The sequence below is a fragment of the Oncorhynchus clarkii genome, chromosome 5 (genome assembly GCF_045791955.1).
Source record: "Oncorhynchus clarkii lewisi isolate Uvic-CL-2024 chromosome 5, UVic_Ocla_1.0, whole genome shotgun sequence".
Taxonomy (NCBI): Eukaryota; Metazoa; Chordata; class Actinopteri; order Salmoniformes; family Salmonidae; genus Oncorhynchus; species Oncorhynchus clarkii.
Genome location: NC_092151.1, coordinates 40683774 through 40825582, shown reverse-complemented (window position 1 = coordinate 40825582; position 141809 = coordinate 40683774). Strand labels below are relative to the sequence as shown.

The 141809-nt window shown below is 42.9% G+C and overlaps 9 protein-coding genes across 20 annotated transcripts in view; 5 read left to right on the top strand and 4 right to left on the bottom strand.

The window, feature by feature from the left end:
• Window positions 1-20922, bottom strand: part of LOC139408846 (strawberry notch homolog 1 (Drosophila)) — a 30021-nt gene extending 9099 nt beyond the window's left edge. Inside the window, exons 1-22 of one of the 3 annotated variants that reach the window (XM_071153227.1) lie at window positions 20580-20793; window positions 18803-18919; window positions 18208-18285; window positions 17693-17929; window positions 17336-17462; window positions 16421-16459; window positions 15996-16096; window positions 14941-15031; window positions 13835-13995; window positions 13577-13710; window positions 13377-13467; window positions 13030-13191; window positions 12695-12830; window positions 12367-12472; window positions 11873-12026; window positions 11599-11781; window positions 11283-11380; window positions 7838-7983; window positions 3655-3852; window positions 3389-3577; window positions 3013-3182; window positions 293-424 (exon numbers count right to left, since the gene is read on the bottom strand). In XM_071153227.1, coding sequence (XP_071009328.1) covers window positions 293-424; window positions 3013-3182; window positions 3389-3577; window positions 3655-3852; window positions 7838-7983; window positions 11283-11380; window positions 11599-11781; window positions 11873-12026; window positions 12367-12472; window positions 12695-12830; window positions 13030-13191; window positions 13377-13467; window positions 13577-13710; window positions 13835-13995; window positions 14941-15031; window positions 15996-16096; window positions 16421-16459; window positions 17336-17462; window positions 17693-17929; window positions 18208-18285; window positions 18803-18919 — 2850 coding nt within the window. In that variant the 5' untranslated portion in view covers window positions 20580-20793. Of the gene's footprint in view, window positions 1-292; window positions 425-3012; window positions 3183-3388; window positions 3578-3654; window positions 3856-7837; window positions 7984-11282; window positions 11381-11598; window positions 11782-11872; window positions 12027-12366; window positions 12473-12694; window positions 12831-13029; window positions 13192-13376; window positions 13468-13576; window positions 13711-13834; window positions 13996-14940; window positions 15032-15995; window positions 16097-16420; window positions 16460-17335; window positions 17463-17692; window positions 17930-18207; window positions 18286-18802; window positions 18920-20579 lie in introns of all 3 variants that reach the window. The other 2 variants (XM_071153229.1, XM_071153228.1) reach the window with 2 other exon arrangements.
• Window positions 20923-21683: 761 nt separating this feature from the next.
• Window positions 21684-31228, top strand: LOC139408845 (N-lysine methyltransferase KMT5A-A-like). 2 transcript variants are annotated; one of them, XM_071153226.1, is made up of 7 exons: window positions 21684-21945; window positions 22598-22748; window positions 23285-23573; window positions 25668-25755; window positions 28209-28268; window positions 29888-30078; window positions 30279-31228. In XM_071153226.1, exons 1-7 carry the CDS (start codon window positions 21937-21939, stop codon window positions 30487-30489), a joined length of 999 nt encoding a protein of 332 aa, XP_071009327.1. In that variant the 5' UTR covers window positions 21684-21936; the 3' UTR covers window positions 30490-31228. The 2 variants fall into 2 exon arrangements, with proteins under 2 accessions (XP_071009327.1, XP_071009326.1); XM_071153225.1 differs by having other exon boundaries at window positions 21685-21945; window positions 23282-23573; window positions 30279-31223.
• Window positions 31229-47345: 16117 nt separating this feature from the next.
• Window positions 47346-70726, bottom strand: LOC139408844 (Rab interacting lysosomal protein-like 1). Of its 6 annotated transcripts, XM_071153220.1 has the most exons (11): window positions 70116-70726; window positions 67069-67216; window positions 59376-59494; window positions 58842-58940; window positions 57190-57333; window positions 54897-55064; window positions 53916-53966; window positions 53677-53831; window positions 53400-53507; window positions 53052-53139; window positions 47346-52481 (listed from the first exon to the last, which is right to left on the bottom strand). In XM_071153220.1, exons 1-11 carry the CDS (start codon window positions 70401-70403, stop codon window positions 52476-52478), a joined length of 1374 nt encoding a protein of 457 aa, XP_071009321.1. In that variant the 5' UTR covers window positions 70404-70726; the 3' UTR covers window positions 47346-52475. The 6 variants fall into 6 exon arrangements, with proteins under 6 accessions (XP_071009321.1, XP_071009318.1, XP_071009323.1 ...); XM_071153217.1 differs by lacking the exon at window positions 53052-53139 and having other exon boundaries at window positions 70116-70715; XM_071153222.1 differs by lacking the exon at window positions 54897-55064 and having other exon boundaries at window positions 70116-70403.
• Window positions 70727-79099: 8373 nt separating this feature from the next.
• LOC139408841 (huntingtin-interacting protein 1-related protein-like) lies at window positions 79100-96947 on the bottom strand. 2 transcript variants are annotated; one of them, XM_071153214.1, is made up of 32 exons: window positions 96884-96947; window positions 90797-90860; window positions 90396-90538; window positions 90156-90212; window positions 89789-89869; window positions 89517-89593; window positions 89293-89354; window positions 89065-89205; window positions 88900-88957; window positions 88732-88807; window positions 88486-88614; window positions 88313-88368; window positions 88104-88194; window positions 87803-87986; window positions 87642-87730; window positions 87454-87570; window positions 87177-87278; window positions 86845-87039; window positions 86509-86619; window positions 86208-86402; window positions 85847-86081; window positions 85653-85760; window positions 85440-85576; window positions 85180-85290; window positions 85026-85084; window positions 84633-84726; window positions 84396-84496; window positions 84109-84214; window positions 83891-84014; window positions 80512-80573; window positions 79706-80341; window positions 79100-79522 (listed from the first exon to the last, which is right to left on the bottom strand). In XM_071153214.1, exons 1-32 carry the CDS (start codon window positions 96893-96895, stop codon window positions 79454-79456), a joined length of 3882 nt encoding a protein of 1293 aa, XP_071009315.1. In that variant the 5' UTR covers window positions 96896-96947; the 3' UTR covers window positions 79100-79453. The 2 variants fall into 2 exon arrangements, with proteins under 2 accessions (XP_071009315.1, XP_071009314.1); XM_071153213.1 differs by lacking the exon at window positions 96884-96947 and adding an exon at window positions 96156-96562.
• LOC139408843 (coiled-coil domain containing 62) lies at window positions 96685-105653 on the bottom strand. Of its 2 annotated transcripts, none has more exons than XM_071153216.1 (13): window positions 105260-105653; window positions 104911-104951; window positions 104571-104748; window positions 104060-104249; window positions 103607-103773; window positions 103360-103461; window positions 101100-101271; window positions 100894-100995; window positions 100366-100454; window positions 99895-99995; window positions 98114-98273; window positions 97702-97980; window positions 96685-97509 (listed from the first exon to the last, which is right to left on the bottom strand). In XM_071153216.1, the coding sequence occupies exons 4-13, from the start codon at window positions 104235-104237 to the stop codon at window positions 97441-97443; spliced, it is 1419 nt and encodes a 472-aa protein (XP_071009317.1). In that variant the 5' UTR covers window positions 104238-104249; window positions 104571-104748; window positions 104911-104951; window positions 105260-105653; the 3' UTR covers window positions 96685-97440. The 2 variants fall into 2 exon arrangements, with proteins under 2 accessions (XP_071009317.1, XP_071009316.1); XM_071153215.1 differs by having other exon boundaries at window positions 104578-104748; window positions 105260-105637.
• A 210-nt stretch (window positions 105654-105863) lies between these two features.
• LOC139408840 (density-regulated protein-like) lies at window positions 105864-112937 on the top strand. 2 transcript variants are annotated; one of them, XM_071153212.1, is made up of 7 exons: window positions 105864-106009; window positions 108678-108796; window positions 108930-109034; window positions 109159-109239; window positions 112123-112239; window positions 112349-112488; window positions 112625-112937. In XM_071153212.1, the coding sequence occupies exons 2-7, from the start codon at window positions 108688-108690 to the stop codon at window positions 112667-112669; spliced, it is 597 nt and encodes a 198-aa protein (XP_071009313.1). In that variant the 5' UTR covers window positions 105864-106009; window positions 108678-108687; the 3' UTR covers window positions 112670-112937. The 2 variants fall into 2 exon arrangements, with proteins under 2 accessions (XP_071009313.1, XP_071009312.1); XM_071153211.1 differs by having other exon boundaries at window positions 105888-106009; window positions 108930-109036; window positions 109152-109239.
• A 1344-nt stretch (window positions 112938-114281) lies between these two features.
• Window positions 114282-115364, top strand: LOC139410030 (hydroxycarboxylic acid receptor 2-like). The gene has a single exon (XM_071155457.1). It carries the CDS (start codon window positions 114282-114284, stop codon window positions 115362-115364), a length of 1083 nt encoding a protein of 360 aa, XP_071011558.1.
• Window positions 115365-119824: 4460 nt separating this feature from the next.
• On the top strand, window positions 119825-130129 carry LOC139409690 (density-regulated protein-like). Its single transcript, XM_071155097.1, has 5 exons — window positions 119825-119959; window positions 120096-120183; window positions 128306-128422; window positions 128530-128588; window positions 130085-130129. The coding sequence occupies exons 1-5, from the start codon at window positions 119825-119827 to the stop codon at window positions 130127-130129; spliced, it is 444 nt and encodes a 147-aa protein (XP_071011198.1).
• Window positions 130130-133131: 3002 nt separating this feature from the next.
• On the top strand, window positions 133132-134214 carry LOC139410029 (hydroxycarboxylic acid receptor 2-like). The gene has a single exon (XM_071155455.1). It carries the CDS (start codon window positions 133132-133134, stop codon window positions 134212-134214), a length of 1083 nt encoding a protein of 360 aa, XP_071011556.1.
• Window positions 134215-141809: the final 7595 nt, after the last annotated feature.

The following is a 141809-nucleotide window of genomic DNA, read 5'->3' as shown; positions in this document are numbered from 1 at the left end:
TAGTAGTACGGCGTTCCTGGAGCAAATTTGGGTTAAGTGCCTTGCCCAAGGGCACAGAGATTGTTCACCAGTAATTGAAAGGTCAATGGTTAAAAAAACCCAGAGCAAACAAGGTAAAAAAATATTTAAAAAATCTGCCAATGTGCCCTTGAGCAAGGCATTTAACCCTAATTTGCTACAGGGGCGCCATACTACTATGGCTGACCCTGTAAAAACACCACATTTCACTGCACCTACACGTTGTGACAATTAAACATTTGTTTCTCCCATTTCTCTCCCAGTCCTTCCTTACTTTCTCTCCGTCCATGAACCTCTGTTTCTCTGTGAGGTTGAGGATCTCCACAGGAACATCCAATTCAGAGCGGGACTCGTAAGAGATGCTGCCGTCGTCGTTACTGACCACCCGACCTTTACGGCCTGTCATCTGGAATATAGCAGAGACAATGTGGGAACAAAACAAAAAAGGATAAAAAGAGACGTAAAGATAGTGAAAAAGGTCAAAATGTTGCTACCTACATTCTGGTTAGCGTTGTGAAGCATAAACAAAATAAAAATGGAACACGTTGACACACACCAAAAGCTGGGACTCAGATCTTGAGGATATATTATTTGCCTGCCTGTGACCTACTGTTATTCATCACCAGCCCCAAGCGTCAACATTTCTATTTTACACAACGTTTACACCAAACATCTTACAAGGTAAGCTTCTATTTAGACTGTGTTGGAGCTAATGCTACATGGGGCGTATCAAATTAATCCTAACAGCCTATTACCAATGTCATCTGATGATGTAGGACTTAATGGCAACACAGAGTGACTATCTTTGCGCATCAAAAATATGACGTCGCCTGCTTTCACGCTGTAGGCATCTATTACACAGGGGATTGGCTACTACGGCACCTTGACAGTCTTGTAGCCAATGATAAACTTGCCAGGGATATTCCGTTGACCTGGTTGGGACAAAGCAAGGCCTAGAACCTTTTACGCGCAATGCAAACTATTGCTACCTGGCTCAGAGACGAGACGCACCCAGCACGCTACATTGTAAACAGATCATCTCTTTAGCATACTGGATTCACTTTAAGACTTTTTATAGCCAATTTACTATATGCATTTATTTTTTAGAAGTCGTCTGCTTTTTGTGCTTTGGATTTAGTTTACATAGGCCCATGTAACAAGTGATTTCAATGTTAGACAACTACTTTGGAATTATATATTTTTCATAGTAGTTCACCGTTTGCTGTTCTAACTTTAATCCTTGTAACTTGAGGGGCCACTTAACTTATGTCCATTTGTGGTTCGCACCTCTGCCTTGGTCTCCAAAGTGTTTCTGTTTGCATCGTGTGTGTGCTTCACACCTATGTGAGTCGCTTGGGGTTTGGTTTTTTAGGTTAATGTAGTCGTTTTGTAAATTTAGTCAACTGTAATTCTGTGTGTCTTACAGCAATACAGCCCTTTATTTTATTCACCACAGAGCGGAGGATGCAGAAGATTTGGATGACGACGTTTGGGAGCCACCCCTTCCCAGCGAGCGCCCCTGCCGGTCAAGGTCTTCACCCCCCCACTGCCATGTCAATCACCCTGTCTGATGGTTCTACAGCCACTTTTCATAGACCTCTTGAAAAAGGAAATAGGGGCTTGTGGCACCATTCATCCTAACAGAATCGATTTCCCAAAGACCAAGGTAAACGACATGACAAAGACAGTGGAGAGGGGGACCATACGTTGGATCAAGACTAACAAACTGCTTTTTGTGAAATGGAAGGACACTAGGGAAGTAACCATGCTCACCTCACAGCATAAGGCATTCAATAGCGACCATGTCTCAAGGAGGGTGAAAATTGCCAATGGAGCACGGGTGAGGACGAATGTCCCTATTCCTGTTTCTGTGAAGGACTACAATGCCAGCATGGGGGGTGTCAATCTATCTGATGCTCTGATAGAGGACCTGGTAGTAGCCTTCAAGACCAGAAAGTGGGTTAAAACTTTATTTTTACCACAAGAGTGTACAAAGCTGTCATGAAGGCAAAGGCGGGCTACTTGGAATAATCTAAATCTAATTTTGATTTGTTTAACACTTTTCTTGGTGAATACATGATCACGTGTGTGTTATTTAATAGTTGATGTCTTCACTATTATTCCACAATGTAGAAAATAGTACAAATAAATTAAAACACTTAAATGAGTAAGTGTCCAAACTTTTGATTGGTACTGTCCATCTGTTGCTTTTATATTGTTCATTTGTATGTGGGACTAATACATTGGATATGCCTAGGCTAAACGTTCAGGCACTTGAGGAACTTTTTTTTCTCTTCTTTCTTTACACACATGGATATCCCCTGTATGTCCCCGACACCACCACAATGTTTGAGGTTGGTGTTGTAGAAATTACACTGTTCATAGTGAACAATAACGTTTAGGCACATCCAGTGTGCAAAAACAGTGCAATTACCACATTCGGACACTTTGGAGAGGTTGAAAGGACACTTGAATGTACCCTCGATACCCCATAACACCACCACGCTTGAATGAGGTTGATACGGTAGAGATTGTGTTTTTATACTAAAATATCAGTAATAGCACTGAAATTATCTAATTTACAGACATATGCCACTTTGGAGAGGTTCAGGGAGACTTGGAAATGTCCCGTGACCACACCTGACTTACTAAAAATCTGCCCATTTCTAGTTAGGTTTATCAATCCCATTTTTTCTACCTGCCATTGTTCACATGTTGTGGAAGCCATCCAATATGTATCCAGCTCTATAATTCACATATAGCTTGTCAATGAAAGATGAAATATAAAGTTTGTGTGCTTCATCTTGTGTATTCTGAACTATAACCCTATCTATCTTCTGATCATTTACTCAATCTCCCAGATGTCTTCCTTCCAAATACACCATGTTTTTGCATGTCAGAATCATGTAATTACACAGGAATAGCAGTTTTGGGTATGTCAATTGAGGCGAAAATCTACATTTTGCCATTACATCTAAGAGGTCAACCCGTTACCTCAGCCACATTGTCCGGCCCTCCCAGCTCGTCTATGAGTTCATCCAGAGTGTTGGGGGGTAGATCCTGAGCCAGCTTCTCCAGCTGGTCCAACAGATCTCTCTTCATCTGCTGAGCATCTTCCACAGCATCCTGACTGGTCATACAGCTGTCATCTGCCTCTACCTTGGCTGATGGAGGGATTAGAGGGAGAGAAAAAAATCATTTAAAAAAAACATTTTTACCTTAAGTGTTGAATATCTTAATCTGCTCATCCTGGACTGGTTATACAACCCTAACTCATGCTTTGGAAAATACATAGATGGCAAAAGGGGATGTGCACAGAAGTTCGACACGACACTCACCTATGGCAGGTGCGTTGTTGCTACTAACTCACCTATGACAGGTGTGCTGGAGGTCTTGACTATGGGGGTGGTAAAAGCAGGCCTGATGGAGCCCAGACCAGAGGCTAACAAGGCACTGTGGATAGAGTCTGGGTCAATGCTCTTCTTCTTCTTTTTCTTCTTTTTATTCATCTTCTCCTTGCCTTTCTTCGCCTCTTTCCTCTTTCCAGACAGCCAGGGGTCTAAAAGAGGCAGAAAGTATAAGACAATTTTCGGTAGCAGTCAAACGTCTTCAATATCATCAATCTCCCTCGCTTACCATCCTCCTCATCCTCGCTGGAATCATCCTTGAAGGGGTTGAAGTCATCATCATCTTCTCCTGAGCTGACCGACTTGAAACTGTCGTCACTCTCCGCATCATCCTTATCAGACTCCTCCGATTCGCTGTCGTCAGAGCTGCTCCCTGACAGACCACCAGACTTTCTCTTCCGCTTCTCTGGTTTCTTTATCTCAGCACCTGCTGGGAGAGAGGGAACATTACAATTGGTAAACAGCCAAAACACTTAGTCTCCCACAATAAGGCCTTTTTAAAGATTCACTTCTCATCTGTGGAACAATAAGCCAGAACATTACATAACACCTAGGATGAGTCACAGGTTCACACAAAAACACTACTGGATAGGCGGGCCTCCCGAGTGGCGCAGCGGTCGAAGGCACTGCATCGCAGTGCTAGAGGCGTCACAACAGATCCGGGTTTGATCCTTGTGACAGCCGGGCGCATGCACGCCGACTTCGGTCGCCAGCTGTACAGTGTTTCCTCCGACACATTGGTGTGGCTGGCTTCCGGGTTAAGCGAGCAGTGTGTCAAGAAGCAGTGCGGTTTGGTGGGGTCAATTTTCAGAGGATGCATGGCTCTCGACCTTCGCCTCTCCCGAGTCCGTACGGGACAAGACTAACTACCAATTGGATATCACAAAATTGGGGAGAAGGGGGAAGAAAAGAAAATACAAAAGAAAAATGTCAAAAGAACACCGGATAGGCAAGTAGAGATCTGAAGTAACCAACTGAACAAAACTAAGATCAAACTCTTCGCTGTCCCATCAGACAGGGCATCTTTCCCTTTCAAGACGATTCAATAAGCATCTAGATAGATGGACTCCGATAAATTTAGTTTGAAGTGATTCGGTTTGATTAGAGGAACGAAACTGATGCAATTCGGTGCTATACACTAACATTTGTTGCATAAAAACATGATATTAAAATCTGCTGCTGATGGAGCTCATGAGCTGGGCCTCCGAGTTGTAGAGGTCGACCGATTATGATTTTTCCACGTCGATACCTATTGGAGGACCAAAAAAAAGCCCATACCAGACAATTACAACAATACTGAATGAACACAACTTAATATGATACATAAATAAAATCAATTTAGTCTCAAATAGTGAAACATGTTCAATTTGGTTTAAATAATGCAAAAACAGTGTTGGAGAAGTAAAAGTGTAAAAAAGTAAATGTAAAAAAGCTAACGTTTAAGTTCCTTGCTCAGAACATGAGAACATATGAAAGCTGGTGGTTCCTTTTAACATGAGTCTTCAATATTCCCAGTTAAGAACTTTTAGGTTGTAGTTATTATAGGACTATTTCGCTCTATACCATCTGTATTTCATATACTTTTGACTATTGGATGTTCTTACAGGCACTATCATATTACCAGCCTAATCTCTGGAGTTGATAGGCTTGAAGTTATTAACAGCGCTGTGCATTGCTTCAAGCATTGCGAAGAGCTGCTGGCAAACGCAGGAAGGTGCTGTTTGAATGAATGCTTACGAGCCTGCTGCTGCCTACCACCGCTCAGTCAGACTGCTCTATCAAATATCAAATCATAGACTTAATTACAACATAATAACACACAGAAATACGAGCCTTAGATCATTAATATGGTCAAATCCGGAAACTATCATTTCGAAAACAAAACGTTTATTCTTTCAGTGAAATACGGAACCGTTCCGTATTTTATCAAACGGGCGGCAACCCTAAGTCTAAATATTGCTGTTACATCGCACAACCTTCAATGTTGTGTCATAATTATGTAAAATTCTGGCAAATTAATTACGGTCTTTGTTAGGAAGAAATGGTCTTCACACAGTTCGCAACGAGCCAGGCGGCCCAAACTGCTGCATATACCCTGACTGTTGCACAGTACACAAGAGAAGTGACACAATTTCCCTAGTTAAAATAAATTCATGTTAGCAGGCAATAGTAACTAAATATGCAGGTTTAACTTTTTTTCTATACTTATGTATTGATTTTCAGAAAGGCATTGATGTTTATGGTTAGGTTCATTGGTGCAACGACAGAGCTTTTTTCACGAATGTGCTTGTTAAATCATCACCCGTTGGCGAAGTAGGCTGTAATTCGATGATAAATTAACAGGCACCGCATTGATTATATGCAACACAGAACAAGCTAGATAAACCACCATGTGTAGTTAACTAGTGATTATGTTAAGATTGATTGTTTTTTATAAGATCAATTTAAATGCTAGCAACTTACCTTGGTTCCTTGCTGCACTCGCGTAACAGGTGGTCAGCCTGCCACGCAGTCTCTTCATGGAGTGCAATGTAATCGGCGTCAATTACCAATTGTTAGGAAAACTTGAAATCAGCCCTTCCGATTAAATCGGTCGACCTCTAGTGTATGTAGGCATCTGAGCTGAGCCATAAGGGAAACTGGACAACTACTACCCCACACTTTTGATCTGAAAACACTTCAAATTATCTTATTTTCTCCCGCATCAACCATGCAATGTGGGTAGCAAAAGTGATTGATGTCCTCGTTATGAAATTATCAACTTTACCCTGTATATCTAAAAATGACCATATACAATGATAGTTTTGGAAGTTTTTTGCTTGAAACAATTGCAGATGAACTTAAACAATTGAAGTCTCATGTAAGCCCTGATCAGCATGTAACCCACCTACAGCCAGATGAGAGTTGACTTGGGCGGTAGCTTAGGAGAGTTATATTCTGGTAAAACGCAATTTTTCAACAGCGCATTTCATAAAAATAACCTAGCGAATTACATTGGTTGTCACTTAACTAATAAAGCCTTCTATTGCGCAAGCCATATCGCAAATATTTGAATGCTGAAGGTGACACGCAGATGTGCCAGATCAGGAATAGGCCTACCTCTCGTTGGACAGCGCACAACTGCGCACAACTGCGCACAGTTTGACAAGGCTACTGGTGTTGTTCGGCATGCAAAATGACTTGAAGATCAATGACTGTCTACCTAATTCCAGTGCCTTCAGAAAGTATTCACACCCCTTGACTATTTCCACATTTAGTTTTGTTGAACGGAATTTTAAATGGTTCACATTTGGATTTTGTCATCACTGGCCTACACAGAATAACCCATAATGTCAAAGTGGAATCACGTTTTTGGAAATGTTTACTCATAAAAAAATGTAAAGCTGAAATGTCTTGAGTCAATAAGTATTCAACCCCTTTATTATGGCAAGCCTAAATAAGTTCAGGAGTAAAAATGTGCTTCACAAGTCACACGGACTCAGTGTCTGCATTAATAGTGTTTAACAGGATTTTTGAATGACCTTCTCTGTACCCCACACAATTATCTTTAAGGCCCCTCAGCCGAGCAGTGAATTCAAACAGATTAAACTACAAAGACCAGGGAGGTTTTTCCAATGCCTCAGAGAAGAGCACCTATTGGTAGATTTTAAAAAAATAAACATATATTGGATATCCAGATTTTCAAGCAGTGATGGCTGAATCATGTTATGGGTATGCTTGTAATCGCTAGAGACTGGGGAGCTTTTCCAGGATAATGTTTAACGAAACGGAGCTAAGCACAGGCAAAATCGTAGAGGAAAACCTGGTTCAGTCTGCTTTCCACCAGACACTGGGCGATGATTTCACCTTCAGCAGGACAATAACCTAAAACAAATCTACACTGCAGTTGCTTACCAAGAAGACATTCAAAGTTCCTGAGTGGCCGAGATACAGTTGACTTAAATCTACAGCAAGACCTGAAAATGGTTGTCGAGCAAAGATCAACAACCAATTTGACAGAGCTTGAAGAATTTAAAAAATAATAAAGATGGGAAAATGCTGCACAATCCAGGTGAGTTATTGACTCAAGGGGGTGTGTATACTTACCTAAATAAGATATTTGTATATTTAATTTAATACATCTGCAAAAAAAATAAATAATCTAAAAATATGTTTTCACTTAGTCATTATGGGCTATTGTGAATAGATGGGTAAGAAGGTATTTTGAAATAAGGCTGTAACAAAATGTGGAATAACTCAAGGGGTATGAATACTTTCTGAAGGCATGGTACAAAGTTTGTGAACCTGCGATTCGTAACGTTTGAATCGATTTTGGGTCCCGCAGACCAATGCAATCATATCTTAAACATTTGAAACCAGGACCAATGAGTATCGAGTGTATCATTACAACCCTACTGCCTTCCCTCCAGTACCTTTCCTCTTCTTGCCCTTTTGCTCTGCGGCGGCCTCGCTGGGCGATGGCGTCTTCTTGACCGACAGGTCGATGCCCAGCAGACTAAACAGCTTTTGTCTGTCTGGAGCAGGGAAGTGCTTCTCTATCAAGGACTGCAGAACACCTCTGGGAGGGGAGATGGCAAACACCTTGTTAGAGATAGTACTAGCATACAGCTAGCTAGCATTACAGATGTACAATACTAGCCTCAATGTCACCAATAAGAAAAGTATCACAATAACAATCCACAATACATGTTAAATATAATATCCTAATAGATTCCAAGTTGTTTCTCAGTATGTTCTCTTCATACAGGGTATCTGCAGGTTGCATGAAGTTTAACTTGGACTGCAATTTAATACAAATGTCAGCGCGCATCACACAGACGGCAATATTCCCCATCAGAAACTAGCTGAGGAGCGGTCAACGCCGTTCTCATATTAGTCAGAGTTGAGTATTGATAACTGGTCGTGCGCTTTGCTCGCAACATTGAGGAGCCATCAGTCGATATTTGTAAAAATGTCAATTCAAAAAAACACTTTCATGTACCTCTTTGGCCTATACAACTGCGCTCCTTCCGTGGGGTGATGACATTTTATTGAATACAGACTTTTTCCTAATTTGTGTTGCTCAACTGGAGACATAGCGGCCTTGACGTACTACGTAATCTGAGATTCAATTGACACAAGCGCATTTGTGCTGAGTGAGCATCACAAATTAGGAAACGGTCTGTGGTTGTATTCGATAAAAGTTTATTTAAAAGTATGAATTTCAGCACTGCAGTTAAGCAAACAGTTACAGGTAAGCGTTTCCAGAATAGACATTTGTGCAAGTATCGACTGATGTTGACTTGATGGTGCTGCTAGGAAATCATGCAACCAGTTATCAATAGCAGCTATAATGATACCACTGGAAAGAAATGCCTTTAAGTCAAACATAACCCTGTTTTACACAGTAAAATTGGGGTAACTCTCCATCTGGAAGACTAGGCCACTGGGTGTGCAGGCTTTTGAACCAGCACTGCTCAAACACACAGTCAGCTTAAGTTCTTGGTGACAGGGGGGCAGTATTGAGTAGCTTGGATGAATAAGGTGCCCAGAATAAACTGCCTGCTACTCTGTCCCAGATGCTAATATATGAATATTATTAGTAGTATTGGATAGAAAACACTGAAGTTTCTAAAACTGTTTGAATGATGTATGTGAGTATAACAGAACTCATATGGCAGGCAAAAACCTCAGAAAAATCCAACCAGGAAGTGGGAAATCTGAGGTTTATAGTTTTTCAACTCTTTGCCATTCCAATATAGTGTAAATGGGGTCATTTTGCACTTCCTAAGGCTTCCACTAGATGTCAACAGTCTTTAGAACCTTGTGTCGGCTTCTACTGTGAGGTGGGGGCAAATGAGAGCTGATTGAACCAGGTGTCTGGCAGAGTGCCAGAGGCTCTGAGGCACAGTCACGAGAGAGTTCGCTCTCGTTCCACTGCTTTCTACAGACATAGGAATTCTCCGGGTTGGAACATTTAACATTTATGATAAAAACATCCTAAAGATTGATTCTACACTTAGAAACTTGTAAAACTAATTACGGGCTGTAATAACTTTTTGAACTTTTCGTCCGACGTTCGGTTGGGCTTGAACGCGCGTTTGGATTTGTTTACCAAACGCGCTAACAAAAGAAGCTATTTTGACATAAATGGACATTATCGAACGAATCAAACATTTATCGTGGAACTGGGATTCCTGGGAGTGCATTCTGATGAAGATCAAAGGTAAATGAATATTTATAATGCTATTTCTGACTAATGTCGACTACACAATATGGCAGATATCTTTTTGGCTGCTTTGTTGTCTGAACGCTGTACTCTGAATATTGCATGGTTTGCTTTTTCCGTGAAGTTTTTATTTTTTAAAATCTGACACAGCGGTTGCATTAAGGAGAAGTGTATCTATATTTCCATGTCTAACAATTGTATTTTCATCGACATTTATAACGAGTATTTCTGAAAAATGTGTGGCTCTGCAATATCACCGGATGTTTTTGGAACTAGTGAACGTAACGCGCCAATGTATACTGAGATTTCTTTATATAAATATGCACTTTATCGAACAAAACACATGTATTGTGTAACAATGAAGTCCTATGAGGGTCATCTGATGAAGAACATCAAAGTTTAGTGATTAATTTTATCTGCATTTGTGCTTTTTGTGACTCTGGCTGGAAAAATGGCAGAATTTTTCTGTGATCTAACAATCATTTGTGGTGCTCTCGCTGTAACGCCTATTTGAAATCGGACACGGTGGTGGGATTAACAACAAGATGACCTTTAAAATGGTATATGATACATGTATGTTTGAGGAATTTTATTTATGAGACTAGTGTTTGAATTTGGCGCTCTGCACTTTCACTAGCTGTTGTCATATCAATCCTGTTAGGATTGCAGCCCTAAGAAGTATCTCTAATTCCACGTATAACACTTGTATTTTCATCAACATTTATGATGAGTATTTCTGTGAGTTGATGTGGCTCTCCGAACAATCACCGCATGTTTTAGAACTACTGAACGTAACTCACCAATGTAAAAATTCGATTTTGACATAAATATGCACTTTATCGAACAAAACATACATGTATTGTGTAACATGAAGTCCTATGAGTGTCATCTGATGAAGAGCAAAGGTTAGTGATTAGTTCTCTCTGTTTGTGCCTTTTGTGACTCTTCTCTTTGGCTGGAAAAATGGCTGTGTTTCTCTGTCAGTTGGTGGTGACCTAACAATCGTTTGTGGTGCTTTCGCTGTAAAGCATTTTTTTTAAATCAGACACTGTGGCTGGATTAACGAGAATTTTATCTTTAAAATGGTGTAAAATACTTGTATGCTTGACAAATTTTAATTATGAGATTTGTTTTGAATTTGGCGCCCTGCACTTTCACTGGCTGTTGGTGAGGTGGGACGCTACCGTCCCACATATCCCAGAGAGGTTAACATGGTCAAAGTCTACACAGCCTGTAGCTCTCCTGGCAGTATTATGCGATAAGATTATTACATTAGCTTACAACCAAAAAGTCTAAAATAATTCACTCATTCAGTGAATCAGGTATCAAACAGCTATACTTCAAAAATGTAGCTAAGTTGGAGGGCTCTAGACAGACATTTCCAGCACAAAGTAAGACATGAAAGAAGTTAGATGAAATAGCTAACATGTTCAGGGAATGTATAATGGCACACACACACACACACATTTGGATAGCTCACTAACATCTTGAAAGCACACCTCCAGTATTATTTTATGTTTCTTTTTGTTTAACGGAAACACTGCAGTCCTCTCCGTTCGCAAAAAAAGGACTCCTAAAAGCCTTTATATCAGATGAATTCATTTAAGACGTTAAGGACCAGCGGACTCCCTGCCTGGGTGAAAACTTACTTTGCGGTGGAAACAAAGTCGTTCAGCTCTCCTCCTCCTTCCTCCAGGGCCTCCAGTGTTCTGGCCTCTCCTGTCGACTGAAGACCAATCACGACACACTACAGAGAGAGACATAGGCCTCTAGTCACACAGTCTGGGTTCACAGAAAAACATACGGGAGAACACCAGTCACCTCCTCTCAAACCAACCACAATACACTAAAACCAATATGCATGTGGCAGTATTCCTAAACTTCTTAAATCTGATGTAAAAAAAATAAATCTAGATTACTGCAATGACAATCTCGTATTTTTATCTTCTGAAACATCCCACCCACCTTTCCGTTTTTGACCTCCTCCCTGGCAAGCTGCACCACCCTGCGGACCTTGGAGGCAATGCAGAGGTACTTGAAGAACCTCTGGTGGGCCGACCAGAACTGACCCCACATGGACTTCTTCATCCGCTGCTCTGCCTCCATCAGGTTAGCAGCCGCCTGGAACTTCTCCCGCGCAGCCACCCACTGAAAGACAGGACAGGGTTAAAACAGATTTTGTTTCTGAAAAGATCCTAGGGGAAATGGTTAAGGTTAGGATTAGGTCAAGGCTCCTTACCAGGCGTACAGACTTGTTGTACATCTTGATGTAGTGGGTTGTCAAGGGAACCTCCTCAATCTTGAACGTGACACCTGTGAAACTCAGCTGCCTGGCAATGTACATCCCCCTCAGCTTCATATCCATGGCAACTATCTCCATGGCACCAACACCTCTGAGGAAAAGGGAATGCAAGGGAGGAAAAGGTTTATTTGGAATAGATATTTCTTAGAAAGTAGAAAGTATTTTGTGATACGCTAGATACCATATCAGTAGACATAGACAAGGGGAAGTATAACAAGACTTCAGCAGGAGAAGTTTTTCTACAAAACAGATTTATCTGCATATTAATTTTTTGTATCACTTTAAGGGTTGAAGACATTCTGCCTCTACAGATTCCACCTGTCAAGAGTCATAACTTCAAGATCCCTTGCTGCCTCCATTCTGTGGCCGTTTTTAAACCACAAATACGCTGCACCACTATGACGAGTTACTTGTGTGTCCGTCTCCCTCACCTGCGCTCCACAGCCTGGATAAAGTTGCTGAACTCTCTGAAAGGTGTCCCCTCTCCCCAGATTCCCAGCCGGTTCATGTAGGCCATGTTACGGGGCTCAGACGCACCTGAAAGAAACGTATCAAATAATGATAAAATACCACACACACAGATGGAGAACACTTCTGTTCATTTAGGTTATTGTATCTTGTACTATACTTCCCACCATCTTTTCCATATAGCGCACTTAGGAGCTACACGACAGATGGTTCAGGTAGAATAATGACTCTGCTCATCATTTGAAGCATGAAAACGCCAGCAGACTCCTCTCTAGGCGGTTAGTATCTTACCAGTGGCACTAGCGTACACCACCCGTGCCTTGGGCAGTTTGTTCTGCAGCTCCAGGACTGCCAGTCCAGTCTTGGTGGGTTTGGATGACCCGATGGGACAGACATTTTTGGCTTTGTGACACTCATCATATACAATCTAAAAGGGGCTTGGATTAAGGAAAGGTGTTATCGTCACTAAACAACTGACACTTCCATCTACAGGTTTACAACAACTCCTACTAAGGGCAGTTACAGATTACAAACTCAGTATAAATGTGGACAAGTTGTATTAAGGGCAATTATGTTTTCTATGATTTGTTTTTACAGTAGTCATCTGTTGGTCAATGAAAGGATACGACTCCGTCAAAGTCCTCTCCACACCAGTGGAGCAGCTGTTTGAAGCGGGTCTTGTACTTCCCTCCAGACTGGCTCTCTCCGATCAGAGAGGAGTAGGTAGCAAAGATCACCCCCTTCTTCACACTGCCATTGTGTTTGGACGAGATCTTACCATACTTAAACTGGGACAGACAAAATAGAATGGGTTTTGAGTGAAGGCGAACAACTCCTTGACATGCATGTGAACACGTCATTTTGGAAGGCAGATATGAAAAGCATATCCAGTGTGAAGGATCCTCTTCAATTTATTACCATGAACGAAAAAAGCATGGAGAAGTACATCTGCACACAGCGGGCAACCTCTTACCTTGTTTAGTGAATGGACCTGAATGTTCTTGGCTCCTATGTCTTTCAGATCCCTCTCCGCATCATACTTCAGGTCATTAGAAACACTGAACCTGTGAAGACGGAATAGCCTTTAAGAAATGGGTGTGTGTGAATATGTGTGTGTAGTTTCATCTTGTTTCATTAATGGGATGTATCAGGTAACCCTAGTTACAGTTTTACCAGAGTGACCTCTTTCTACCGAGGAGGTAGTTCTCGTAGATGATCCCAGCGATGGTCCGGCCCTTGCCTACTCCGGCCCCGTCTCCTATCAGATAGGACGCTCGGTCGCCATTAGGGAGGAATGTCTCATGTTGCTATGGAGACAAGAAACATTTCAGTATGTGAATGCTCATCTACACTAGTACATAAAGCAGTGCCAAGCTGTAGTAGGGTCTTTATCTGGCCAAGTGAGCAGTGGCGTAAGTGTAGGCTCTTTACCTGGGCAGCGTATGTGATGGCCTCCAGCTGCAGAGCAGACAGCCAGCCGCGGTCGACAGTCTCCTCTGGTATGGACATTCTGTACCAAACGTTTGGAGGCTTCACACTGGACAGGGAGCTGGTCTCCACCACTGGGTCTGGGTGACGCAGCCCGATCCTCACTGGAACCATCAATCAACAAATCAGCCAGCTGACCAATCAAATCTTTGTTTTTCATTAAGCCCTCTGCACCCTCAAAGCAAACACTCAGTGTGCACCTCTGCATGGGCTCCACCCATCTTTCATCAGTCAATATGATTTGACTATGATAAGTATTAAGCCTGGTTCACACTTCAGGATTCAAAAGTGCAAAATCAGGTTTGTTTTTAAAATCCATTTTGGAATACTGACTGTCCAAACAGCAAGTGACCACATCGGATGTGTGCTTGCTCAGACTGTAGTCATTTTTTGACCTGGCTATGCTAGTTGCCATGGCAATGGCAGGTTTGTGTGCAGATGCGTAGGCTGATTAGTGGTGCTCGTGCTCCCTCAATCCATCAGAAGTTGTTGTATAGCAAGCTAAGGTGACAACGATGGAAGTCTCCGATCTGCATTGAATCTTTGAAATCATAGTGGAAGAACACTTACAGCCTCAAAGTATAAACAATATTATTTTTGGCTAGCCACAGCAGTCACCTAAGCTAGCTAGACATTTAGTTTGCTAGCACATTCACTAATTTGCTGGTAAACAATTAAGTTAATTAGCTACCACATACATGTCAAACACTCAGATTAGCTACCAAACAACAAGATATGCCAAATAACCGACTAAAAATCACGTGAGGGGAAATTCAATTTGACCATTCAGACAAGTTCCATGGACAGGAATCAGATTTGTCTCTGATTTTAAACCACCTATTAAGGTGACTTGAAATATGGGATTCAATGCGATTTTTGGCTGTTCAGGTTACAGGAAAAATATCAGATTCAAAATCGGATATGTCCGCCCCTCCCCCCAAAAAAGTGGTTTGAGTCCCTTCAAACTGCCAGTGTGAACAAGGCTTAACAGCTTCAGTAAACGTGAAAGGAAACTAAATAGTTGTGAGTACTCAGCCAGTAAAGCTTACATTTCATAGGCATGTACTCAGCGTATGTCTCAGCATGACCCAACTCTTCATCCTCCTCTTCCTCAGCCTCCTCCTCCATTCCTGGGAGTTTCTACACAAAGACATAATCACTTGTTACTAAGCTGTCTGAAGCATTTCACAGAAACTCAGCAGGCTATTAAATTAAATTCTCAGAAGGCTCTGTTGAATCCTAAAGAAAATAGTAATTATTAGGGAATCATTGTGTTGTTGCCGTTTATCGATAAGGGGGCTTCCACACCAAATTGGTTTGGAGATTTTTAATTGACCATACTTCGGTTCTTTGTCCACCTTAGTTTGGACTGGTATGAACACTACCCTCGGTTGTGAGCAAACAAAACAGCGCACAGTGGTTCGCTCAAAAAGGGTGGTTTTGGTCCGATTCCATTAGTACCATGGTACAGTTCTCTGCAGGTGAGAATGCAGTCCGAACCAAACACAGGAAAAGAACCAGAGGAGTATTATTGCTTGTTTGATTGCAAGCATTTGATGAAACGCATGCAATACCATAACTTGATATCTCTGAAATATTCTGTGAGTAGCAGATCATTTATTAGCGCATCTGAGGGAGACGGGGGTTTATACCAGGGATGTGGCTACTGAATATAGCCTATTCGTATCGCAGTTATAGCAGCTATTGCACTGTTTCCTCCCACATGTTGTTGGAAGACCAAAGCGAAAGTAATATGAAGTTTGGGGACACGCAAGTTACACTTAATCGACAATCATAAACGGATTTAAAGCAAGCATTTTTCTCCAATAAACAAATTACTTGCATGAACACATGCTTTTGTTAAGGCATTTTAGCTTGTTAGACATTTGGCAATGTGAAACCAACTCGAAGAAAAAAAAAACTTTAAGAAAAAAAAAATACAGTCACAAATCGAACTCTGATTCGAACTATAGCTCAGAACTGTGTGTGAAAACTCCTTGAGACTGCTAGAGTGTGTCATTGAACAGGGAGAACGGATTTTACTAGGACTCCTACGCCGTTCGCCTTTTTGGTCAAGAGTCAGCGATTGGACGACACCACTCACTAGTGTAGGTGAGAAGCTCCGCACTTTCATGTCGTCGTTCACCCAGATCCGAGCGACATCTTTACTTGACACCTCCTTCTTTATCCCGTTGTTCAGTTCCGCTGTGAGAAGAGATACAGAAAGAATACAGAAATCATTAGTGGAAGTAGAGACATCTACTGACCACGTCCACTAGAAACAAAGACTTTCAGACATGTAGGCATGATTCACTTGAACAGCCCTTGCGCAAGGTCACTTCTAAAGACACCGGACTGCTTTCAGTTTCACACACTATAGAAGTCTAAACCAACTGCATACAACTGAAATCAAGTGGTTGAAAGTGCTTTGAAGATGTGAAAACTGGACTTGTTTATAACAACCCTTTTCAACGCTGTTACACGATAACACTAAAATCAGATGACGCCTGATCTTGATCTTGTCCATACCTGGTTTATGGATCATCTTTGTCGAGACCAGTATAATTTCTGCGAGGATGAAAGCATTGAACACTGATTGAGCATGGACATGGTTGGTACACATTAATGATCCTGTGAGTGAAGTTAATCTGTACAGGGAAGGGTTTTGAAATGGCTGTTATATCCTGATCAGCGCTTTCCAAACTTAAAGAGCAACAATTTGACAAAAACCGATACGGATAGGAAAGAGGTGAATGGATTGCACCCTGGGGCTCAAAATAACATGGCCTGAAAATGTCTTCGACCAATGCGGTTGAACATTCCGAGAGTGCCACTTCTCCCTCCATAGCCATTGCTAAGTAATAAAATTAACACTTATGAGTAGTGCTGTTTGCATCTGATAGGTTTTAAAACTACGAAAAATGTCAGGTGAAAGCAGATATGCAGTTAGCTGACACTAATATACAGTCTTGGACCGGCATTACCCCGAATGCTAATCAGTAGAAACAGCTGAAGTTCACTGCTCCGTTTTGCTTTGTTTAAAGCCGGTCATTTCACAGGGAAATGTCAGAGCGCCTCTCGTATTGTTACGTCACCAACATTTCAAGAATAAAGTTCTATATGGGAGCTAACATGGCGACTCTTCTAAAAACCTGGCCTAACTCTCATATATATATATATATATATATATATATATATATATATATATATATATATATATATATATATATATAGCTCTGGCCTCTACCCCAAGATTTGCACCTCTAAATATGAGCAGTTTTTCCCTCAACGGGGTCGCCTCTGATCTTAGAAAATGGTACAGAATAGGTGAGAAACAAATGGTAGTGAAGTGTTCATGTTCTCTCAGACACCAAAAGACGAATGGGGAAAAAAAAATTGGAGTCATTGGAACCCAGTCGGGGTTCCATGAGTACCATGACTCACTGGTGCCTGTGGCTGTTGCCGTGGCGACCGGCTGGGCGATGTCTGGCGGTGGCTTGAGCCTCATGAGTTCCACCAGACTACTGCTCTTCATGGTGCTGCCGGTCCTCAACAGGTCCTTCAGCTGGATCTGACACAGAAGGAAATATACATGTTATTTCAAGGAAAGTTCTAACTCAAGTTTTCCCTCTTTTTGTTGCTATTTTGCAGATGGCAGCATCGGAACTGAAAGGCATCTTAGCCCTCGTGACACCTACTAAAATCAGAGCGTGCACACACACACACTTGTTTATTTCATATTTTCAGCTGCATTTTTGAACCCAATGCCACTCCCAGGGTAAAAGTGCTTCCTCCACTGACCTGCTCTCTGTTGGAAGGAACCACTGTGGAGACTGGGGAGGGGAGAGCAGTGGAGTAGGTAAGTGTGGAAGAGGATCCCCGCAGGGCTGAGGGAGCTGAATGGACCACCTTAGTGACTGTGATGGTGTGTCTGGCCGTGCCTCCAGTTGAGGGCTTGGTCACAACAATTGTTCCCAGTGATGGCAACTGATTCAGTTGATTTAAGACAAATGTGGTAGTTGAGGGCTGAGGCTTGTGCTGATGGACCAGTGAGGAGGGACAGGGAGGAGAGGTTGAGATGTTACCACACAGAAATTATACTGCAGTACAACACGCTATATATTCCAATTCATTATGCAACTGGGTAGTTTAATACAAGGAATATGTTTTTTTACTAAATGTGTAGACGCAGCACAAATATTCTGTGTCCTTTTTAAGTGGAAACAAACAGGAGAAAACATTTTCAAACTGTTGACTGACTAGGTTTCTTGGTAAAAGCACACTGTAACCCATATTTTGTTGAAGAGAGTTCCTACCCTGATTGAGACTGCGGGTGTGGGTGGAGCCATTGCCTCCATCCCTGAGCCAACACCCAGGGCACTGATGGAGATGGACTGGAGGACAGAAACAAAACTCACATCAGCACCAGAGAACACTAAACATCTGAAGCAGCAGCACCCGGGCTGACCTTTTTTTTGTACAAGGAGCATGTGTGCGCCTAAGTTGAAAAATGAAGGCGCACAAAGAAATATATTTGAGATTACAGGCCATTTTCTTTGTAGTAATGGCGCAAGTGTGACAGTCATGAATCTGCACTCCGTGTATTCTCCATGGCACTCAGGGGCTGCAGTAGTGAGGTAATCATTGCAAAAATGATCTGGCCGATTTTTTTTTTTTTACACAGCAAACTATTTAGGCGCATACACAAGTAAAACGGTTTCACTGTAGAGCCCTGCCCAGGCTGTCCTTTAGTTATGTATTTATACAGATCAGAGGAGAGAACGCCACTACTGAGATGCTGGGAGGTCACTAAACTACTGAGATAACTTCCATTCATTAAACTCAAAAGATGCAGAAGAGCTAGAAGCCACTTTGGACAATTGGGAAGATGCCTCCCTGTGTTTTACTTACCTGTGGGGTGGGAGAGGGAAGAGCAGCATCCTGAGGGTCAAAGTCGAACAGGTCGTTAGGGCAGATTCCGCTCTCGCTCAGGGCTGCCAAGAGCAAATCCTGTCCAGGATCCATCATCTGCAAAACAATATGGTAAGTGACATCAGCAGGGGCCGAATAGGAAAACACAATCCTCTGTTAGTGATCTAACCAAAATTGTTTGTGTCTGTAGTTAACTGTATTTTTCAACACTACTTAGTATGTTATGTCATACAGACAGTGGGCTGTCTGACAGCTTTTATTTAACAGTAAGCTGTCTAACACACCCTGATACAGCACACAATTTCACACCAACAAATACAAGCATAAGAGCTCAAAGATCATTAAAAACTACACTATTAAAAAAAATACAAATAGTTACGAGTTTTGAATCAACTGCTTTCATGTAGAATAAGTAGCAACAGATATTTCTAAAACATACAATAGAACGTAATGCACAGCTCCATGTGGCAGACATGTGACCACTGAGTGACTGTTTACCTTGGTAATCTAACAGTTCATCCAATCATCAGACCAGATATCTTCACTCAGCTGTGCACTAATAAAGTATGATGTTGGTTGCTGCTGCTACTAGTAATTAAAATAAATAAAAACTTCCCACCCAGAGCAGATGATAGCAACAGAATGTTGACTGGCATGTGGCACCGGCCAGGAAGCGTCAAGGATGTTTAGAAATGTTCGACAGTGGGTCCCAACTCTTAAAACAAATCGGTCAAGGTAGACTGCAAGAATATTCAGCAGTTACACACTTAAATACAAGGTGTACATCCAGGTGTGGGATATTGATAATTTGTCTGGTTACAATGTGACCCGGACCCTGGCACGTGTTTGCACTTGACTTGCTCCCTACTCCGTAGTCTCAATTTCCTGGAGTGACGTCGTTGTTCGCAAGACTAGCTAACAGTAGCTAGCTAATGTCAAATCTAACATGTTCTATATGTGCTTGCTGTTTAGATCAGGCTAAGACATTTAGAAGATTCATGTGGCTTGTACACATACATAGCTAGGAAACCACACACCCTCTAAAGTCAATAGCACTGCAGTATATTAGCTAGCTAACGTTAGCTACTTGAAACTCACCTGACCATTAGCTAGCTAACGTTAACTTGGCTGAGCTGTCCACTGATTTGATAAATCAAGTTACTAACTAACTATGGTATCAATTTACATCGATATGCAACTGTTATGTGTGTGAAAAGCAACCTTACTATTCACGCGACAGCGGCGTAAACAAGTCCCATTCACCTTGGCATTTAAGCTAGTTAGCTTGCTGGATAACTTAACTATGTAGCTATGCCATTAGCTACTGCATTATAACGTTACTGAAACAGGCTAACCCCTACTGCCCGTTATGAATTTTACTGCACTAAGAAAACAATGTACTAAAATGCAACCCAAATAACACATTCGCTAACTAGCATCACTACCATTAGTACGGTAATTATATCTACACTAATAGTTAATGTTACAAAAGGTATTTCGCTAACGTTACTCTAGTTCGCTTTAAGTTATCTGGCTAGTTAGCGAATAGCGTACTAAGCCGTGTTGGTGTTATGCTCTGTCACGCCGTTAGCTAACAGCTAACGTTAACGTTGCCGCGTTAGTTGCAATGCGAAGAGGACAATAAAATACAATTTCACGAAAACAACATGTCACAGCCTCACTATAAACACTTCACCGTGATCCTGGGGAAATCACCAACCATTTACAAATATTTGTGCCAGGCAACAATACTCACTTGGCAGTCAACGGGTGTCCAGTTTATCGCGGCGGTTACAGGGGCTGTTACCCTCTTCGCTCCGCTGTTTTCTAACCACCTTTCGCCATCTTTACCAAACGACCAGAGTCGCGTATTGGTCACGTGACGTTTAGCCCGAGAGCTGGAATTTTCAGGCGCGAATTCCTAGCACTCCGTCGATAAAAAATGATATCCAAGTGGTCGCGGGGCGTCCGTTGGCGATCAGCAATCGATAAAGAAAAGAATGTTGACATTTCAAGCATAATTTTAAACCTTACAGATTCCAGAAACAGAGTGCTAAACCCTCGTCACGTGACCGCGTGAAGTCTTTGAAGGAAGTGACGTCCAGTCGACGTTTTCTCATTATGCAAAATATGTCATTGGGAACCCCCATTTTGGTAAGGTCAGGGTAAAACATTTGCTACGTTATTAGAGGTCTGTGTGACATGTTTCAAATCATGACGGCGTTAAGGTCTAATCCTTTGTGCTGCATGTTTATATATTGCACAAATCAATCAATCAATAGTAACCCAATCTAAATCATAGAGACCCAAAAAGCAAACAGCAGCATAGAGGCAAGGAAAATCTCCCTGGAAAGTCGAAACCTTGAGAAGGACCACTCAGATGGTGACCTCCCCGGCTGCATTACTTCATGCTTTTAATAGCATCAATAATAAACAGAAAATATATGTGATATATAATAAAATAACATTTTACACAATCATTCAATGTTATACCGTGCAGGGTCAAAAATATTGTACAAATAATACAGAGAAACGATGAGGAAGACATACATTTTTACAAAATCATGAGGTCTAGATAAAAAGGCAGTGTGAAAAGTTTGTTGACAAAATATAAAACAGCCACAAACGAAACCTGACACACCAATACCAAAGTACAGAGAGAGAGTTTAGACTGTTTTTCAATTTGTTGTTTACTCAGATTCTGTAAAATACTTATTTTCAGAAGGTAATTATTTAATGAGGATGATGATAATGATTCATGTTGATTAATTAACTCCCCAAAACAATGTTAGACAGCGCCGCCTGTTGGCTCTGCTTTAGAACTACCGTCCCTTTAAATGTTTACATGGCTCCCTCCCTTGAATGAGTTACATTAAAACATGGCGGAGGGGAGGAACTGTGGAAACTGCCTGGGCTGAATAATTTCAAAGGAAAACATACAAAAGTGACCTTTGTGGAGACGGAGGAGAGTGTACGAAGGCAGAGAAGAGGTGGGATGACTGTTGTATGACGCTGGGGACATACGGGGAGACACGGCTTCTGGATATTGTTTTACTGCAACAGAAGAGTGGACCCGAAGCCTTTTTCGCATAAATACAAAAAACAATCCAGAAATGAACGGGGTAAGTTGGCTGTAACAATTCGTCAAATGTGTACTTTGTTATTTTACAAAAAATATGTTACATTAATTTAGGACAATAGAGGGGAGTGGACTGTTATTTCTATGCTAGTTAGGTATTGGTTTTAACGTTACTTGATCAATGTCCAACATTGTTGCATGATGTTAGCTAGCATGGTTAGCTAGCTAACTATACGTTATTCTCCCTACTCCAGCTAGCTACTCCTATCGGTTGAATAAGCGAATGGTCGAAATAAAAAGTTAGTCGCTTTTAGTGGGCGAGGCATTTGTAACTCAAATATACAGCCACGTTTGCATGTTCTCGAAAACAACATGTTTGTCACAAATAATGTGAATAAGCGAACGGTCGAGCTAACAACCAGGAGGCCCGTATGTTGTGCGGGTGTGTTTAGTCATAGTTAGCCAAATTAGGTTGCTGGCTGGCGTCACTGCTAGTGTATTGACACAGGTCTCCTCTTTTTCATGAGACCAGTTCAGGTGACTGCCAGACATTACTCAAGAGTTGTTATGGTCGAATGTCCTCGACATTAACCTTTTGGAAAATTAATTTCAACGTTATGTTATTTACATTGTTGACGTCTCCACACACACAGCAACAGCAAATTATTGATGGTTTCCACCACTTCCTTTGACAGGACATGGTACTAAACAGCCACTCCATCACTCTCCTGGGCCACAGCAAGTCCAAATCACCTGTCCGTGATGAGATGACCATCAAACTCATTCAGGAGGGAAAGTACGCTGGATGCTGCTCTATACAGAATGAAACACAGAGGCAAGCGGATGGTATGTAGTGTATTCATTGAACTACTGCAGTGCATGTCCTGGTCTTTCTATTTGCCTCTTTCCTGCAAGTCTACACATTCTACCATCGGGTGGAGTGAAATTTTTACAGTTTTTAATATGATATCTGAGCGAGAGTGACTAACAAAATCAATGGGGCCATGTGGGTGGTAATTTGACCATGATTAGGCATTGCCCATACCTGGCCTAGATCAATGTGTATAGACATTATGTGGCTTAGTGAATACTGAGTAAAATGTGTGTTTACATGAAATCTTAAACATGGCTGCATGATGAGGTTGGCTTCATCATGGTCCATCACTTCACCCCTCATTCAAAAATAACATTCTCATCACATCTGAGGCGCTGTGGGTTTAGTCTGTGGCATCTCGATAGTCTAAAGTTACTTATTCTTGTTTCCTCAGTTTTTGATTGCTTTTGTACATTTCATGTCAAATGGGCTATGTGAATGAGATGAAGCCATTATGAACGCTGTTATATCCTCATCTGACTTCCTCTTTGCTTGCCCCACCCAGCAGCCAGGAGACTGAACTCTGAGGCGGCATGCGTCCTGAAGCTGGCAGACATGGAAGAGAGCCACAGCCAGTGGCCCTGCAGGACAGATGAGAACCAGCATCAGTCCTCCCAGCAGCTTCTCCACTTCTCCCCAGTCTCCTGCCTCCGTTCCCCAGCTGATGTCTCCTCCCCTCCTGCCCCCAGTAACAACATCACCCACACCCTACTCGCCAACAACACCACTGCTCACCTCGCCAACCAGAGGAGGGACATCCGACGCAAGGCCAAAGGGAAGAAGTCAGCACTAAGAATGTAAGCTCTCACTGGATGTCACACACAATCGCATTTTGTCGGGTGTTTTCATAACTAAAAAACACTTGTTACAATAGCTAGGGACTGTCAAATGCATGCACTAAACTGGAGCATGTGAATAATTATGTAAAAAGGGTGTATTATAATTGGAATTGGTGAACTGCAGAGTTTGTGCGTCTCCCATGTACACATATTCGGAGTGAACTGAACTTGAGGTAGTGGTGGCTTTGTGAGAATTGTTATTTCAATCAAAATACTACTCATTACAGAGTAAGCCATAAAGCTTCATATGATGCCAATTTTTTTCCCCCTTTTGTTTCATCACAAAACCAGAGAGCAACCTCTGTCTGAAGTCCATAAAGCATATTGCATGTAACAAACAGTTACATGGTCAAGCAAGTTAATGTTTCCTACATTTTCAGACCGCCAAACAGCTATTGACTTAGAACCAAAGAAAGTTACCGCAAGTCACAAAGAAAACCGGAGCTGCCTCCACTATTCCAGCACCATTTCAACATCAAATACCTATGCTTGGTCTAATACAGTGACAACTAAAAGATAGCAAAAACAATATAGTCTAATCAACGTAAAATTGTGATATGTGGCTGTCCATGCTTCTGATTTCTGTGTGCGTGCACGTTCGTGCAAGTAGAAAAAACATGTTGACTCTCGCCAATGCCATCCTCCTCTTTCATGTTGACCAAACAGTCTATCATTCTGTCATACATTACACAATTGAAATTTGTGTTGTCGTAGGTAACCGAGCTAAAAATGCTTGCTCGCTAGCCTAACTTCCTTTCATGAGCAACGTTAGCTAGTTAACGTTAGCCTTCTACATCTAGCTACACATTGAACTTCTATTCTCTCAGGCCAGGGGTAGGGCTGTGGCGGTCACGAGATTTCGTCAGCCGGTGATTGTCAAGCAAATAACTGTCAGTCTCGCGGTAATTGACAGTTAACATAAACACAACATTAGCATCTCCTAGCTTCCACACACAGCCTACAAGCCATTTAAAAAGTCTAATAAAGCCATGTAATATATCCTACACATCACAATAAACATTATTTATTTTAGGCTATACGAGTTCATTTAGCAGACAAGATTTGCATAAAATTCCGTGGCATTATTTTCTAATATGAATTAAACAAAGCTGAATAAAATATAAATCATTTCTCTAAACGATTTGAGTGAGTGTGCACATGCGGCTATTCTGTGAGCAGTTAACAAATAAATAGTTACTCGTATATGGTTAATTTTGAGTTATTAATATAACTTCAGTTGTTTTACAAAAGTTGGGCTGTATGTTTTGATGTTTGATACATTGTAAGGCTGCATGATGAGACTCTAATGATGATGATTTGAAAAAGTCTCTTGAAAGGCTTGAGCTCTGCTTTGTTTTTTTTGCGCGGTCTATACACACCATCAGTCTCTCATTCACAATTTGACAAGCACTTGATAATGAATTTCACGGCGGCATTATGCACCCTAAAAAAATCCATGCCTTTTGCGGCCCGGAGTGCTGCGTTGTGCCCTTCTCCGTGAGTGTGCAGCGCCTCTTACTCACATGGTGATAATTTATAATTCACAAGTGATAGGCTAATATTGTCACCCATCAGACTATTCTTGATTTAATCTTAACTAAATAGTAAAGACGGCGACGGCGGGTTTGTGCCATTAGGCGACGTTGTTGCCGGTGATGTCTGGTGAGGACCTGCCTTACAACAGGCCTACAAGCCCTCAGTCCAGCCTCTCTCAGCCTATTGCAGACAGTCTGAGCACTGGTGGAGGGATTGTGCGTTCCTGGTGTAACTCGTGCAGTTGTTGTTGCCATCCTGTACCTGTCCCGCAGGTGTGATGTTCAGATGTACTGATCCTGTGCAGGTGTTGTTACACGTGGTCTGCCACTGCTAGGATGATCATCTGTCCGTCCTGTCTCCCTGTAGCGCTGTCTTAGGTGTCTCACGGTACGGACATTGCAATTTATTGCCCTGGCCACATCTGCAGTCCTCATGCCTCCTTGCAGCACGCCTAAGGAACGTTCACACAGATGAGCAATTGTTAATTAATGCTACTTCATAATTTTTTTTTAACAGAGCAGTGAGCAGGAATTCCCAAAACCGCAAAGTAACCGACTACTATCCCATAAGGAGAAGCTCCAGGAAAAGCAAAGCGGAGTTGAAGGTGAGCGCAAAGTGCATTTATTACCTTGTAATATTTAAAGCATTGACCACTTCCATGCTGTTATATACCAAAGATTTTGTGGTGTACTGTGCAGATTATTGAGAGATAAACAGGGCTGCTTCCTGCATTATCCCACGCCCCCATGCACGCGCCATGTATATTTCTATGGGCTCAAGCACTGTTCATGACAAACTATTCACACCCTTTTTGTTGGTGGAGAGGATTTTGCAAGTTTTAAAGCTTATTTCCTGCAATTCTGTACATTTTTCCATGTCTAATGTGATATTTGAGTGACAAATTACAACAATATCTATGGGCTAAAAAATAAATAAAAACACATTAGCTGACATGGGCTAGTTGATATGGACATTTGACAAGTTCTAATATAGAGCTGTGGTGATAAACCAGAAATGACAGACACTGACATTGCATTCCTCTTACGTTGGTGATTTTGCTACACAACGTTCCTGTAGATGTGTTCTAAAACCATTATGTGGTCGACAGTAATGGCCCATGCATTGTTGATTCCTGCTATGGAAGTGTCTGCCTGTCCCTGTTTTGCAGTCGGCTGCTGACTCAATCCCTCTCCCCACTGCACACGGAGGAGGGAGCGATGCGTTCTGAGAAGCACCGTTGCATAAAATACTATTGCGACAAATACATTTTCAAAGCAACTAATGTTTTAGTTACAGAGGAGAGTCACAGCTTTCTGTGAGTGTATATAATGCGTTTCTCACCACTTAATATTGGATTCATGGCACCACTTTACAACTGGAGTAGGCTATGCAGTATGGGTTTTGAAGCGCCTACAGAGCCGAGTGGAGCGTGCCATTTTCACTTAATAGGCTTACATCTAGTGGCCTAGCACTGGACGTTTTTTTTTGTTGTAGGACGTTAGATTACATTTACTGGCTAGCTATCAACAATATCATATTCAGAGTTAGCAATCTAGCTAGGTGTTTTGAGTTCCCATTTCCTCAAGTGGTAAATAATATAGCCTAAATGCCAATATGCACAAATTCTCTTAAGAGCCCAAAATGAATCTGATCGTATTTGGATAGGTAACACATCAAAATACAATCATGCATTTTTCCTATATATATTATCATAGGCTACCATCTTTCTTACTTGGCACTGGAAATAATTGTCTAGAGCCCTGCCACCATTTTACTAAATAAATCAATGTTTTGTCGTATGTTGTTATTGAGCAAAATAGTTAATTTATCACTGACTTTTTGTCCATATCCCCCAGCTCTAGCACCTCCCAGGAAAAAAAATATTTATCTGAAGTTATCGATTTATCATTGCACATTTTTTCCCCCTTCAATTTATGGATTTTTGTCCATATGGCCCAGCTCTAGTACAGTAAATAAAAGTAGTGTAGTTCAGAGTTGAGTATATTATACTGTACTGAACTATACTCTAATTTACTGTACTGAGCTCAACTATGTTGTAATTTGTTGTCCAAACTTGTGAAACATGGACGTCTATGATTGGTTCAGATTTGGTCTGGACCAACCAAAAATGGTCTTGTTTGGTGTTGTTTTTTTTTTTTTTGCATTTCTGTGTAGTACAGATCAGGGACCTATGATGAAATTCTGTTACCGGGTGTAAATCCACTTCACTTAATGCAGTTAAATAACCAAAATATGTTTTTCAAAGTTGAGGCGTCATGTCATAGCTGACACAATTATTTCTGTAGACATCTTTTGAATCTTAATTTGGAGCAGATATTTAATGTTTTAAACTGAGGGAGATTTTACCTAAATTCTGTTACCAAACTTTGCATCTGCACAGTTCTTCTAGTAAGTGTTTGTGAAATGTTCAGTGTAAATTTGTTAAAAGTAGTCCTTGTACAGAGTTGTATGATTTTGTTCAACTTTTTAAATCAATGGTTTTAGTTTGGCCATACATTTTAAGTGAAAAATTGGTGGAATTGCCCCAATACAGTATGGGGAGCATAGAGATACTGTTAACTGGTTCTCTGGCTGACTGCTATTGCCTGAGCAGAGATTAGATGACCATTATTCTTCATTCCTTAAAGTCATCAAATAAATAAAGTCATGACTGAAATAATGTATTATTTCATATCAATAGAAAAAGAGGAAATAACTGTTTACCCAATGTGGACCTGACAGTGTTCATTATTTTTGGCTTTGGAATTTCCATTTAAAAAGCTCATCATTTTAATGTCATTTCATAATGCATTTAAAGGCTTTCAAAAATATTATCGAACGGAAATAACCGACACTGAACCAACCTCCAAGCACTAATCGCTCAGCACTAGTAACTTTGCAGTTTAACTTTTTTTATTTAGAAAGGAGAAAGGTTCATAACATTTGAGATTAGCTATACTGCCATTAGCAACTGTGAATAAGGACTTGTGTTCCTTCAAATGTGGAGCCAAATTTTACATTTCTTATTATGTCCTCTCTGCTTGGATTCTCTTACAGTGTGAACAAAAGAAACACATCGACGATCTGATCATAAATGGGATCGAGGAAGGAATGGAGGTACACTCATTGATCACAGCGCTTAGCTAATCTGACTGAGAGGCCCTGTATTTGAAAACCTTGTTGCTATGTTCATACTGACGTATCATGAAATGCATCTCACAGTTTTCAGATAAATAGTGTGTGATACTAAGTTCATTTTATTATTTCAAGACTATATTGTATTCCATGAGTGAAAGTGTACATTTGGAAAATATTCAGACCAAATGTCCAAATGGTTGTTACATTACAACAGTTATTCTAAAATTGATTAAATCATTGTTTTGCCTCAATCTACACACAATGACAAATGACAAAGCAAAACGTTTTTTTTTGTATTAAATAAATTGCAGATGTATTAAAGTATTCAGACCCTTTGCTATGAGACTCTAAATTGAGCTCAAGTGCATCTTGTTTCCATTGATCATCCTTGATGTTTCTACAACTTGATTTACCACAGTCCACCTGTGGTAAATTCAATTGATTGGACATGATTAGGAAAGGTACACACCTGTCTCTAAGGTCCCAAAGTTGACAGTGCATGTCAGAGCAAAAGCCAAACCATGAGGTCGAAGGAATTGTCCATAGAGCTCCGAGACAAGATTGTGTCGAGGCACAGATCTGGGGAAGGGTACCCCAAAATGTCTGCAATCGGGGGAGAAGGGCCTTGGTCAGGGAGGTGATCAAGAACATGATGGGCACTCTGACAGAGCTCAAGAGTTCCTCTGTTTAGATGGGAGAACCTTCCAGAAGGACAACCATCTCTGCAGCACTCCACAAATCAGGCCTTTAGTAGAGTGACCAGATGGAAGCCGCTCCTCAGTAAAAGGCCCATGAGAGCCCACTTGGAGTTTGCCAAAAGGCACCTAAAGGACTCCCAGACCATGAGAAACAAGATTCTCGGGTCTGCCGAAACCAAGATTGAGCTTTTTGGCCTGAATGCCAAACGTCACGTCTGGAGGAAAGCTGGCACCATCCCTACGGTGAAGCGTGGTGGCAGCATCATGCTGTGAGGAGGTTTTTCAGTGGCAGGAACGGGGAGACTAGTCAGTATTGAGGGAATGATCAACAGAACAAAGTACAAAGAGATCCTTGATGAAAACCTACTCCAGAGCACTCAGGACCTCAGACTGGGGAGAAGGTTCAACTTCCAGCAGGACAACGACCCTAAGCACACAGCAAAGACAATGCGTGAGTGGTCTCTGAATGTCCTTGAGTTCCCAGCCAGAGCTGAGACTTGAACCTGATCGAAACATCTCTGGAGAGACCTGAAAATAGCTGTGCAGTGACACTCCCCATCCAACCTGACAGAGCTTAAGAGGATCTGCAGAGAAGAATGGGAGAATCTCCCCAAATACAGGTGCGCCAAGCTTGTAGCGTCATACCCAAGAAGAGACTAGGCTGTAATTGCTGCCTAAGGTGCTTCAACAAAGTACTGAGCAAAGGGTATGAATACCTATGTAAATGTGGTGATTTAAGAACCTGTTTTTGCTTCGTCATTATGGGCTATTGTGTGTAGATTGAGGGGGGGAAAACATTTGAATCCATTTTAGAATACGTCTAAAGTAACAATGTGGAAAAAGTCGAGGGGTCTGAATACTTTCCTAATGCGCTGTATATTTATTCCCCAAATGGTACAGGTGCAGCATATAGAGGGGAAGGGTCGAGGAGTGTTTGCCACCCAGTGTTTCGATAAGGGCCAGTATGTGGTGGAGTACCATGGCGACCTGCTGCAGGTCACTGATGCCAAAATGAGGGAGGCCGAGTATGCTCTTAACCCTGCCACCGGCTGCTACATGTACTACTTTCAGTATCTCTGCAAAACATACTGGTATGTCAAACCACTCTCTTATGCGTGTGGCATCTCTCTGGTATAGCCGCAAAACTATTTCAGCGTTCTCACGATTGGCTGCTCACTAATGCAGTATTTGTTTTAAGTTTCATGGTGTAATAACTTTTCAACCATAAACTGTTAGATTAATCTAATATCAGCGGCGGGGGGGGGGTTTTCTCAACTGCATCTCCCTCTAGTGTGGACGCCACGAAAGAAACGGGGCGCATGGGTCGTCTGATCAACCACAGTAAGAACGGCAACTGTCAAACCAAACTCCATGACATCAACGGGATGCCTCACCTCATCCTGGTGGCATCGCGAGACGTCGATGAGGGCGAGGAGCTGCTCTACGACTACGGCGACCGCAGCAAAGCTTCCATCGCAGCCCACCCCTGGCTCAAACATTGATGGAGACATGATCCAGCTCAAAGAAAAGGGAAAATGCTAACAACACCTTGGTTTCTTAATAGATCGTTTTTTTAAATGTAAAAATTGCCTTAGCAACAGAATGTGTCATCACATTTTTTTTTCTTTTTGAAAGGGAGGGGGTAGTTTGTGTGCTTAGTGGGGAGGGAGTTTTTGAGGAGGGTGGGTTAGGTTACAGTGACTTAAACACACATTTAGATTGAGGTACACCTTCTAAATGTCTGGCGACATCAATACTTTTAATATATTTATCAGTCTATGAAACATGCTAGTTTTTTCCAGCACATTTCTTTTTGTATATTTTGTATTACCGGTAGACCAGTGCTTCCACGGCATGCAGGTTGTAGTTCAGTGTTCTGCATTTTTATACAAAGTTTTTCTTAATTGGTTGTATGGTAGTTAGTTGCTAAGCAATAATTATATTTATGGTACCAGAACCCTTTCTGGTTGATGCAGAAAACATAACTATTAGATGCAATTAGTCTTTAAAAGGTTCCAAAAACTGTAATAGGATTCCAACCATTGAAACTCACACTTTATTTGAAATGTCAACTTTATGCTATGTTATGTATAGTTGTTTTATGAACTTGAACAAATCTGTACCTCTAACACACAAAGCTGTCAATGTCCACAAACAAATGCTCCATGAGGAAGTATTTAAATATGTATGCTCGGGTGGAGGCATCATTGAATAAACAGGTTTTATGCAAATTATACCCCAGCTTGCTTTTGTCATGATGTCGGACTCTTCTTTTTTCATTTAAACACCTTGCTGATTACAAAGCTGAATTTGAGGACAATGGATTGATGATTTGTATAACTACTGTTCAGAGGGCATCAGATCCCCTCTAATATTTAATGTTGATTGCATGAGGTTGGCTTAGTGAGATACATTTCCAAACGGAACGTTCTAAATTAAACATTTCCCACGCGGACTGTTTTTAGTGATGAAAAAAGTAGTTCCATTAAGTGGCCATCCAAGAAGGCTGAAGGTCATTGGCCACAGATAAACTGACATCAAATCACACATCTACAGTAGCTTTAATTAGACTGATCATGACATACTTTCACAATTAAAAATCAAGTGAAAAATCTACTAGGCAAATTCTTTTTAATCATTGTCATATGAAGAGACATAATGAGGAATTATAGATAAAACGTATCAGTGCTCATCGGCCATTGGACATAGACATTACACAAGTTGGAATTCGCAAATTCAACAATGAGTTGTTTGGAAGGAGTCAGTGGCTAACTGCAAGCATTGCAAAGCAATCACTAGCCTACTTATTCAGTGGAGTGGATGTGTGGTCCAATGTCTGGGTTTAAGGGTCTCTTTTCCAAGTTTAAAAAGGAAAACATTCAACATTGGCCATGCTGTCAATCGAGCATGACTTCTACCACGCTCAACACAACTAGAAACTCGGAGCTGGGGAATCTGACCACTGGGGATTTGCTCTGACTGGGAAAATACTTTTGAACGGTAATCCAACTCAATTGTAAATCGGGAACTTGGACCTGAAGATCACTGACATGATTCAACCTTGTTTTTTTTTCAGTGTTCCCAGTTGTCTTGAAAACACCATAAATCCAGAGAATTCCAGACTTTGATAACAAAATTTGCCCACAAAAGGACTGCCACCTTCCTGTTCAAGTAAGCACAGCACAAGGTGACTCCAAAAATGTATTGTATGCTGCAGCATAAATGATGTAATATGCCAGGGAGATATGTTACTGTAGCTAAGAAAGTAATACTAAGTGTATGTTGTGAAGTAAGCTGTTAGTAGCCTATGTGCCTCACCCTAATAATTTGTTCCCTTTTCCCCTCATAATTTTGCCAACTGTTCTGACTTGATGGTGCACATGTAGCCTATAACCTGTTTTAGAGCAACGTAATCATTGAATATTGTAAGAGCTACATCCGTCTTAGCTCGCTCATGAATGTCTTAATCGAAATCACGGATTGCCTCCTGTCCGCTCGTCGTCCCCTTATACCATAGTTTGTACATCTCAATTGTCAGTAGAAAACACATTTGTTTAAGCAAGTCAGCCATATCAGCTATGTATTTTTAAAAGGCAGTAAATGAGGCTGAATGAACTGTTTCGCTGCCAGACAAGGCTCCGCTGATAGCCAGGTGTAGCAGTGGTAAAGGTGTTGGGACTGCTGTTGAGACAGTTTTATGTAGACCCTAACAGTTTGTGGGCACCATTATAGTGTAATTAATGTATTGTTTAGTGTTGTTTTTTTGGCATAACAACCCCCCAAAAATTAAGTTTGCCCCACCAAGATTTACATCCTAAAATCACCACTTTCAGCGTGACGCTTTATGGATGACTCCCAATGTTAGGGTGGAGAGACAAGTATCTTGTTAGTACATCCATCATTTTTGCTTGCAACAATGACTTATGAGTAATGACCATGGCCCACTTCAATATAATATGCATCTCTAACAAATATAAATTGTCAGATACGTGACTTCATTCTGTGAGCTGTTTTTTTTTACTAACACTTTGTTTCTGCCACCACATTGCTTAGTGTCAGGGAGAGTAATGAACGACTGGAGTCCAGTGGCAAAAGTCTACGACCGTCACCCTCACAAGGCGGGCAGCATCAATGGCACCGACGTGGAGTCGCATGACCAGGCTGTCTGGAGGGTCTTGGTCTCCCGCTACAAACCCAACAAAGCCTTGGTGTGGGACCTGCTCTATTCATGGCCTGCTTGAACCCTCAAAAAACGGAGGACAAGCTGAATTAAGTGTTCTTCAAATACGGGGACATCCGCCGGCTGCGCCTGGTGAGGGACGGAGTGACTAGGACTAGCTGCAGTTCAGTGGGAAGGACAGACTCTTCTGCAAACCCATCAACCTTCCTGCCACCATGAACCAGGAATTGGGTGGGAGAGAGAAGGAAGAGAGAGTGAGGGAGGAGCGCTATACAGAGAGAGGGACAGAGATAGGTCCTTGAGCTGTGAGAGAGATCGCCAGAACTGGACAAGAAGCCGACATTCTCAGCTCACAGGGGGACAAACATCTACCTGGAGGTGAAAACATTCCCTACCAAATATGCCCCCTTAGGCACAACTATGACAAAACAACCAACAAAAATCGGTCACAACTCTTGCAAGGCATCGAGGGGACTCCTACTGTAGATACACCTACTGCTCATCCCTTACAGTAGTGCTGTAGATTACATTATCACAAACCTCAACCCAGAGTCTCTCAGAATGTTCACAGTCAGCCCACTGACACCCCTATTAGATCACAGCAAAATCACAGCCTACTTGAACAGAGCAATACTCAATCATGAGGCATCAAAGCTGAACAAACTGCATACTACTGAGAAACGTTATAGACGGAAGGAAAGTAGTTCAGAAACATACCAACAACAAATCCAATCCCCTTTAGACAACTTCCTGGACAAAACATTTCACTGCAATAGCGAAGATGTAAGCTTTATATTTGACCTTTCAACTTCCCTATCAAATCCTAGAAATGTCAAGCAGACAACCTAAACAAATTAACAACAATGACATGGTTTGATAAAGAATGCCATACCCTAAGAAGGAAATTGAGAAACATATCCAACCAAAAACACAGAGACCCAGAAAACCCGAGTCGTCGCTATGGTGGAACAATACAGAAAAACAATAAGAAAAAAGAACAAACAGCACGTCAGAAATCAGCTCAATGTAATTGAAGAATCCATAGAATCTAACCACTTCTGGGAAAATTAGAACACACGAAACAAACAACACAAATAGCTACAGTTGAAGTCGGAAGTTTACATACACTCAGGTAAGAGTCATTAAAACTCGTTTTTCAACCACTCCACACATTTCTTGTTAACAAACAATAGTTTTGGCTAGTCGGTTAAGACATCTACTTTGTGCATGACAAGTAATTTTTCCAACAATTGTTTACAGACAGATTATTTCATTTATAATTCACTGTATCACAATTCCAGTGGTTTCAGAAGTTTACGAACACTAAGTTGACTGTGCCTTTAAACAGCTTGGAAAATTACAGAAAATTATGTCATGGCTTTAGAAGGTTCTGATAGGCTAATTGACATAATTTGAGTCAATTGGAGGTGTACCTGTGGATGTATTTCAAGGCCTACCTTCAAACTCAGTGCCTCTTTGCTTGACATCATGGGAAAATCAAAAGAAATCAGCCAAGACCTCAGAAAACAATTGTAGACTTCCACAAGTCTTTAAGCATCAGCTACCAGAGCAGCTTACAGATCATTGCACCTGTACATAGCCCATCTGTAAATAGCCCATCCAACTACCTTATCCCCATATTGTTATTATTTATTTTTTCTCCTTTGCACCCCAGTATCTCTACTTGCACATTCATCTTCTGCACATCTATCACTCCAGTGTTTATTTGCTAAATTGTAATTATTTCGCCACTACGGCTTATTTATTGCCTTTACCTCCCTAATCTTACTTCATTTGCACACACTGTATATAGACTTTTCTATTGTGTTATTGACTGTACGTTTGTTTATTCCATGTGTAACTCTGTGTTGTTGTTTGTGTCACACTGCTTTGCTTTATCTTGGCCAGTTCGCAGTTGTAAATGAGAACTTATTCTCAACTGGCCTACCTGGTTAAATAAAGGTGAAATAAAAAAACAGCAGCAAACGAACCTTGTGAAGATGCTGGAGGAAACAGGTGCAAAAGTATCTACAGTAAAACGAGTCCTATATCTGCATAACCTGAAAGGCCGCTTAGCAAGTTAGAAGCCACTGCTCCAAAACCGGCATAAAAAAGCAAGACTACGGTTTGAAACTGCACATGGGGACAAAGATCATACTTTTTGGAGAAATGTCCTCTGGTCTGATGAAACAAAAATAGAACTATTTGGTCATAATGACCATCGTTATGTTTGGAGGAAAAAGGGGGAGGCTTGCAAGCCGAAGAACACCATCCCAACCCTGAAGCACGGGGGTGGCAGCACTTTGCTGCAGGAGGGACTGGTTCACTTCACAAAATAGATGGCATCGTGAGGGAGGAAATTTATGTGGATATATTGAAGCAACATCTCAAGACATCAGTCAGGAAGTTAAAGCTTGGTCGCAAATGGGTCTTCCAAATGGACAATGACCCCAAGCATACTTCCAAAATGGCTTAAGGACAACAAAGTCAAGGTATTGGAGTGGCCATCAAAGCCCTGACCTCAATCCTATAGAACATTTGTGGGCAGAACTGAAAAGCGTGTGCGAGCAAGGAGGCCTACAACCTGACTCAGTTACACCAGCTCTGTCAGGAGGAATGGGCCTAAATTCACCCAACTTATTGTGGGAAGCTTGTGGAAGGCTATCCAAAATATTTGCCCCAAGTTTAACAATTTAAAGGCAATGATACCAAATACTAATTGAGCGTATGTAAACTTCTGACCCACTGGGAATGTGATGAAAGAAATAAAAGCTGAAATAAAGCATTCTCTCTACTATTATTCTGACATTTCACATTCTTAAAATAAAGTGGTGATCCTAACTGAGGGAATTTTTACTAGGGTTAAATGTCAGGAATTGTGGAAAACTGAGCTCAAATGTATTTGTCTAAGGTGTATGTAAACTTCCGACTTCAACTGTACCTATCCAAAATGAAGATGTATGGATAAACCACTTCTCAAATCTGTTCAGCTCTATAACAAAGAACAAACAGCTAAAACACATACATGATTAACTACAAATATTAGAATCAGCTATTGACGATTACCAGAACCCACTAGATTCTCCAATTACGTTCAATGAACTACAGGACAAAATACAAACCCTCCAACCCAAAAAGGCCTGTGGTGTTGATGGTATGCTAAATGAAAACATACAGACCATAAATTCCAATGAGAGAGGGATGCAGCTTGAGCCCCACCCTCTTCAACATATATATCAATGAATTGGCGAGGGCACTAGAACAGTCTGCATCACCTGACCTCACCCTACTGAACTCGGAAATCAAATGTCTACTGTTTGCAGATGATCTGGTGCTTCTGTCCCCAACCAAGGAGGACCTACAGCAGCACCTAGATCTTCTACACAGATTCTGTCAGACTTGGGGCCTGGCAGTGAATCTCAGTAAGACAAAAAAATAATGGTGTTCCAAAAAAGGTCCAGTAGCCAGGACATCAAATAAAATGATATCTAGACGCCATTGCCCTAGAGCACACAAAGAACTATACCTACCTCGGCCTAAACATCAACACCACAGGTAACATCCACAAGGCTGTGAACGATCTAAGAGACATGGCAAGAAGGGCCTTCTATGGCATCAAAAGGAACATAAAACTCAACATCCCAACATCCCAATTAGGATCTGGCTAAAAGTACTTAAATTGGTTATAGAACAGAATGCTATGGTTGTGAGTCCTGGGTTCCACTCACCAACCAACAATTCAGAAAATTGGACAAAAACCCAATTAATTTTACCAGGCAAGTCAGTTAAGAACTAATTCTTATTTTCAATGACGGCCTAGGAACAGTGGGTTAACTGCCTGTTCAGGGGCAGAACGACAGATTTGTACCTTGTCAGCTCGGGGGTTTGAACTTGCAACCTTCCGGTTACTAGTCCAACACTCTAACTACTAGGCTACCCTGCTGCCCCAATTGAGACTCTGCATGCAGAATTCTGCAAAAATATACTTAATATAAATATAATATAAATATACTTATACATATACATATACTTATACAAATATACTTATACAAAGCAAAACCTCAAACAATGCATGCAGAGCAGAATTAAGACTATACCCACTAGTTTCAAAGTCCAGAAAAAAAGCTGTTAAATTCTACAACCACCTAAAAGTAAGTGATGCCTACACATTCCACCATACAGCCCTCACACACCGAGAGATGCTGGTTCAGGAGATCTGTTAACTAACACGAACAGACCCCACAGAGCCCCAGGACAGCAAAACAATTAGACCCAACCAAATTATGCGAAAGCAAAAGAGAACTATTTGACACACTAGAAATAATCAACCAATAAATAGAGAAAGTTCGAATGCTATCTGTCCCTAAACAGAGAGTAGACACTGTGGCAGAATACCTGACCACTGTGACTTACCCAAAATCAAGAAAATCCTTGACAATGTACAGACTCACTGAGCGTAACCTTGCTATAGAGAGAGGCCGCCATAGGCAGACCTGGCTCTCGAGAGAATACAGGATATGTGCCCACTGCCCACAAAATGAGGTGGAAACTGAGCTGCACTTCCTAACCTCCTGCCAAATGTATGACCACATTAGAGATGCATATTTCCCACAGATCACACAGACCCCAAAATAATTTGAAAATTGCTAAAACACTTTACATAGCTGATAATATAACATTTTAAATGTATTTATCTGTTTTAAACCTTTTTGAGTCAAATATTTACAGGTAATTTCTAAAATTATTTTGTTGCCGTTGATTTTTGTCCTCTCACTTGTATTTATTATTTATTTAACTTGCTTTGGCAATGTTAACACGTTTCCCATGCCAATAAAGCCCCTTGGAATTTAATTGAGAGACTGAGTGGGGGAGCAGAGGGAGGAGAGATGACCGAGAGAGATGTGGAGAAAGGGATTACCACCAAGAGAGGAAGGATAGGAGTTAGGAGAGGGAGTCGGCGAGAGAGAGGATCTTGACGAGAGGGAGTCGGCGAGAGACAGGGAGTCGGCGAGAGACAGGGAGTCGGCGAGAGACAGGGAGTCGGCGAGAGAGAGGATCTTGACGAGAGGGAGTCGGCGAGAGACAGGGAGTCGGCGAGAGACAGCGAGTCGGCGAGAGACAGCGAGTCGGCGAGAGACAGGGAGTCGGCGAGAGACAGCGAGTCGGCGAGAGACAGGGAGTCGGCGAGAGACAGGGAGTCGGCGAGAGACAGGGAGTCGGCGAGAGACAGGGAGTCGGCGAGAGACAGCGAGTCGGCGAGAGACAGGGAGTCGGCGAGAGACAGGGAGTCGGCGAGAGACAGGGAGTCGGCGAGAGACAGGGAGTCGGCGAGAGAGAGGCATGACAGGAGAAAAGTACAGAGAAAGAAGATGAGACTTAATGGACCCCCAATGGTCCTTCTGACATCTCTGGACTCCATCTCTGGAATCTAAAAGGATCACATGGGTGGAGAGCGAGGTGGAGCAAGTGATAAAAGAAAAAGGTTTAACTAGACTGTTCTTTGCCATCACATCAAATTCTCCACTGCACCCTTCTGCTTGCCTGGCAAAAAGGGTCTGAATGTGACAACGGCCCTTATTTCTTCTCATTTTAGTCCCGCAAAGTCCCCTGTACAGTAGGTGGCGTAAATACACCTTATTAAGTGTAGTCTGCCAATAAAACTCAAAGAAGAAGAAAAACGCCATATCTGTTTCAGAGCCTTTGAAAGTCTTTGTGCTAAGCACATCTACTACCTGACTCCAGCAAAAAAAACAGATCTAGTGCTCTGACATAATCAGAGGTAAAAGTTTGGTTAGATAACCGATAAGATGCGCTATGTCTTACTCTTCACATAATCATTCAGTATTGCAGAAGTTTGCAGAGTATCTAACCGACTGAATACATACTGAATAGAGCCCCATAATGGAGGTGTCATAATACCCATGAAACCTAGCGGTCAAACAGGGAAATTGTTCCAATCGTTTTTCCCATAGGGGATTTTAGAAACACTTAAAATAAGGGATGTGTTTCATGTAGGCTTTACCCTGGCGTGAGGTTTTGATAACCATGTAAATCTCTCTCGGACAAAGTGACTTTTATCAATATATTTGGCTCCACTCACTCTCAGATTTGAAAATGCTAATTAGGATCAAAGTAAACCATGCAAAACTACAAATCCCTGCAAGCTCCTCCACGTCATCTCTAGCTGACACCTAACAGGTATTGCATAAATTTAAAACTTGCAAAAGACAGTTCACAGAATTGGCTATTTAAAGAAATGTTGACAATTTATTAATTACTATGTTTAGCTAACATTAGATAGTTAACCCAGAGATTCTTACCGTTGCCTTGAGTCTCATCCAGATCATTCATGGCATTTGTAGTTATTTATGATAGCCACATTAGCAGCTAATTAGCATTTCATTTTTGGGGGGTAAATACAGGCAAATTATATTGATAAAAGTCACCTTGTCCTAGAGAGATTTACACGGTTGTCAAATCGTCACGCAATCGTAAGCCGAAACGAAACACAGCCCTTATTTTAAGTGTTTCTAAAATCCCCTATGGGAAAAATGAATGGTGGAAAAACTATTGGAACCATTTCCCTGTTTGACCGCTAGGTTTTATGGGTATTATGACTCAAACTGTGGTACTCTATAAAGCCAGGCTAGCTGTTGGCTTGAGCCTGTGAGACAAAATGGTGGCTGCAATGATTTACATTTTTATCATACATGTTTTTAGCTCTTAATGGTTTTAATTGCAGAAATTAAGGCTCATATTATTTGTATTTTCATGTGTACATATGAGACACACCAATTATATGTATTTTAACAAGTTATATTATATGACGTTTGTATTTGACTGTCGAATGCTAACCGCTAACTTGCTCAGCACTAGCCTGCCCAATTCGCCCTAACTATTTGTAGCTCCTGTGGTAGCTAGTCTATGGGTTTTTGTTACATGAATATGTATACCTCTTCTATAATTTGTTTTACTAGTAGCCTGTATGAAGAGAGAATTGGTTATATCTGGAGCACTTCTCCTATCTTATCCGGTGTCCTGTGTGAATTTAAGTATGCTCTCTCTAATTCTCTCTTTCTCTCTTTCTTTCTCTCTCTAGGAGGACCTGAGCCCTAGGACCATGCCTCAGGACTACCTGGCATGATGACTCCTTGCTGTCCGAAGTCCACCTGGCCGTGTTGCTGCTCCAGGTTAAACTGTTCTGCCTGCGGCTATGGAACCCTGACCTGTTCACCGGATGTGCTTCCTGTCCCAGACCTGCTGTTTTCAACTCTCTAGAGACAGCAGGAGCGGTAGAGATACTCTTAATGATCGGCTATGAAAAGCCAACTGACATTTACTCCTGAGGTGCTGACTTGCTGCACCCTCGACAACTACTGTGATTATTTTTATTTGACCATGCTGGTCATTTAGGAACATTTGAACATCTTGGCCATGTTCTGTTATAATCTCCACCCGGCACAGCCAGAAGAGGACTGGCCACCCCTCATAGCCTGATTCCGCTCTAGGTTTCTTCCTAGATTTTGGCCTTTCTAGGGAGTTTTGTCAAGCCACCGTGCTACCTGCCTTGCTTGCTGTTTGGGGTTTTAGGCTGGGTTTTTGTACAGCACTTTGAGATATCAGATGATGTAAGAAGGGCTATATAAATACATTTGATTTGATTTGAATGCATTGTTGTAGCCTATGTACTACAAGGGTGTTATTTTGGTGGTTTGTTACACCACCACCACTGGCATGCAAATGGTTATATTTGTCTTGCAAACTTGCTCCCACCATTATGAAATGTAATGTTGTTCATTATTCTCCTTTACTTATCAACCCAGAAATGGATCAGGGGGGGAAGCTGCTGTCTTCTAACCTGCACAGTTTCAACACACGATTTAAATAATATTACATACAAAATATTTCATTCAATTGATAAATTGATAAATCTCTATTAGGCTCAATGTTATTAAACTGAAGCGGAAAGACTTACATTCATTAAACTGTTGCTTATTTTGTCTCCCGCAGGTTACGCGGGGACTGGGATAATGGGCACCTAAAGGGAATCTACTCGGACAACCCCCATCCAGGAATCTGCAGCCCATTTTTGCATGACTGTGGACGGGTTCTTTGATTTACAATCTCTCTATCTCACCCACACTATCACAATACCAATGGATATGTAGTACAGGATATGAATGAGTGTAATAGATGAAAACCAATGTAGGGATGTGGACTACTATTTGACAACTATCGACCCATATCAAAATTGTCTGTACTATCTTAGGTACTGGAGTCCTTTAGTTAGTAGGAAGCTGAAGGCCTACCTCCAAGAAAACAACATCTTTAAATGGAATGCAATCAGGTTTTAGGTCTGGCCACAGCATTGTTTCAGCATCATTGAAGGTTTTAAATGACATCCATTGTGCTCTTGACAAGAAGTTACTGTGTATGTCTGTCTTTATTGATTTGTCGAAGGCATTTGACACCGTGAACCATGCTGTGTTAGTGCAAAGGTTAAAATGTTGTGGAATTTTCTGGTCATGGTCTAGATTAGTTTATAAATTACCTATCAAATTGTACACAATGTGTAATAGCGGATTGTTGTAAATCTGAGTACAAAGAGTTGTGCTCAGGTGTTCCACAAGGTTCTATTTTGGGCCCACTGTTGTTCATTTTGTATATCAACAACATTGGGGATCATATTGAAACAGCGGATGTTCCTTTTTATGCAGATGATACTATTCTTCATTCAATTGGTAGTAGTTTATCTTTAGCTTTTGAAAATACCCAAAGAGCACTTAACATCATACAATAGAATCTGTATAATTTAAATCTGGTTCTGAATTCGGGTAAAACAAAATGCATGATCTTTTCAAATGCCAGGAATGTTACTAATCATGTCATTGCTACATTGGCTGGACATACTATAGAGCAAGTCAAAGTGTACAAATATTTGGGTTTCACTGTGCATGTGGAGAACTTGATAAGGAAGCTCAAGCTGAGAATAGGTTTTTATTGCCGGCATAAGGCTTGTTTTTCTCTGGAGGCCAGGAAGGAGCTGGTATGATGTACATTACTGGCGGTTTTAGATTTTAGTTATGTTATATATATGTAGGCCTCAACCACTACCCTGAGAGCACTTGATTCAGTATATAATGTGGCCCTCAGATTCAGTCAGAGCAGGAAACTCATTGCTTTTCCTGCTCTTCCAAGACCACGCCTCACTGCAGCAGTTTCAGGATAGGCAGGCTGAGCTGATACTCATCTTGCAGGATCTCAACGACTATAATCGGTGGTTCTCAGGCCAGCCCAGATCTCTCGTGGATCGACTGCGGGACGTCCTCACGTTGCCGTGCCACGCCTTCGGGGAGATGTTCTCCATGGGGGGCCAACTACTGGATGTCCTGTACCCATATTTGTGTCTGGTCTCCCTGGCCTCTTCGCTGGACTTCTTGCTTAAGGCCCTGTTCGGCCTGCAAAGCTTCTTAGACGACTGCTTTGTCATCTTGCTTCTCTTCATCATGTACCACAAAGTGGTGACTCAGAGACTGGCAGGTTGACAGCCTCTGGCCAGGAGTATGAAATAAATCCCATACCTCTTTATATCATGTCAGGTCAAAGACACTGTGATGATCAGTTCTCTTTATCTATTACTTTGGACTTCCATGGGGCCCTGATAAAAGTCCTTTGGTGTACAATGGAGTGACAGGTAGCCTAGTGGTTAGAGCATTGGACTAGTTAAATAAAGGTTTTTAAAAAATACAAAAATAGTGGGGACTATGGCTGGACCTGGAAAAGGTACACATAAGCAAATTAAAATTATATAGCTATTTTGTTAAGGGCACTCGAGAAATATACAAATAAATGTACATTTAATTTCCCCGACACGAGCAAAGTGGGCTTTAGCCATAGTTTGGATTATACAAAAGTTGGATTCTAAATTCAAAATGCATATTGTGGCAGACCAAGGGGTTTGGTCAAGACGTTTACACCAGATCAGACACGGACAGAGTTGGATTAGCTCGGATTCAAGGATGTTTATTTAAATAACAAACAAAATGAAAATAATAGGTCTCCTCCAGGAGACCCTCTCCGGGATTCCGTTTTCTGGGCTCCGGGTTTTGCTGTATCCTGTGGGAAACAAAACTGAGCTCCCTTCGTTATCCCTGGGACTGAGCACGACTTAACAGGAGTAACCTCTCTTCCCCCAGTCCCTTCCCGGTGCGCTGCCCTTCTGGCAACTTTATGGGACTCGTCCAGCTGGTGAGAAATCAGCCCCTTGATTACTCACCAACCACAATCAGCCCCAATTAGTCCTGGCCCGAGAGCCGTCGAGACCTGGCAAGTCCAGCAGAGGGAGCCATCGCCTCGTGATGTAGACTCCGTCTGTCACCAGGCCTCAACGAGTCTCCTCCTGGTGGCTGACCTGCTTGCTGTTACGTCACAATATTTATCGGATTACATAAACAAGCACACGCACACCGGTTTATTTTGATTTTTTAAACAGTAATAATAATGGTGAAGGTGCATTACTGTAAAATAGAAGAATTCTGATATCATGTCATTGTTTTTAGCACTACCCACAGAGTTCTTTAAACTACGGCACGCAACGTGGTTTAATGTGCCAGTAAATCAACACAATCTACTTTTTAGTTTTGACAAATTTCCGACGTTTTGGAGCTAGATTTGGGATCATGTATACTGTGCTAATACCGATACAAAAACAGAGTAATGGAGATTATTATGTATTGAACGGGGTAGTAAAAAATACCCAGAAAAACAAATTATGTTTTGGATGAACAAATTCATACTAATTACCAAAAACAAGAACACTAACCAAATTCACACTACTACCTTGAATTTCAAACAAAAGTAACAAACTGTACTATTCAGATCTCTTCACAGGTTTTGATTTTTTATTAGTTTGACTAGTGCAATTTACGACTTGCGCTATAAACGCAACAAAGTCCACCTTCTTCACTATTAATGGGTCAGGATCCTTCTCCTGCATGGCATCCACTACCATCTCCTCTCTACTCACTCCTTCTGCTATTTTCACTGCCTCCACATACAGTGCATTTGGAAAGTATTCAGACCCCTTGACTTTTTCCACATTTTGTTACGTTACAGCCTTTTTCTAAAATGGATTAAACACATTTTTCCTGATCAATCTCAACACAATACCCCATACTGACAAAGTGAGAAATTTTTTGAAAATGTATTAAAAATAAAAACAGAAATACCTTATTTACATAGGTATTCAGACCCTTTGATATGAGACTTTGAGCTCAGGTGCCTCCTGTTTCCATTGATCATCATTGATGGACATGATTAGGAAAGGCACACACCTGTCTATATAAGGTCCCGCAGTTGACGGTGCATGTCAGAGCAAATAATAAGCCATGAGGTCTAAGGAATTGTCCGTAAAGCTCTGAGACAGGATTTTGTCGACGCACAGATCTGGGGAAGGGTACCAAAACATTTCTACATAATTGAAGGTCCCCAAAAACACAGTGGCCCCCATCATTCTTAAAGGGAAGAAGTTTGGAACCACCAAGACTCTTCCTAGAGCTTGCCACCCGGCCAAACAGGGCAATCGGGGGAGAAGGGCCTTGCTCAGGGAGGTGACCAAGAACCTGATTGTCACTCTGACAGCGCTCCAGAGTTCCTCTGTGGAGATGAGAGAACCTTCCAGAAGGACAACCATCTTTGCAGCACTCCACCAATCAGGCCTTTGTGGTAGAGTGGCCAGACGGAAGACACTCCTCAGTAAAAGGCACATGACAGCCCACTTGGAGTTTGCCAAAAGGAACCTAAAGGACTCTCTGGTCTGATGAAAACAGGATTGACCTCTTTAGTCTGAATACCAATTGTCACATCTAGAGGAAACCTGGCACCCTTCCTACGGTGAAGCATGGTGGTGTCAGCATCATGCTGTGGGGATGTTTTTCAGCAGCAGGGACTGGGAGACTGGTCAGGATCGAGACAAAGATGAACGGAGCAAAGTCCTGAGAGATCCTTGATGAAAACGTGCTCCAGAGCGCTCAGGACCCCAAACTGTGGTGAAGGTTCACCTTCCAACAGGACAACAACCTTAAGCACGCAGCCAAGACAACGCAGGAGTCGCTTCAGGACAAGTCTCTGAATGTCTTTGAGTGGCCCAGCCAGAGCCCGGACTTGAACCCGATCAAGCATCTCTGGAGAGACCTGAAAATAAGAAGTACCCGTGCTAAGGCCTGTTCAACGCTGGTCTGACCAATCGGAATCCATGCTTCAAGATTGTATTGATCACGCGAACTGGGATATGTTCCGGGTAGCCTCTGAGAATAACCACTGCATTTAACCAGGGCAAGGTGACTGGGAATATGACCGAAAACAAACAGTGTAGTTATTCCCTCCGTAAGGCAATCAAACAGGCAAAACATCAGTACAGAGACAAAGTGGAGTCGCAATTCAACGGCTCAGACACAAGACGAATGTGACAGGGTCTACAGACAATCACGGACTACAAAGGGAAAACCAGTCACGTCGTGGATCCCGGACAAGCTAAACACCTTCTTCGTCCACTTTGAGGATAACACAGTGCCACCGACGCAGCCCGCTACCAAGGACTGCGGGCTCTCCTCCGTGGCCAACTTGAGTAAGACATTAAAGCGTGTTAACCCTCGCAAGGCTGCCCGCCCAGACAGCATCCCTAGCCACATCCTCAGAGCATGCACAGACCAGCTGACTGGAGTGTTTTCGGACATATTAAATCTTTCTATCCCAGTCTGCTGTCCCCACTTGCATCCACCATTGTTCCTGTATCCAAGAAAGCAAAGGTAACTGAACTTCTGTCATCATGAAGTGTTTTGAGAGGCTGGTCAAGGATCATATCACCTGTACCTTACATGCCACCCTAGACCCACTTCAACTTGCTTACCGCCCCAATAGATCCACAGATGATGCAATCGCCATCGCACTGCACACTGCCCTATCCCATCTGGACAAGAAGAATACCTATGTAAGAATGCTGTTCATTGACTATAGCTCAGCAGTCAACACCATAGTGCCCTCAAGCTCATCATTAAGTTTGGGGCCCTGGGTCTCAACCCAGGGCCCCCTGTGCAACTGGGTCCTGGACTTCCTGACGGGTCCCCTCCAGGTGGTGAAGGTAGGAAACAACACCTCCACTTTGCTAATGGCCATCATTAGTGCTTGATGATTTTTGCGACTGCACTTGAAGAAACATTCAAAGTTCTTGACATTTTCCGGATTGATTGCCCTTCATGTCTTAAATAAATGATGGACTGTTGTTTCTCTTTGCTTATTTGAGCTGTTCTTTCCATAATATGGACTTGGTATTTTATCAAATAGGGCTATCTTCTGTATACCACCCCTACCTTGTCACAACACAACTGATTGGCTCAAACGCATTAAGAAGGAAATAAATTCCACAAATTAACTTTTAACAAGGCACACCTGTTCATTTAAATGCATTCCAGGTGACTACCTCATGAAGCTGGTTGAGAGATTGCCAAGAGTGTTCACAGCTGTCATTAAGGCAAAGGGTGGCTACATTATAGCTGTGCCACCAGAGACTCTGGGTTCGCGCCCAGGCTCTGTCGCAGCCGGCCGCGACCTGGAGGTCCGTGGGGCGACGCACAATTGGCATAGAGTCGTCCGGGTTAGGGAGGGTTTGGCCGGTAGGGATATCCTTGTCTCATCGCGCACTAGCGACTCCTGTGGCGGACCGGGTGCAGTGTACGTTAACCAGGTCGCCAGGTGCACGGTGTTTCCTCCGACACATTGGTGCGGCTGGCTTCCGGGTTGGATGCACGCTGTGTTAACAAGCAGTGCGGCTTGGTTGGGTTGTGTTTCGGAGGACGCATGGCTTTTTTAAGAGTGGCTACTTTTAAGAATCTCAAATTTAAAATATATTTAGATTTGTTTAACACTTTTTTGGTTACTACATGATTCCATATGTGTCATTTCATAGTTGTAATGTCTTCACTAATATTCTACAATGTAGTAAATATTAAAATAAAGAAAAACCCTGGAATGAGTGTGTCCAAACTTTTTACTGGTACTGTACATTTTGTAAAATACTGGTTAGCATTGATGCAACGAATAAAGTTTATTTCTTCTTATTATTTTTTTTAAATTGTGTTTTTGACTCTATGTGTTTCTGAAGAAAGTTGACATGAAACATTCTGGGGATGACAATGTTTATTGACAGGGCATATTTGAATAAAAGGCAACAAGCTGTATCAAAACAACGAGACATTCATCATATCTGAAATTCTTCCAATAGAAATCTGCCACCAGGTGTGAAGGGGGTCCATGAAGTTGGTATATGATGACACATCTGCCCATGTTCAGATAACAATACTGTATTATTTATTTCCCTTTATGTGTAATTATGTTGTAGATGTTGCCACCAGCAGACAAGATATACTTTCTCTGGACTATTAATCCTTTTTGTCACAATAATCGTTGCTCTATTTTTGCTCCTTCATTTTGTCTCTTGCATTCTAAAATAAATTATTTAACAGTTCTTCGGTCATAAGAATAGTGTCAATGCTCTCATAGTCAGGCTGAAGCATCATGTCTGATTGACGGGGTCAGAACTACTCCTCAGGATCCAAATGCTCCCTCGTCCACACTGACCATTTTGCTTCTCACAAACCTTCTTACAGAGTTTGGCAAACTATTCTCCATGTTTGAACCCAATATTCCACGACAACATTGTAATTTGCATCTAAATTTAAGTGTTGTTCGTCTTGTCTTGTCACACTTGGTTCCAACATGGCACCCATTCAAATGTTATATATCAAACACAGTTTACTTTTGCTTCATATGTACACCACTTGGCTAGTCCTGAAGGCACCATAAAATGCCGAAAAACAAAAAAGCAGCAGCATCTGGTTAAATTAATTCAAAACAAAAATACTCCACAACACATCCATTTCCATAAGACATTGTAAAACTATAACTTTATGTGCTTAATTCACCATTTGAAAAATATAAAACCTCTAACTTGGGCATTTTATTCTAAAAGGGCTGCCCAAACTTCTAACAACAGTATGTATTTGGCAGAGCATGTTGTTGGGGAAGCAAAATAGTTGTATTGAGAATAGAGTTACCAACCATCTAGTTTGATCATGCAGTCAAGGAATAGGCAGGATGTTCCAGGTGTGCAATTCAAAAATCCCAACTCAACACCCAGTAACACGTATTATTTTATGTACAATGCCAATCTGTTAAATAAAAACGCCACCACATACTGCATGTTCACACACCTTTTAGCCAGTGCTGGTGAGAGGGGCCTAGCCACAGTGTCCCCTAGCTGCCTCTGAGGATATGACTGGTCTAGCTCAAGGTCAAGGGGGTATGAAGATTAATCAGCGTCTGCTACATCTGGGTCCGTATTCGGTTTCTTTACTGGACATAACTCTCCTCCTCCCTCTCTAAAACCTGTGATTCGTGATTCTCTTTCTGTTGTTTCTCACGTGGTTCCTCCATCTTGCTCTCCTCTCAACCATACTTTATGTACTTCCCACAAGCCTTACCAAGCCTGACTCTGTCTCTCTCTTACACCTACTGTCTCTGTCAGTTCTAACATAAAGGGAACCGCTCTGTGCATCTGTCAATTCTCCTGGGTTTCACTTTTGGATAAATAAAGGCTTTAGGGAGGGTTTTTTTTCTTCCAGAAGTGAAACGGAATCTGTTCCCCTTCACCTTCAACTCTCTCTGTCCTGTCACTTAGAAGCAGCAATGTCACTTCGAAGCAGCAATGTCATAAAATCACTATACTGCAGCAGGCACAGTAATGTTGCTGGAATAGTGGAGGCAGCTCCTGTTTTCTTTGCGACTTGCGGCAACTCTCCGTGGTTCCAAATCAATAGTTGTTTAGTGGTCCGAAACTGTCAGAAAACATGAACTTGCTTGACCATGCTATAGGTCATATGTGCAATATGTTTTGTGGACTTCACTGGACAGAGGTTGCTCTCCAGTTTTGTGATGAAACGAAGGTGTGGTTGAATTTATTCTGCCACTGTGTCTTCTTATTGTCTCGGCCTTTAGGCCTATATATCACGGTCGCAAGGCATATGAATTAACAGGTTATAGCGAAAACAATGCAATTATCACAATGCATAGGTTGCAGAATGGGGGGGGGGGGGAATCTGTCTTGGCTTCTGCAGTGATTTTACCCATGCAGCGCTACTGCACACTAACCACAGTCCCAAGGCAAGGCGTTCACTGACAAAGGAGGTTAGGAAACACTATTCTAGATGCTGGGTGAATGACTGAATTACTCTACTTGGAGCTGAAGTACTGTGAAGTAAGCTGATCATTACGATGCTTTTAGGGACAGTTCAAAATGTATTTGCACCCCCCCCCCCCCCCCCCCCCCCCCCGAAAATGTACTCAAAAAGAATGATTACCACCATAAATAACAATAACTGTAGCAACCCTGTGTTTATAAACATGGATATCGACTTGACCACTTCAGCATGTTTTGTGGCACAGTCGATGCCACGCAGAGCTATGGCCAGAAGGTTGAGGGTTCACAAGCTCACTCTTCTCCCTGCCTGACTCATTACACTACGAGCAGAGGCGGCTGCAGACAATGATCAGCTAGGGGGAAATCCGATTTTCAACATGTTGATGCTATATTTCTAATTATATCAAATATATGCAACAAATGTTAGACTAACACGTTTCTCTGTCAATGTACCACACACAACCAATAAGCAACAAATAACTGCATACCGATTGCCGACTTTGAGCGTTTCATCATGGATTGCGTTTTCAACACCAAAATCAAATAGAGTATGTAAATCTTGACAAACTGAAAATACACCCCTTCCTACTCAGTGTCGTTCGCTTGGCTTGACAATCTCCGAATGTCACGAAACTTTTTGCTGTTTTGTAACAGATCGAATGTCCGTTGCAGTTTGGATGCTGGAATTATATTAGAGCCGAGTGGATGAACATGTGCAGGTAGCCTACAGGAGACTTTTGAAGTAAACTAATCAGATTAAAACATTGTTGACTGGTTGTGGTTATGCCACATATAAAAGGTAATACATTTTAAAAGTTGAAATTACAAATATAAAGCCTATATTGAAGCGTTAGGTTCGAGGAATAGCCGATCAGATCGGAAAGGAGGCATAACGTGCTTTAAGCTTTCCCGAATAAGTGGGCCTGCTGGGAGAATGATGATCGGCAACAGACAGCGCATCAGTATCAGAAGTAAAAACACAGCCGGACTGTCCTTGTACTGTGCCTTCGTAGACCTTAAAATCATTGCATTGTGGTGTCTTGGTAGGATCATGTATTGTCCCCAAGGTCATACACATGTAATTAACTGAATTTGATGCGAGACAGCGAATAAAAAATGTATTCATAATAAAAAATAAAATAAACGTTGTATTCATTAATACAAAAAAACGTTGTACAAGACCTAGCGGCCTCACCAAGAGATTTTAGCCTCTTTGTATTCCCAATTTTGACACCAATGTAGCAAACAACAGGACAGGGAAGTGAAACCCGGTCACTGGCGTCAAAGGCAAACACCCTATGCATCGTGCCAATAGGGTTAACCCACTTGGTATTAATTGTATCATGGCTCATACAGCGAGGATTGTGACAGTATAATGGGTTTGGAATGACAGTCACAGGGACCAGGGTTTGAGTCCCAGTCAGGGTACCCCCCTAATCCACTATATTGGTTTCAGGTGTTGGAGAACACCATTGAAAGCATGTCCCAGCTAAGTTTCACTCCCAGTCCATTTGTGTTAGGCTAGAAGTGTTTCTGTCAGGTTTCTGTACTGCACATGTGATGGCAGAGTATGCAAAACAAATGTGCACCCGATTGATACCAATCTTCATGATATCATTCTTCCAGGTAGGCCTACTTTTGCAGTCAACATTTAATTGGAAGGTTTGCGGGGGAAACGTTGTAAATGACTGTTTCAGCATGCACCGCGGATTTTCTAGTCTTCCCATTAGAAGTGTGTAATTCAGGCTGACTACTCGCATCTATTGAGTTGCAACGTCCCATAAATTGAATGTCCAAATCAACTTAAAGTATCAACAAAGAGTTTTGCATCGACACAATTCGAAAGGAAGGCTACAGCTAAATTGTTTCCTTTTACTATTTGCGATTCTCAAATTATTATTTTGATTCCCATGATTCGATTCACCACAATTTAACCCCAACTACTACTGTATAATTTTTTATTTCACCTTTCTTTAACCAGGTAGGCCAGTTGAGAATAAGTTCTCATTTACAACTGCGACCTGGCCAAGCACATCGTTCAGTTAGTAAAAAATAATCATTTAAAAGAATCGATTCATTTGAATTAAATTCATCACTATTTTATAAAACGTTTGACTATTTTTAGAACTGTGAAGAGGGGAATCAGTTATATAGTAGATCAAATGTGTTTGGCCTAAACAAGATGAATAGGAGAGCTTTTTGAGCTGCATATATCATGTCTTGACTGTTCTTTCCTGCGCAATGATGACCCTGGCCTCTCTACTGCCTATCAGCTATTCATTTTGTTCTTGTGCAATTATATTGAAAATCGGTGCAGATTTGAATGTTTTTATGTGGTAAAATTTCTAGTTAACTTATTGCAGATCCATTATTGTCACTATGTATAGAGAGCAGGATAGAGTTGACTGTATAGTAATCATGCAGAAAAGTGTAGTGCATAAGGGAAGTACCAAAACATCTTGATAGGGGAGGTGCAAGCAAACAGATGAGGAAATGTGACTATATGGAAGACATTATATAGTAAAACCTGCTAAATGGGGAATGTAAGCCAGGGAAAAAAATACACCACCCTCCCCAAAGCAAAAAAATATGTTTGACAACCCTCCCCTATTTTGGACCAACTCCCCACCCCAGTAAATGTCGAACTGTCCCTTAAGTGCTACTGCAGCTCACATGGTGGGCATGGGCGGGGCATTACAGTGAGATGGTTCTGAGTGACCTCATCATAAAGCGCTGTCCAATTACGACGTCACGTTCTCCTGGTAAGACGTTGCACTCATCAACCAATGGTTGCGTGCCACGTCATTGACTATTTAATCGCCTGACAGATTGCTATAACATGTGATGTGGTTAGCTGATACTTAAAATACCTATCCATGCGTTGTAAGATCTGGCAGGCGTCAACAATGCCCGGTCAGAGGAACGTGCCCTATATGTGCTGCAAAGCCTCCTGGGCCTGTTCGGTGTACACCTCATCCTTTCCCGCCCACGAGCTGAAGCTGTCTTCAAACTGTGCATTCCGCTGGGAGTTCCGCCTCTTGTCGCGAGAGAAGAAGCTAAACCTGAGAGATGAGAGGAAGCGAGGATGGAAAAGTACAGAGAAAAGAGAGACAAAAAAGTGGACTTCACTACCCAGCGTCATTGTTGCCGTATGTCCTCCAGACATATTCTTTAGTCTCTCATGACTTTAGAGTTCTGTGGTTATAACTGTTAAAATACAGAGACCTGAGATGCATTTCTACACAATGAGTTCTGAGATGAGATAAAGTGCATCATGGTTAGAGTTATATGCACAAAGCAACAGAAGCAGAGGAAAAGCAATAGTTATAAAAAATCTGTTAACGGGACAGGAAGTGAATACAGACCCTATTCTGACTGGCTGATTTGATCATTCAAATCATCTTTCCATTAGACAGTGATTTAGATAGCCCCACAGTCAGCCAATCAGAATATAAACATCTACAACGGATGAGAGGGTCCATGCAGGTGCGATAACCAGGGCCCAGAGTTTTTACTGGTCAGATCACAAAGTCAGGAATAACTCCTGGCCCGACCAATACGACATACAGGGGAAGAAGGTGTTAGCTAAGACAGTGAGTGACACAGAGGCCAACCAATAACGGTGGTCGTACAAGGGATATGAGATGTCTGATTGGCTGTAAAGTGGGGTCATCTGAAATCAAACCAGCTGCCACCATCGGCATTATGGCTGTGAAGATCCTGTCACACAGAGGTACACACACAGAGGTACACACACAGAGGTACACACACAGAGGTACACACACACACACACACATACACACACACACACGCACACACACACACACACAGAAAGACAAGCGGAGATAGAGGGAGAGGGAAGAGAGGGACCACATTAAACACAGCCCATTTGATTTATTTCCATCCGCTGTGAGATACGTTGCTACACCCAGTTTGGTGTAGATCAGAATCCAGTGTATCTGCGGGTGTGTGGTACGTACAGGCGTTTGATTCCTGACTCGGGCTGTGCGTTGGGTCGGGGCCGCGCCCTCAGTTGTTCAGGAGAAGGGGAAGGAGTAGGGGGGCCGGTCTCGTCCTCCGCCTCTTCACTGGAGAGAGAGGAAGAACAGTCATCACTCCACCATCATCATTGTCAATATTGTTGACTCCAATACTGTTAACTTTTAACTTCTTAAATTTAACCTGACAACTTGTGTTAATCTCATCTGATTAAAAAAAAGCATGTTCTGTTTGTATGGTGAAAATAAATAGGGCTGCCTTTTGTAGTAGGCGATCTCCTCCTGTAGCATGAACACTTTGGCCTTGAGCTCGTTTCTCTCGTGCAGAACGTCTCTCAGCTCCTGCAGTGTGAACCGGGGCCTGTTGGGATCCTTCTGGTCCAGGCCTCCGCCCTCCTCATCGCATAGCGCCTCCTAGTGAGGTACAGCCACATTACACCATGGGACGAAGGAAGAAAGGAAAGGAAGGAATAGAGGACAGGCAGGAAGGAGGGATACCTTGGTAAAGTGTTGGAACAGAGCAGGTGTGTCCTCATCACACATCGCCTCCTAGTGGCACAGGAAGAGAACTGTAGGTCAGACACTGGGCCCTGTTCCAATACTTAAGAAATGCACCCTTCTCTACTCCCTTCCTTCATTCCCTACAGCCAGAAGTGCACCTCAGGTTGAGATACTTCAGACTAACTCACTGCATGCAACCAACAGAGGTCAGTCATGCAGAAAACAGTCTTAAGCCACTCTGTAGCAAATGGCATGTGAAAAAAGAGGCACTAAGGACAGTCATGCTATAATCGTTACAGGCTGAGCTTGTGTTCCGAGGTCCCGTTGGTACAAACTACATACTCTGCTATTGCGTGTGTTGCAGGGACTAGTCCATGTGCTGTTACAGGGGCGTCAGAGCAGTCTATGTTTAGAGGTGACAGCTGCAGTGGTACGGTCTGCCCCAGTGGGTGTAGGGACAGTGGGTTCTCACACGCACACACAGTCTGACATAGTTGGCACAGGGATACTTGACTCACACATGCTTTGTGCTGTCAAAATCAACAGTTAGGGTGCACACACTGGGGTAGTAGAACTGCAGGCAGGAGCACACACACACACTCCCACATACACACTGTGCACGTTTATAACACACCCCGACACACACGCCAACTGTGCGCATTCTCCAACACATACCGTATGCGTACACAAAACCTCACTCTTCCTCTTCCTCTCAAACACACACCCATGTGGTAAAGTTAGGGAAAAGGGTTCACTGACTCAAGGTTGGCTGAATCAAAAACACAGCCCTTGAAATGCAATCAAACTTCACAATCCCACACGTGTACAGGTGAATGAGGCAGCATCTCAACTCTGTGCTCTAGCGATAGCAGCGTCAATAGGACACTGTTTAAGGGGACAGTGTGTGGTGCAAAGGTTAGAGGTCACGGCAAACACACCATTCTGGGGGCGGCTAGCTAGCTAGCACAACGGTGTTACCCATAGCAACACTGCCTCTTCCTCTACATCCTCATCATCGTCATCCAGGGACGGGAGGCGCGTGGCCGGATCGTACCCCCCCAACATCAGCTCAGGGTGGTAGTGACTGTCTGGTTCTGGCCAGCCCACACCCTGAGCCCCCACCTCTGAGGAGCAGGGGCTACCAGGCTGTGAGGGGGAGATATTTTTTGTATTGTACCTTTATCGAGGGTTAGTCATTGTAAAAGAAAAGTGACAACATAAATGGTACTGCAGAGTACTGTGGGTGATATGTGTTCCACTTTCTGTATGAAGTCTGTGAAAAATCTGCTTTTCATTCGGCTACCAGTAAACCAGTTTGGTGTGCATGTGACTACAAAGGTCATTGCCAGGTCACTTTTAGCTGTCCTGAATTGTCTGGCTGCCTTTCTGTCTCTGTCTACATGTCTCTGGCTTGCATGCTGGTTGGCTGGCTAGCTGGCTGTGGAGGGGTAGAGAGGGGGGGGCTATTTCTGTCCTACCCCCCTTCCCTCCACCTCCACCTCCCACCCCTCATATGATAGCCAGGTCATGTTTTTCAAGGAGACTCCGGCTCTAAAGGCTGTCAGTCAGACTGCTATAAACTGACTCAGGCTGCAAAGATTTTCTCATAGATGTGAAAAGAAAAGATAATACTCTGCCAGCGGCCGCCAGGGTTATAATGAAGCACATAGGGCTGCTGGGGGCAAGTCTCCCTGTAATAACTGTGTAGTTACCTGTGCAGGTGAGCCTTAACTGTGTAGCTGCCAGTGTGCCTGGCTGGTTCTACCAACCTGAGCAGGTGTTGTTATTACCTGTGCGGGGGAGGGGGGCTGGGGAGGTGTTGTTATTACCTGTGCGGGGGAGGGGGGCTGGGGAGGTGTTGTTATTACCTGTGTGGGGGAGGGGGCCTGGGGAGATGTTATTACCTGTGCGGGGGAGGGGGGCTGGGGAGGTGTTGTTATTACCTGTGCGGGGGAGGGGGGCTGGGGAGATGTTATTACCTGTGCGGGGGAGGGGGGCTGGGGAGGTGTTGTTATTACCTGTGCGGGGGAGGGGGGCTGGGGAGATGTTATTACCTGTGTGGGGGAGGGGGGCTGGGGAGATGTTATTACCTGTGTGGGGGAGGGGGGCTGGGGAGATGTTATTACCTGTGCGGGGGAGGGGGGCTGGGGAGATGTTATTACCTGTGTGGGGGAGGGGGGCTGGGGAGGTGTTGTTATTACCTGTGCAGGGGAGGGGGGCTGGGGAGATGTTATTACCTGTGTGGGGGAGGGGGCTGGGGAGATGTTATTACCTGTGTGGGGGAGGGGGGCTGGGGAGGTGTTGTTATTACCTGTGCAGGGGAGGGGGGCTGGGGAGATGTTATTACCTGTGTGGGGGAGGGGGGCTGGGGAGATGTTATTACCTGTGTGGGGGAGGGGGGCTGGGGAGATGTTATTACCTGTGCGGGGGAGGGGGGCTGGGGAGATGTTATTACCTGTGTGGGGGAGGGGGGCTGGGTAGGTGTTGTTATTACCTGTGCAGGGGAGGGGGGCTGGGGAGATGTTATTACCTGTGTGGGGGAGGGGGGCTGGGGAGGTGTTGTTATTACCTGTGCGGGGGAGGGGGGCTGGGGAGATGTTATTACCTGTGTGGGGGAGGGGGGCTGGGGAGGTGTTGTTATTACCTGTGCGGGGGAGGGGGCCTGGGGAGATGTTATTACCTGTGTGGGAGAGGGGGGCTGGGGAGGTGTTGTTATTACCTGTGTGGCGGAGGGGGGCTGGGGAGATGTTATTACCTGTGCGGGGGAGGGGAGCTGGGGAGGTGTTGTTATTACCTGTGCAGGGGAGGGGGGCTGGGGAGATGTTATTACCTGTGCGGGGGAGGGGGGCTGGGGAGATGTTATTACCTGTGTGGGGGAGGGGGGCTGGGGAGATGTTATTACCTGTGCGGGGGAGGGGGGCTGGGGAGATGTTATTACCTGTGTGGGGGAGGGGGGCTGGGGAGGTGTTGTTATTACCTGTGCAGGGGAGGGGGGCTGGGGAGATGTTATTACCTGTGTGGGGGAGGGGGGCTGGGGAGATGTTATTACCTGTGTGGGGGAGGGGGGCTGGGGAGATGTTATTACCTGTGTGGGGGAGGGGGGCTGGGGAGGTGTTGTTATTACCTGTGCAGGGGAGGGGGGCTGGGGAGATGTTATTACCTGTGTGGGGGAGGGGGGCTGGGGAGATGTTATTACCTGTGTGGGAGAGGGGGGCTGGGGAGGTGTTGTTATTACCTGTGTGGCGGAGGGGGGCTGGGGAGATGTTATTACCTGTGCGGGGGAGGGGGGCTGGGGAGGAGGCTCCTCTAAACCCTGAGGCGTGTCTCCTTGCAGGCGCTCCCTTAAACGTGTCACTTCCTGCCGAAGTGCTCCCATTTCCTGTACCCGTGCTTGAGCTCCCGCCTCCAGTTCCACCTTAAGATACAAATATAATAATATACTGAACAAAAATATAAAGGCAACATGTAAAGTGTTGGTTCCATGTTAAATGAGCTGAAATAAAAGATACCAGAAATTTTCCAGACGCACAAAAAAGCTTATTTCTCTCAAATTTTGTGCACAAATATGTTTACATCCCTGTTAGTGAGCCTTTCCAAGATAATCCATCCACCTGACTGGTGTGACATATCAAGAAGCTGATTACACAGGTGCATCTTGTGCTGGGGACAATACAAGGCCACTCTAAAATGCACAGATCGTGCAATTGGCATGCTGACTGCAGGAATGTCCACCAGAGCTGTTGCATGAGAACTGATTGTTAATTTCTTGACCATAAGCCGCCTCCAATGTCATTTTTGAGAATTTGGCAGTATGTCCAACCGGTCTCACAACCGCAGACAATGTGTAACCACGCCAGCCCTCCACTTCCGCCTTCTTCACCTGTGGGATCGTCTGAGAACAGCCACCTGGACAGCTGATGAAACTGAGGAGTATTTCTGTCTGTAATAAAGCCTTTTGGTGTGAAAAAAATCATTCTGATTGGCTGGGCCTGGCTCCCCAGTGGTTGGGAATGGCTCCAATTGTCACACCCTGGCCATAGAGAGGCTTTTTATTCTCTATTTTGGTTAGGCCAGGTTGTGACTAGGGTTGGCGTTCTATGTTCTTTTTTCTATGTTTTTGTATTTCTTTGTTTTTGGCCGGGTATGCTGTCTGTCGTTGTCTCTAATTGAGAACCATACTCTTGCCCACATGGGTTTTGTGGGTAGTTATTTTCTGTGTAGTGTGTGTTGCACCTGACGGAGCAGTTTCGGTTGTACCGTTTGTTACTTTGTTATTTAGTGTTCAGTTATATTTATAAAATGCCGAACACGTACCACGCTGCACCTTGGTCCTCACCTTCTTCCACCAACGGCCGTTACACCTATGCTCTCCCAGGCCCACCCATGGCTGCGCCCCTTCCCAGTTATGTGAAATCCATAGATTAGGTCCTAACTTGCTGACTAGACCGGACAAGCGAGCGCGTCCGCGTGTGCCATCGCTCACATGTGGATTTTCTCCATCCACATCAGGACACAAAGATTGATATATGGTCTTCTTCTTCGGACCTTATATGGCGGTTGGCAACCAACTTTAAGGTGCATTACCACCACCAACTGGACTGGAGTGTGCACCTCAGTTCATCTTTCAATCACCCACGTGGGTATATGCTCCTAAAAACCAATGAGGAAATGGGAGAGGCGGGACTTGCAGCTCGTCAAGCGTCAAAAATATAACCAAGTTCTATTTTAGCGCCTGGCTACGCAGACGCTCATTGACGCGGGCGAGCGCGTTATTTCAGTTGACTTATTTCCTTATATGAACTTGTTGAAATTGTTGAACTTATATTCTTGTTCAGTATACATTGTTGAAGTACTTCTGAACTATTTTGTTTTTCAAATACTGTGGGTAATAAAATATGTATTACACATCCTAAGGCGCCGAACCTTCTGCTCGATGAGGGCTTTCCCCTGAGCTTCCACCACGGAGATCTTGTGGCGCAGGTCATGGTTGATCTTCATCAGACGAGACTGCTGCTGCTGGAGCTAGAGATATTGAGGGATGGAGGGGAAGGGAGGTGCGGGGAGGGAGATGGATGGATGGGTGGAAGTAAAGAGGGGGTAGAAACAAGAAGAGATGGTGGTAGAGTGAGTCGGAGAGAGAGTTAGGGGACAGGCGGAATAGAGAGGAACGTGGGGCCCAGAGAGGGAAGAAGTACAGGGGGATGTGACAGAGGGAAACAGAGGGTCAGGTCATTGATCCATCAAATCAACACACTTTAATAAATAAACAAATCCCCCCATAGTCTACAAGCAGTCCCTGACCCCCTAACCCAGTCTCCCCTTGACACTGATCTAAGGTCAGTTTTGTGTTCTACCTCCTAATGGTTAAGGTTGGGATTGGGGAAGGGTCAGCTGATCTTAGGTCTGTGCAAAGGGACATGTTCTACCCCAAGCAAGCACCCATCCTGCTGCCCTTACTGCCTCAACGTCCTCGTTCTTGAGCGTGAGCTCGCGGTCTTTGGCTCGGATCTCGTCTCTCTGCTTGTCCACCACCTCCTTCAGCTTCTTCATCACCTGGCGCTCCCGCTCCGACATACCTGGCAACGCAGCAGAGAAAACATGGCAGAGCAGAGAGGGTTAACTCAGTATGGATGAACAATATAAATACCTGGCAGCCAAGACACAGGAGAAAGGATCCAACTTAGAACAACATGAATACTCTGTGTGAGTACAGTGGCTTGCAAAAGTATTCGGCCCCCTGGAACTTTGCGACCTTTTGCCACATTTCAGGCTTCAAACATAAAGATATAAAACTGTATTTTTTTGTGAAGAATCAACAACAAGTGGGACACAATCATGAAGTGGAACGACATTTATTGGATATTTCAAACTTTTTTAACAAATCAAAAACTGAAAAATTGGGCGTGCAAAATTATTCAGCCCCTTTACTTTCAGTGCAGCAAACTCTCTCCAGAAGTTCAGTGAGGATCTCTGAATGATCCAATGTTGACATAAATGACTAATGATGATAAATACAATCCACCTGTATGTAATCAAGTCTCCGTATAAATGCACCTGCACTGTGATAGTCTCAGAGGTCCGTTAAAAGCGCAGAGAGCATCATGAAGAACAAGGAACACACCAGGCAGGTCCGAGATACTGTTGTGAAGAAGTTTAAAGCCGGATTTGGATACAACAAGATTTCCCAAGATTTAAACATCCCAAGGAGCACTGTGCAAGCGATAATATTGAAATGGAAGGAGTATCAGACCACTGCAAATCTACCAAGACCTGGCCGTCCCTCTAAACTTTCAGCTTATACAAGGAGAAGACTGATCAGAGATGCAGCCAAGAGGCCCATGATCACTCTGGATGAACTGCAGAGATCTACAGCTGAGGTGGGAGACTCTGTCCATAGGACAACAATCAGTCGTATATTGCACAAATCTGGCCTTTATGGAAGAGTGGCAAGAAGAAAGCCATTTCTTAAAGATATCCATAAAAAGTGCCGTTTAAAGTTTGCCACAAGCCACCTGGGAGACACACCAAACATGTGGAAGAAGGTGCTCTGGTCAGATGAAACCAAAATTGAACTTTTTGGCAACAATTCAAAACGTTATGTTTGGCGTAAAAGCAACACAGCTGAACACACCATCCCCACTGTCAAACATGGTGGTGGCAGCATCATGGTTTGGGCCTGCTTTTCTTCAGCAGGCACAGGGAAGATGGTTAAAATTGATGGGAAGATGGATGGAGCCAAATACAGGACCATTCTGGAAGAAAACCTGATGGAGTCTGCAAAAGACCTGAGACTGGGACAGAGATTTGTCTTCCAACAAGACAATGATCCAAAACATAAAGCAAAATCTACAATGGAATGGTTCAAAAATAAACATATCCAGGTGTTAGAATGGCCAAGTCAAAGTCCAGACCTGAATCCAATCGAGAATCTGTGGAAAGAACTGAAAACTGCTGTTCACAAATGCTCTCCATCCAACCTCACTGAGCTCGAGCTGTTTTGCAAGGAGGAATGGGAAAAAATGTCAGTCTCTCGATGTGCAAAACTGATAGAGACATACCCCAAGCGACTTACAGCTGTAATCGCAGCAAAAGGTGGCGCTACAAAGTATTAACTTAAGGTGGCTGAATAATTTTGCACGCCCACTTTTTCAGTTTTTGATTTGTTAAAAAAGTTTGAAATATCCAATAAATGTCGTTCCACTTCATTAATGTGTCCCACTTGTTGTTGATTCTTCACAAAAAAATACAGTTTTATATCTTTATGTTTGAAGCCTGAAATGTGGCAAAAGGTCGCAAAGTTCAAGGGGACCAAATACTTTCGCAAGGCACTGTATGTGTATTATTTGTACACCTTTTGTACTGCACTAGAGAATAAATCAAGTGATTATGAGCACAGCAACCAAGTTCCTGTCTGTAAGCCCGACTAGCTAGGTTTAAAATAGCAAACAGTCACACATACGTACTTGATATCTCTGACACAGAAACGGCGTACCCGTGGCTGACGCACAGCCCTGAATATCAGCAATGGAGGAAGCCAGACTTTAAAACCTCAGTCAGGACTGAGCTGGTGGAGAGGGGACTTAGTGGGGACTTATGTGTGCGTGATGTGTGATTATGTAGTGTGTGTCTGTGTGTGTGTCTAGTATAGGGATGGGCATGAGTAATCGACTCAAGTACTCGAACGAACGTCAAAACTCGATCTTTAACCAAAGATCTACTTTTTTTCAAATACTGTAAAAGTATTTGGTGGAATGTGCTTTGTGGCTGCCCGAATGGGTAAGTGAAATGTATCCTCCCAAAAATGTTGTCTTGAAGACAACGTTAATTTGCTTTGACTCTAGTGTTCCATTTGTACTAGTGCATTTGTAGGGTACAACGAAAAAGAAACCAAGCCAAGCATCCCACAGTTCTTCTCCCTAAATTCCCTATCCCCTCCGTGTCTTATTCACTCAATTGTGTCCAACTGCTCTCTCTACACACGCGTGCTGAGAGTGCACCCAAAATCCCGTAAGGCCTACACAATTAATTGCCTATAAAACTCTACAGGGCCTTCAGAAAGTACTCACACTCTTTGACTTTTTCCACATTTTGTGGTGTTACAGTCTGAATTTAAAATGAATTAAATCAAGATTTTTGGTCACTGGCCTACACACAATACCCAATAATGTCAGTGGAATTATGTTTTTCTATAAAAAATTAATTACAAATGAGAAGCTGAAATGTCTTGAGTCAATAAGTATTCAACCCCTTTGTTATGGCAAGCCTAAATAAGTTCAGTAAACATGTGTTTAACAAGTCACATAAGTTGCATGGACTCACTCTGTGTGCAATAATAGTGTTTAACATAATTTTTTTAATGACTACCTCATCTCTGTACCCCACACATACAATTATCTGCAAGGTCCCTCAGTCGAGCAGTGCATTTCAAACACAGATTCACCACAAAGACCAGTGAGGTTTTCCAATGCCTCGCAAAGAAAGGAACCCATTGGTAGATGGGGGAAAAAATAAGCAGACATTGAACACCCCTTTGAGCATGGTGAAGTTATTGGATGGTGTATCAATACACCCAGTCACTACAAAGATACAGGTGTCCTTCCTAACTCAGTTGCCAGAGAGGAAGGAAACCACTCAGGGATTTCACAATGAGGCCAATGGTGACTTTAAAACAGTTACAGAGTTTAATGGCTGTGATAGGAGAACTGGATGGATCAACAACATTGTAGTTACTCCACAATATTAACCTAATTGACAGAGTGAAAAGAAGGAAGCCTGTACAGAATAAAATATTCTAAAACATGCTGCCTGTTTGCAACAAGGCACTAAAATAATACTGCAGGACATGTGGCAAAGCAAATAAGTGTTTGTCCTGAACAGAAAGTGTTATGTCTGGGGCAAATCCAATAAAAAAAATCCAATAATCTCAGGATAATAAAATAAACTGAATGGAGCTAAGCACAGGCAAAATCATAGAAGAAAGCCAGGTTCAGTCTGCTTTCCACCAGACACCGGGAGATGAATTCACCTTTCAGCAATACAACAACCTAAAACACAAGGCCAAATCTACACTGGAGTTGCTTACTAAGAGAACAGTGAACGTTCCTAAGTGGCCGGGTTACAGTCTTGACTTAAATCTGCTTGAAAATCTGTGGCTAGACCTAAAAATGGTTGTCTAGCAATGACCAAAAACCAATTTGACAGAGCTTGAAGAATTTTGAAAAGAATTAAGGGTAACTGTTACACAATCCAGGTGTGGAAAGCTCTTCGAGGCTTACCCAGAAAGACCCAGAAAGACTCACAGCTGTAATCGCTGCCAAAGGTGATTCTAACATGCATTTACTCAGGGGGTTGAATACTTATCTAATCAAGATACAGCACATTAGTGTTTTATTTTTCATGATTTATTTTTCCTTCCACTTTGACAATACAGAGTTGTAACACAGCAAAATTAGGAAAAAGCCAAGGGGTGTGAACACTTTCCGAAGGCCCTGTAACTGATGGGATACACAAGCTACATTCCTTGCCAAATGACAACAGTTTTATCACAAATTCAAAATGTAGTTTTTGATTGAAGTAGAGAAATACGTGTTCCAACAACGAGCTGCAGTTTTGGAATAATTGCGTCCTGTCTATTTTCCGCATAGGCTACTTTGCAAACGGCGAGTGCCATTTAGAATTGGTTAGCCTAGACCCTAGGCTATAACCCCCCTAAACATAGACAGGTTCCACGCTGAAGAAATTATCAAGAAAAATAACGTATTTTTTCATCAAAATCATTAAGCCTATAGGCCTACTCACCAAATAGATGTCATGGCTTTAATTCATCACCATGCAGGGTTCAATGTGGACAGGCAGAATAAACTAAATCTAACGTCTATATCGAGAGAAAAAAACACTGAATTTTGTTTTGTAAACCTGAAAAATGTCTATCAAACGCGCCAAATTGAGCCCCCTTTCAAATTGTCCCTCTTTGAGAATAACTGTTGCAGACCCGAAATGCGCATCACTATGGGTGACCCTGTAAAACACATTTCACTGCACCTATCTGGTGTATGTGTCAATAAAACGTCAGAATCATCAGCACTTTGCACTGGCAAAAAACATTTATTCTGAAAAAGATTTTGTTATATTTAATTCTGTTATATTACATCATGTTTTTTTTTTAATACTATAAAATAGATGTATCTTGACTGTGATAAGGGCTTGGGAAATAAGTGGCTTGTCTGCTAAATTAACAAAACAAGGCTTTGCCATTGCACAGTCATCGGCTTCTACAAGCAAGCGCCACTGCTGAGTTTACTACTTTTTTAAAGACTGTTTATTATTTTTTACCTTTATTTAACTAGGCAAGTCAGTTAAGAACAAATTCTTATTTCCAATTACTGCCTAGGAACAGTGGGCTAACTGCCTTGTTCAGGGGCAGAACGACAGATTTTTAACTTGTCAGCTCTGGGATTCGATCTTGCAACCTTTTGGTTACTAGTCCAACGCTTTCACCACTGGGCTACGCTGCCACTGTGTTCCACAATATAGGCTAATATAACCAGTTGATATTATGGGTTCATCTACACACAATGTGCCATAATGACAAAGTGAAAACATGTTTTTAGAAATCTTTGCCAATATTATCAAAAATGAAATACCCAAATATCTCATTTACATAAGTATTCACACCCGAGTCAATACTTTGTAGATGCACCTTTGTGAGCAATTACAGCTGTGAGGTTTTCTGGGTAAGTCTCTAAGAGCTTTCCACACCTGAATTGTGTAACATTTACCCATTATTCTTCTCAAATGTCTTCAAGCTCTGTTAAACTGGTTGTTGATCATTGCTAGACATCTATAAATAAAATCAATTTAGCCTCAAATAAATAATGAAACATGTTCAGTTTGGTTTAAAAAATGCAAAAACAAAGTGTTGGAGAAGAAAGTAAAAGTGCAATATTTGCCATGTAAGAAAGCTAACGTTTAAGTTCCTTGCTCAGAACATATGAAAGCTGGTGGTTCATTTTAACATGAGTCTTCAATATTCCCAGGTAAGAAGTTTTAGGTTGTAGTTATTATATGAATTACAGGACTATTTCTCTCTATACCATTTGTATTTCATGAATCTTTGATATTGGATGTTCTTATAGGCACTTTAGTATTGCCAGTGTAACAGTATAGCTTCCGTCCCTCTCCTCGCTCCTCCCTGGGCTCGAACCAGGAACACAACGACAACAGCCACCCTCGAAGCAGCGTTACCCCAAGCAGAGCAAGGGGAACAACCACCCCAAGGCTCAGAGCGAGTGAAGTTTGAAACGCTATTAGCGCGCGCCATTTCACTTCGGTTACACCAGCCTCATCTCGGAGTTGATATGCTTGAAGTCATCAACTGCGCAATGCTTGACGCACAACGAAGAGCTGCTGGCAAAACACACGAAAGTGCTGTTTGAATGAATGTTTACGCGCCTGCTTCTGCCTACCTAAACCCAGTCAGAAACTTAGATACTTGTATGCTCAGTCAGATTATACGCAACGCATGACACGCTAGATTATATCTCGTAATATCATCAACCATGTGTAGATAAATAGTGATTATAATTGATTGATTGTTTTTTATAAAATAAGTTTAATGCTAGCTAGCAATTTACCTTGGCTTACTGCATTCGCGTAACAGGCAGTCAGTCTCCTTGTGGAATGCAACGAGAGAGAGAGGCAGGTTGTTATTGGGTTGGACTAGTTAACTGTAAGGTTGCAAGATTGGTTCCCCAGAGCTGACAATGTGAAAATCTTTCGTTCTGCCCCTGGTCGAGGCAATTAACCCACCATTCCTAGGCCGTCATTGAAAATAAGAATATGTTCTAAACTGACTTGCCTAGTTAAATAAAGATTAAATAAAGGTGTAAAAAATAATTTTAAAAAGGCAAAATCGGTGTCCAAAAATACCGATTTCCGATTGTTATGAAAACTTGAAATCCGCCCTAATTAATCGACCATTCCGATTAATCGGTCGACCTCTAATTTATACACCATCCAAAGTGTCATTAATATACCATGCTCAAAGGGATGTCTGTTTTTTGGGGGGACCCATCTACCAATAGGCCCTTCTTTGCGAATCATTGGAAAACCACACTGGTCTTTGTGGTTGAATCTGTGTTTGATATTCACTGCTCGACTGAGGGACCTTACAGATAATTCTATGTGTGGGGTACAGAGATGAGGTAGTTATTCAAAAATCATGTTAAACTATTATTGCACACAGAGTGAGCCCATACAACTTAATACGTAACATGTTAGGCACATTTTTGCTCCTGAATTTATTTAGGCTTGCCATAACAAAAGGTTTGAATACTTATTGACTCAAGACATTTCAGCTTTTCACTTGTAATAAATATTTTATTAATTTGTTTAAAAAAATTGAAAAACATAATTCCACTTTGACATTATGGGGTATTGTATGTAGGCCATTGACATAAAAAAATCTAAATTTAATTCATTTTAAATTCAGGCTGTTACACAACAAAATGTTGAAAATGTCAAGGGGTGTGAATACTTTCTGAAGGCACTGTAAGTATATGGGGCAATTTAGCATTTAGGATTGGTTATCGGTAAAGGCTATGATAAACGAGACATTGTTTCGCACTGTTGGCATACAGATAAATGCGCAAATATTTGTTTTCTGGTGTAGGCCTTTTGTTCTAAACATTACAGTCCTAAACAGTCAAAAAAATGTCTATCCCTAGTCTAGCAGGTGTACGAAACACTGAGGGTGGTCTGTCTCTGTGCTCATTCTCATGTGTGTCTGTGTGCAGGGGGACTGTAGCCCCTCTGTGACATCACGACAGAGCCAATCATGCAGTGATGAGCCTGGCTCAGCCTCAAACACAGAGAAGGCCTCCTTTGTGTGTGTGTGTGTGTGTGTGTGTGTGTGTGTGTGTGTGTGTGTGTGTGTGTGTGTGTGTGTGTGTGTGTGTTGAGAGAGTGCGAGCAAGCAACAGAGAGAGAGAGAGAGAGAGAGAGAGAGAGAGAGAGAGTGTGTATACAGTGTATATGTATGTGTAACCAACATTCTTTAAAAGAGGCAATTAAGTAATATTGTCATTGTGTGCATGTATGGGTTTAGACTGTAGGGTGTAGAGTAAAGGGTTTAGGATTCAGGGTTTAGTACCTTCGTGCCTCTGCAGGTCCTCTTCACTCATGGGGTCTTTGATGGACATGTTCGTAAGGAGTGTTTTGTTCTCTTCCTGAAGCTGAGCGATCTGAGACAACAGGTCCTGGGCCTCCCCTCTCCATACATCCTCTACCAACTCCAGCTCCTACGCACACACACACACGCACGCACGCACACACACACACACACACGCACACACGCACACACGCATACACACACACACAAACACACAGAGTTAACAAACACACACTCCATACATCTTGTCTGCACGCACACACTCCAAACACAGACTCCTCTCCTCTCCATTCATGCCTGCTCACAGCCCCACCACAAACACATCCTTAAAATGTGGTGTTTCCACCATATTACTTTAACCAATTCAGCCCTCTCTGATCAATGGTTTGAAAGCACACAAGGAAAAGAAGCCATTTGGGCTAATATTAGGACGTGGCCACAGACATACCACTGAGCCATGATTTGTTTGAGTAATAACACTCAGAAAAAAGGGTTCCAAAAGGGTTCTTCGGCTGTCCCCATAGGAGAACCCTTTTTGGTTCCAGGTAGAACCCTTTGGGTTCCATGTAGAAACCTTTCCACAGAACCAAAAAGGGTTCTTCAAATGGTTATCCTATATAGGGACAGCCAAATAACCCTTTTAGGTTCTAGATAGCACTTTTTTCCTACAACATGTGCATTGGTAGGCTATACAAAAGGCATCCGTTTTGTTGTCAACGTGAACTTTTACAGTGGCTTTCTCCTGTCTGTCAATGAATGTCTTCATCCTCGTGATGTTTAAAGATAGTTGGGCTCATAGACTATACTCTGGCTTTACTGTCAGCTTTACTGTTGTTTGCATAGCCTACACACTAAAAACAAATGGTTCTATATAGTTCCAAATAAGGGTTAATTGGCTTATAACCATAGCAGAACCCTTTTTACTGCTATATGGAACATTTGAAGGTTCTATAAAGAACTATGCTCATAAGGTTCTAAATGGAATCTGTATGGTGCTGTAAAGAACCCTTTCCTAAGGTCCTATAAAGAACCATTACAAAAATCTCTATATAGCACCAATATAGGGTTCCGCTATGCTTACAACCCTTTTTGGGGCTATATTGAAACCTTATAAATGGTTCTTTAAAGAACCTTTATGGAGAATGGTTCTATAAAGAATCTTTCTAAATCTCAAAGGATCCTTGTAGAACCATCCAGGGTTTTTCATTCTTGGTTAATAGCCATGTTAAATTGTAAAAATGCCTTCGATGTTATTATTGTGTTAATTAACAAGTTGAATCAGGTGTGCTAGCTCTGGAACGGCTGGGGGTCCCTGAGGAAAGAATTGAGAACTACTGACTTATTTGTCAACCGTTCTTAATGGACACAAGGCCATACGCGAGTCTTTCACAAGATACTGTCACTGGCCTTGGTCACATATACACCCTATATACAGCAGTATGTGGACACCCCTTCAAATGAGTGGATTCGGCTATTCCAATCACACACGTTGCTGACAGGTGTATAAAATCGAACGCACAGCAGTGCAATCTCCATAGACAAACATTGGCAGTAGAATGGCCTTACTGAAGAGCTCAGTGACTTTCAAAGTTATAGGGTGCCACCTTTCCAACAAGTCAGTTCATCAAATGTATGCCCTGTTAGAGCTGCCCCGGTCAACTGTAAGTGCTGTTATTGTGAAGTGGAAACGTCTAGGAGTAACAACGCCTCAGCCGCAAAGTCGTAGGCCACACGAGCTCACAGACGGGGACCCCCCGAGTGCTGAAGCGCTTAGTTAGTTTCACACATCCCCATGTGCTACAATCGCGTAACACAACAGATTAGACCAACTGGAATGACACTCTCGTGCACAAAACGAGCTGTGAACAGTGCACGAGCCAAAATATTCTAACGAGCCACAGCCACTACATTTTAATTATCAATAAAGGGGAGATAACCCTTTTTTTGAACTGCTAAGAACCATTGAAGGGCTCAACAGGTTATTTGGGTTAGTATGGTTCCACATAGAACTATCACCCTTCCCAAAGAACGCTTAAGGAACCCACATTTTTCTCTGGCCTACTTAACCTTCTCCTGAACATTTCCAAAGCATTTATTTTAAGTTTAAGTTTAAACATTGCATCCTAAGCATTTCCAGGGGCCATAACTCTACCTACATGTACATATTACCTCAACTAACCGGTGCCCCCGCACATCGACTCTGTACTGGTACCCTCCTGTATATAGTCTCGCTATTGTTATTTTACTGCTGATCTTTAATTATTTGTTACTTTTATTTCTTATTGTTATCTGTATTTTTGTAAACTGCATTGTTGGTTAGGGGCTCCTAAGTAAGCATTGTGGGCATGTGACTAATACAATTTGATTTGATGTAATAAACATGGCTCTCTTGCCTAAGTAACATTCATGTCGTGACACACTTTATTTGAGTCAGGAGACACATCTCAGTCAACCAATGACAGGCCAGTTTAACTCCCACCATGTCACTGTCATGAGACCAGCAACGACATTTTTATTTTTAGTGCACCTACTCTGACTGTCGCAGAGGAAGATGATTAGGGTAGAGATATGCCTTCGTGTAAACGCGTTATAGACCTACTATGCACAGTAATGCACTAGTCAAGTGAACACTTGTGTTGTGGCCCTATATATTTTGTAAGAGCATATTTCTATCCCCAAAACATCCTAAGTGATTTTCTGCGACATAGCAGCGATACAAAGAGGTAGGCCTAATTGTAACAATATCCTCAGTCAATGAAGTGTCATTCACGTCAGAGACCAATTTTATTTGGGCATATCAGTTAGATTTTCTAAATGCTTAGTACACTTTCCAAAGTTATTGTTAAAATAATCTCATTGCATTCTTTTCATGATGGCATGACAAATGAGTTGTCTTCTCTTAAACTTTTCTATGTTTGTTACCATTATTGTCATATCTGCACCAAACATTATTTGGCCTACTGTTATCAATTATGTTTGGTTACAACTTGGCATATTATTAATCTTATCATGTATAAACTAATTATGACCTTCTTATGTTTCTTCTCTTTCTCCAGCCGGTCCATCCGGTCCAGCCGTAGTTTGTCCAGTTCCAGCCTCAACTCCTCTGTCTCCGGGCTGATGCTGTTCCTACTGACCATCACCTCCAGGATCTCCAGCACCCGCACCACTTTTGGCATGAGCCTGGACAGAGCCTCGCATCCATACTGATCAATGATCCGCTCAAACTCCTGGCCCACCACCGCGGCTATGTCATACACGTCCATAACCGTTAAATCGGCCACATTCTTCTCCAACGCTGACCCAAACTCTTCCATGGCTGACTGGGTGGGTGGGTTTGTATTCTGACTGTCCCCCCGCTCTGGCAGTTTTCCGCAGTCTCTCCCTGCTTTACCGGGCTATTATATTTCCTTCGACACAACAAACTTCGTCCCCTTGGAAAAAGTATTTACTTTTGGTTGTTCTGCAGGTTCTGTGTGTATCGTGTCCACGTCAATAAGTACAGATGCGTATCGATTGGGGTTTTCTACTCGCGTCGGACATCTTGTCAGCGATTTTTGATAAATTTGATAAAATCACCCGCCTTCCCATTGCGGTTCTGCTGCGCTGTCGTTCTCTCCCGATTATGTGGTCAGATAGCAGTTTGTAATGCGCATGTCAGGAATATCAATCGGTTGAGGTCGCCGCTAGGGTGAATTTGAAAAATAAATAAAAACATGACATCTCAGTCTCAGTGGTGTGAGAAGAAGATATTCAGTTGTGATATTAATTGTTCTGACAGATTTAGTGCACGTCTATGGTAATTGAAGAGCCTACAGTTAAACAGTCTATGATCCGAAGTAATGAGGGGAAAAGGACTAGACATCACATAGGCATCCTAATTAAGACCACAATATTAGAAATCAGATCAGTGTAATGCCTGGATTGTGTTAATTATACAAAGGATAACATTGACTGTGTGAAGCCACACTGAACTGCAGTATACTGTCAAATAAAAAGGCACAATATGATATAAACATGATCTTTAAACCAAAGCCATACAGATGTAGGATTTTAATTTGATCACCCTGTTGCAGGACACATTTCCTGCAATACACGACATGTAAAACGTCAGACTTGATTTTCCCATACGAAAAATGTACCAACCCCTACAAAAATGTCCATTAATTAAAATCCACATAACAATTTATATTTCCTGTTGCTGCAACATTATTTTCCTGCTGTAGCAAACTGGATCAAATTAAGATCCTACATCTGTAATAGTCAATCAAATCCATACATTGGTTTTATATGTAAACATACAATTCAATTAGGCTATAAGGCCTAATTCACAGATAAAACTATAAAATACAGACAGACAAACATACAGAAAATTAGGTTAACAACGCTTGTTTTCTTTAATTGAGTGAGTTAGTTCGGAGAAGGAGGAGAAAGAGGAGGAGGAGGAATCAGAGAGGAGGGGAATGAGAAAAAAAGAGGAGAGAGGGAAACAAACACCAAGGTGCAATGGGAGGGGTTATGACATGGCTGCACGCTGGAACAAAGTGTTACTTTCCTCGTGAAGCTCAAAGCAGTCAGCTCAGTTGCACAAAGTCTCTGGTCTAGTTGAGTTTCCTTACACCTAAAAACAACATACTCAGGTAAGTGGAAAGACAGAATGGCCTGGGTTGGTGAAACTCTTAGATAGAAGAAAATAGAAGAAATGCAATGAGCTTTTCCAGTTTTAATGTTTCCATTGAGGGATAGTTTAGTTGATTTGGTCATAAATCAGCTTGTGAAGATATAGCTCACCACTACATTTGATATTAGTACATACTTGAACACTGCATGAGAATGTGTGACTTGAGGCAATATCATTTGTTGAAGTACAGTACTTCATGTACTTAGTGTGTAGACATTATTTGCTCTGTAAACTGGAATACCAAGTGTCCACATACTGTAGGTTTTTACTGTAAAAATTCAGATTAGATATAATTTCTAGAACTCATCATAGTCTATAAGATATGCACATGGGCGCTGTTACTGTTGCATTGGAGGAGAAGTTTGAGGCCCTAAAGTACTGGTGGCATGCCCCTCTCTTCCTGCAGTCCATATGAACAAAAGACTATAGTATACTATATAAAGTGTAGTATTTACTATAGCAATTACTGTAGTTAATTTTTGCAGATAATACTGTATTATTTACTATAGTGTTTTTGTTTAATTATATTTGACAATCTACTAGACAAATACTAAAAGAGCAAATGTCCCATAACCTGTATATACTATAGCAATTACTGTAGTTCATTTTTGCAGATATTACTGTATTATTTACTATAGTGTTTTTGTTGAATTATATTTGACAGTCTACTGGACAAATAGTAAAAGAGCAAATTTCCCATAACCTGTAGGCAGGTAGGACCGGAGTGTGAATGGGTAGTTCAGTGCTTCTGCTTTTTCTATGACCTGTGGGGAGCACAATATGGTCGATACTTGGTATGTAGGTTTCTCACTCCTGGGTGGCACAAATTAAGATATGGGGGATGAGAATGGATGTAGTATATGCAAATTAAATACTTCAGCATTACTATAGTTAAAAAACTGTAGTGTTTTTGCGTACATTACTGTAGTATTTACTACAGTGTTTATTTGCGCATAATACTGTAGTATTTACTACAGTGTTTATTTGCGCATAATACTGTAGTATTTACTATAGTTATCTACAGTATACTACAACATTCGAAAGTAAGCACTACATAATCAAAGGATATTACCCTGTCGTACCCAATTGATGCCCCTGCTCGCCTTGTGATGATAACAACACTGAAGCTTTTTCTAAAATGTTTTATGGACATTGGAGAACGCAGTGGGAGGGATCTTAGACCATTCCTCCATACATAATCTTTCCAGATCCTTGATATCCTTCATCTGCACTTATGGACTGGCCTCTTCAATTCAAACCACAGGTTTTCAATGGGGTTCAAGTCCGGAGACTGAGATGGCCATTGAAAATATTGATTTTGTGCTCAATTCACCATTTCTTTGTGGATTTAATGTGTGCTTGGGGCTATTAGAAAAGCTTGTGGTCATCCGCACATCCTTAAAAAACATAGGTGCTGAGCTAATAAATAATACTAGTGAAGAACAAGAAGGCCTGCACACTCTTTAAGCTCCCAATTCACTGCTTTATTGAATGACTACGTTTTGATCCGAAACAGATCTTCGTCAGGTCCAACAAACAAACGGAGTGCTCACTTCCCCAAAATATACCCATTTCACCTAGCATCAGCATTACGCAAATGACGCATGGTGGGTGTGGAAACAATTCAATTCACCTTTGTGCGTAATCAATCATAATTAATCTCAGAGGGACATGTGTCTCATAAAGGAATATATACATACAAATGGGTCCAAGTTAAAAACCTAGGCAACAGTAAAAAAATATTATGTTGGAAACTGCTGGGATACCCACCCATATGGCTGTAGATATAATACCAGGGACCCATTTCAAAAACAACTTGTGTATCTCTAATAATTTGATAGCAATGAGATGAGCACATGTAGTAGTTACAGAATCTAATATATATGTTTATATGGATCGAAACGTAGTCAATAAAGCGGTGAATTGGAAGTTTAAAGAGTGTGCGGGCCTTCTTGTTCTTTGCTTGGGGTTATTGTCTTGCTGGAAGATTCACTTTCGGCCAAGGTTCAGCCTCCTGGCAAACATGTTTTTGGCCAATTTAGTCCTGGTACTTGGTAAAGTTCATGATACTGTTGACCTTAACAAGGGCCCCAGGACCAGTGGAAACAAAATAGCCCCATAACATCAAAGATCCATCATCATATTTTACAGTAGGAAGTAGGTATTTCCTGCATATGCATTGTTCTTTTGAATGCCAAACCCACCATTAGTGTGTGACCAAAGAGCTCTATTTTCATGTAATCTGATCATAGCACTGCCTGGAGTTTGTTAAATGTCATTGGCTCTTGGATTGATTGGAACCAGTGCTATGGTCATATGGCACGAAAATAAAGGTATTTGGTCACGCACACCAGCGGTGTTTGACCTTGAAAGAACAATGCAGAAAATACCTAATCCCAACTGTAAAATATGGTGAAGGATCTTTGAGGTTATGGGGCTATTTTGCTTCCACTGGTCCTGGGGCCTTTGTTAAGGTCAACGGCATCATGAAGTTTACTGGATATTTTAGCTAAAAACCTTGTGACCTCAGCTAGGAAGCTGAACTTGGCCACAAATGGATCTTCCAGCCAGAGCCCGGCCTTGGGCCTTTTGGAGACCCTAAGCGAGATTTGGTTGGGGGGGGTTGCCGTTTTACAGCTAAATTCCTGAAATTCTACACATTTTGCCATGACCTATGCCATGTTAATATGATATATGAGTGAGATTTACTAATAAAATCAACGAGGGCGTCTGGAAGGTCATGGTCCCTGGGCGCATGCACGTGCCCAGGGACAATAAAAGGCCACTTTAAAATGTGTATTTTTGTCACACAACACAATGCCACAAGTTTTGAGGGAGTGTGCAATTGGCATGCTAACTGCAGGAATGTCCACCAGAGTTGTTGCCAGAGAATTTAATGTTAATTTCTCTACCATATGCCGCCTCCAATATCGTTTTAGAGAATTTCACAGTACTTCCAACCGGCATCACAACAACAGACCACAGCCCAGGACCTCCACATCCGGCTTCTTCACCTGCGGGATCATCAGAGACCAGCCATCCGGACAGCTGATGAGACTTTGGGTTTGTACAACCAAAGATTTTTTGCACAAACTGTCAGAAACATAATCTGCGTGCTCGTCATCCTCACCGGGGTCTTGACCTGACTGCAGTTTGGCGTCGCCACCAACTTCAATGGGGAAATCAAATCAAATTCTATTGGTCACATATACGTGATTAGCAGCTGTTATTGTGGGTGTAGTGTAATGCTTGTTTTTCTAGCTCCGACAGTGCAGTAAATCTAACAAGTAATATCTAACAAATTACACAACATATACCAAATACACACAAACCTAAGTAGGAATGAATTAAGACTATACAGTGGAGCAAAAAAGTATTGAGTCAGCCACCAATTGTGCAAGTTTTCCCACTTAAAAAGATGAGAGAGGCCTGTAATTTTCATCATAGGTACACTTCAACTATGACAGACAAAATGAAAAAAAAATCCAGAAAATCACATTGTAGGATGAATTTATTTGCAAATTATGGTGGAAAATAAGTATTTAGTCACCTACAAACAAGCAAGATTTCTGGCTCTCACAGACCTGTAACTTCTTCTTTACTTCCTCCACTCGTTACCTGTATTAATGGCACCTGTTTGAACTTGTTATCAGTATAAAAGACACCTGTCCACAACCTCAAACAGTCACACTCCAAAGTCCACTATGGCCAAGACCAAAGAGCTGTCAAAGGACACCAGAAACAAAATTGTAGACCTGCACCAGGCTGGGAAGACTGAATCTGCAATAGGTAAGCAGCTTGGTTTGAAGAAATCAACTGTGGGAGCAATTATTGGGAAATGGAAGACATACAAGACCACTGATAATCTCCCACGATCTGGGGCTCCACGCAAGATCTCACCCCGTGGGGTCAAAATGATCACAAGAACGGTGAGCAAAAATCCCAGAACCACACGGGGGGACCTAGTGAATGACCTGCAGAGAGCTGGGACCAAAGTAACAAAGCCTACCATCAGTAACACACTACGCCGCCAGGGACTCAAATCCTGCAGTGCCAGACGTGTCCCCCTGCTTAAACCAGTACATGTCCAGGCCCGTCTGAAGTTTGCTAGAGAGCATTTGGATGATCCAGAAGAAGATTGGGAGAATGTCATATGGTCAGATGAAACCAAAATATAACTTTTTGGTAAAAACTCAACTCGTTGTGTTTGGAGGACAAAGAATGCTGAGTTGCATCCAAAGAACACCACACCTACTGTGAAGCATGGGGGTGGAAACATCAAGCTTTGGGGCTGTTTTTCTGCGAAAGAAACCAGGACGACTGAACCTCCTTCCATCAGCAAGGGCATTGAAGATGAAACGTGGCTGGGTCTTTCAGCATGACAATGATCCCAAACACTCTGCCCGGGCAACGAAGGAGTGGCTTCGTAAGAAGCATTTCAAGGTCCTGGAGTGGCCTAGCCAGTCTCCAGATCTCAACCCCATAGAAAATCTTTGGAGGGAGTTGAAAGTCCGTGTTGCCCAGCAACAGCCCCAAAACATCACTGCTCTAGAGGAGATCTGCATGGAGGAATGGGCTAAAATACCAGCAACAGTGTGTGAAAACCTTGTGAAGACTTACAGAAAACGTTTGACCTCTGTCATTGCCAACAAAGGGTATATAACAAAGTATTGAGATAAACTTTTGTTATTGACCAAATACTTATTTTCCACCATATTTTGCTAATAAATTCATTAAAAATCCTACAATGTGATTTTCTGGATTTCTTTTCCTCATTTTGTCTGTCATAGTTGAAGTGTACCTATGATGAAAATTACAGGCCTCTCATCTTTTTAAGTGGGAGAACTTGCACAATTGGTGGCTGACTAAATACTTTAGTCATATATATATATATATATATACATACATACATACATACATACACATATATATATATATATATATATACATACACACACACACACACACACACACACACACACACACACACACACACACACACACACACACACACACACACACACACACACACACACACACACACACACACACACTTTTTTGCAATGGCCATCTCAGTCTCCGGACTTGAACCCCATTGAAAGCTTGTGGTTTGATTTGAAGAGGCCAGTCCATAAGTGCAGATGAAGGACATCAAGGATCTGGAAAGATTCTGTACGGGTAATGGTCTGCGATCTCTCCCAATGTGTTCGCCAATGTCCATAAAACAGTTTTAGAAAAAAGGGAAGGGTGCCAGAGTATTGAAAACGGGATCCAATAAGTATCTTTATTAGATTTCTGTTTTTAATATTTGTTATTTCTCTGAGCAACTGTATTCATATAACATAATATAATTTTCTATTTCTTTGAGCATACAATATACAGTACAGTAGCTCAGTATTTTTTGCTCATCTGTATCACGAGACGCAATAATTCAAATCATTCCGGACCCCACTGTATGTTGTTGTATTTTTGTGCAGGTACATTCCCACCGTGCATACTGTACCTATCCATTCTATACCTAACATACTGTAATGAATAACCAGTACATTACATTCATCACCTCACTGTACGTAACACTACGTAAACACTGTATTCAGTACAAGTATATACACACTGCTCAGAGGGTAACTCGGGCGGGAAACAAGTGACACGGAGAAACACAAGAAGAGGAGGAGAGGAAAGATAGAATCTTCCAGACTACTCAGGAAGACCTGACCTGTCCATAGTGTTTCTGGAAAAAGCAGGGATTCTCCTCAGGGAGGTGATGGTGAAGACTGAATGGACGTTAGGAGTGGCCACAGAGTCCATCAACAGGAAGGGCAGTGTGCTACTAAATCCTGAGAATGGATACTGGGAAACATGGCTGAGAGACTGGAGGAAATACGAAGCTCTTGGTGACTTTCCTTGTTCCTCTCTCTTGACCCACAGACCCTCGAAGGTTGGGGTATACATAGACTACGAACAAGGCCGGGTGTGGTTTTGTGACCTGGTGGCTCGACGCCATATCTACTGTTACATGGGCTGCAACTTTGCTGACACGCTCTATCCATACTTCAGGCCAGGGGTCAATCCCAGTCGCAATAAAGCCCCATTGGTCATCTCTCCTGTCAATCACAAAGACTAAATCTACACTGCAGGACAAATGGAAAGGTATATATTCATTTAAAATGTCTGTTTATCTCAATACATGTTGCAGATATCCAAATCTATGTAAAGTAAGTATACTCACATAAGAGATATTATGTAATGATTAATAGGCGGCTGTACGTTGATTGGTTGTTAAAACCTCTTACTTCTACCCCCTCCTTTTTCGAACATTCTGTTAAAAATCGCGCAACTTTTCAGCGTCCTGCTCATCATGCCAGGAATATAGTATATGCATATGATTAGTATGTGTGGATAGAAAACATTCTGAAGTTTCTAAAACTGGTTAAATCACGGCTGTGACTATTACAGATTGTGTGTTTCATTGAAAAACGCAAGAAAAACTGCTCTCTGAAAGCTAAAAATTATTTCCATAAGTCACTTTCATGGGTTGTTAAAAGAGGACAAAATTTAATATCGACCTGCATGCAATTCATACAAATTCCACACGATGTCACCATTGTCGTCATTTTCAATTGAATTTTTTGTTGGAAAATCCAAGTATCTGGCATCCGTTTCTTCCAGTCTCCACCAGGACGCTGTAAATGTGGACAATGGCAGCCATTGATTTGAAGACGAGGAGCTATTGAATATACATCGCCCTGTAATCATTTTGATAGATTATAAACGTTTACTAATACCTAAAGTTGGATTACAAAAGGATTTCGAAGTGTTTTGTGAAAGATTATCGTCGACTTTTTTAATTTAAAAAAATGATGCAGCGTTAAAAAACGATGTTTTTTTCTGAATGACACAGCTTCCATAGAAAGCTATTTTGGGTATATATGGACCGATTTAAACGAAAAAAAGACCCAATAGTGATGTTTATGGGGCATATAGGAGTGCCAAGAAAGAAGCTCGTCAAAGGTAATGAATGTTTTATATTTTATTTCTGCGTTTTGTGCTGCGTCGGATAAGCAGAGTCTTTGTTTACGTCGCATTCAGGCATTTTCAGGTGGTGCATGCTATCAGATAATACCTTCTCATGCTTTCGCCGAAAAGCATTTTAAAAATCTGACTTGTTGGCTAGGTTCACAACGAGTGTAGCTTTAATTCAATACCCTGCTTGTGAATTTTGATCAAGGTTTGAGTTTTAACGAGTACATTTAGCATTTAGCGTATCGCATTTGCATTTCCAGGTGCCTACTTGAGACATATGCGTCTCAAGTAGAATCAAGAAGTTAACCATGTTGTATTTTTAAGGCATTTGGACAAAGCATTGGGATGTTGGTTTAGACACAATTCTTCCTACAAGCACTGCAGTGGTCAGTAAGAAATGACTGCTTTTTCAAATAGAAAGATAATACACATTCTTAAAAGAAGTAATAATGTTAGAAATAATAATAATATTATTAACCGTTATTTTACCCAGATTTTTTTTTAGTAATCAAATAGTGTATCAAGACATTAAGAAATATTAAATACTACAATAAAGTTGCTATCTTGAAAAGGGTTGTTCTTCAATCACTGCACCGGAGTAAACTGAGGAAACTGCATATACAGTAGTTCACATGACAAGGTATGCAGACAGGTAGAATCTTCTCATTCTGGATTTGGGATTCTAACATTCCGGACGCTGGATTCCTCTGTTCCAGCCTCACCTCTTCGGAACTGCAACAGAGGAAAAACAGACCACCAATGACATCACAATTCCATCCTTATGGGAAGTCAACCTGGCTCCAATACAATCACTTCTATCCTTAGGCCCTAGGCCCTTGTTCTGTTCGTATACCTATAACCTTAATGCCTGTGACGAGGATGATCAATACGACAGCCGGTAATAATGATTCTTACCTTACTAAACAGGGTTCCTGTTTTCTGGAAGATGGAAGGTTTCTTTGAAGTGTGGGTTGGCTTGGCGAGTTCTACTGAGTTATTTGGAAGGGGAAGGGACTCGGGCTGGGACAGAGGCGGAGGTTGGGAGAAGGGATTGGTGTTTACATACGGCTGGCTTTGAGAGTATGTTTGGGGAGGTGAGTAGGATTGGGTTTGAGAATACGATTGAGGTGGTAAGTAAGATTGGGTTTGAGATGATGAGTAGGATTGGGGTGGTGAGTAGGATTGCGTTGCAGGTTGTGAGTAGGATTCAGGTTCAGAGTAAGGCTTTGTTTGTGAATAGGGTTGAGTGTGTGAGTAGGACTTGGGTGGTGAGTAGGACTGAGCTGATAGTTGTGAGTCGGGTTGTGTCTGTGAGAATGGCTGTGTGTTTAGGTAGGGCTGGGGCAGCAGGGTGGAGGCTGGTAAGAGGGTTGGAGGGGGAGGGGGTGGGAAGCTGTCTCCCCCATCGTCCCCGTCTCCCCCCTCCACCTCCACCTCCACCTCCCCCCCGTCGGTTGTACCAGTCTCAGACAGCTGGTAGTGTTTCTTCCTCAGCTCTCCCAGACGAACTCTCTCCTGTTCCAGCTGATTCTCTAGCTCCAACACCTTCACCTACAGCACCGAGAATGGAGAAGAGGACGTTCACCTACACACACATCCAGTTGGTCACATGGAATAATATGTCCCTGGCCCCACACACACACACACAAAACATACACAAACAGCTATAAGTGGCTGTAGGCAGAGTAGGCAGAGCAGTACAAGCTGCTGCAATGACATACCTGAGACTCAATCTCTTGAGTCTTCACTTTGATCAGGGAGATGCCTGAGAAGTCCATGGGTTCTGGAGAGAAGCGAGGACAAGGACTCAGAACTCAGGGGTACAATACACCCAAACCATTATACAACATTTATTTTATACAATCCTCCACCCCATAGCTGCAGGGTGTAGTTTGGCGGTGGGGGTGCTGAAGAAAAAACGATGCCCTCACTGAAGATGTCTATATCTGTCCACTAATACAGAACTAGTAGACGTTCTTATCCACAGCTACAGTTGAAGTCGGAAGTTTACATACACTTAGGTTGGAGTCATTAAAACTCGTTTTTCAACCACTCCACAAATTTCTTGTTAACAAACTATAGTTTTGTCTAGTCGGTTAGGACATCTACTTTGTGCATGACACAAGTAATTTTTCCAACAATTGTTTACAGACAGATTATTTCACTTATAATTTAAATTTTTTTTTTTTTTTTTTCTTTTGAATTTTACCCCTTTTTCTCCCCAATTTCGTAGTATCCAATTGTTGTAGTAGCTACTATCTTGTCTCATCGCTACAACTCCCGTACGGGCTCGGGAGAGACAAAGGTTGAAAGTCATGCGTCCTCCGATACACAACCAACCAAGCCGCTGCTTCTTTAACACAGCGCACATCCAACCCGGAAGCTAGCCGCACCAATGCGCCGGAGGAAACACCGTGCACCTGGCCACCTTGGCTAGCGTACACTGCGCCCAGCCCGCCACAGGAGTCGCTGGTGCGCGATGAGACAAGGACACCCTTACCGACCAAGCCCTCCCTAACCCGGGCGACGCTAGGCCAATTGTGCGTCGCCCCACGGACCTCCCGGTCGCGGCCGGTTACGACAGAGCCTGGGCGCGAACCCAGGACTCTGATGGCACAGCTGGCGCTGCAGTACAGCGCCCTTAACCACTGCGCCACCCGGTTTTCACTTATAATTTACTGTATCACAATTCCAGTGGGTCAGAAGTTTACATACACTAAGTTGACTGTGCCTTTAAACAGCTTGGAAAATTCCAGAAATTGATGTCACGGCTTTAGAAGCTTCTGATAGGCTAATTGACATAATTTGAGTCAATTGGAGGTGTACCTGTGGAGGTATTTCAAGGCCTACCTTCAAACTCAGTGCCTCTTTGCTTGACATCATGGGAAAATCAAAAGAAATCAGCAAAGACCTCTACAAGTCTGGTTCATCCTTGGGAGCAATTTCCAAACACCTGAAGGTACCACATTCATCTGTACAAACAATAGTACAAACACAATGGCATCACGCACCGTCATACCGCTCAGGAAGGAGAGCGGTTCTGTCTCCTAGAGATGAACGTATTTTGGTGCGAAAAACGCAAATCAATCCCAGAACAACAGCAAAGGACCTTGTGAAGATGTTGGAGGAAACAGGTACAAAAGTATCTATATCCACAGTAAGTCCTATATCGACATAACCTGAAAGGCCGCTCAGCAAGGAAGAAGCCACTGCTCCAAAACCGCCATAAAAAATCCAGACTACGGTTTGCAACTGCACATGGGGACAAAGATCGTACTTTTTGGAGAAATGTCCCCTGGTCTGATGAAACAAATATAGAACTGTTTGGCCATAATGACCATCGTTATGTTTGGAAGAAAAAGGGGGACGCTTGCAAGCCGAAGAACACCATCCCAACCGTCAAGCACGGGGGTGGCAGCATCATGTTATGAGGGTGCTTTTCTGCAGGAGGGACTGGTGCACTTCACAAAATAGATGGCTTCATGAGGGAGGAAAATTATGTGGATATGTTGAAGCAACATCTCCAGACATCAGTCAGGAAGTTAAAGCTTGGTCGCAAATAGGTCTTCCAAATGGACAATGACCCCAAGCAAACTTCCAAAGTTGTGGCAAAATGGCTTAAGGACAACAAAGTCAAGGTATTGGAGTGGCCATCACAAAGCCCTGACCTCAATCCTATAGAACATTTGTGGGCAGAACTGAAAAAGCGTGTGCGAGCAAGGAGGCCTACAAACCTGACTCAGTTACACAAGCTCTGTCAGGAGGAATGGGTCAAAATTCACCCAACTTATAGTGGGAAGCTTGTGGAAAGCTACCCAAAACGTTTGACTCAAGTTAAATAATTTAAAGGCAATGCTATCAAATACTAGTTGAGTGTATTTAAACTTCTGACCCACTGGGAATGTGATGAAAGAAATAAAAGCTGAAAAAAATCATTCTCTCTACTATTATTCTGACATTTCACATTCTTAAAATAAAGTGGTGATCCTAACTGACCTACTAGGATTAAATGTTAGGAATTGTGAAAAACTTATTTTAAATGTATTTTGCTAAGGTGTATGTAAACTTCCGACTTTTTCTGTACTTACAGTAGAGAGTGCATATATTTTCATCCCTGTGGGAATCGAACCCACAATCCAGGCATTGCAAGCACCATGCTCTACCAACTGAGCCACATCATATCATCATATCATCATAAACCACTTGATGTCTCAATGTACTCAATTACTGTATTGGTCATTGTTTTTCTTCATGGTGATGGAAAGTCTACAGGTACAAAGCTAGATGACCAGCCTATGTACTATACAGTAATGTACATTTACATTAAGTGGTTTGTAAGGATGGTAAATTACTTCTGCACAAAAAAGTGGTTGTTTTCCATGTTATTTGATCAAGAAATTGGGTGTTTTGTGTTTTGCCCATAACTTTGCACTTTTGGATATAAATGTTTGAGGACAGGCGTTTGTACTTTGTGGATTCCATTAGAATGACATCACAGAGAAAGGATCAGGGCAACAACTCTTAATATTCCAACTATTGAATCCTGCAAGATACTCTTCTTAAATTATACAATTACCTTTTTTTTGCCAAAGTGGAGATGCTGAAAATGTTTTGCCAGTGCTGCAGACATCTATATTGGTCTGCTAATACCAGTAAAGGCCCAGTGTACTACTTGTGTGAATTTCTTATTAATATAGTCTCAGAAACTCAATCCTAGGCAACAGTGACTATGGTCTGGTTTCAATGACTCTTTTGGCAACTTCGATAAGAGAAAATAATTGTTCCCGTGTGGGTACTCTTCAGACAGACAACAGAATGTCACAATTCGAAACCAAAGTTTGCAAGGAAAACCTTTACAGTGGCTTTAGAGAAGGTAGTTGATACAAACTAGACACGTGTGAAATGCCCTCAATTAAAACTAACCGGCGTGATCTCCAGCTTGCTAGCTACTAGTTTGTATTTTAAGTGGCTAAGGTAGCAACGTAGGCATTGGACGTAGTTCCTCTTTGCCAAGAGAGTCCGTAGTTGAAACCAGACCCTAGTCACGGTTGCCTACGGTCTGGTTTTTCGAGACTACCTTCCTCCTCTCCCTCTTTTCACCTCTCTCAGTGATTTGCCTCTGTCCGTGATTGGTGGAGGTCACCACTATGGCAGCCATGTCGTTGACGTGTCTCGAGGCCTGCTGCAGCGTCGACAGCTTCTTGCTGTTGCGGTCCGCCTTCACCTGTAGCCACGGCAACACAGGGGGAGACGAGGGGTCCATTGTCAAGTCAGCGAATATGAAGACGGAATCAGCTGTGTGTGTGTATGTGTTGTACCTTGGAGGCAGCGACCAGCTGGGCGGTACTAGCGGCGATCTCATGAGAACAGACGATGAGCTCCTCGTATTTACCCCCGCTAGTTACCACCTTGTCAGCCGAGTCTCTGCCAGCCGGGAGAGAGGAAACAAGATATATAAATTTGTGTGGACAAAAAGTGGGTTTTACACACAAATATCTAAATTTTAGGATTCAGCCCTACGACAACGTGACCAGTATCACTGCTGTAACAACAGTCCGCTGTATATAGTATACGTGTGTAATGTGTATATCAAGTCAGTACTTACAGCATCTGAGTGGCGCCCCAGCCCACTGACTTGGAGGCAGAGATGAGGCCTTCAGTCCAACAGGAGTTCTTAGCATAGAACTCCTTCACTGATGCTGCCCCCTGTGGAGAAAACACGTCACTGAGCCCAGAGCCTAATACAGATGTGCTCAACCTTTTGGAGGTCCACTATTTGACTATGTCGATAAGTATGGAAGTACAGCCTATTCTAAACACAAATGTAATATTTAGAACTCACTCTGCCGCTTTCCACAATGTCTTTCTGCAGGTCAGTGGCAGCGGTCACCAGCATGTGGATGGCCTTCATTAGGTCTGAACAGGAGCCTAGGATGCTGAGAGGGAGAGAGAGAAGAGAAGAGAAATTGAGAGGGAGACAGAGAAAAAGCATATTGACTCTGTAAGCTACAGTGATAGCTCCTCCAGCACATAACGTTAGTTAGTAAATACAGAGTTATTGTTGAGTTAATCCACTGTGTACTGTTGTGTTCTGTGTTCCATTGTGTTCTGTGATCTACTATGTACTATTGTGTTTTGTGTTCTGTGTACTATTGTGTACTATTTTCTTCTGTGTTCTGTGACATATTGTGTAGTATTGTGTTCTGTGTTCTATGTTCTACTGTGTTTCGCTGACCTCTGGTTGACCTCCAGTTTGACCCCAGACATGTCCCTCCTGGCCTGGTTCAGGATCTCCTGTTCACAACATGGGTAGAAAAGACATGAGGAATGTCCTCAACAATGATATGCTCTGTGTGTGTGTGTGTGTGTGTGTGTGTGTGTGTTCTTACGTCCATGCGGAGTACAGCCTCCTCTATCGCAGTAGAGGTAGCAGTCATCTCTTTATCCACCATTTCCCCCAGCTCCTCTTTTAGAACATCCTGCCCTTGAAAACGCAGATCCTACACAGGAAATACACTTCCATTACATCCTGTCCTATCCTGCATTGACACAAAATGGCTGCCAGTGCACTGACCACAGAACGTTGCTCTCAACAGGAATGCTTATTCCACTAGCTGCAGTTCTCCGTGTGTGATGACCCCGTCCGTACCTGTCCCATAGTGAGTATACGTCGCATTACATAGCGTATCGTAGTAGGGTCGGCTCTCTGTAACGTGGCTCTGGACTTCAGCTCGTGTAGGAACTGCAGACAGTGAGTGGAAGCTTCTCTACAACTGTCAGTCAGACCTAGAGGGAGAGAGCGAAAGGGATGAGTGTGTGTGTTTGTGAGCATGCTTGCGTGCGTGCAGTGTGTGTCTCTTACGGTCGGCCTGGTCAGTAGGAGCACTGTGTGCTGTAGCTCCTCCGTTGACGATGGTGTCAGAAGCTAGATGGGAGAACTGCGTCACAGCCCTCAGAAGACCACTGGCATCTGAGACAGACAGGACAGAGACAGGAGATTATACAAACACACACACAAACACGCATGCCGTGCGCACACACAAGGTGGTTACACACCGTCCATATTTCCAAGGTAGACCATGTGACTCTGCTGCATCTTGTCCAAAGAACCCAGGGTGATCTCAGCTCGGTTCACCAGGTAATCTGGAGAGCAGGTGCAGCGTACGTGTATGGGGTCGTCCAGTTTGGACACAGCGTCCAGTATGATGCCTTCAGCCTCCACCACGGCACACTGGAGCAGACATAACTGTTCCTCTTGCAGCTTCCTGGTCAGCTCACCCTCACGAGATGCCTGGAGTAACACACACACACACACCGGAAAGATTACAGGTTAACACACCTATACGCGCATGCTCGTATGTGTGCACAGAGACACGTATGCACGCACAACTGCTTCACACACACACACAGCCCATACCCGTTGCTGTAGTTGTTGCCTCAGACTGGCCATCTCTCTGGATGTCCTGTCGTTGTCCTGCTCCAGAGAGCTGCGTTGGAGCTGCGCCTGCTGCCATAAAGAGGACAGCTCAGCATCTTTCTCCCTCACAGAGCGCAGCAGCCCCTCTCTCTCGATCTGGAGACCCATCAGGGCACTGTTCATCTGAGAACCAGTCTGAAAGGGGAGACAGATACATAAACATGTCTCTCAACCTTATTTGTATCAAGGACTGACAAGTATAGGTCCTCCATTTGCTAGGGACCAGCAGACAGGTTCCTACCATCTCCTTGTTCTGCAGGGCATTGTTAGCACGTGACACCTCTGCTCGACTCTGCTCCAGCTCTCGCTTCAGTCTGTCAATCTCCACTCTCTGCTCCGCGTTTATAGCCAGCTGTAATCTCACACACACACACACACACACACACACACACACACACACACACACACACACACACACACACACACACACACACACACACACACACACACACACACACACACACACACACACACACACACACACACACACGTCAATTCATCAGAATGTCCTCCAATGTCTTACTACACAGCACAAGTTCGACTTCAAGTTCAAGTCTAGTGTGTCGACAGCCCATACCTGTTGCTGTAGCTGTTGCCTCAGGCTGGCCATCTCTCTGGCTGATCTGTCCCTGTCCTGCTCCATGGAGCTGTGATGGAGCTGAGCCTGCTGCTGTAGGGAGGACACTTCACCCTCTTTCTCCCTCAAACAGCGCAGCAGTTCCTCCCTCTCTCGCTGGAGACCCTGCAGAGCACCAGTCATTTGGGAACCAGCCTGGGGAAGCGGGAAGAGTTCTGATTGGTTCAAGAAGAACACACAAAATAACAAAAGGGTAGAGTCGAGTTTGAGAGACGGAAAAACACTGTCCCGTGCTTCTACCTAAATAAGCCTACCATGTCGTTGTTGCCTACCATCTCTTTGTTGTTCAGGACACTGTGGACTTCACCCAACGCTGCTCTCTGGTCCAACAGCTCTCTGTTCAGCCGATCCATCTCCTGCTTCTGCTGCTCCAGCTACAAAGACAGGACAGAGAAAACACGCAGAGAAGTCAGGAAACACAAGGACAAACATCAACAATTGTTAAACCTTACAAGAGTAAGAATCATCCTGGAGAAATAAACCCTGAACCTGCTCCATATTTGCTACAAACTCTAGGGGTTAGAGGTCAGGGGTTAATGGTTATAGTACCTTGAGTCTATTCGCCTGTCGAAGGTGGTCCACCTCGCTGGCCAGCTGCTGTTTGGCCGTGGCCAATTCCTGCTGGTTCTGCTGGGTGCTGGACAAGAACCGGACTGTCTCTGCATTCTGAACACACGCACACAATATTGTGTCAGCTCCCAAAAGGCATAGAAATTCTCAGTGTGCAGTGTCTGTACCTTCTTCAGTAGATCAGCGTGGCTGGTGACCAGTTCAGCGTGTCGCTCTTTGAGCTGAGAAAAACGCAGCTCAGCTGCCTGGGCTCGACCTGTAGGGGGAGGACGGGGTTAATAGGTGTGTGTGTGTGTGTGTGTGTGTGTCCGTCCGTGTGTATACTCACCATCAGCCTCCTGGTATCCAGCCTGTACCCCTGTTAGGGAGGCGGTGGCCTGTCGTAAGGCCCCTACCTCCATGCGCAGGTGTTCATTGTCCACCAGAGCCATCTGCTTATGGGTCCTCTGGTCCTCCAGCTCTGCTTCCAGCCTGTTCACCTGAGACTTCAGCTGGGTCACACACCTCTGAGCCTAGGGAGAGAGGGGTGGGAGGAGGGGTCAAACACACACATGCATACATTCTGAGTCACGCCTACACCTGCACACAGACAGATAGACAGAGACACGCATGCAAGCAAACACACACACCTCCGTTTTGAGGAGCTGCAGCTCTGGTTTGATGACCTCCAGCTCCTTCCTCAGAGCCTCTGCCTCCGTCAGAGCTGGAGACGGAGATCTTCTGAGGGATACCAGAGGCAAACCAGAAACGGTTATTATTTCACAATCATTTCTCCTCAAAAAATGTGGTTAGACAAGTGTTACGTTAGCTCAGTGAAAAGAGAAGATCTTTAATTTACCTTAGATCAAATCCAGCATCAGGAGCACCCAGCTGGCTTAACATGTTGTACGGTTGCTGTCGAACAAATGGATGCAGACAGTTATGAGGCAATTGGTAATTATCATGTAAATAACAACACTAGGTTCAATAGCATAGTGTAAAATAAAGTAATGGGAGAGTGTCCAGTCGTACCTGTGGTGCTTGGCTGTAGTCTGGCTGTGGCGCCGCATCGACTTCTTCATAAGGCTCCTCATTGGGCATCACCACCACCGGCCGCTCGTACTCCGCCAGCGCAGAGGCACGCAGGAAGTTCGGAGGAGACTACAGGTGTTGCACACACACACAGACAAGTGAACATACGGAACACAGAGATAGAAAATGAAAACAGGTATTGGTGGGAATGACCAATTCCCCACAAACACAAACTACGTGGCTTACATCTGGCAGGTCAGGGATCTGAATAACCTTTTTGAAGAACTCCGTCTCTCTGGCTCGATCAAATAACTTTGTGAGGCTGGAAGACAACAGGGCAGAGATCACTCAAACCATACGCCGTGCATACCGGTGCACACACACACAAGACAGTCGATAGTTGCGTAGGCAAACCTGTTGAACAGATCACGGAATCTCTCCCGGTGTCCGAGAAGAGAGTCAGCTGAAACACCTGGAACACAGAGCAGGACCACACATGTCTAATAGACGAGTACAGGTCAGATTTAGAAATCCAGAGGGCTACAGGCCTGGGGTTTTGTGTATGTGCGTGTGACTGACAGCTGTGCAGTTTGAACAGTAGTTTGACAGAGAAGTGGTAGAGCCAGCTGCAGTCCAGTATAACAGGAATTAGAGGTCCCAGGCGACACTGTCCGGCCGGAGTGGTGGACTTGCCCGCGTTGGCATCCAGCTGCCGCCAAACTGTTAGGAAGACACGGATGGTTATGGCTTCATTCAACTGAGAATCAATGCATAAAGGAGAATGAAAGCCTTAGCTGAAAGACCCACCTGTCTCGGACATTGTCAGAGCAGCATCCAGGTAATCTAACAGCTCATGAGTCATATCAAATCTGTAGAGAAGAGAATCCCTTACAGTGAACATCTTAACAGAGATCACTGTTACCACCTGCAAATGTAGCTCACCTCAGAAACAGCTCAGCAAACCCTGATTTGGTGTTGAGAGAGACATTTGCACCCAGGTTTTGGGGTACAGTATGGTGCTATTGACTCACATTTTGTTGACGTCAGTTCCTGCCTCTCTCTCCACCGTCTCGTCTGTGGCCTCCAGGTTACCTGGAATAACCTTGTGCTGGGGAAGAAAGAATCCATGTACAATACCAGAAAGGTTTGTCTGCAGGAGAAAGTGTTGGCCCCACGACAACTTTTGATGTTACATCTACTATAGTTAACATAATAGCACCTCCCCCAGTACAGAGAAGGCAATGTCATCACAAGGATACAGTATGTTCTAGGTGGTATATGTATGCAATGCACGGGGTCTCACCTTCACATGGAACTCCATTTTGAGGGACAGGAACTTGGCCGAAAGGGACACAATATGGCCGTACCTATCATGCAAGTTCCCCTGGAAATACATATGGCCAAAATCCACTGTCATCATTTTTTTTTAACCTTTATTTAACTAGGCAAGACAGTTAAGAACAAATTCCTATTTACAATGGCGGCCTTGGAACAGTGGGTTAACTGCCTCGTTCAGGGGCAGAACGACAGATTTTTACCTGTTCAGCTCGGGGATTCGATCGAGCAACCTTTCGGTTACTGGCCCAACGCTCTAACCACCGCCCCCCATACTACGTCCTAAGTTTCAATGTCATCAACTCCTGTAAAGGTAGCGTCAAACGAATACTCACCCAGAGTACGCCCATGTCTTTGACGTTCCTGCTGTATCTATGAGAGTCTCTCACAGCCTGAGGAACACACAGGGGAGAGGAGTCACTCACAGGACCTTACAGCAAGGAGAGACTCCAAAGATGTGACACTGGACGTACAGGGAAGTTTGGCAGGAAGAAGAGAAGGAAGAGATAGAAGAGATCTCATGAAGGAAGAGATACAAGAAACGCAGTATGGGGGACATGAATGGGATGACTAACGTTATGGTGCCCGTCCCGGAGGACTTTGTGCAGCATGTAGCAGAACTTCCAGCTGATGATGGCGTTGGAGGAGAGCGGCAGGTTGATGATGAACGACCAGAACGTTGTGGCTCCGCCCTCCTTATGGGTCCCCATGATGATGTCGGCACCGTCGTCAAGGAGGAACCAATGATGTATATAAAACACAGACAGACACCACCCCCGCAAGACCAAGAAACAAACAAATATTTATTACATCTCAAATCATGGGTGTCAATATGAATAGGCCTGGGAGGAATGGTAAATGATACATGTTATCAAAACATGGTGGATATACTTAAGAGGTAGCCTCACACACACATTTCTCCAGATGGTTGGAGTGTGTTTAAAGGGCGTGTCTAGGACATGTTTGGAAAGGATACTGCGTGCATATTTCTCCTTCAGCGGTGTCTCACTGGAGGTGATGCTTTTACTGATGCTGTGGAGCTGAGTGGAAGAAAGGAGAGTGGAGGAAAGGGGACAGTGGGAGAGGTGACAGGGAGAGAATCAGTCACCACCTGCCTACAGTACCCGTCAAAGGTTTGGACACACCTACTCATTCAAGGGTTTGTCTTGATTTGACTATTTTGTAGAATAATAGTGAAGACATCAAAACTATGAATGAATACATATGGAATCGTGTACTGTAGTAACCAAAAATGTTTTAAACAAATCAAAATATATTTTATATGGGAGATTCTTCAAAGTAGCCACCCTTTGCCTTGATGACTGGTCATGGGTGCACCTGAGCCACGCTCAAGGTACTAAACGATATCATAACCGCCATCGACAAGACAGTTCAATTCTCGGGCTGACCCTTTTCTCTGTATATATCAATGATGTTGCTCTTGCTGCGGGTGATTCCTTGATCCACTTCTACGCAGACAACCCCTTTCTGTATACATCTGGCCCTTCTTTGGACACTGTGTTAACAACCCTCCAGACAAGCTTCAATGCCATACAACTCTCCTTCCGTGGCCTCCAATTGCTCTTAAACGGAAGTAAAACTAAATGCATGCTCTTCAACCGATTTCTGCCCGCACCCGCCCGCCCGACTAGCATCACTACTCGGGACGGTTCTGACTTAGAATATGTGGACAACTACAAATACCTAGGTGTCTCGCTAGACTGTAAACTCTCATTTCAGACTCATGTTAAGCATCTCAAATCCAAAATTAAATCTAGAATCGGCTTCCAATTTCACAAACAAAGCTGACTATCCTACCGATCCTCGACGATATCATTTACAAAACAGCCTCCAACACTCTACTCAGCAAACTGGATGCAGTCTATCACAGTGCCATCTGTTTTGTCACCAAAGCCTCATATAACACCCACCACTGCGACCTGTATGCTCTCGTCGCCAGACCCACTGGCTCCAGGTCATCTATAAGTCTTTGCTAGGTAAAGCTCCGCCTTACCTCCTGTAGCACGCGCTCCAGCAGGTATATCTCACTGGTCATCCCCAAAGCCAACACCTCCTCTGGCCGCCTTTCCTTACAGTTCTCTGCTGCCAATGACTGGAACAATTTGCAAAAATCGCTCATATCTCCCTCACTAACTTTAAGCATCAGCTATCAGAGCAGCTCACAGATCGCTGCAGCTGTACGCAGCCCATCTGTAAATAGCCCATCCAACTACCTACCTCATCCCCATATTGTTTTTATTTACTTTTTTTGCACACTAGTATCTCTACTTGCACATCATTATCTGCACATCTATCACTCCAGTGTTAATTTGTTAAATTGTAATTACTTTGCTACTATGGCCTATTTATTGCCTTACCTCCTTACTCCATTTGCACACACTGTATATCGATGTTTCTATTGTTTTTGACTGTACTTTTGTTTATCCCATGTGTAACTCTGTGTTGTTGTTTTTTGTCGCACTGCTTAGCTTTATCTTGGCCAGGTCACAGTTGTAAATGAGAACTTGTTCTCAACTGGCCGACCTGGTGAAATAAAAATGTACAAATAAAATGACAGCTTTGCACACTCTTGGAATTCCCTCAACCAGCTTCATGAGGTAGTCAGATGGAATGTACTTCAATTAACAGGTGTGCCTTGTTAAAAGTTAAATTAGTGGAATTTCTTTCCTTCTTAATGCATTTGAGCCAATCAGTTGTGACAAGGTAGGAGGTGTACACAGAAGATAGCCCTATTTGGTAAAAGACCAAGTCCATATTATGGAAAGAACAGCTCAAATAAGCTAAGAGAAACGACAGTCCATCATTACTTTAAGACATGAAGGTCAGTCAATACGGAACTTTGAAAGTTTCTTCAAGTACAGTCGCAAAAACCATCAAGCACTATGATGAAACTGTCTCTCATGAGGACGGCCACAGGAAAGGAAGACCCCTCTGCTGCAGAGGATAAGTTCATTAGAGTTAACTGCACCTCAGATTGCAGCCTAAATAAATGTTCACAGAGTTCAAGTAACAGACACAACTCAACATCAACTGTTCAGAGGTCAAATTGCTACAAAGAAACCACTACTAAAGGACACCAATAATAAGAAGAGACTTGCTTGGGAAAGAAAACCAGCCCCGTCGCAGACCAGGATGTCTTGCTCCCAGACAGACTAAACAACTCATTTTTTTGTTGTTGTTTTTTTTTTACCCCTTTTTCTCCCCAATTTCGTGGTATCCAGTAGTAGTAGCTACTATCTTGTCTCATCGCTACAACTCCCGTACGGGCTCGGGAGAGGCGAAGGTTGAAAGTCCGATACACAACCCAACCAAGCCGCACTGCTTCTTAACACAGCGCGCATCCAAACCGGAAGCAAGCTGCACCAATGTGTCGGAGGAAACACCGTGCACCTGGCAACCTTGGTTAGCGCGCACTGCGCCCAGCCCGCCACAGGAGTCGCTGGTGCGCGATGAGACAAGGACATCCCTACCGACCAATCCCTCCCTAACCCAGATGATGCTAGGCCAATTGTGCATCGCCCCACGGACCTCCCGGTCGCGGCCGGTTACGACAGAGCCTGGGCGCGAACTCTGATGGCACAGCTGGCGCTGCAGTACAGCGCCATTAACCACTGCGCCACCCGGGGGGCCCTAAACAACTAATTTGCTCGCTTTGAGGACAATACAGTGCCACTGACACGGTCCGCTACCAAAACCTGCGGACTCTCCTTCACTTCAGCCGACGTGAGTAAAACATCTAAACGTGTTAACCCTCGCAGGGATGCAGGCCCAGACTTCATCCACAGCCGCGTCCTCAGAGCATGCGCAGTGCGCAGACCAGCTGGCTGGTGTGTTTTAGGGACATATTCAATCAATCCTTATCCCAGTCTGCTGTTCCCACATGTTCCCAAGAAAGCTAAGGTAACTGAGCTAAATGACTACCGCCCTGTAGCACTCACTTCCGTCATCATGAAGTGCTTTGAGAGACTAGTCAAGGACCTCATCACCTCCACCCTACCTGACACCCTAGACCCACTCCAATGTGCTTACTGCCCAAATAGGTCCACAGACGATTCAATCGCAACCACACTGCACACTGCCCTAACCCATCTGGACAAGAGGAATACCTATGTGAAAATGCTGGTCATCGACTACAGCTCAGCATTTAACACCATAGTACCCTCCAAATTCGTCATCAAGCTCGAGACCCTGGGTCTCAACCCCGCCCTGTGCAACTGGGTACTGGACTTCCTGGAGGGCCGCCCCCAGGTGGTGAGGGTAGGTAACAACATCTCCACCCCGCTGATCCTCAACACTGGGGCCCCACAAGGGTGCGTTCTGAGCCCTCTCCTGTACTCCCTGTTCACCCACGACTGCATGGCCATGCACGCCTCCAACTCAATCATCAAGTTTGCAGATGACACTACAGTGGTAGGCTTGATTACCAACAACGACGAGACGGCCTACCGGGAGGAGGTGAGGGCCCTCGGAGTGTGGTGTCAGGAAAATAACCTCACACTCAACGTCAACAAAACAAAGGAGATGATCGTGGACTTCAGGAAACAGCAGAGGGAGCACCCCCCTGTCCACATCGACGGGACAGTAGTGGAGAGGGTAGTAAGTTTTTAGTTCCTCAGCGTACACATCATGGACAAACTGAATTGGTCCACCCACACAGACAGAGTGGTGAAGGCGGAGCAGCAGAAATTCGGCTTGTCACCAAAAGCTCTCAAACTTTTACAGATGCACAATCGAGAGCATCCTGTCGGGCTGTATCACCGCCTGGTACGGCAACTGCTCCGCCCTCAACCATAAGGCTCTCCAGAGGGCAGTGAGGTCTGCACAACGCATCACCGGGGGCAAACTACCTTCCCTCCAGGACACCTACACCACCCGATGTCACAGGAAGGCCATAAATATCATCAAGTACAACAACCACCCGAGCCACTGCCTGTTCACCCCGCTATCATCCAGAAGGCGAGGTCAGTACAGGTGCATCAAAGCAGGGACCGAGAGACTGAAAAACAGCTTCTATCTCAAGGCCATCAGACCGTTAAATAGCCACCAGTAACATTGAGTGGCTGCTGCCAACATACTGACTCAACTCCAGCCACTTTAATAATGGAAAAATGGATGTAAAAAATGTATCACTAGCCACTTTAAACAATGGCACTTAATAGAATGTTTACATACCCTACATTACTCATCTCATATGTATATACTGTACTATATACCATCTACTGCATTTTGCCATCTTTATGTAATACATGTATCACTAGCCACTTTAAACAATGCCACTTTTATATGTTTACATACCCTACATTACTCATCTCATATGTATATACTGTACTCGATACCATCTACTGCATCTTGCCTATGCCGTTCTGTACCATCACTCATTCATATATCTTTATGTACATATTCTCCATCCCTTTACACTTTTATGTATAAGGTAGTTATTGTGAAATTGTTAGGTTAGATTACTGGTTGGTTATTACTGCATTGTCGGAACTAGAAGCACAAGCATTTCGCTACACTCGCATTAACATCTGCTAACCATGTGTATGTGACAAATAAAATTTGATTTGAAGACTGTTGGAACAGCATTCCAGGTGAAGCTGGTTGAGAGAATGCCAAAAGTGTCATCAAGACAAAGGATGGCTACTTTGAAAAATCTGTATAACTTTGCATAACACTTTTTTGGTTACTACCCAATTCCATATGTTATTTCATAGTTTTGATGTCTTCATTATTATTCTACAATGTAGTAAATAGTAAAAATAAAGAAAAACCCTGGAATGAGTAGGTGTGTCCAAACTTTTGACCGGTACTGTACACCTTTGAGAACAATGGGACAATGAGAGACACAGCACATACTATTGATAGGCAGAACTCGAAGAATAGTTGTGTTCAAAGTGAGGCATGGCATGAGGAAATTGTCACTATTTTTTTTCTTTTCTTTTTACATATATGTGGTCAAAAATAAGTGTACTACATTGTTATAACTCCAAAGTTTTTCCCAGTTCCTTTTGAAGAAGTTGGACTGTAAAAAATATATCTGTTGTTGAAATGATTTTCATGATACAGATGTTTCTGGAGTAAGTTTTTTATCTTTATCCGACTAAAATGTACTCATTATAACACAATTAATACTGAAATAAAAACAGATATGTGTATGTTGTCACAGAAATACATTATCCAAAGATATGTTCACACACTAATCACCATACAACCTTGACACAGACACAATCCTAAATAAGCGTTGATTGAAAATAAATATGTAAATGACGGAACTTTTTTTTTCTAAAACAAAAAAAGGTTGGATTTAAGTTTACCTGTAGTTTTCCAAACTGTTCTTTCTCCGCAGCCAATTGCTTCTCTGTTTTATTCTCGCTTTTGTTTTTCGGTTTACTCGAGCTCATTTTGCCGGTGTAATCTACTGGGATGAAATAACCCGTCTAGTTGCTGTCCCAGCCACGCACCCTGGCAGTTTGCCGATACCTGTCTGCTCTGGGTTGTCAATCTACAATGGGGATGGCACGTCAGAATCACGCGACGCGCAAACCGGTGTATCAATACCTTCTCCGATCAGTGACAGAGTGAATGATAGTAGTAGCAAATTACAGGTGGAAATACTGTATTAATGAATGGACATTATTTATTCTCTAAATTATATGCTGAGGTCGTTTATTTTTGCGCAACGCACTGTGCATTCCTGCGCGTAATCTTTTGCGCAATCTTCATTCCATTACACGTTTTTCTCCGATATTTTACGTAACAAAATTGTATATGTAAAAAAACAAGAAGCAAGTATTAATCGTATTTTTCATTCATCATGTTATCAAAATCACATAAGACCTGGCATTTGAAGTGGTTATTAAAATGTTTACTGCAGTGGTACATTTTTCTTAGTATTTGCATAGCTGAATATAAATTATTTTACATAAAAAGTAATGAGTACAAAAACATTAATTACAAAATGTTGACATCAAAAATACAAAAACAATATGCTAATGAAGAAAGTGAGGTTCAGGTTTCTTTTCAATGCAGCAGTCTCTCTTACCTCATCAGTCATCCCATTGGAGCCATCCAGCAGGTTTGCAGGCAGTGAAACCGGAATGACAATAACCCAGAAGCACCATTCAACAGGTCTGAATGACTGGTTTCACATCTCACAATCATATTACTAAATGGTTCCTAAATAGCTTATGACCAGGACTGCGAAGGGCAGGACATTGGACATTTAACACTAAACACGTTCTAAATGTTGTTAAAACAATAGTTTAAAAAGTTTCATGTATCGTATAACATAACATAACTTTCACATAAAGAAATGTAAGTCCTTCTTTGGTTTCCTAAAAAAGCAGTTTAATTCATTCATTGGCTTGCTATCGCTCTGTCCCTGGTTCTGATTAGAGGAGATTTCACCTTTGACCCAAAGTGTCACTTCCTGGATTGTGACTGATATAGGTTTGGGACTGGGGGCAAAGCCATACCAATGTGACTACGGTCTCAATGGCTACAGTAGAAAACAGAGTAGTCTGCAGCCTCCATCATCACCCCTCCTAGACTTTCCAGGCCAGGTGTGTGAAGGTGTGTTTAGGTAGATGTCCCTCCCCTCTATAGCCCCCCAGGTTCCTCGTTCCTCTGGAAGGGCTGAGTGTTCCTGGGTGGAGTATCGCCATCCAGCTGGGTGAAAACATGAGAGATGGGAGGAGCACTGTAAATCACTACCAGTTCACACCCTTACGTTGCACCCCACACTTCCATAGTATTATGTGATGTCTTAATGGTAATCGGCCCAACAGTATGAAATGATCTGTGGTATTTTGGTCAGAATAATTATTGTATCTATAGTATAAAACACATGAAAGCACGTACCCGGCTGGTTTGACTGGGTCTTGTGGTGTAGGTGGAGCTCTGGTTGGGGTGGTGATCGGGATTGCTGTGATTGTGTCTGTCACAGTTACGACTGTGGTTCCCATGGCTACTGTTGCCACTGTTTTGGCCGATGCTGAGGCTGATGATAGCGTCACAGTTAGAGGACGGGCTGTGGGAGGGGCATAAAGGTTGTAGGGTTGTGCGTTCCAGGCTAGCCACCATCTGACGAGACTCATCTAGCAGCCTTTGTAGATTATTGGTGGAGGAACGCTGGTCCTCCTGGGGGAATGGACAAAATTGAAAATGTTTAAACTTTAAGACTGAATCCTGGCCAATTACTTTTCTTTATCTCTACATTATGAATTAATTATGAAGATCAGGAGTTTTTCCTCTCAGGCTGTGGTCCACTCACATCGTCTAAAGCTGCAAAAAGGCCTCCCAGGTTGCCGTTGACAACACCCTGTTCATTGGCGGTTGTTGGAGAGGCGGAGTCATTCGCAAGACCGAGGCTCCTCCTACTCCGTGAGGAAGGGGAGGGGCTATCCAGGTACACACAGGTGAGATCACCTTGGCTGGGAAAGCAGTCAATCAATCAATCAATCAATCAATCCTACTATTCCTGAGACAAATTTGGGGTCAATATAAAAGAGTGTACCATTCTTTCTCTGTATATTCTGTCCCTACCAGGTGTTACGATGGCTGATGTCCACCAGCAATATGGAGGAGTCCTCTGCCTCTGGTCCACCATTAAACACAGCTAGGAGCTCCATCCCTGCACCTGGCCCTGCATCTGTCCCTGTCTCAGAGCTGCCTGCTTCAGACAGGCTAGGTTCACTCTGTTCCTGGCCTTCAGCTATACATCTACACCCACAGCTGGGTCCTGTCTGTCCGTCAACCATACTACCAAAGCCATAGCTCTGCCCTGCCTGTACTTCAGGCAAACTACCACAGCCACAACTAGCTGTCTTATAGGAGCTAGGTCCTGTCTGTCCCTCAACCATACTGCTACACCCACATTCAGGGGACTCAGTCCTCTCCACCAGGGAGCCGGCATTCGTACCGATTCCATCCTCACACAATGACTCCCTGCATTCTTTTCCTGATGTTCCATGGTGGCTGTAGTTCGAGACTCCGTCGCTAGCTTTACCAGAAGTGTGACCCACATTCCCGCTGTTATTCTCGCTGAAATTCCCACTTACTCCACTCTGACTCCTGGTCCCCCTGCCTTCTTTTCTTGAAGCTCCTTGGCGGCTGTAGCTGGGGACTCTGTCGCTAATGCTAACTTGATCAACAGTGCAGTTTAACGAACCCTCATTCCCACTAACTCCACTCTGACTCTGTATCCCTCTGCCTTCTCTCCTTGCTGATTTATTTTGGCTGCGGTAGCTAGCGATGCGGTCGCTCAGCGACAGTGTGGTGGTTCCCGGGGCTAGGCTACTACGGGTTGTCATGGTTTCCTTGCTAGCTCTCCTTCGTGTTTCCTGGCTGCTGTAGTTTGATTCATGTTCGCGGAGTTCGGTGAGTTGTTGTTGCTCTTGTTGCCTAAGATACGTGCCTTGGTTTCCTGAAACAGTGGACAGGTAGTCGCTGAAGTTGACGCTAGCTTGGCCTGGCGATCGAGTTCGACTAAGCGTTCCTGTGGCGGCGGCTATGCTTGGTGTCTCCATGGTTTCTCTACTCTCTCTACCTGTCATTGTTTCCTGGTGACTTGACTCTCGGTTGGTGTAGGAACTGGGAGTACGGGGGTTTGATATGTTCTGGTTCTCTCTCTTCGTCAATGAAAAACAGTCACTAACGCTGCTAGCTTGGACCATTGCGTGACTCAGCAACTCTCTGGGGACAGCAGCAATGAGGTCCCGGGTTGTTACTGCACCGTCAGTGAGGTCAGAGGTCAAAACTGAAACACTACTTTCATCCTCCTGTTGGAGTGCCTGTCTCTCTCCTGTGACAAGGAGGGGGAAGGGGGGTTCTGGACAGTTTGGGTGGTGGTCTATTCTTCTGCTTAAAGTCTGTCTGTAGACTGACCCTGTTGCTCGTCTCTCTGTCCCTCCTACTCTCTCTGTTCCCTGACTGGTAAGAGACACCATTTCAGCACCTCCTCTAAAGCCAAATAAACAACAGCAAAATATCTGAGACTGTGCACAACATCAACTGAGTAGAATAAATATACACATGCACAAACACCCAGCTCACCTCCCATGTAGCCCCTGTCCCTCGGCCTGTTTCAGGGCCTCCCGGGTGCTCTCCAGGTTCAACTGAAGCAGCTGCAGGTCATTCTGCTGGTTCTCACACACCTGGAACACACACAATTAGGATTGTGGATACTTCATGCATATCAGGTCAGGGTAAATGATACTTTCATCGATTGACCCAGTGTAAATTACTATTCATTTACACCAATATCTTATATTTACATCAATATTTAATCTTAGTCTGGGTAACTTTGGGCCAAATACAGCTCCTTAGCCTCTTCAGGTTAACTGTGTCAGGGTTGAGTCAGGGCCCAGGTATGTGACACACCACCAATACAGACAGCGTCTAACAGCCGAGGTGGAGAACATTCCTGACGTTCCACAGGTATGCTGTAGAACCTGACCGACAGCCCAGCCCAATGCGCTGTGGGTAAAAAGTGTGGAGGTAGAGATAAGGTAAGAGGTGACACACCTGGCGTAGACAGTGCAGCTCCGACTCTGTGCGCTCCTGCTTGGAACGAGCCAATCCCAGCAGCTCATCCTTCCAGCTCTCCCCCTCACCTGGGAGACAGGAACCATGTCAAAAGCAGTCACAACAGCTTCTTATCAATAGTTCGGGAGAAATGTGTAATATATTTTCTTGGTAAGCGATCTAAAATAATGCACGATGAGACGAGAGAAGCTGGGGTGGTTCAATCAGCCAGTCTATCTATCTTAATACAGTCAATAAGAATAACAATGATTAGGAAGAGGAACTAGATGTTCCTGTTTAGGGAAACAATGACCTGGAACTATAGCACTACAGGCATCCTCCCTACTGTTCCAGAGGAGGCCCTGTCATTACACTGGGAAACATTGCCTCTATGGGTTGGTACTAGAAAAGACAGGGGTTTGGGTGGCTGGGGTTTAAGTTGCTGTAAATCACACCGTGACAAACATATTTGTGAAAAATGTTCACTCAAAAGTCCTATATAAATAAACTTGGTTGAATGTGAGGTACCCGAGAGAGCCAGCTCCCTGCGCAGCAGCTGTCCTTCCTGCTTCAGACGGATGATGTCCTCTCTCTGGGCACTGCCCTCTGTTACCTGCTGCTGTAACTCCTCTACAACCACAACACAGGGAGAGGGAAAAAGAGAGGGGGCAGTGTAGTGAGAGGGGGCAGTGTAGTGTACTGTATCTCTGAGCCATGTACTCTGGAACCTGTACCTTTGAGCCGTGTGTTCTCGTGCCGGACCTCTCTGTATCGCCGTTTGTGCTCCTCGACCTCCCTGAGCACCCTGGCCTCCCGTGAGTGACTCTCCTTCAGCGACCCCTCCATCTCCCGCAGGCGCCCAGACAGATCTACGATGTGATTGGTTGCCTCCGTCACATCCTTGTCCTGGTGGGGGAAGAAGAGGTTATATACAGTGGGTATCATAAGTATTCACCCCTCTTGGATTTTTTCACATTTTGTTGTGTTACAAAGTGGGATTGAAATTGATTTAATTTTCATTTTTTGTCAACAATCTACACAACATACTCTGTAATGTCAAAGTAGAAGAGAATTTCTTTACAAATGTTAGAATTTATGAAAAATAAAACACTAATATATCTTGATTACATAAGTCAATACATGCTAGAATCACCTTTGGTAGTGATTACAGCTGTGAACCTTTCTGTTTAAGTGAAACATTTTGCCCATTATTCTTTTCAAAATTCTTAATTCTCTGTCAAATTGGTTGTTGCCATAGATTTTTAAGTTATGGGTATGCTTGTAATCGTTAAGAACTGGTAAGAACTGAGTTTTCAGGAAGAAAAAAAAAACGGAATGGCGCTAAGCACAGGTAAAATCCTATAGGAAAACCTGGTTCAGTCTGCTTTCCACCAGACACTGGGAAATTAATTAATCTTTCACCAGGACAATAACCTAAAACACAAGGTGAAATCTACACTGGAGTTATTACCAAGAAGACAGTGAGTGTTCCTGAGTGGCCAAGATACAGTTTTGACTTAAATCTGCTTGAAAATATATGGCAAGAACTGAAAATTGTTGTCTAGCAATAGTCAACATCCAATTTGACAGAGCTTGAAGAATTTTGAAGAGAATAATGGGCAAATGTTGCACAATCCAGATATGAAAAGCTCTTAGAGACTTACCCAGAAAAACTCACAGCTGTAATCGCTGCCAAAGGTGATTCTAACGTGTATTGACTAAGGGGGTTGAATATTAAGATTGAATATTTATGTTACATTTTTTTTTATTTTTTTTATTTTTTACAAATGTTAGAATTTTTCTTATACTTTGCCAGAGTTTTTTGTGTAGATCATTGATACAAAAATGACAATTAAATCCATTTTAATCCCACTTTGTAACACAACAAAATGTGGAAAAAGTCAAGGGGTGTGAATACCTTCTGAAGGCACTGTATATTTGTAATTTTCTTTTCACTCTGTCATTTGGGTCATTATTGTGGAGTAACTACAATGTTGTTGATCCATCATCAATTTTCTCCCTTCACAGCCATTGAACTCTGTAGCTGTTTTAAAGTCACCAATGCCTCCCTGAGCAGTTTCCTTTCTGTCCGTTGTGTCTGGGAGGTTTAGTACATCATCCACAGCATAATTATTAACTTGTTACCTAACTACCAATCACTGCCCTTCTTCATGAGGCTTTTGAAAAGCTTTCTGGTCTTTGTAGTTGAATCAGTGCTTGAAATTCAATACTTGACTAAGGGACCTTACAGATGTGTGTATGCGGGACAGACAAATGGGTAGTCATTCATAAATCATATCAACCCCTATTATTTCACACAAAGTGAGTCTATGTAACTTATTATGCAATTTGTTAAGCCAAATTTTCCTCCTGAACTAATTTAGTCTTGCCTAATCAAAACGAGTAAATCATTTAGCAAACATGATATTTTAGTTATTCAATTTGTATTCATTTGTTAACCTTTCTAGAATGTTCTTTTCACTTTGATATTATGGAGTATTTTGTGTAGATCGATGACAAAAAAATCATACCCTAAATCCACTTCAATCTCCCTTTGTCACGCATCAAAATGAAAAAAATCCAGGGGGGGTGAACACTTATGATAACCACTGTGCAATTTACAGTCTGCATGCCTGTAATCTCGGCAGGGGCGTCACTTTCACCAAAAGTTAATTCTGAAATTGCATTTTTGTGCCCCCCAGTTTTATCATTGGAATGTGATACCAAATGAGGGAACGGTGTGCTTTAGGACCAATGTGGACACCTCCGAGCGGTCAGGTAGGTTGTTTGGAGTGTTTATCTTACTGGATTAAAAAAATAATAATGTAGGTCCCTCCCTTCTAAAACCAAAGTTACGCCCCTGAATCTCGGCACCCAGAACCAAATCAGATATCAGCTGTCGTGAGAGACTAGCATGTCTGTAACTGCATGGCCTTACTACTCTATTACAGGGTAATCAGAGTTAGAGACAAAGGTTAAAGAAAGCAAGCCTACCTTGAGTCTGAGCATGGTGCTGAGCTCCTCCCCTCTGACTTGCAGAGAGCCCAGCTGGGCTGACAAAGACATCACTGTGGAGTTCAGACTTTGGTTCTTCTCCTGGTGGCGGGGGGGAGACAAAACAACACAACACCAGAAACCCTTTATTTTACAGTCCTGTTTAAGAACACAACACCGGAAACATGGACTGTAAATAACCACATCAGTACAACACCAAATTGGCTGTGTGTGTGTGTGCTTGTACCTTCAGGTCGTGACAGTGTTGGCTGGTGTACTGCTGTTTCTTCCCTAGCTCGAGCAGCTGTTGCTGGGTAGAGTTGAGCTCCCTGTGGCCTTCCTTCTCCCGGGCCTCCACGACATGAACCCTCTTAGTTACAGCTCTGATCACCTCATTACGCTTCTGAAGCTCATCTAAGACAAGCAAACACGCATTATGACACACAGATTGATACACATACAAGCAAAAACACACACACAGCATGCATGCATGCATACGCATAAACACCAGAGACCTTATTAATGCTATTCCCAGACCTGTCGTATTCAAAGCAAACATCATAAAATAATACAGAGGATGCAATTCACCATTTAAGTATGAATGTAACTACCCATCATTGAGGTTATTTTGGGAATGTACACACACAGATGATGAATGAAATATTTTGTGTTCATTTGAGGCCTGTGTCCCCTCTCTCACCCTCCAGGCGAGCACACCTCTGCTCCAGGGTCAGGACTCTCTGGCGGTCTTGTTCCCAGGCAGTGAGCTGCTTGTGGTGGGCAGCAGCCATGGTGTTGAGCTCCTGGTCCCGGTCTTTCAGTTCACAAATCAGCAGCTGCAGCTCCCGCCTCTGCCTTTGGATGGTGGCACTCTCCATCTCACCAAGAGGCTATTATAACACACACACACAGACAGACAGACACATACCCAAATGTAAATACAGGAGTGAGTAAGTATGCACACACACACCTCCACAAACATGTAGAGAGTACCAGTACTGACCTGCTACCTATAATGGTAGCCTTGCTAGCTCATAGTAATAGTTTCACATTTTATCAACCAGTCGTTAGCTACCATGGGCAATTACACCTTAATATCATTAACATTCTATTCTGCATTCTGTGATTCTATCGAGGATACAATGATGTAACAAAGGAGAACATAAGCAGCGTGTTCCATTTGGCTTTATGTGTTGTGTAAAAAGCAGCACCTCCCACCATTCTGTCCTGTAGGAGGGGTAGAGATAGGGAGGGGGGTTGGGTGTAGAGGCTTCCTGTGGGACTGAGGCTTGGGGGACTTCTGGCTGACTGGCTGGCCATCTTCTGTCCCTCACTCTGAGCTGAGGTGGACACTAGGGAAGGCTCCTCGATAGAAGCTCCCACATTCTTCTGCAAAAATGGAGCCATTGCCATTCATGTTAGAATTTCTCATTTGACTAGACTAGTAGCCTAACCAAGGCAAGACAAAATAAAAACGTATAAAATTAGTTTCCCAAACATTTTAGGGATGAAATATAGCAGGTCCAATAACAGTGATTTGCTCACTATTACCTTTTTCACCGGTGTGCTGTGCCAGGGATCACATGGAGTGACTGAAAACACAAATACACGTTTTTGTTTAAAATACAGTTACTGCCAGCTTTCTCAGACATAGCCGACTCAATTCAACTCCACGATTTACAATGGAGTTGAGCGGCGACTAGTGTGGGCAGACGGGAGACATTGTCCTATGTAACTGCATGCTATTCTGTGGGTGCTGAAATCAGTAGTTCTTAATAAAAACGTAATTGTATGTGATGTCGTAACTCCAGTCCGCCCACACTAGTCGCCGCTCAACTCCATCGTAAATCGTGGAGTTGAATCTCGACACCAGAATAACTGTGATGAGACACACACACACCAAAATAGCTGTGTGATGATGAGTGTCCAGATCCTCCATTTGGATTGAATGTTCTTCTACTGCCTTGGTCCATCTCCACTCAGTCATGGCGGTTTTTGTAACTTGTACTGTTACAGTTCTGATTAACTTTAACGCTAGCTAGCTACGCTAACGTTCAACAGATTTAGATGGGCATCTCATGATCATTGTCTGCTATTAAATCACGGAACCATTTACATAAATAATTTGACAACAAAATGCAGAGCATAATCAAATAAAATGGATTACTCCACAATTATCTCACATTATGTTAATTTGGAAATGGAAATATCCAGCTAGCCTAGCATTAAATTCCTGTTGAACGTTTGCACATTTTCAAATCACTTGTTGTGATGGCCGAGGAGGAGTGGATGCCAAGGCACACACGTGAATGCCTATCGTATAACGTCAAAATAAAATCATATTAGGAGTTCTATATAAGATATATTTTACTTTATTTTCAAATAGATCGTAATGTTGTTATAAAATGCAATTTATTGATATATCGTTGACAAATGGTTAATTTTTATATACATAATAATACAGGCACCTAAGTGAACACCTGTTATTTATTTGCCGAGCGTGCGTTCCAATAGGCATTGACAGGACCCCTAGCTAAATCAGGCAGTAGGTGTGCTCAAGCTGTTATAACTGAGCATTAATCTGTTTCAACTTTACTTAATAATGCTTGTTTTGTTGATCAGTCAACAATATTAAGGTTGTTTTCGAGGGGTATGTATCATGTTGTTGTCTTTCCATTGATTGATTTGGAGGTGATGCTAATGTGCCATCTAACGTTAGTTGCGCCGTTAGTTAGCATATATAGCTAACTAGCTGTGAATGAAGTCTCAGCCAAGGAACCAGTTGTCAAAAATATTATCTAGCTAGCTGGCTGGCCAGCTGTTGAATTTAGCTAGCTCGTCCATTGCCATATTACCACGACTTTTGCTTATCTAACTTGGATATATCCTAATTGTATCTGGTAAAGGCACCAACATAGGCAGCATGCAAGTTAGCAAGCTAATGGTAGCTGGCTAATTATGTCTGACAGCCTGATTTTGAGTTTTAACAGCAGCTGTAAGGAAAGCTGTCATACAATTCTACCTATTTGTGAATGAATAACAATCATCTTTGTTGTCAAGCTATATATTGCTCCCCCGCATGTTAACTAGGTAAGGCCAAGGTATGACGTGCCAAATATCCCTGCTTAGGACCTCACGTTGCCCAATCATTTACTAAAGGAAACTAACGTTGCTCCTTATAGTCCAAGGACCTTACATGTTCTGTTTAGAGGTGAATTGGCTCTGGCAGCCAAAACAGACAAATACTCTATTAAAACGTGACTCGATTCTCAATTGCGGTACGGTTGTAGAAACATATAGCCCTCTAGCTTTGGAACACAACATCGGGAGTCTGTATTGGTTGGACTCGCTGAGTGGTGCATCTTTTTGGAGGCTGGCGTCGGAGAAAAAAAAACCTTACCACAATAAAGCTAGCATCACCATAACATTTCCAGTCAACAAGGGCATATGTATAATCTCTATTTACCATATGTGAAATGTGTTCCTCGCTATCAAATAAACGTCTGAATCCAACCTTTGTCTGAACAGCATCAAATCAAATGTTATTGGTCGCATACACATATTTAGCAGATATTATTGCTGGTGTAGCGAAATGCTTGTGTTCCTAGCTCTAGCAGTGCAGTAATATCTAACAATGCACACAGATCTAAAGTAAACTCATGGAATTAAGAAATATAAAAAAATTAGGACAAGCAATGTCGGAGTCCGGAGTGTGTGTGTGTGTGTGTGATGGGATGTGTAAACATAGTCATGGACAGTATGTGGATAGACTATTTAGTGTCTGTAGAATACGTAGGACAGAATGGTGTGTGTGTATAGATGGCTAGGATGGCATTGACTAGAATACACTATATACATATGAAATTAATAAAACAGTATGCAGACATTATTAAATTCACCAGTGTCTATGTACATAGGCCAGCAGCCTCTAAGGTGTAGGGTTGAGTAACCGGGTGGTAGTCGGCTAGTGACAGTGAGGGCAGGGTACTGGGTGGAGGCTGGCTAGTGATGGCTGTCTGATGGCCTTGGTCCCAGATTTGATGCACCAGATTTGACACCGCATTTCAGTCGATACTTCCTACCACAAAATCTACCACTGTCTACACAGCAGGTGGTGCGGTTCTGACAGAAGTTGGATTCAGACGTTTATTTGATATTGAGGGTCACATTTCACTTTACGTCTAACATCTGTTTTCTGTAAATAAGCGCTCTAAAATGGAAATCTGGCCTTGTGGGAACTCTGAAATGGTGTGTAGAAATGTAATCTTTTTTTTTTTTTTGCGAGGACAGTTCTTGCAGATATGTTCCATATGTTTCTAAAACCAGCTAAGAAGATTTGTTTTGAAGCTAATTTCCAGAAATTTTGCCATTGGGCTGAGGGAGAATTTGCCGTTTTAAAGCCAATTTCCTGCAATTCTACACATTTTGCCATAGCTTCTTGCCATGTTCTTATGCTGAGTGACTCAAACATGACAAAATCAATGGGGGCTGCCATGACATGTATGGAATTTTAGACTGACTGTCTATTTTATTATGGTGATTGTTAGTTCTCAAAGATCTTATGAAAAAATATATCTCCATGATCTTTTCTACGTACTTTATATCTTGTTTTAGTTATTTAAGTTCACACTGAATGTTTTACCATCCCGAAAATATAATTTCCCCCAAAATATTGGGAAAATTGTCATCCTATTGTTTGGCGTAGCAGCTGATAAATTAATATAGGGGAAACACTGCGCTACAGGTAGTTAGCGTCTATGAATGGGTTAGACCTCACGTATCTTAGCTGAAGATGGGGTTGTTGCCTCATTTGGGGCGCAAGGGTAGCTTAGTGGTAAGAGTGTTGGGCCATTAACCGAAAGGTTGCAAGATCAAATCCCTGAGCTGACAAGGTAAAAAGCTGTCGTTCTGCCCCAGCACAGCGCCGTTAACCCACTGTTCCTAGGCTGTCATTGAAAATAAGAATTTGTTCTTAACTGACTTGCCTAGTTAAATAAAGGTAAAATAAATAAAAATGTATTGAGTGCAAAGTAACTACAATAGCAGCAGGAGAAGCATCAGTCAAATATATTGCAACAGTTTTCATGGTGAGTTAGGTGTTATGCATTGATTAAAGTGGCAGTCCATGTTCACTGTGACATGGCAGGCCATGACAAGCATCTGTTTTTAGTGCTTTGACAATGCGAGTTTGCTGTCCTCAGACCAATCCATTGTCGAGGGTCCAGGATCCAAGTTGTCTGGTGAAAGGCTGATTCTCACTTTTTGTTCAATTTCAAGGTATACTTTATCCAATTAACCTTTTTTCCCTCTGTGTTCAGATAATCTATAATGGCTACTACTGAGAATGCAGAGACGTGTTCACCAGAAAACAAAGGAGGCCATCATGGGAGTGCTGACCCAGACACAAAGTGCCCAAAGAAAGTCCAGTATTGTGGCGGTAAGAACTACTGGGCATTTTCTGAAATGGCACCCTATTCTAGTGATCTATACATGCTCATGGCCAATTCCTAAAACATTGATTTGTGGTATCACATGATTGTCAAGGTCTAACACCTCTGTTGGTTTTCCAGTGTGCTCCTTGCCAACAGAGTACTGTGAGTACATGCCTGAGCCATCCAAATGCAGGCAGTGGCTGGAGAAGAACTTCCCAGATGTGTTTGCCAGGATGAGTGTAGGTGAGTTTCATCAGACAGTCTCTCGGTCTTTCTTTCTCTCTCTGTTTCCTATCAGGAAGATGGGCAATAATGAATGATGTCTTATTAAAAACACTTTTTTTCTTATGCCTTACTGGTCCGGTAGGAAATGCTTCCAAGCAGGACACTGGCGGTGTAGAGGTGCCCCTTGTTGGAGAGGAGGATGAAAAGAAGAAGCAGAAGAGAGGTCTGAGTTCCTCTTCATTTTGATTTCTTGAATGCATCCTTCCTCAAATCCTAAACCAGTGTATCCCAGCACAACCTTCAGGGACCCCCCAGCCTTTACACATTTGCTTCAATGGCACCGGAGGGGGTGGCTGCCGTTTTACGGGCTCCTAACCAACTGTGCTAATTTGGGTGTTTTTCGCATTGTTTAACTTATGTTTTTACGTTGCTGCTACTTTGTCTTGTGACCAAAAAGAGCTTCTGGATATCAGAATCCCGATTACTCAATTCGAACTGGACAAATAATTTTTCTTTAATGAGTCTGACTACTACTACTACTTTGAGACCAGGCACAAATCCCCGTCATTCGCGTGAAGAATATACGGAAATACAGGGAGCTGAGATTGGGGTGCCTTGTGAGAATTTGTCGGCGAGTGGGTAACCCACCTCTACCATTCGTTCTATTATCCAACGTGAAATTACTGGAGTATAAACAGGATGATCTTCGTTCGAGACTATCCGAGCAACGGGACATTAAACTGTAATATCTTATGTTTCACCGAGTCGTGGCTGAACGACAACACGGATAATATACAATTGGCTGGGTTTTCTGTGCATCGGCAGGACAGAACAGCTACATCTGGTAAGACAAGGGGTGGGGTGTGTCTATTTTGTCAACAGCTGGTGCGCGATGTCTATTGCTCGCTTGAGGTAGAATACCTCAAGATGAGCTGTAGACCACTCTATCTACCGAGAGTTTATATTTTTCGTGGCCATCTATTTACCACCACAAACTGATGCTGGCACTAAGACCGCACTCAACGAGCTGTACAGTGCCTTGCGAAAGTATTCGGCCCCCTTGAACTTTGCGACCTTTTGCCACATTTCAGGCTTCAAACATAAAGATATAAAACTGTATTTTTTTGTGAAGAATCAACAAGTGGGACACAATCATGAAGTGGAATGACATTTATTGGATATTTCATACTTTTTTAACAAATCAAAAACTGAAAAATTGGGCAGGCAAAATTATTCAGCCCCCTTAAGTTAATACTTTGTAGCGCCACCTTTTGCTGCGATTACAGCTGTAAGTCGCTTGGGGTATGTCTCTATCAGTTTTGCACATCGAGAGACTGAAATGTTTTCCCATTCCTCCTTGCAAAACAGCTCGAGCTCAGTGAGGTTGGATGGAGAGCATTTGTGAACAGCAGTTTTCAGTTCTTTCCACAGATTCTCGATTGGATTCAGGTCTGGACTTTGACTTGGCCATTCTAACACCTGGATATGTTTTTGCAGACTCCATCAGGTTCTCTTCCAGAATGGTCCTGTATTTGGCTCCATTTTTGAACCATTCCATTGTAGATTTTGCTTTATGTTTTGGATCATTGTCTTGTTGGAAGACAAATCTCCGTCCCAGTCTCAGGTCTTTTGCAGACTCCATCAGGTTCTCTTCCAGAATGGTCCTGTATTTGGCTCCATCCATCTTCCCATCAATTTTAACCATCTTCCCTGTCCCTGCTGTAGAAAAGCAGGCCCAAACCATGATGCTGCCAACACCATGTTTGACAGTGGGGATGGTGTGTTCAGCTGTGTTGCTTTTACGCCAAACATAACGTTTTGCATTGTTGCCAAAAAGTTCAATTCTGGTTTCATCTGACCAGAGCACCTTCTTCCACATGTTTGGTGTGTCTCCCAGGTGGCTTGTGGCAAACTTTAAACAACACTTTTTATGGATATCTTTAAGAAATGGCTTTCTTCTTGCCACTCTTCCATAAAGGCCAGATTTGTGCAATATACGACTGATTGTTGTCCTATGGACAGAGTCTCCCACCTCAGCTGTAGATCTCTGCAGTTCATCCAGAGTGATCATGGGCCTCTTGGCTGCATCTCTGATCAGTCTTCTCCTTGTATGAGCTGAAAGTTTAGAGGGACGGCCAGGTCTTGGTAGATTTGCAGTGGTCTGATACTCCTTCCATTTCAATATTATCGCCTGCACAGTGCTTCTTGGGATGTTTAAAGCTTGGGAAATCTTTTTGTATCCAAATCCGGCTTTAAACTTCTTCACAACAGTATCTCGGACCTGCCTGGTGTGTTCCTTGTTCTTCATGATGCTCTCTGCGCTTTTAACGGACCTCTGAGACTATCACAGTGCAGGTGCATTTATACGGAGACTTGATTACACACAGGTGGATTGTATTTATCATCATTAGTCATTTAGGTCAACATTGGATCATTCAGAGATCCTCACTGAACTTCTGGAGAGTTTGCTGCACTGAAAGTAAGGTGGCTGAATAATTTTGCACGCCCAATTTTTCAGTTTTTGATTTGTTAAAAAAGTTTGAAATATCCAATAAATGTCATTCCACTTCATGATTGTGTCCCACTTGTTGTTGATTCTTCACAAAAATATACAGTTTTATATCTTTGTTTGAAGCCTGAAATGTGGCAAAAGGTCGCAAAGTTCAAGGGGGCCGAATACTTTCGCAAGGCACTGTATTATCTATGCATAGTCACTACCCCTACCTACATATACAAATGACCTCAACTAACCTGTACCCCCGCAAATTGACTTGATACCGGTACCCCCTTTATATAGCCGCGTTATTTTATTGTTACTCTTTGTGTTTTTTACTTCAGTTTATTTACTAAATATTTTCATAACTCCATTTCTTGAACTGCATTGTTGGTTAGTATTTCACGTTAAGGTCTACGCCTCTTGTATTCGGCACCTGTGACAAATAACATTGTTATATGATTTGCTCTATTCCAGACTAAATCACTGGGGTTCATTGGTTCAATCAGGTCTTAGTGCTGAAATAGAACAAGCACTTGCAACTGCTAGGGGGTGTCTGAGGACTGGCATTGGAGAACCCTGTTCTAACCCATCTGTGCTGACTCTCTCTAGGTGGCAGAGGACAGATCAAACAGAAAAAGAAGACTGTCCCTCAGAAAATAACGATAGCTAAAATCCCCCGCGCCAAGAAGAAATATGTCACCCGAGTCTGTGGAATGAACACCTTTGGTAAGACTGACTGTCACATCCTGTTACTGTAAACACCTTGTTAAAGACATGGACAGACTCGTAACCTTGTTGTTTTTCTTGCTTGTGACTGTGGACTTCCTCCCTGCAGACATTGACCTTAAAGAGGCTCAGAGATTCTTTGCCCAGAAGTTCTCCTGCGGCGCCTCGGTGACGGCGGAGGATGAAATCATCATTCAGGGAGATTTTACAGATGACATCATCGATGTCATTCAGGAAAAGTGGCCTGAGGTAAGACGGCTGTGTTTACTCTCCAACGCCACATAGATAGCCGAAAAAAGTTAGTTACAGGAAATAGAAGAGTAGTCTGTGTGCACCTGAATGAGATTTATATTACACACACTAACCATCTGTCTTTCCATTGTAGGTGGATGACGACAGCATTGAAGATCTTGGAGAAGTCAAGAAGTGAAGACCCGACGTGCACTTTTACTGAAAATGGATGCAACATGTAACAACAACCTGGCCAAATGTACACATTAACATTAAAAAGGAGTCGTTTTATATCTATTTTATTTACTGTATAGAAACTGTGGACTTGGCCACTCCCTTTTGGCATTTTTCAGTTCTTGATAGCTGCTGCCTGTCTCTCTCAGTCGCCAAAGGTCTGGTCTGATGTGATTCCTTCCCAAACGCTTTTCACTCAGCAAAATTTTAGGGTAATAAATGTCGCTCATTCACTTGCTCATTCTTTAGTCCTTCTTTCAGACCTCTCTCTTCATCATCCCACTCTGTAAGTACATCTCACTGTACTGTCTGCAATGTATGTTCATACTGCCATTGTATTATTTAATTTAATGAGACCCATTCAAGGTATTTATATTCTGTGGGAAAGGGACGGGGCCAATGGAACACAGTGACATGCTTGGAAATATGCATTATGGTGATATTATTATAGGAAATTGGGCTGCACATAATCGGGTAGTTAATATTTTCTGAAAGGATTTGAAATCACATCTACCAGGATCTATTTGTCTAACTTTTGGATAAGGCTCACTGGCATCTCAGGATGTAAAAGATGGCTGGTGTTTCCCTCAAACCAGCGACTCTCCTAGCACAGTGATAAAGAATAGATAAGAGTCCAAGATGACCTCCCTTTAAAACTGCTTCGTTAGGCACATTTTCTTCCAATTTGTGCCTACTGAACCACACCAGGTGTCGTGACCTTTAAGTTAACTGTATTCTGGGAACCCTTGCGCTCCCTTATGTACCCACGAGTATGATCTTTCCACCAGCATAATAGTTTTAGAATGACCCGTGTCGGGGTAGGTTCCTTGTTCCTTGTCAATCATTGGCTTATTGGTGAAATCAGCAGTCAGAAAAAATAAATCAAACCTTCATTAATGCAATTGCAGAAAGACTTTAACAATGGAAGCACAGCATGCATGTTTCACAGTAAGTTCTGCAACCAACCAAAGGGCGCAGCTGATTATATACTTTGATCACTTCCCTGATGGTGTGATCATCTACTTCAGGGTATATGTGCTGCAATAAGCTGAGGTAACCTAGTACAGTAAATTTTCATTAGCATTGACCACTTTACACAAGATCAAAATGTCAAAATGAGACACTTGTTACTTCTATCTAGTTTCGGTCTGACTCACACCCAGCCTGCATGTTAAGGGCTTAACCGCAAAGATGAAAATAGATAGCTTGTGCAAGGTATAGTGTCAGAGTTCAGACACATAGCAACAGTACAATAGTGAGACAAGCATATGGATCTTAAGGTCCCCTTAATCAATAATGGGGAGGGTCTTTGGGACCCTACACCCCATAATCCCTGGGCTGTTGGTGTCCTCACTCAGAGCCATCTGCCTACAGGGCTCCATAAGAGAACACACTGCACACCCACACACTCTCTCCACATTGTTGGCACCGGAAGATCGTTTGCATGACTGCAAACAATAAAATCCCCGGTCAAATGTAGGAGATGCCTAGACAACACTATCAATATTGACTATTTTCAGAGAGGAGCAAAGCAGCACACAGACGGTCTCTCCTGTTAAAAGCGTATCGTTTGACCCATGGCAAACTTCACTACTACAGAAGATGACTGCTGCGCCTTTGAGTCTCCCATCCTGGACCATGTCCTGCCTCCCATCCTGGTACTGGAGTTCATGTTTGGGCTGATGGGAAATGTTGTGGCTCTGTGGATGTTTATTTTCCACATGGACACCTGGAAGCCCAACTCTGTCTACCTCACACAGCTGGCCGTTGCCGACTCCATCGTCCTGTTCTGGCTTCCATTCAGAGCCGACTACTACCGACGCGGGGAGCACTGGATCCATGGTGATGCCATGTGCCGGATTATGCTGTTCATGTTGATGGCCAACCGCGGCGCTGGCATCTTCTTCCTCACTGCAGTGGCTGTCGACCGTTACCTCAAGATCGTTCACCCCATGAACAAGATCAACCGGATGGGCCTGAATTATGCTCTGTGGGTGTCTCTGGGCCTGTGGGGGATGATCATCGCTGGAACCGGGTACCTGCTGACCAACAAACACTTATTCTACCGCAACAACCAGACACAGTGCGAGAGCTTCAACATCTGCATGGGCTTCAGCCCGCTGTCTACGTGGCACAACACCTTATACGTGACCCAGTTCTTCTTGCCCACCGCCATTGTCACCTTCTGCACGGTCTGCATCACCTGGCAGCTGAAGAACAAGACGATTGACACCGGGGGGAAGATCAAACGTGCGGTGCAGTTTGTCATGGCCGTGGCACTCATCTTCATAATTTGCTTCTTCCCCAGTACAGTGTCTCGGATCGCTGTGTGGATCCTCAAGGCCTGGTACAACGAGTGCCATTATTTCAAAGAGGCCAGTTTGGCGTTCTACACCTCTGTGTGTTTCACCTACTTCAACAGCGTGCTGAACCCCATCGTGTACTACTTCTCCAGCTCTGCCTTCAGTGGGAACTTCCAGAAGCTGTTCAACAGACTGCTGGGGAGGAAAGAGGACGAGGCACCGCCAGCCTCGCCTGAGACTGGGACCGAGATCAGCAGTGCAAATACAGTGTCAGGGAGGAGTAGTAACTTCCAATCACAGGTCCAGGGTGAGGGTCTATACTCGCAAAGCGTCTCAGACTTATTCATTGTGATGTAAAATACAAAACTGATCCTAGATCAGCAGTCCTAGGCTTACTCTGAGACGCTTTTATGAAAAGGTACCCAGGAGAACAAAATATCTGACTTTGTGTGATTTTTCTTCTTCTACTCTAGTGGAATATGGTGTGTTCTAAAGAATATTAACCAGATGTGAAGGAAGTCAAGGAAGGTGGAGATAGCTGTCTGTTAGATGCGAATCTTACCATTTTTATGTTATATTGATGTTCTATAGCTAAAAGTAGAAATTCATTAATTGGTTCGCTCAATTAAGAATTTGTTTGCAGTATAAGTGGAATCTTTAATGTAATATTTCATATTTACAATACTTTGTCTTTGAGTTTTGTGTATTTGCTGGTGATTCAAGTAAATTCCTTGTGAACTAGAAAAGTACATTTCCTAAAGAAAATGTGTGTGCTTGCTAGCTTGTCTTAAAGTATTTTTGGTTGTGAAATAAGTTATAGTAGTGATAGTGACTGCAGTAGCAATGACAGTGACTGGTTATAGTTGAAAAAGTAGGCAGATTTGATTTGAGTATTTGATAGAATAGGATAGCCTGAACATGTGAAGTTGGTTCGGTGTCTCTAGCTTGAACTCTTGAACTAGAGTTACTACTAGTGTTGGTGGTTATTTTATACTCATATTAGTTGTTTTAATGTTTGTAGCTGAAATTGTTAAAAAGCATTAGCTTTTAAATTGTCTACCACTGTGTTCTTATGGTTGGCATTGAATCCATGAAGTGTTATGCTAATTTATGCAAATCAAAATAGTTCATAAAGGGTTATAGGAAATTTGACGTTAGGATAGCCTGCATGTTTTAAAGCTGTTGTAGTTTCATTGGTTTAGGAGCAGGACCATTTTGAATAGCTACCACTGTATTACTATGTTTCTCATTCAAAACCATGTTAATTTATGCATATTTTTTATTGTTATAGTTCAAAAAGTATAGATAGGTGGAAAGATTGTTTTGATTGATAACATGAGAAAGTTAATTTACTGTCTCTAGCTTTAACAGTTCAAGAGTAAATATTACTGTTGGTTGGTTATTTTATGATAATGAAAAATGATTGAAATAGTTATAATGTATAAAGTAAAAAAATGTTAGTTGTTTCAATGTTTGTAGCTGAAATGGTGAAAGAGCAGTAGCATTTAAAATGTCTACCACTGTGTTGTTGTTTGACTTTGAAAACATTACAGTTTATGCAAATGTATGCAAATTAAAATACGTAATATTTGATAAAAGTTTTAGAGAGCAGTTCTTCCACTGTCGGGAGAAATGGTAACGCATATTAAGATGGTTTCTGTGGAGGTTGAATTGCTAAAAGGCTCATGGTTTTTGACATTTTTGTGCTCTTTGAAACCAGCAACTGACGGTAAAAACAGACTTCTCAAAAGAACTGGAAACATTCATAGCCAATTGGCACTACATCAATAAACAAATAGTTTTGCGGGAGAAAATAGAATGTCTACGTTGCACAGTAATATTGCTCTCTCACATATCTCATGGTTTATTTTAGGGATGAGGAGACTACGATTCCTTAGTATAAGGGAGTCATGAAATCTGAAGACACGTTACATTAGCCAAGACACATTAAAGCAATCATATTCACTGTTTAAAACATTAACTTCATCACTGAACAGGTGTGTGAATCGTCTTTATTTGCTTTTTTCGTTATTTCACTGCTATGCCTGAATTCGACCCAAATCCAACCAGGAAGCCTGCAGTGTTGAGGAGCGGTTGGATGAAACCAATCCCATGTCAAGAATAACTCTCAACCTTGCCAGCCCGCTCTTAATTTTTATTCAGTTTGACTTGCCATAGGTTCTGTGTCTGAACGGTGCATAATACATCTAGAGTGGTCTTTCCTTCAGCAAGCACACTAATTAATTGTGATTTCCACAAACCAATGATTCAAGTAGATTATTTCCAGAGAGATTATTTTCATTGAAAGATGTCAAATACACTGACTTTCCAAGTGAGACAAATGTGTTTTGTGAGGTTGTCTATGGTTTAGTAAGTACACTGGCAATGTGTTTGCATAAAAGCAAATGTGAATACATGTTGTTCTATAACATGTACAATATGATTTTAATTATCACTGTATATGTATATCACTGTATATCATATGTATAAACGTTCGATTATATTTGGCCAGTGTTTAGTTATGCCAATACCGCAGTTGGTGGGTTGATGGAGAACGTTCAGGTGACGTCACAGTCTGGCGCTGGGAAGGGCAGGCTGCTCGAGAAAACTAGCTGGGCAGGGTAGCTCTGTGAAATCAGCGTCTTTTAGCGGCATTAAGCGGCATTAACAGGTCTAAAAACGTTTCAAAATAAAAGTATTCCGTTTACTTGAACACAATACCTCACAGTATATTTTGGTTGAGCAGCTAGCAAATCAAATTGTATTTGTTACATGCTTTGTAAAGAACAGGTGTGGACTAACCGTGAAATGCTTACTAATGGGCCCTTCCCAACAATGCAGAGAGAAAGAAAATAGAGCAATATTAGAAAAGTAAAACACGTAATAATAAAAACACAATAAGTAATGAATGATAACTTTGCTATACAAAAGGGGTACCAGTACCGAGTGGATGTGCGGGGGTATGAGGTGTGCGGGGGTATGAGGATACAGCTTCGCAGACTCTTGGCATTCTCTCAACCAGCTTCAGGAGGTAGTCACCTGGAATGTATTTCAAATAACAGGTGTTCCTTGTTAAAAATGTATTTGTGGAATTTCTTTCCTTCTTAATGCATTTGAGCCAATCAGTTGTGACAAGGTAGGAGGGGTACACAGAAGATAGCCCTATCTGGTAAAAGACCAAGTCCATATTACGGCAAGAACAGCTCAAATAAGCTAAGAATAATGACAGTCCACCATTACTTTAAGACATGAAGGTCAGTCAATACGGAAAATCTAAAGAACTTTGAACGTTTCTTCAAGTGAAGTCGCAAAAACCATCAAGCGCCATGATGAAACTGGCTCTCATGAAGACCGCTACAGGAAAGGAAGAACCTTGCAGACAATAAGTTCATTAGTGTTACCAGCCTCAGAAATCGACAATTAACTGCACCTCAGATTGCAGCCCAAATAAATGCTTCACAGAGTTCAAGTAACAGACACATCTCAACATCAACTGTTGAGAGGAGACTGCGTGAATCAGGCCTTCATGGTCGAATTGCAAACTTCGAAACCACCTCTAAAGGACACCAATGAGAAGAAGAGACTTGCTTGGCCAAGAAATATGAGCAATGGACATTAGACCTGTGGAAATCTGTCGTTTAGTTTGATTAGTCCAAATTGGAGACCTTTGGTTCCAACCGGCGTGTCGTTGTGAGACGCAGAGTAGGTGAACGGATGATCTCTGCATGTGTGGTTCCCACAGTAAAGCATGGAGGAGGAGTTGTGATGGTGTGGGGGTGCTTTGCTGGTGACACTGTCTAGGATTTATTTAGAATTCAAGGCACACTTAACCAGCATGGCTACCACAGCATTCTACAGCGATACGCCATCCCATTTGGTTGTGCTTAGTGGGACTATCATTTGTTTTTCAACAGGACAATGACCCAAAGCAAACTAACCAGCCAACATGTGCTCAACATATGTGGGAACTTCTTCAAGACTGTTGGAAAGGGCTTCCCCCCTAAATTCAAGTATTTACTATGAGCATTATAATAACTTACTGGCCTTCTGCCCCTGAACAAGGCTGTTAACCTACTGTTCCTAGGCTGTCATTGAAAATAATAATTTGTTCTTAACTGACTTGCCTAGTTAAATAAAGGTAATATAAATAAAAATGTATTGAGTGCAAAGTAACTACAATAGCAGCAGGAGTAGCATCATCAGTCAAATATATTGCAGCAGTTTTCATGGTGAGTTAGGTGTTATGCATTGATTAAAGTGGCAGTCCATGTTCACTGTGACATGGCAGGCCATGACAAGGATCTGTTTTTAGTGCTTTGACAATGTAAGTTTGCTGTCCTCAGACCAATCCATTGTCAAGGGTCCAGGATCCAAGTTGTCTGGTGAAAGGCTGATTCTTACTTTTTGTTCAATTTGAAGGTATACTTTATCCAATTAACCTTTTTTCCCTCTGTGTTCAGATAATCTGTAATGGCTAGTACTGAGAATACAGAGACGTGTTCACCAGAAAACAAAGGAGGCCATCATGGGAGTGCTGACCCAGACACACAGTGCCCAAAGAAAGTCCAGTATTGTGGCAGTAAGAACTACTGGGCATTTTCCGAAATGGCACCCTATTCCCTATTCTTCACGGACCTCCCGGTCGCGGCAGGTTGCGACGGAGCCTGGGTGCGAACCCAGAATCTCTCGTGGCACAGCTGGCGCTGCAGTACAGCGCCCTTAAACCCCGGCCCCACCCGGGAGGCCCAATGGCACCCTATTCTAGTGATCTATACATGCTCATGGCCAATTCCTAAAACATTGATTTGCGGTATCACATGATTGTCAAGGTTGTTGGTTTTCCAGAGTGCTCCTTGCCAACAGAGTACTGTGAGTGCATGCCTGAGCCATCCAAATGCAGGCAGTGGCTGGAGAAGAACTTCCCAGATGTGTTTGCCAGGATGAGTGTAGGTGAGTTTCATCAGACAGTCTCTCGTTTTTTCTTTCTCTCTCTGTTTCCTATCAGGAAGATGGGCAATAATACTCTGGAGGTGGGCAATAATGAATGATGTCTTATTAAAAACACTTTTTTTCTTATGCCTTACTGGTCCGGTAGGAAATGCTTCCAAGCAGGACACTGGCGGTGTAGAGGTGCCCCTTGTTGGAGAGGAGGATGAAAAGAAGAAGCAGAAGAGAGGTCTGAGTTCCTCTTCATTTTGATTTCTTGAATGCATCCTTCCTCAAATCCTAAACCAGTGCATCCCAGCACAACCTTCAGGGACCCCCCAGCCTTTACACATTTGCTTCAATGGCACCGGAGGGGATGGCTTCCGTTTTACGGGCTCCTAACCAACTGTGCTAATTTGGGTGTTTTTCGCATTGTTTAACTTATTTTGTACATGACGTTGCTGCTACTGTGTCTTGTGACCAAAAAGAGCTTCTGGATATCAGAATCCCGATTACTCAATTCAGACTGGACAAATAATTTTTCTTTAATGAGTCTGACTACTACTACTACTTTGAGACCAGGCACAAATCCCCGTCATTCGCGTGAAGAATATACGGAAATACAGGGAGCTGAGATTGGGGTGCCTTGTGAGAATTTGTCGGCGAGTGGGTAACCCACCTCTACCATTCGTTCTATTATCCAATGTGAAATTACTGGAGAATAAACAGGATGATCTTCGTTCGAGACTATCCGAGCAACGGAACATTAAACTGTAATATCTTATGTTTCACCGAGTCGTGGCTGAACGACAACACGGATAATATACAATTGGCTGGGTTTTCTGTGCATCGGCAGGACAGAACAGCTACATCTGGTAAGACAAGGGGTGGGGTGTGTCTATTTTGTCAACAGCTGGTGCGCGATGTCTATTGCTCGCTTGAGGTAGAATACCTCAAGATGAGCTGTAGACCACTCTATCTACCGAGAGTTTATATTTTTCGTGGCCATCTATTTACCACCACAAACTGATGCTGGCACTAAACTGCACTCAACGAGCTGTATAAGGCCATAAGCAAACAAGAAAATGCTCATCCAGAAGCAGTGCTCCTAGTGGCCAGGAACTTTAATGCAGGGAAACTTAAATCCATTTTACCTAATTTCTACCAGCATGTTACATGTGGAACCAGAGGGGGGGAAAACTAGGTACCTTTACTGCAGACACAGAGACGCGTACAAAGCTCTCTCTCCATTTGGCAAATCTGATCATAATTATATTCTCCTGCTTACAAGCAAAAACTAAAGCAGGAAGTACCAGTGACACTCACAATATTGAAGTGGTCAGATGACGCGGATGCTACGCGACAGAACTGTTTTGCTAATACAGACTGGAATATGTTCCCGGGATTCATCCAGTGGCATTGAGGGGTATACCACCTCAGTCACCGGCTTTATCAATAAGTGCAGTGACGATGTTGTCTACACAGTGACCGTACGTACGTATCCCAACCAGAAGCCATGGATTACAGGCAACATCCGCACCGAGCTAAAGGCTAGAGCTGCCACTTTCAAGGAGTGGGACACTAATCCGGATGCTATTAAGAAATCCCATTATGCCCTCGGGTGAAACATCAAACAGGCAAAGTGTCAATTCAGGACTAAGATTGAATCTTACTACACTGGCTCTGATGCTTGTCAGATGTGGCAGGGTTTGTAAACTATTACAGTCTACAAAGGGAAACCCAGCTATTTTTTTTTTTTTTTTTTTTTACCTTTATTTTACTAGGCAAGTCAGTTAAGAACAAATTCTTATTTTCAATGACGGCCTAGGAACAGTGGGTTAACTGCCTGTTCAGGGGCAGAACGACAGATTTTGTACCTTGTCAGCTCGGGGATTTGAACTTGCAACCTTTCGGTTACTAGGCCAATGCTCTAACCACTAGGCTACCCTGCCGCTATGAGCTTCCCAGCAACGTGAGTTTACCAGATGAGCTAAATGCCTTTTTATTCTCGTTTTCCGGCAAGTAACACTGAATCATGCATGAAAGTACCAGCTGTTCCGGACAACTGTGTGATTACGCTTTCCATAGCCGATGTGAGCAAGACCTTTTAAACAGGTCAACATTCACAAGGCTGCGGGGTAATCCAGACAGATTACCAGGACATGTACTCAGAGCATGCGCGGACCAACTGGCAAGTGTCTTCACTGACATTTTCAAGCTCTCCCTGACCGAATCTGTAATACCTACATGTTTCAAGCAGACAACCATAGTCCTTGTGCCCAAGAATGCGAAGGTCACCTAACTAAATGACTACCACCGTACCACTCATGTCGGTAGTGCTTTGAAATGCTGGTCATGGCTTTTTTTGGGGGGGGGGATCCAAGATGGCGTAGCAGTCAGACGTCTTGTCGTGTCGTGTCGTGTCCCTTGTATATATCGTTTATATCGTTTATATCGTTTTTTTTCTTCACATTTTTCTTCATATATCTTTTAAAACATTTAGCTAAACCTCAACATCTAAATACTCTCCTGCAACCCTCACCCAATGTAGCGTGGATCTGCTTTTTTTTCTAAAGTATTTATATTTACTACTGATCCGAAACCCCTCAACTGAAGCTAGCCAGCTAACTACCAGCTATCAGGCAGCAAACCATTGCTAGCGGTCATCAGCTAACCTTTAGCTCGGAAAGCTCTCGCCAGTTCGAACAACGCAACTCTAACCAGAGCATAATGGACCTATTATTTTTATCCCCTGATTCCCACCGCAAACGGAACATTTTCATCTGGAGCTTCACAACTAGCTAACTAGCTAACCGCAACCTCGGATGATTACTCCAGGCTAGCGTTTCCATCCACTTAGCTTGAAGCTAGCCCGGCCAGAGCTCCTGTGCTACCACCGAAGCATACTCCTGGGCTACAATATCCGGACCCACGACCGGTCTATCGATGTCACCGCATGAAGAGGCATAAACAGACTTAACCCCATTGCGACGTCCCCCAAAGGCTAACTTTCTAGCCCTTGCTATCTGCTTGCTTGCTAATTCGGCCTGCTAACTGCTAGCTTGTTTAGCCCCGATCTGCTAACTGCTAGCTTGTTTAGCCCCGGCCTACTAACTGTTAGCTTGTTAGCACAGGCCTGCTAACTGTCTGAATCGCCGCGTCCCCAGCCAGCCCAACCACTCACTGGACCCAATATTTACTTTCAATCTCTTTTCGATTTTTAATTCGATTATACCTTCCGGTAACCTGCCTCACCCAATGTGATACGGAATCGCTATTATTTTTAATTTTTAGAACACATTCAAGAACCTCCAGAAGCTAACCAGTTAACTAGCTACCAGCTATTTAGTCATTGTTAGCCACTGCTAGCGGCTTTTACCTTCTGCACAGCCAGCCAGTTTTTTATCTGTCGGCCCCAGCCGCGCTCAGGCTCTGTGTGTAGTTAATCGGACCCTCTCTGCCTAGTCAACGCCATTTTACCTGCTGTTGTTGTGCTAGCTGATTAGCTGTTGTTGTCTCACCTACTGTTTTAGCTAGCTCTCCCAATCAACACCTGTGATTACTGTATGCCTCGCTGTATGTCTCTCAAATGTCAATATGCCTTGTATACTGTTGTTCAGGTTAGTTATCACTGTTTTAGTTTACAATGGAGCCCCTAGTTCCACTCTTCATACCCCTGATACCTCCTTTGTCCCACCTCCCACACATGCGGTGACCTCACCCATTACAACCAGCATGTCCAGAGATACAACCTCTCTTATCATCACCCAGTGCCTGGGCTTACCTCCGCTGTACCCGCACCCCACCATACCCCTGAATATATTCTACCATGCCCAGAAATCTGCTCCTTTTATTCTTTGTCCCCAACGCTCTAGGCGACCAGTTTTGATAGCCTTTAGCCGCACCCTCATACTACTCCTCCTCTGTTCCGGAGGTAAATCCAGGCCCTGCATGTCCCCAGGCACCCTCATTTGTTGACTTCTGTGATCGAAAAAGCCTTGGTTTCATGCATGTCAACATCAGAAGCCTCCTCCCTAAATTTGTTTTACTCACTGCTTTAGCACACTCTGCTAACCCTGATGTCCTTGCCGTGTCTGAATCCTGGCTCAGGAAGGCCACCAAAAATTCTGAGATTTCCATACCCAACTATAACATTTTCCGTCAAGATAGAACTGCCAAAGGGGGAGGAGTTGCAGTCTACTGCAGAGATAGCCTGCAAAGTGATGTCATACTTTCCAGGTCCATACCCAAACAGTTCGAACTACTAATTTTAAAAATTACTCTCTTCAGAAATAAGTCTCTCACTGTTGCTGCCTGCTACCGACCCCCCTCAGCTCCCAGCTGTGCCCTGGACACCATTTGTGAATTAATCGCCCCCCATCTAGCTTCAGAGTTTGTTCTGTTAGGTGACCTAAACTGGGATATGCTTAACACCACGGCAGTCCTACAATCTAAGCTAGATGCCCTCAATCTCACACAAATCATCAAGGAACCCACAAGGTACAACCCTAAATCTGTAAACAAGGGCACCCTCATAGACGTCACCCTGACCAACTGGCCCTCCAAATACACCTCCGCTGTCTTCAACCAGGATCTCAGCGATCACTGCCTCATTGCCTGTATCCGCTACGGATCCGCAGTCAAACGACCACCCCTCATCACTGTCAAACGCTCCCTAAAACACTTCTGTGAGCAGGCCTTTCTAATCGACCTGGCCCGGGTATCCTGGAAGGACATTGACCTCATCCCGTCAGTTGAGGATGCCTGGTCATTCTTTACAAGTAACTTCCTCACCATTTTAGATAAGCATGCTCCGTTCAAAAAATGCAGAACTAAGAACAGATATAGCCCTTGGTTCACTCCAGACCTGACTGCCCTCGACCAGCACAAAAACATCCTGTGGCGGACTGCAATAGCATTGAATAGTCCCCGCGATATGCAACTGTTCAGGGAAGTCAAGAACCAATACACGCAGTCAGCTAAGGCCAGCTTCTTCAGGCAGAAATTTGCATCCTGTAACTCCAACTCCAAAAAGTTCTGGGACACTGTGAAGTCAATGGAGAACAAGAGCACCTCCTCCCAGCTGCCCACTGCACTGTGGCTAGGTAACACGGTCACCACCGATAAATCCATGATTATCGAAAACTTCAACAAGCATTTCTCAATTGCTGGCCATGCCTTCCGCCTGGCTACTCCAACCTCGGCCAACAGCTCCGCCCCCCCCGCAGCTACTCGCCCAAGCCACTCCAGGTTCTCCTTTACCCAAATCCAGATAGCAGATGTTCTGAAAGAGCTGCAAAACCTGGACCCGTACAAATCAGCTGGGCTTGGCAATCTGGACCCTCTATTTCTGAAACTATCTGCCGCCATTGTCGCAACACCTATTACCAGCCTGTTCAACCTCTCTTTCATATCGTCTGGAAAGCTGCCGCAGTCATCTCCCTCTTCAAAGGGGGAGACAACCTGGACCCAAACTGTTAACCGCCATCGATAAAAGACAGTACTGTGCAGCCGTCTTCATCGACCTTGCCAAGTCTTTCGACTCTGTCAATCACCATATTCTTATCGGCAGACTCAGTAGCCTCATTTTTTTCTGATGACTGCCTTGCCTGGTTCACCAACTACTTTGCAGACAGAGTTCAGTGTGTCAAATCGGAGGGCATGCTGTCCGGTCCTCTGGCAGTCTCTATGGGGGTGCCACGTGGTTCAATTCTCGGGCCGACTCTTTTCTCTGTATATATCAATGATGTTGCTCTTGCTGCGGGCGATTCCCTGATTCACCTCTACGCAGACGACACCATTCTGTATACTTCCGTATACGTCCTTGGACACTGTGCTATCTAACCTCCAAACGAGCTTCAATGCCATACAACACTCCTTCCGTGGCCTCCAACTGCTCTTAAACGCTAGTAAAACCAAATGCATGCTTTTCAACCGTTCGCTGCCTGCACCCGCACGCCCGACTAGCATCACCACCCTGGATGGTTCCGACCTTGAATATGTGGACATCTATAAGTACCTAGGTGTCTGGCTAGACTGTAAACTCTCCTTCCAGACTCATATCAAACATCTCCAATCGAAAATCAAATCTAGAGTCGGCTTTCTATTCCGCAACAAAGCCTCCTTCACTCACGCCGCCAAACTTACCCTAGTAAAACTGACTATCCTACCGATCCTCGACTTCGGCAATGTCATCTACAAAATAGCTTCCAACACTCTACTCAGCAAACTGGATGCAGTTTATCACAGTGCCATCCGTTTTGTCACCTTAAGCACCTTATACCACCCACCACTGCGACCTGTATGCTCTAGTCGGCTGGCCCTGGCAACATATTCGTCGCCAGACCCACTGGCTCCAGGTCATCTACAAGTCCATGCTAGGTAAAGCTCCGCCTTATCTCAGTTCACTGGTCACGATGGCAACACCCACCCGTAGCACGCGCTCCAGCAGGTGTATCTCACTGATCATCCCTAAAGCCAACACCTCATTTGGCCGCCTTTCGTTCCAGTTCTCTGCTGCCTGTGACTGGAACGAATTGCAAAAATCGCTGAAGTTGGAGACTTTTATCTCCCTCACCAACTTCAAACATCTGCTATCTGAGCAGCTAACCGATCGCTGCAGCTGTACATAGTCTATCGGTAAATAGCCCACCCAATTTTACCTACCTCATCCCCATACTGTTTTTATTGATTTACTTTTCTGCTCTTTTGCACACCAATATCTCTATCCGTGTACATGACCATCTGATCATTTATCACTCCAGTGTTAATCTGCAAAATTGTAATTATTCACCTACCTCCTCATGCCTTTTGCACACAATGTATATAGACTCTCTTTTTTTTCTACTGTGTTATTGACTTGTTAATTGTTTACTCCATGTGTAACTCTTGTGTTGTCTGTTCACACTGCTATGCTTTATCTTGGCCAGGTCGCAGTTGCAAATGAGAACTTGTTCTCAACTAGCCTACCTGGTTCAATAAAGGTGAAATAAAAAATAAAAAAACATCAACACCATCCCGGAAACCCTAGACCCAATTCGTATACCGCCCTAACAGATTCACAGATGACGCAATCGCACTCCACACTGCCCTTTCCCAACTGGACAAAATGAACACCTATGTGATAATGCTTTTCATTGACTACAGCTCAATGTTCAACACCACAGTGCCCACAAAGCTCATCACTAAGAAAGGACCATGGGACTAAAATCCTCCCTCTGCAACTGGATCCTGGACTTCCTGACGGGCCGCCCCCAGGTGGTAAGGGTAGACAACAACACATGTCACGCTGATCCTCAACACGGGGAGCCATCAGGGGTGCGTGCTTATTCCCATCCTGTACTCCCAGTTCAAGCACGACTCCAACACCATCATTAAGTTTGCTGACGACACAACAGTGGTAGGCCTGATAACCGCCAACGATGATACAGCCTATAGGGAGGAGGTCAGAGACCTGGCAGTGGCGTGCCAGGACAACAACCTCTCCCTCAACATGAGCAAGACAAAGGAGCTGATCATGGACTACAGGAAAAGGAGGGCTGAACACGCCACATTCACATCAACAGGGCTGTAGAGGAGCAGGTTGAGAGCTTCAAATTCTTTGGTGTCCACATCACCAACAAACTCATGGTCCAAACACACCAAGACAATCATGAAGAGGGCACGACAACACCTTTTCCCCCTCAGGAGCCTGAAAAGATTTGGCATGAGTCCCCAGATCCTCAAAGTTCTACAGCTGCACCATTGAAAGGTGGTTGCATCACTGCCTGGTATGGCAACTGCTAGGCATCTGACTGTAAGATGCTACAGAGGGTAGTGTGTACGGTCCAATACATCACTGGGGCCAAGCCTCCTGCCATCCAGGACCTATTTACTAGGCAGTCAGAGGAAGACCCAGTCACCCTGGTCATAGACTGTTCTCTCTGCTACCGCACGGCATGCGGTACTGGAGCGCCAAGTCTAGGTCCAAAAGGCATCTCAACAGCTTCTACCCCCAGGCCGTAAGACCCCAGTGTTTTTACGCTGCTGCTACTCATATTTATTATCTATGCATAGTCACTACCCCTACCTACATATACAAATTACCTCAACTAACCTGTACCCCCGCAAATTGACTTGATACCGGTACCCCCTTTATATAGCCGCGTTATTTTATTGTTACTCTTTGTGTTTTTTACTTCAGTTTATTTACTAAATATTTTCATAACTCCATTTCTTGAACTGCATTGTTGGTTAGTATTTCACGTTAAGGTCTACCTACACCTCTTGTATTCGGCACCTGTGACAAATAACATTGTTATAACTGCTAGGGGGTGTCTGAGGACTGGCATTGGAGAACCCTGTTCTAACCCGTCTGTGCTGACTCTCTCTAGGTGGCAGAGGACAGATCAAACAGAAAAAGAAGACTGTCCCTCAGAAAATAACGATAGCTAAAATCCCCCGTGCCAAGAAGAAATATGTCACCCGAGTCTGTGGAATGAACACCTTTGGTAAGACTGACTGTCACATCCTGTTACTGTAAACACCTTGTTAAAGACATGGACAGACTCGTAACCTTGTTGTTTTTCTTGCTTGTGACTGGACTTTCTCCCTGCAGACATTGACCTTAAAGAGGCTCAGAGATTCTTTGCCCAGAAGTTCTCCTGCGGCGCCTCTGTGATTTTTAATGAATTTATTTGCAAATTATTATGGAAAATAAGTGTTTGGTCAATAACAAAAGTTTATCTCAATACTTTGTTATATACCCTTTGTTGGCAAAGACAGAGGTCAAACGTTTTCTGTAAGTCTTCACAAGCTTTTCACACACTGTTGCTGGTATTTTGGCCCATTCCTCCATGCAGATCTCCTCTATAGCAGTGATATTTTGGGGCTGTTGCTGGGCAACCCGGACTTTCAACTCCCTCCAAAGATTTTCTATGGGGTTGAGATCTGGAGACTGGCTAGGCCACTCCAGGACCTTGAAATGCTTCTTACGAAGCCACTCCTTCGTTGCCCGGGCGGTGTGTTTGGGATCATTGTCATGCTGAAAGACCCAGCCACGTTTAATATTCAATGCCCTTGCTGATGGAAGGAGGTTCTCACTCAAAATCTCATGATACATGGCCCCATTCATTCTTTCCTTTACACGGATCAGTCGTCCTGGTCCCTTTCCAGAAAAACAGCCCCAAAGCATGATGTTTCCACCCCCATGCTTCACATTAGGTATGGTGTTCTTTGGATGCAACTCAGCATTCTTTGTCCTCCAAACACGCGATTTGAGTTTTTACCAAAAACTTCTATTTTGGTTTCATCTGACCATATGACATTCTCCCAATCTTCTTCTGGATCATCCAAATGCTCTCTATCAAACTTCAGACGGGCCTGGACATGTACTGGCTTAATGAGGGGGACACGTCTGACACTGCAGGATTTGAGTCTCTGGCGGCATAGTGTGTTACTGATGGTAGGTTTGTTACTTTGGTCCCAGCTCTCTGCAGGTCATTCACTAGGTCCCCCCGTGTGGTTCTGGGATTTTTGCTCACCGTTCTTGTGATCATTTTGACCCCACGGGGTGAGATCTTGCGTGGAGCCACAGATAGAGGGAGATTATCAGTGGTCTTGTATGTCTTCCATTTCCTAATAATTGCTCCCACAGTTGATTTCTTCAAACCAAGCTGCTTACCTATTGCAGATTCAGTCTTCCTGGCCTGGTGCAGGTCTACAATTTTGTTTCTGGTGTCCTTTGACAGCTCTTTGGTCTTGGCCATAGTTGAGTTTGGAGTGTGACTGTTTGAGGTTGTGGACAGGTGTCTTTTATACTGAAAACAAGTTCAAACAGGTGCCATTAATACAGGTAACAAGTGGAGGACAGAGGAGCCTCTTAAAGAAGAAGTTACAGGTCTGTGAGAGATAGAAATCTTGCTTGTTTGTAGGTGACCAAATACTTATTTTCCAACATAATTTGCAAATAAATTCATAAAAAATCCTGCAATGTGATTTTCTGGATTTTTTTTCTCATTTTGTCTGTCATAGTTGAAATGTACCTATGATTAAAATTACAGGCCTCTCTCATCTTTTTAAGTGGGAGAACTTGCACAATTGGTGGCTGACTAAATACTTTTTTGCCCCAATGTATATATTACAAACACTAACCATCTGTCTTTCCATTGTAGGTGGATGACAACAGCATTGAAGATCTTGGAGAAGTCAAGAAGTGAAGACCCGACGTGCACTTTTACTGAAAATGGATGCAACATGTACAGTGCCTTGCGAAAGTATTCGGCCCCCTTGAACTTTGCGACCTTTTGCCACATTTCAGGCTTCAAACATAAAGATATAAAACTGTATTTTTTTGTGAAGAATCAACAACAAGTATGACACAATCATGAAGTGGAACGACATTTATTGGATATTTCAAACTTTTTTAACAAATCAAAAACTGAAAAATTGGGCGTGCAAAATTATTCAGCCCCCTTAAGTTAATACTTTGTAGCGCCACCTTTTGCTGCGATTACAGCTGTAAGTCGCTTGGGGTATGTCTCTATCAGTTTTACACATCGAGAGACTGAAATGTTTTCCCATTCCTCCTTGCAAAACAGCTCGAGCTCAGTGAGGTTGGATGGAGAGCATTTGTGAACAGCAGTTTTCAGTTCTTTCCACAGATTCTCGATTGGATTCAGGTCTGGACTTTGACTTGGCCATTCTAACACCTGGATATGTTTATTTTTGAACCATTCCATTGTAGATTTTGCTTTATGTTTTGGATCATTGTCTTGTTGGAAGACAAATCTCCGTCCCAGTCTCAGGTCTTTTGCAGACTCCATCAGGTTTTCTTCCAGAATGGTCCTGTATTTGGCTCCATCCATCTTCCCATCAATTTTAACCATCTTCCCTGTCCCTGCTGAAGAAAAGCAGGCCCAAACCATGATGCTGCCACCACCATGTTTGACAGTGGGGATGGTGTGTTCAGCTGTGTTGCTTTTACGCCAAACATAACGTTTTGCATTGTTGCCAAAAAGTTCAATTTTGGTTTCATCTGACCAGAGCACCTTCTTCCACATGTTTGGTGTGTCTCCCAGGTGGCTTGTGGCAAACTTTAAACAACACTTTTTATGGATATCTTTAAGAAATGGCTTTCTTCTTGCCACTCTTCCATAAAGGCCAGATTTGTGCAATATACGACTGATTGTTGTCCTATGGACAGAGTCTCCCACCTCAGCTGTACATCTCTGCAGTTCATCCAGAGTGATCATGGGCCTCTTGGCTGCATCTCTGATCAGTCTTCTCCTTGTATGAGCTGAAAGTTTAGAGGGACGGCCTGGTCTTGGTAGATTTGCCGTGGTCTGATACTCCTTCCATTTCAATATTATCGCTTGCACAGTGCTCCTTGAGATGTTTAAAGCTTGGGAAATATTTTTGTATCCAAATCCGGCTTTAAACTTCTTCACAACAGTATCTCGGACCTGCCTGGTGTGTTCCTTGTTCTTCATGATGCTCTCTGCGCTTTTAACGGACCTCTGAGACTATCACAGTGCAGGTGCATTTATACGGAGACTTGATTACACACAGGTGGATTGTATTTATCATCATTAGTCATTTAGGTCAACATTGGATCGTTCAGAGACCCTCACTGAACTGGGGCTGAATAATTTTGCACGCCCAATTTTTCAGTTTTTGATTTGTTAAAAAAGTTTGAAATATCCAATAAATGTCGTTCCACTTCATGATTGTGTCCCACTTGTTATTGATTCTTCACAAAAAAATACAGTTTTATATCTTTATGTTTGAAGCCTGAAATGTGGCAAAAGGTCGCAAAGTTCAAGGGGGCCGAATACTTTCGCAAGGCACTGTAACAACAACCTGGCCAAATGTACACATTAACATTAAAAAGGAGTCGTTTTATATCTATTTTATTTACTGTATAGAAACTGTGGACTTGGCCACTCCCTTTTGGCATTTTTCAGTTCTTTTCAGTTCTCAGTTCTTATAGTCTGTGGGAAAGGGACGGGGCCAATGGAACACAGTGACATGCTTGGAAATATGCATTATGGTGATATTATTATAGGAAATTGGGCTGCACATAATCAGGTAGTTAACATTTTCTGAAAGGATTTGAAATCACATCTACCAGGATCTATTTGTCTAACTTTTGGATAAGGCTCACTGGCATCTCAGGATGCAAAAGATGGATGGTGTTTCCCTCAAACCAGCGACTCTCCTAGCACAGTGATAAAGAATAGATAAGAGTCCAAGATGACCTCTCTTTAAAACTGCTTCGTTAGGCACATTTTCTTCCAATTTGTGCCTACTGAACCACACCAGGTGTCGTGACCTTTAAGTTAACTGTATTCTGGAAACCCTTGCGCTCCCTTATGTACCCACGAGTATGATCTTTCCACCAGCATAATAGTTTTAGAATGACCCTTGTTGGGGTAGGTTCCTTGTTCCGTGTCAATCATTTGCTTATTGGTGAAATCAGCAGTCAGACTATCTTCTTTAAATAAACCAAACCTTTATTAATGCAATTGCAGAGAGACTTTAACAATGGAAGCACAGCATGCATGTTTCACAGTAAGTTCTGCAACCAACCAAAGGGCGCAGCTGATTATATACTTTGATCACTTCCCTGATGGTGTGATCATCTACTTCAGTGTATATGTGCAGCAATAAGCTGAGGTAACCTAGGACAGTAGCTTCTCTGAATTCATAAGCATTGACCACTTTTCACAAGATAAAAATTTCAAAACCAGACACTTGTTACTTCCCTTTATCTAGTTTCGGTCTGACTCACAACCAGCCTGCAGGCACACTTGCTAGGCCTTAATCGCAAAGATGAAAATAGATAGCTTGTGCAAGGTATAGTGTCAGAGTTCAGACACATAGCAACAGTACAATAGTGAGACAAGCATATGAATCTTAAGGTCCCCTTAATCAATAATGGGGAGGGTCTTTGGGACCCTACACCCCATAATCCCTGGGCTGTTGGTGTACTCACTCAGAGCCATCTGCCTACAGATCTCCATAAGAGATAACACACTGCACACCCACACACTCTCTCCACATTGTTGGCACCGGAAGATCGTTTGCATCACCGCAAACAATAAAATCCCTGATTAAATGCAGGAGGTGCCTAGACAACACTATCAATATTGACTATTTTCAGAGAGGAGCAAAGCTGCACACAGACGGTCTCTCCTGTTAAAAGCGTATAGTTTGACCCATGGCAAACTTCACTACTACAGAAGATGACTGCTGCGCCTTTGAGTCTCCCATCCTGGACCATGTCCTGCCTCCCATCCTGGTGCTGGAGTTCATGTTTGGGCTGATGGGGAATGTTGTGGCTCTGTGGATGTTTATTTTCCACATGGACACCTGGAAGCCCAACTCTGTCTACCTCACACAGCTGGCCGTTGCCGACTCCATAGTCCTGTTCTGTCTTCCATTCAGAGCCGACTACTACCGACGCGGCAAGCACTGGATCCATGGTGATGTCATGTGCCGGATTATGCTGTTCATGTTGACGGCCAACCGCGGCGCTGGCATCTTCTTCCTCACTGCAGTGGCTGTCGACCGTTACCTCAAGATCGTTCACCCCATGAACAAAATCAACCGGATGGGCCTGAATTATGCTCTGTGGGTGTCTCTGGGCCTGTGGGGGATGATCATCGCTGCAACCGGGTACCTGCTGACCAACAAACACTTATTCTACCGCAACAACCAGACACAGTGCGAGAGCTTCAACATCTGCATGGGCTTCAGCCCGCTGTCTACGTGGCACAACACCTTATACGTGACCCAGTTCTTCTTGCCCACCGCCATTGTCACCTTCTGCACGGTCTGCATCACCTGGCAGCTGAAGAACAAGACGATTGACACCGGGGGGAAGATCAAACGTGCGGTGCAGTTTGTCATGGCCGTGGCACTCATCTTCATAATTTGCTTCTTCCCCAGTACAGTGTCTCGGATCGCTGTGTGGATCCTCAAGGTCTGGTACAACGAGTGCCATTATTTCAAAGAGGCCAGTTTGGCGTTCTACACCTCTGTGTGTTTCACCTACTTCAACAGCGTGCTGAACCCCATCGTGTACTATTTCTCCAGCTCTGCCTTCAGTGGGAACTTCCAGAAGCTGTTCAACAGACTGCTGGGGAGGAAAGAGGAGGAGGCACCGCCAGCCTCGCCTGAGACTGGGACCGAGATCAGCAGTGCAAATACAGTGTCAGGGAGGAGTAGTAACTTCCAATCACAGGTCCAGGGTGAGGGTCTATACTCGCAAAGCGTCTCAGACTTATTCATTGTGATGTAAAATACAAAACTGATCCTAGATCAGCAGTCCTAGGCTTACTCTGAGACGCTTTTATGAAAAGGTACCCAGGAGAACAAAATATCTGACTTTGTGTGATTTTTCTTCTTCTACTCTAGTGGAATATGGTGTGTTCTAAAGAATATTAACCAGATGTGAAGGAAGTCAAGGAAGGTGGAGATAGCTGTCTGTTAGATACGAATTTTAACATTTTTATGTTATGTTGATGTTCTATAGCTAAAAGTAGAAATTCATTAATTGGTTCGCTCAATTAAGAATTTGTTTGCAGTATAACAGTGGAATCTTTAATGTAATATTTCATATTTACAATCCTTTGTCTTTGAGGTTTGTGTATTTGCTGGTGATTCAAGTAAATTCATTGTGAACTAGAAAAGTACATTTCCTAAAGAAAATGTGTGTGCTTGCTAGCTTGTCTTAAAGTATTTATGGTTGTGAAATAAGTTATAGTAGTGATAGTGACTGCAGTAGCAATGACAGTGACTGGTTATAGTTGAAAAAGTAGGCAGATTTGATTTGATTATTTGATAGAATAGGATAGCCTGAACATGTGAAGTTGGTTCGGTGTCTCTAGCTTGAACAGTTCAAGAGTTACTATTAGTGTTGGTGGTTATTTTATACTAATGTTAGTTGTTTTAATGTTTGTAGCTGAAATTGTTAAAAAGCAGTAGCTTTTAAATTGTCTACCACTGTGTTGTTGTTTGACTTTAAAAACATTACAGTTTATGCAAATGTATGCAAATTAAAATAAATTATATTTGATAAAAGTTTTAGAGAGCAGTTCTTCCACTGTCGGGAGAAATGGTAATGCATATTAAGATGGTTTCTGTGGAGGTTAAATTGCTAAAAGGTTAATGGTTTTTGACATTTTTTTGTGCTCTTTGAAACCAGCAACTGACGGTAAAAACAGACTTCTCAACAGAAGTGGAAACAACAATGTTTAGTTATGCCAATACCGCAGTTGGTGGGTGGATGGAGAAGGTTCAGGACAGACGAGAGAAAGAGAGGATGCTTCGCAGGTGACGTCACAGTCTGGCGCTGGGAAGGGCAGGCTGCTCGAGAAAACTAGCTGGGCAGGGTAGCTCTGTGAAATCAGCGTCTTTTAGCGGCATTAAGCGGCATTAACAGGTCTAAAAACGTTTCAAAATAAAAGTATTCCGTTTACTTGAACACAATACCTCACAGTATATTTTGGTTGAGCAGCTAGCAAATCAAATTGTATTTGTTACATGCTTTGTAAACAACAGGTGTGAACTAACCGTGAAATGCTTACTAATGGGCCCTTCCCAACAATGCAGAGAGAAAGAAAATAGAGCAATATTAGAAAAGTAAAACACGTAATAATAAAAACACAATGAGTAATGAATGATAACTTGGCTATTCAAAAGGGGTACCAGTACCGAGTGGATGTGCGGGGGTATGAGGTAATTGAGGTAGATATGTACATATAGCTAGGAATAAAGTGACAGATAGTAGACAGTAGCAGCAGCGTGTGTGATGAGTAAAACAAGTTTGTGCAAAAAGGGTCACCTATTTGGTTAACTAGTTAACTAACTATTTATGGCTTGGGGGTAGAAGCTGGCTTGGGGCCTTTCTCTGACACCGCCTAGTATTGAGGTCATAGTCTCGGTAAGTAAGGGTGCTGCAGCACCCCCTCTAAAAATAGAATAATGAAAAAATATATATGTATAAAATACATTTAATATTTAAGTTAAAATCCTCTTAGGTGAGTACATTTATTCTAGTTGAATCTCAATCACCCACAGAGCTATGGCTAATTTAGGCTCCACATTTTCACCCTGTTAGGTTCCAACCTGTTAGTATTATCTAATGACTGTATGGGATTATGCACCTAAAATGGATTTAAGTGCCTGACTTTGACCAATATGTTTTTCTGAAAGTCAAATGTCCTTTTTCTGAAGTTATGAGGTCCAAAAGGCACTGCAAAGTAGGAATGATCGTGTTCTACCTGCAGCTGTGAACCCCTGACCTGACTCACAGATGTGCCAACTTGTCCTGGACATTCTGTTTTGACCCCCGCTCTCTCTCTCTGTGTGTCTCTCTCTCTATGTGTCTCTTTTTCCTAGACCTCCTGGTTCAACCTCTGAATGAATGGCTATGAAATGCATGGCTATTGACTCCTGAGGTTTTGAACTGTTGCACCCTCGAAATCGATTTATTATTATAACTCTACACATATAATTTCTACTGTATTATTTAAACCAAAAAAGTTGTCACCATAAAAGGGGGAATTTCAGAAACCGCTGACCCTTTACTAATAAGTTCCAGTGTCATACCATAGAGAGTGGCCGCATGAGATACCTTTTTCACCGCTGGTGAAAATTGATATATTCAATATAGGCCTACATTACAGGCCTATACAGCGGTTTCCTACTCTACTGTTTAATCCACAGTTAAAGTCAGAAGTTTACATACACCTTAGCCAAATACATTTACACTCAGTTTTTCACAATTACTGACATTTAATCCTAGTTAAAAGTCCTTGTCTTAGGTCAGTTAGGATCACCACTTTATTTTAAGAATGTGAAATGTCAGAATAATAGTAGAGAGAATGATTTATTTCAGCTTTTATTTCTTTCATCACATTCCCAGTGGGTCAGAAGTTGACATACACTCAATTAGTATTTGGTAACATTGCCTTTAAATTGTTTAACTTGGGTCAAACGTTTTGGGTAGCCTTCCACAAGCTTCCCACAATAAGTTGGGTGAATTTTGGCCCATTCCTCCTGACAGAGCTGGTGTCACTGAGTCAGGTTTGTAGGCCTCCTTGCTTGCACATACCTTGACTTTGTTGTCCTTAGGCCATTTTGCCACAACTTTGGAAGTATAATTGGGGTCATTGTCCATTTGGAAGACCCATTTGCGAACAAGCTTTAACTTCCTGACTGATGTCTGGAGATGTTGCTTCAATATATCCACATAAGTTTCCTCCCTCATGAAGCCATCTATTTTGTGAAGTGCACCAGTCCCTCCTGCAGCAAAGCACCCCCTCAACATGATGCTGCCACCTACGTGCTTCACGGTTGGGATGGTGTTCTTCAGCTTGCAAGCCTCCCCCTTTTTCCTCCAAACATAACGATGGACATTATGGCCAAACAGTTCTATTTTTGTTTCATCAGACCACAGGACATATCTCCCAAAAGTACGATCTTTGTGCCCATGTGCAATTGCAAACTGTAGTCTGGCTTTTTCTGGCGGTTTTGGAGCAGTGGCTTCTTCCTTGCTGAGCGGCCTTTCAGGTTAAGTCTATATAGGACTAATTTTACTGGGGATATAGATACTTTTGTACCTGTTTCCTCCAGAATCTTCACAAGGTCCTGTTGTCCTGGGATTGATTTGTACTTTTCGCAACAAAGTACGCTCATCTCTAGGAGACAGAACGTGTCTCCTTCCTAGCAGTATGACGGCTGCGTGGTCCCATGGTGTTTATACTTGCGTACTATTGTTTGTACAGATGAACGTGGTACCTTCAGACATTTGGAAATTGCTCCCGTGGATGAACCAGACTTGTGGAGGTCAACAATTTATTTTCTGAGGTCTTGGCTGATTTCTTTTGTTTTTCCAATGTTGTCAATCAAAGAGGCACTGAGTTTGAAGGTATGCCTTGAAATACATCCACAGGTACACCTCCAATTCACTCAAATTATGTTAATTAGCCGATCAGAAGCTTCTAAAGCCATGACATAATTTTCTGGAATTTTCCAAGCTGTTTAAAGGCACAGTCAATTTAGTGTATGTAAACTTCTGACCCACTGGAATTGTGATACGTGACTCATAAGTGAAATAATTTGTCTGTAAACAATTGTTGGAAGAATTACTTGTGTCATTCACAAAGTAGATGTCCTAACCGACTAGACAAAACTATAATTTGTTAACAATTAATTTGTGGAGTGGTTGAAAAACGAGTTTTAATGACTCCAACCTAAGTGTATGGTAACTTCCGACTTCAACTTTATAAGTTTCTTGAATTTTCTGTCACAGGTGCCTTTTCTTTATCTGGATAGACACTTGTGGTTTCTAGCTAACAATATACCAATCAAAGCAATGGAGCTTATAGTGAAGAAAAACCTTGTGGTAAAAAAAACATTCATATTGGGGCAACAGGGGGAGCAAGTTTGCAAAAGGCTATCATTTCATGCAATTATACCATTTCTAAAGTGGTCATATATACACAGTACCAGTCAAAAGTTTGGACACACCTACTCATCCAAGCCATTTTCTTTATTTTTGCTATTTTCTACATTGTAGGTATAATAGTGAAGACATCAACACTTTGAAATAACACATGTAGTAATCAAAAAAGTGGTAAACAAATCAAAATAAATGTCATATTTTTACATTCTTCAAAGTAGCCACCTTTTGCCTTGATGACAGCTTCGCAGACTCTTGGCATTTTCTCAACCAGCTTCAGGAGGTAGTCACCTAGAATGCATTTCAAATAACAGGTGTTCCTTGTTAAAAATGTATTTGTGGAATTTCTTTCCTTCTTAATGCATTTGAGCCAATCAGTTGTGACAAGGTAGGAGGGGTACACAGAAGATAGCCCTATCTGGTAAAAGACCAAGTCCATATTACGGCAAGAACAGCTCAAATAAGCTAAGAGAAACGACAGTCCACCATTACTTTAAGACATGAAGGTCAGTCAATACGGAAAATCTAAAGAACTTTGAACGTTTCTTCAAGTGAAGTCGCAAAAACCATCAAGCGCCATGATGAAACTGGCTCTCATGAGGACCGCTACAGGAAAGGAAGAACCTTGCAGACAATAAGTTAATTAGTGTTACCAGCCTCAGAAATCGACAATTAACTGCACCTCAGACTGCAGCCCAAATAAATGCTTCACAGAGTTCAAGTAACAGACACATCTCAACATCAACTGTTGAGAGGAGACTGCGTGAATCAGGCCTTCATGGTCGAATTGCAAACTTCGAAACCACCTCTAAAGGACACCAATGAGAAGAAGAGACTTGCTTGGCCAAGAAATATGAGCAATGGACATTAGACCTGTGGAAATCTGTCGTTTGGTTTGATGAATCCAAATTTGAGACTTTTGGTTCCAACCGGTGTGTCTTTGTGAGACGCAGAGTAGGTGAACGGATGATCTCCGCATGTGTGGTTCCCACAGTAAAGCATGGAGGAGGAGGTGTGATGGCGTGAGGGTGCTTTTCTGGTGACACTGTCTATGATTTATTTAGAATTCAAGGCACACTTAACCTGCATGGCTACCACAGCATTCTACAGCGATACGCCATCCCATCTGTGTCACGTCCTGACCGTAGTTCCTTTTTTATGTCTCTATTTTGGTTTGGTCAGGGCGTGAGTTGGGGTGGGCATTCTATGTGTTTTTCTATGTTTTCTATTTCTAGGTGTTTGGCCTGGCATGGTTCCCAATCAGAGGCAGCTGTCAATCGTTGTATCTGATTGAGAACCATACCTAGGTAGCCTTTTCCCACCTGTGTTTTGTGGGTAATTATTTTTTCCTTTTGTGTTTGTGTGCACCTCGGTTGCGTCACGGTCTTTGCTGTTTACCTGTTTGTTTTTTGGGTTATTTCGGTTTCACTTTCATTAAAAGATGTGGAACTACATGCCCGCTACGCCTTGGTTGATTTATGACAGGGAGTTTGAGGATAGCGAGCGTGACAATCTGGTTGTGCTTAGTGGGACTATCATTTGTTTTTCAACAGGACAATGACCCAAAGCAAACTAACCAGCCAACATGTGCTCAGCATATGTGGGAACTTCTTCAAGACGGTTGGATAAGCATTCCTCATGAAGCTGTTTGAGAGAATGCCAAGAGTGTGCAAAGCTGTCATCAAGGCAAAGGGTGGCTACTTTGAAGAATCTAAAATATGTTTTAATTTGTTTACCACTTTTTTGATTACTACATGATTCCATACGTGTTATTTCAAAGTTGGGATGTCTTCACTATTATTCTACAATTTAGAAAGTAGCAAAAAGAAAGAAAATCCCTTGAATGAGTAGGTGTGCCCAAAGCTCTGGTGGATGTTCCTGCAATCAGCATGCCAATTGCATGCTCCCTCAAAATTTGAGATATCTGTGGTATTGTGTTGTGTGACAAAAACGGCACATTTTTATGTCTGGAGGAAATGTCTGGAGGAAACCTGGCACCATCCCTACGGTGAAGCATGGTGGTGGCAACATCATGCTGTGAGGATGTTTTTCAGCAGCAGGGACTAGGAGACTAGTCAGGATCGAGGAAAAGATTAACGGAGAAAAGTACAGAGAGATCCTCTATGAAAACCTGCTCCAGAGTGCTCAGGACCTCAGACTGGGGTGAAGGTTCACCTTCCAACAGGACAACGACCCTAAGCACACAGCCAAGAAAAGCAGGAGTGGATTCGGGACAAGTTTCTGAATGTCCTTGAGTGTTCCAGCCTTGAACCCGATCAAACATATCTGGAGAGACCTGAAAATAGCTGTGCAGCAATGCTCCCCATCCAACCTGACAGAGCTTGAGCGGATCTGCAGAGAAGAATGGGAGAATCTCCCCAAATACAGGTGTACCAAGCTTGTAGCGTCATACCCAAGAAGACTCGAAGCTGTAATTTCTGTAAAACCTGTTTTTGATTTGTCATTATTTGATATTGTATGTAGATTGATGAAATAAACCATTTAATCAATTTTAGAATAAGGCTGTAACATAACAAAATGTGGAAAAAGTGAATGCACTGTATATATACATTTTAATACAGACTAGCTCAAAAATAAGTGAAAATTGACAAATTATCCTATGTATTATGATACTTTTCTGGTAAAGAAAAGTGGAGGTGTAAAACTTTGCACCCCCCCATTTTTATTTGCTCCATGGCTCAGGCAGACAAGTGGACACAAGTGTCACGCCCTGACCTTAGAGAACCTTTTTTATTCTCTATTTGGTTAGGTCAGGGTGTGATTTGGGTGGGCAAATCTATGTGTCCTATTTCTTTGTTGGCCGGGTATGGTTCCCAATCAGAGGCAGCTGTCTATCATTGTCTCTGATTGGGGATCATACTTAGAGAGCCTGTTTCCACCTGAGTTTGTGGGATCTTGATTTTGTACAGTTACTATTTAGCCTGCAGAACGTTATGTTAATTTGTCTTTTTTTTTGTGTGTGTGTGTGTGTGTGTGTGTTTGTGTGTGTGTGTGTGTGTGTGTGTGTGTGTGTGTGTGTGTGTGTGTGTGTGTGTGTGTGTGTGTGTGTGTGTGTGTGTGTGTGTGTGTGTGTGTGTGTGTGTGTGTGTGTGTGTGTGTGTATTTTTTTGTTGGTGTTCATCTAAAGAAAGAAAGAAAGAAAGAAAGAAAGAAAGAAAGAAAGAAAGAAAGAAAGAAAGATGGAAAGATGTACCAAGCTGCGCCTTGGTCTCATTCCAACAACGGACGTAACAACAAGGCTGTTTGGCTCAGAAATATGAATAACTTTGCAGCTATTTCTGATTAATAAATAATTCCATGCTGGTGGGTGGTAACATTAAAATAAAACCCAGCCCTAAAACAAAAGGTAAACTGAAAAGAATGTGTATTTCATATCATAGGAAAAGACACTGCATTCACACGGATTT

Coding starts and splice junctions, on each gene's coding strand:
- LOC139410030 (XM_071155457.1), top strand. CDS start 114,282: ATGGCAAACTTCACTACTACAGAAGATGACTGCTGCGCCTTTGAGTCT.
- LOC139408843 (XM_071153215.1), bottom strand. CDS start 105,332: ATGGACCAAGGCAGTAGAAGAACATTCAATCCAAATGGAGGATCTGGA. Junction 103,462..103,606: donor AACACTGTCACGACCTGAAG/GTACAAGCACAC, acceptor CCCCGCCACCAG/GAGAAGAACCAAAGTCTGAA. Junction 97,981..98,113: donor TTTTTGCAGCTTTAGACGAT/GTGAGTGGACCA, acceptor CCATTCCCCCAG/GAGGACCAGCGTTCCTCCAC.
- LOC139408841 (XM_071153213.1), bottom strand. CDS start 96,242: ATGAGCTCGAGTAAACCGAAAAACAAAAGCGAGAATAAAACAGAGAAG. Junction 87,731..87,802: donor TGGATACCAGGAGGCTGATG/GTGAGTATACAC, acceptor CTCCCCCTACAG/GTCGAGCCCAGGCAGCTGAG. Junction 87,040..87,176: donor TCCTGAACAACAAAGAGATG/GTAGGCAACAAC, acceptor CCGCTTCCCCAG/GCTGGTTCCCAAATGACTGG.
- LOC139410029 (XM_071155455.1), top strand. CDS start 133,132: ATGGCAAACTTCACTACTACAGAAGATGACTGCTGCGCCTTTGAGTCT.
- LOC139409690 (XM_071155097.1), top strand. CDS start 119,825: ATGATTGTCAAGGTTGTTGGTTTTCCAGAGTGCTCCTTGCCAACAGAG. Junction 120,184..128,305: donor AAAGAAGAAGCAGAAGAGAG/GTCTGAGTTCCT, acceptor GACTCTCTCTAG/GTGGCAGAGGACAGATCAAA. Junction 128,589..130,084: donor AGTTCTCCTGCGGCGCCTCT/GTGATTTTTAAT, acceptor TTTCCATTGTAG/GTGGATGACAACAGCATTGA.
- LOC139408840 (XM_071153211.1), top strand. CDS start 108,688: ATGGCTACTACTGAGAATGCAGAGACGTGTTCACCAGAAAACAAAGGA. Junction 108,797..108,929: donor GAAAGTCCAGTATTGTGGCG/GTAAGAACTACT, acceptor TTGGTTTTCCAG/TGTGCTCCTTGCCAACAGAG. Junction 112,489..112,624: donor TTCAGGAAAAGTGGCCTGAG/GTAAGACGGCTG, acceptor TTTCCATTGTAG/GTGGATGACGACAGCATTGA.
- LOC139408845 (XM_071153225.1), top strand. Junction 22,749..23,281: donor AACACAGAGGCAAGCGGATG/GTATGTAGTGTA, acceptor TGCCCCACCCAG/CAGCCAGGAGACTGAACTCT. Junction 23,574..25,667: donor AAGAAGTCAGCACTAAGAAT/GTAAGCTCTCAC, acceptor TTTTTTTAACAG/AGCAGTGAGCAGGAATTCCC.
- LOC139408844 (XM_071153217.1), bottom strand. CDS start 70,403: ATGGAAGAGTTTGGGTCAGCGTTGGAGAAGAATGTGGCCGATTTAACG. Junction 53,967..54,896: donor AAGAGGCAGTGTTGCTATGG/GTAACACCGTTG, acceptor CTGTGCCACTAG/GAGGCGATGTGTGATGAGGA. Junction 52,482..53,399: donor GAGTCAGGAATCAAACGCCT/GTACGTACCACA, acceptor CTCATCTCTCAG/GTTTAGCTTCTTCTCTCGCG.